Source organism: Balaenoptera acutorostrata, chromosome 4 (assembly GCF_949987535.1).
Source record: "Balaenoptera acutorostrata chromosome 4, mBalAcu1.1, whole genome shotgun sequence".
Lineage (NCBI taxonomy): Eukaryota > Metazoa > Chordata > Mammalia > Artiodactyla > Balaenopteridae > Balaenoptera > Balaenoptera acutorostrata.
The window spans coordinates 72,216,192-72,338,087 of NC_080067.1; the positions used below are offsets into that span (position 1 = coordinate 72,216,192).

General features: G+C 39.1%; 1 protein-coding gene across 1 annotated transcript; it reads left to right on the forward strand.

The window, feature by feature from the left end:
* The first annotated feature begins 7,570 nt into the window (after positions 1–7,570).
* TPRG1 (tumor protein p63 regulated 1) lies at positions 7,571–118,841 on the forward strand. Its single transcript, XM_007195223.1, is given in 6 exon segments — positions 7,571–7,619; positions 7,622–7,776; positions 17,081–17,172; positions 45,527–45,703; positions 105,677–105,830; positions 118,647–118,841. Coding segments are annotated over 6 exon segments (822 nt in total).
* Positions 118,842–121,896: the final 3,055 nt, after the last annotated feature.

Here is a 121,896-nt window from a genome sequence, read left to right on the forward strand (position 1 = left end):
AGAGTACTGTTGTGTATCCACTGCACATCACCCAGCTGTTCTCACAGAGAGACCCAGGGAAGGCTGCACACATAAATTCACATAAATTACCTTTACGAAATGTCAAAACTAAAAGCAGATTTTTATTTGGGGGCTGTGCCTCGAGAATGTTAACCCCTTCGTGTGGGTAAAGGCGTCACCATCAGAAAAACACAGTTGACATCTTTGAATGCAACCCAAGCCACAGGAACTGAGGCTCACACTTCCTCCCCAGCCCAGCACTACCTCACCTGCAAGAGGGGAGCATTTCTTGGTAACAAATCACAGACTTTTCTAAGCTCCTGGTCGGCCCACAGATATTCCTCTGGATACTATATTTTTAATCCTATGGTGGCCGTAACTTCATTCTTTATTGCCTTTAACTTTTAAAAAATTAACTAAACTGAGAGTTCAGGGGATGCATGACCCATCCGGGCCTCAGTTTCCTCATTTACAAAATGTGGAGGTTAGAATAGATGGGTGTTTTCTAATGAGGCATTCTATCTTTCCAAGGATCCAGGGAGGTGGTAATGGGGAGACTCAAGTAGCTATTAATATTGCAAAAACTTTGTGGAAATCACAGATATCTGCATTCGAGTTGCAAGGGTTAAAAAATAAATCCCAGGGAGACTTAATGGAGCTCTTAGGAGACAGACGTGGAAAGTAAAGAAAGCAAGGTTGAGACTGGTCGTGCAGGGTCTCCAGAGTGACAGAGAGAGCAGGGAGCCAGGAAGGACTTCTTAAAACTATATGGACAAAGAGGAAAAATCGTGCTGTGGAAATGGAGAGTACATTGCTCTAAGAAGGGGTTCACCATGAAACAGCCTCGAGTTTTACCAGTATCTCTATATAATGTCAGTCCTGCTTTCTTGATCAGAAATATGATGCTTTTTGTTATGTCCAAACTGTTCTATATTAAACCCTTGAGAGAGGGAAAAAAAAATCCCCAGACCCCACCTTTCTTTGCCTCTGGCTGGGGTTGTGGCCACTCAAGCTGATTAGTAGAAGTTCTCAGGGTGGTTATTCATCTACTTCTCCGGGAAACACATATTCCTTGGACATTGACTATGCTGGATCTCCCTTTGATTTTAAGAAAGCAAAAATAGTTATCTCAAGATTGTACAGTTTGTCTACAAGGACAGAAATCTTTCAGTGCATAGGAGAACAGAGTTTTCCAGGGTAAGCGTTACCGAACCACGTCCATATTGACAGAAGCACAGCAAGTCAAAATGCTGATGCGCCGAGGTTTGCAGCAGAGAGAAGCCTTATTCATAAGGCAGCCAAGCCAGTCTCACATCTGCCTCCCTGAAGGCAAGGGGCTCTGAGTATTTATATGATAAAGAACAAAGAAGCGGGGTGATCTGAGGTGTGGAGAGCACAGGGAGTGTGTGGAAAAATGATTGGAAAAAGGTGCAGTAATTGACAAGACATCCTGCTCAGATGTAACTAGCCTACAGGCCTTTCATGTTCACAAATGGAGGCGCTTAGCATGATCTGAGAGTGGAGTCCTGGCTCTCTGGCATCAAAATGTCACCAAGCAGATGGACACTTACACACGCCCAGTTGGAGGGTCAGTGGTCCTCTCCAGTCCTAAATAACTCAGCTCGAACTAACCACAACTGACTCCAAGTTCCTGGAAAACACCTCCGGCAGACATCTTCTTACTTAGGTTACATGCTGCTCAGAGGACATGCAAATCTTAAAACAACCTTGATTAGTGAAGGCAAGGGAAATGGATTTGACTAATGATTACCCACGGTTTTATAAGGAGATTGGAAAGTGCTAGAATGTGTGGATGTTTCTAGCTCTGATGGTCTAGTATAGAGCCCCAGAATGGAATATTAAGCAGGGAATGTGAGTAGGACACAGATTCAATTCAGGTTCACATTATGACTTCTATAGGCCTAAACCTCTTTTGCCTTTGTGAATGTCTCTACCAAAATAATATCACTATTAAAATTTATGTTTCTATAACTGTACATAGTTCAGTTTCTTATTAATTAATTAATCTATTTTGGTTTTTAGGCAAAATGTAATAGAGTTTGGGTGGCCTACAAATTTCATTTTTTCTCTGATATGAGAAAAAATAAAAACATTTTTTTGACCATAAAATTTCATTTTTCTCTTCTGATTTTAAAATACATTAAAACATTTCCCGAGCGCCTAAAAGTTTTGTGGACCCAGACACTGTGCCTCCTGTGCCTAAGGATAAGTCAGCCTGATGCCAGGTGAAGGAGGAAACTTTACCTGCAGTGTTGGGTGGGGGAAAAGCTGGGGAGAAGCCCTGCTTCACGGGAGCTGTATCTTCCATCCCAAAGCAAAGCAAGGCTGACAGACTGCAGACATTTGGCAAAAGTGTCTTCAGTTTACCAATGTGTAAGCCTGACAACTGCTTGTCTGCTTTTCTTCTAAATGCTACAACTTGAAGCAGTGAACTAGAGTCCCAGAGTCTGATTCTATGGTTTTTTTTTGTTTTTTGTTTTTAAATTTACTTATTTTTATTATTTATTTATTTTTGGTTGTGTTGGGTCTTCGTTTCTGTGCGAGGGCTTTCTCTAGTTGTGGCAAGCGGGGGCCACTCTTCATTGCGGTAAGCGGGGGCCACTCTTCATTGCGGTGCGCGGGCCTCTCACTATCGCGGCCTCTCTTGTTGCGGAGCACAGACTCCAGATGTGCAGGCTCAGTAGTTGTGGCCCACGGGCCTAGTTGCTCCACGGCATGTGTGATCTTCCCAGACCAGGGCTCGAACCCGTGTCCCCTGCATTAGCAGGCAGATTCTCAACCACTGCGCCACCAGGGAAGCCCCTGATTCTGTGTTTTGATTCTATTTAGCTGTGTGACCCTGGACAAGTCTTTTACATCAATGTTCCAAAATTTGCAGAATGAAGGAGTTGGGCTAGACAATAATTCTCTAGCTATCATTTATGCCCTGTATGCTTCTGAAATATTCTTAGAAAAAGTCCCAGAGAGATAGATGAAAGCAGGTACTAAGGGAGGCAGGTATACTTAGGCGAGGATCCAGAAATAAGTTATTTACTGCAATACAATATTAAATTTAGCTCTGAATTTGCTGGAAGCTGAGAAATATAGAATTCTTATCATCTGACCAAAGAAAGGGTAGCACTTCTTTATGTATTTATTTGGCATTGTTGGAGGAGGTCATCCAAAGGACATGGTTGCTAGCTGACCGGCAAGTAGACTGAGCAATGGGCGGCTCCTCAGACCCTGCCCTGTCCTTGCAATGTATGTGTACATTTCACCCACCATTCCCACCGTGGCAGCTCTTTTTGAGGACACAGCCTTGAGAGAGCAGTGTGGTACTGAGACCATCTGGACTGAATACATGACCGGACGCAGTTAAGGCCTCTCTATAAGCTTTTAAGATTCTGGTGGGCAGGTGTGGAGATCTACTCACCTTGAAGCCACCCAAGACAAGCTTGGTATGTAGGTTCCCTTGCTTATGAACCCTGCCACCTACCAATCTGGAGTGGTCTGCTGCTTTCTTCGGTCTCTTTTGTCCTTTCTGTACAGGGCTCAGTTTCAGATTTCACCCGGGAAGCTCCTGAGTTTGTGAATCAACACATTTATTCATATATTTTATTTTTTATTACTCAAACAGAACTAACATGATATAAAGTTAGAAAAAACACAAAGATTCATTTATGATCAATCTATCAATAAATCCAAGTATTTCCCTTCTAATCTTTACCAATGTAAAGATTATTCAGTCATCCCAGAGAAAAGTCTCTGTTTTTTGCTTTTCTTGACCCAAGAAGATACATCCTTTACTCCAGCTGCTGCAACACATATTTTAAATGTCTGCTCAATATCAGTTGGGTAGCTTAGCAATTCCTTGGCCATTGGGTGTTTAGCTGGTTCCCAGTTTTTCATTACTGCCTAGAATATGCAATTAGTGCAGTATTGTAGGCTTTTCTTTTTTTAGGATAACTTTCATTACATGAATTCCCTCAAATGAGAAAATGAGGTCAAGAAGTATGGACATAATTCTTTTCTAAGCCTTGACCCTTTGCTTCCTTTAGAAATTATACTGCCTTTACTTTCTTGAGCACCACATGCTAAGATAAATTTACTGGGCAATCTTAGGGAACGATGATCCTTTTCAAATCTAAATGGCTCTAGATGGGTCTGCGGCAAGGCATAATTTATCCAGGTACAAGCTTTTAGTATTTCAATGTATATAGTCTGGTTAAGCAGAGATAGGAGGATGTGTTTTATTGAATTGGGAATAAACATTGTCTGGGCAGGTGGCGCTGAGGACCGTTGGGGGCTGCTTCGACGCATGGCGCTCCTCTCATATCCGGGAGGTTGTTGAAGAAGTTACGTTCATCGTCCTTGCAAGGATGTCCCCATGACTGCAACAGAGCTGGAATCATTCTGCATTGAGGTAGCTGGGCTCAGTTTTTCTACTCTTCACGGCTGTCAGAATTTAACTGGAGCTGAGAGTTTCCTTCTTCCTGGACCTCAAAATCTCAGTCTCCAAGTGCTTCACTTCCCTTCTCCAAGTGTTTCCAGAGAAGACAGCCTGAGGGAGAGGAAGTGGTGCTAATTAAATCCTCCCTCTGTTTTCCAAGCACTGGAGTCTTTCACAGATGTCCGTTGTTACGCTCCAGTTCACAGAATTCTGCAAATACAGAAGCAGGATTTCCTTCCCCAAAGGCACAAACCTTCCTTCACAGGTTACAGGGAACTCTAGAAACACACGTCCTTCCAACAGCCACTGTAATAGAGGTGGCAGACCTACAAAAATAGAGCATGCAGTTGCCAGGGAGGCCGCAGTGCCTCAATGCTCTCTCTCTCACACACACACAGTAAATTTCTCCTGCTTTTCCATGCGTGCCCTTGTATTTCTCACAGGCTAATAACTTTAAAAAATTATCTGAAAACTCAGCGAAGCCCTTTCTGTTGTAAGACAGTGTGCATCATGGTGGGCTTGTTGGTCTCAAATCGTGGTTGGGAGTCCTGAGTGGGAGGCTGTGTGCTGTCACTACTATCCAAGTGTACCCTGGGGCAGGGGGGTCCCACCAACTCTGGGATCCCCAGAGAGATGGGGATGAAACCATCCTTCTAGGGTTGCTGGGAGAATCAGAGGAAATAACCTGTAATATGATCTACAGAGGGTTTTTCACTCGTGAGTCCCTCACCAGCTGTGTTTTCCCTCCACTGAAGCCCCTTGGGGTGACTGTGTATGTTTACATTTTCCTGAGACAATGCTGGTTTACTCCTATCATCCTGGCATGATTGTTAATAACATTTTTTCATGCTCAAAAGTGTCCAGGGTTAGGCAATAAATCATATGCTCATACTATTTTTATCTCTCTTGAATACTTGAATTATTCCGTTTCAATAATGTCAACTTGCCATGGGTAGGGGCCATTTCTCACTTTCTGGTGTTTCACAAGAACAAAGGAATGGAATTTGTCTGATTAAGAACGCTGAGGCAACCTTGACACTAAGATGGCATTTCCAGTCCCACTGTCATGCTGTGTGTGAGACCATCCTACCTTGTAGCATTGGTGGTGTGCGTGCTGTAGCCATAATTATGTGGCCTCCGCTTGAGAATGGCCACTTGACTGAGGGCACTTTTTGCTAAGCTAGCATGTACCTTCTATTTTGTTTTGCTTAGTGTTACTTCTTTACATTTACAAAATATACATAAATCTGTTGTGTTTCTATTCATTTTAAGTCAGATATAATCATTGTAAGCATCCAGAGACTTATGAAAACAGAAAATAAAAATCACCTGTAACCCTATCACCCAGAGATAATCATTTTTTTTAATTGAGGTAGAGTTAGTGTACAATATTATATGTTTCAGGTGTACAACATAGTGATTCATAATTTTTAAAGATTATAATCCATTTATAGTTATTATAAAATATTGACCACATTCCCTGTGCTGAACAATATACCCTCATAACTTATTTATTTTATACATAGTAGCTGGTACCTCTTAATCCCCTACCCCTATCTTGCCCCTCCCTTTTTCCCTCTCCTCACTGGTAACCACTAGTTTGTCAGAGATAATCATTATTAATACTTTATTTTATTTCCTTTTAGATTGTTTCTAACCTCTGTCCTACCACACATGTATATACATATGCAAGTCCAGGTATTATTCCTTCCTTCCCTCCCTCCCTTTCTTCCTTCCTTCCTTCCTTCCTTCCTTCTTTCTTTCTGAATTATTGTAACAAATTTGAATAACATTATTCATAATATTTTATAACATTTTTTCCATTAACAATTTTTTTTTTGGATATCATTCCATGGTAAAAATATATCCTCACATTTGTAATGACTACATTGTATTCATTGTGCAGTATAACATGTCTTATTTAGCCAATTCTCTGCTGATGGATACTTAGTTTCACTATATTTTTTTGGTATTAGATGCAGTGTTGTGTGAGTGTGTAATGTTGCTATTATACACGATGTTTTGCTATTAGACATAAAATTATGTACTTTTCTACTATTAGACGCAGTGTTGTAATGCACAACCTTGTATATTTACGTCTTTGCATTTGTCTAAATTATTTCCTTAGGATACACTTTTATTTATTTATTTATTATTAAAATTTTTTACTGAAGTATAGTTGATGTACAATATTATATAAGTTACAGGTGTACAATGTAATGATTCACAATTTTTAAAGGTTATATTCCATTTACAGTTATAAATTATTGGCTATATTCCTCGTGTATCCTTGAAGATACATTTTTAGAATTGCCACCTTGCGGTTAAAAATATGCTCAGTTCTAAGTGCTTTCATGCCCTATTACTACCCAAAAAGTACACAAGAAGGTGCGATATCATTGCTTTTAACTCTTAAATAAGCTTGCAGGCTAGTAGGTTTTCAAGCAAAAATGCTATGAAGACTTGAAGAGAAATTGTCTGATAATGATTTTTTTTTTAGATTTATTTATTTTTGATTGATTGATTGATTGATTGCTATGTTGGGTCTTCGTTTCTGTGCTAGGGCTTTCTCTAGTTGCGGCAAGCGGGGGCCACTCTTCATCGCGGTGCGCAGGCCTCTCACTATCGTGACCTCTCTTGTTGCAGAGCACAAGCTCCAGACGCGCAGGCTCAGTAGTTGTGGCTCACGGGCCCAGTTGCTCCGCGGCATGTGTGATCTTCCCAGACCAGGGCACTAACCCGTGTCCCCCTCATTAGCAGGCAGACTCTCAACCACTGCGCCACCAGGGAAGCCCTGATAATGATTTCATACTGCTGTTCCCTTGTTCAGCTTCCTGTCCCTGGGAATAAAGATGGGGAAAATGGAAACACTTGCAGCTTCCTTTTCTCTGTCCAGAGGGTCTCTGCTTCTTTCCCCTGGTAAATGTCCACAGAGGATTGTAGAGTCTGTGTTATTGAACTGCATCCATCAGTGCCTCTGCTTAGTGAACGTGTGGTGGGTTTGTCAGTTTCAGGAGCATCATTTGCTCACCATACAGTGTTTTGGCATAGCTAGGACACAGGTGACTTTTTTTTTTTTTTCTGAGAAGATTGTTTCTTCCTTAGTTTTAAGATGAAGAAATGTCAACCATTGGGAGTTTTGAAGGATTCCAGCCTGTGTCTCTGAAGCAACCTCTGAGACTGATCAGCTGTCCACGGAGGAGGGTGACCCAGGCACTGTCTCAGGGCCAAGGCAGACTTCAAGGCCTCCAAGCGTGACTGAATCAGCACTCTACCCCAGTCCCTATCACCAGCCTTATATCTCACGGAAGTACTTCGTTACACGGGTAAAATAATAAAATCATGAATTTAAATACTACATAAGACTTCTCCTTAAAAATATCCTAATATCCTTCCATATACCACATGTTTTACCAACTGTTTTCATGTTCGTTATCTTGTGTAATAGTCACAATAACTGTGAAGTAGTCATCCTTATCTCCATTTTATAGGTGAAGGATCTGAATTTCGGAGAAGTTAAGGGTCTATTTTTGACCACCAGATAGTATCAAGGAGAAGCAGGTCCTCCAGCCTCCATGGGTCTTTGGCTCCTCAGTCCTGTATTCATGCTAGACCTGACCTCAATAAATTAATGCTCTATGGAGAGAGAACCAGACTGGCTAGAATATAAAGCTGGGAGCCCAGAGGGAGTATTTGTTATAAGTCTGGAAAAGACATGGGTAATGGAGTGGAAAGGGTTGCTGAGCATGGGCTAAACCTCAAGGGTCTACATGGGCATGCTGGTATAACAATGCGGGGACAAACACTTTATTCCAAACCTGTAGCTGCAGTTGGAGCTGAGCTTCTTCCCTGTGCATCAAAGCAGTGAGCTTGTAGGCTACCATCAACTGGCGGCAACATTGCAGATTTTGCACTGTGGCAACAGAGAGATTCTTCAAGTGTACATGGAACATCTCTTTGTTGAAAAAAATTTTTTTCACCTCAACTCCTAAATAAGTGGTGGCCAAGAGTTTGAGACTATTTATAATGCTTTAACTAACAAACCCTGATTTGTTAGCCTTTAAAATATATCTTTGGTTAAGATAAAGTTGTAGCTAAAGAGACTCAGTATGTGTGTGTGTGTGTGTGTTTGAAGATATATACCTATATTACCTATATTCAGTGACTCTTAACCTATATTCAGTGACTCAAATGTGCAGAGTGCTTTGACATGTTCTATACTATGTGTGTGTTTGTGTGTTTTTGCATAGGTAAAGCAAATGGTTTATTTTCCAAAGTATGAGAACTTTATTGAATATGCAAAGTTAAGTTGTAAGATATAGCTGGGAAAGAAATCAAAGCATCCCTTAAAGTGTCCTTTTCTTTGATAGTGATGATGAGAGAAGAACAGGATTTGATGAGAGAAGAACAGTGATGAATGATATAGAATAAGGACTTTATCATTGGAAGCTGGTTCAATTAAGAGAGCTGCCTGAGAAGTCTATGCAAAGCTGTTGTCTTTGCATCTGATGATGGGTCTGAAGTTGCTATAGATCAACCAATTGGCTGTTGTGAAGTAGGAATAGGAAATAGGGAAAAACCTGAACCTGAATGGACAAACTGGAATTCCTTTTGACCGAGCGGCTCCCACCATGGAAAAATGGAACCTGTGTTTGTCTCCCACCAAGTTTGAACTTGAAGATGTGAGTCACTTTCAGGAGAAGCCAGTGCTCTTCTCCACTGAGCGAGCTGCACACTTACCCAGTTCAGGGAAGGAGGATCTGAGGGAGGAGGTCTGACTGTAACAAAAGGAGCTGTAGGTCCAGGGGCTTCCCCACCCCCTCCCATGCCATCAAGTAAACAGGAGGTTGGCAGCTGTGAACATGAGCTGCACTTGGGCCTGATTGTCCTGCCCGGATCTTCAATAAGGGATCATGACTGATGTTTCACTTCTGCCTTTCAAATCTGACACAAACGTCTCTTGTGGCCAGCACTAATTTAGAAGCAGACAGGAAAGGAAATTCTAGAAAATGTAGTTCTAGCTTAGCTAAATTGACACAGTCTAAAGCTACAACAGAGCTTTTGTTTGTTTATTTATGTATTTACATGATGCTTTTATTTGTGTGGCTCTATGTAGCTCATAAAATACAGTCCCCTGGAGAAACACTGTGAGGTAGGCAGGAAAGGGCTTATCACTCTTGTTTTAGTGGTAAACGTATTGAAGTTTCAGAGGAGTGAAGTGACCTAAGTCACGTAATATTAGTGTAAGAGCTGTAGCTAGACTCTGTATCTTCTGTCTCTAAGTCCGGTGTTCTCTCTACCATAATGTACAATTGAACGTATGGCCCCCTAGTAAAGGTTTTCAGTGATTGACTACGATTCATGTGAAGAACATCTTCTCCAACAGGTGTATAGAAAATAACTTTAAGTTCTCAAGAGCTTGGGAAAGGAAAACCTTCTTCTAATCTTATCAATGAGTCTGAAGTAGACCTGAGGACTCTTTAGGAGGTATCTGTAAGGGCTACATTCCCAAACAGTCAGCATTAACTTTCCTTCAGACCAAGAGACAAAATATGAAGATGTTTTTTCTTTTTTAGCATGTGATTATAATGAATGTGCTTTAATGCATATGAGGATAATGAAAATATGATTGTTGGTTCGACTGAAACAATGATAAATATTATTTTGAATAAATAATGATCCAGTTTTACTACCTTGTAAACCACAAATCTGCTGATGTGGTGGTAGCTGTGGAAATGGGAGGAGACATATGTATGTATGTATGTATATGTGTGTGTGTATATATATATATACATATATATAAATTTTCTCATCTTCAAAGTATGGATAAAATATCAGTTTTTTTTTTTTTGAATCTATTATTTATTTTTGCTGTGTTGGGTCTTCGTTTCTGTGCGAGGGCTTTTTCTAGTTGTGGCAAGCGGGGGCCACTCTTCATCACGGTGCGCGGGCCTCTCACTATCGCGGCCTCTCTTGTTGCGGAGCACAGGCTCCAGACGCGCAGGCTCAGTAGTTGTGGCTCACGGGCCCAGTTGCTCCACAGCATATGGGATCTTCCCAGACCAGGGCTCGAACCCATGTGCCCTGCATTGGCAGGCAGATTCTCAACCACTGCACCACCAGGGAAGCCGAAAATATCAGTTTTATATGGGAGTTTAAATAAGCTAATTTTTAAAGAGTTCTTAGTACAGTGTAAGACGCATCTATTAACATTTCATAAACAACATCTCTTGCTATTTTAAATGCTTTCTTTCTCTTTTTTGCTGACTTGGCGTTCACATTTCTGTTATTGGTAATAAGGAATGTTATTAAGATGCCCATGACCTCACCATGACCCCTAAGGTGAGATATAAATGTAGACGTATAGGGTCTGTAGCAGGAAAGAGGTTCAAATGAAGGAAGCTAACTGATTTTCTCAAGGGATAATTAAATCAGACCAGGGCTCTGAATGACTCAGATCTATGAAACATACATCATAATGTTTTGCTTCTTAGAGCTGAAATGAGATCTAAGGATGATCTGGTCCAGGGCTTCTCAGTACTTATCGTGCAAACGGATCACCTGGAGAGCTTGTTAAAATACTGGTCTGATTCAATGGGTCTGGGATGAGGCCTTCGATTCTGCATTTATATAAACTCTCTGGCAATGCTCATGCTTTCTGTCCACAGACCACACTTTGAACACCAAGTTGCTAGTCAATTCTCTCATTTTTAGAGGCAACTGAAGTCCAGAGAGGGGCAGTGGCTCACCCAAGGTCCTAACAGTTAGTGAGCACTGACTTGCCCAAGAGGTTAGTAAGTAGCAAAGCTAAAGTTAGAACAAATGTTCCCCAATTCCCATTCATAGTTCCGTGATCCCACGCAGTGATTTAAAATAAATCAGTTTATTACAGTGTAAGAATTTTAAGGATATATCTTGCAGATTCAGAAAAGCAGTAAGTGACTGAGTGGAGAAATTCCTTGGCCATGCATTTTATTTTATTACAGTGTTTTAAAATAATTTCACAGGAGGTGGTTTATTGAAAAAAATGGGAAAATGTGGACAAGCAAGATAAAAGTCACCATAATTCCATAGTTCAAAGTTAACCAAAATATATGAATGTGCTTTTATACATTTTGGTCAATAACCTTACTTTTTTCTTACATGTACATTTTATTGTGCAAAAAAATAGAATTACACGCCAAGTATTTATTATGTCAATAACTGTAGTTTCATAACATCATTTTTAACACTATAATATCCTGCTATGGAGATGTAGTACAATTTATTTAAGTTTTGCTGGATATTTAAGTTGTTTCTTGTTCATATCTGGAAAGGAAAGTTATTCCTTGGCTTGCTGAGGCAGGATGGCACTCAGTTACTCAGCTGCCAGGAGTGGACACCCAATGCTATAATAATAAGGAGGATCAGTATATGAGTTTCAAGCTGGATATGCAAAGATGTGACTGATATGAAAGTATAGATCAATTTAGGACAAACAAGGCATTTTAAGCATCATAATATTGTGCATTAGATCACGTCTCTGAATACCTGGTCATAAAACAAGCCAATCTGGTCCCTTAAACCTCTTGTGTTCTTTTATGGGTCACTCTGCGTTGTTGCTTTCTTCCCTCAGGCTTCCAGCCAATTATTTATTTACTGCAAATTTGCCCTTCTGATACAGCTTAGCAACATTCTTTCTCAGAGCCAGGAGGGGCCTCAGATAACATCCAACCCCACCCCTGAGACACACAAAGAATATGTGACTTGTCCAAAGGCAACCAGCAACTTAGGGATCATAGCAGGCCAGGAACCCAAGACTCCTGGAACTTTCTACCACCCATCCACTGCCTCTGGCCTTGGACAATGAATGAGGAGTCACAGTAATGAAGGTCTGAACCACTTGCTATCAGTCTGCTTGGATAACCTTTTCCTCCTATTTTTGTTCATCTGCTATTATTGCTTAGACATATCTAAAAATGGCCTACTGTCTTCTCTCAACAAAAGTACCCCTCAAGGCTGATAACTTGAGGTATATTATGATAATTACTTTAGTTGTGGAGAGTGATATTCAAAAGCAACTTCTTATGAAAGGAACAATACTTGATCTGCATGGGGAAAGATATATTTAAACTCCCTGTAGGATTCTATATTTGCAGATACCTTATCAGGAAGTTGAAAGCAATTAGAGATGGGGAATTATCTCTAAATTTATACTTGAGAATGTAAATTACATACAAACTAATGGGACTAAAACTCTTTGATCTTTTAATATTTAATTAATGGTTCCCCATGGCCTTTTTATAGCCTGTGTTCTATTGTGAGCAACAAGATTTTAATAAGCAGGTTTGGGACTTCCCATTGTGTGGCAAGATGCTGTTACCTTCATGACACTAATTTGACTTTCATACTCTCTCCTTTTCCCTCTTCTCTTACTACACGCTTCCCCATGTCTTGCTCTTGTACTGGGAACAACTAAATATATTGTATTGTTGTATTGTAATTGTCTGTGTGAGCTTCTTTGTGATTTAGAAATTATATATCTCACTGGGCAAAATGTTTCTTGACTCCCCTCCTTACACTGAAATCCTTTGAAGATGGTAGTAAAGTTGGTGTTTCTATCTGAGGGCAGACACTTAACAATCATGAAATAAGAAGCATTTCATTCATTTTCAGGGAGAGACAAATTTGCCTGGGCTTTACAAATCACATCCAATTCACAGCTGGTTTCCTTACCTTATGAATATACCACAAAGCAAACTCTTTCTTGGTATGACGACACCCTCAAGGGAGAGCTGATTGTGTCTAAGTCCCTAGGAGCATTCCTTTCTATCTTGTCCCCTCCTCTCACTGTCTAGCTAAGGGGTTCAGTATATGGGAAAATATTAGCAGCAGACATGAATATTGTTTGTGTGACTACTGGCCCTGGGCTATTCTAGCTCAAGGAAACACAAGGAGACAAATACATATGTCTTTGAACTTTCCTCAGTACGTTTGTTTTGATTGAAAATATTTAGTGCTAGACTATTAGAGAAAATATTGACCATTAAGCTATGTAGTGACTTATAAGTAAGGATCCCCCTAATGATTTTTTCTTAAAATTTAGAATTAGAAATGTATGTGTACTCTCTTGCCAGGCTTTCTCTGGTCGAGTGATGAGTACATATCATTCCATTATACTTTCTTATTAATCTTAGACTGCAAGGAGTCTCAGAGCTAGTTGTTCCATTGCAGTAACCATTTGATCCCCCAATCCCAGTACAATGATTTCCCTTCTATTTAATGTTAACAAGAAGAATGATAATAAAGTCTTCTATTCTTCAGTGTTACCAAATGTTTTCACCATTTCCTAACAGCTCTGTTACAGTTAATGATATCTTATCCATCTAACAAATGTTTACACTGATGCATGGAATGACAAGGTGACTTAACATGGGTCTCACAGCCAGCAGAAAGGCTGAGATTTAAAACCTTGTTCTGGACACAAGTCAAAGTGTTCACACACTTTATTTCATTTTTGACACTAAAAGGCTGAAGTTAATTTATCATAGTAACCAATAATAACAAATGGAGGAGAGTTAAATACTCTATCAGGATATGATGCATAACTGTTCCATAGAGGCATAACTGATATTTCTACTGAAGGTAAGAATTCAGGCAGTGAGGACATGGACAGAACTCCAGAGACTTCCAAACTGTTCTATAAGGAATACACTTTATTTTTAATGTTTAACTTTTGAAAATGTGTACAACCAAACAACACCCATCCACTGGCTCTATCCACCAAGTTCCTTTCCTACCCTTAGGGAACCGCTGTTAACATTTTCTATGTATCCTTCTAGAGTGACTTTAGGCCTGTACAAACACAAATACTTATTCTTATCCATTCTCCTCCTTTTCACACAAAAAGGTGGCATATTTATCCTTTCTTCTGAACATTTTTTTCCTTTCACTTAATAACGTATTTTGAAATCAAAGATTAGTACATGTTTCTTCATTTTTTACATATTTATCATATTTCATTGCATGGATATATCCCATAATATACCTAACAAGTCTACTATTGATAGATATTTGCATGGTTTCCAAGTTTTTGCTATCCACAAACTAGGCTGCAAAGGACACTTTATACATATGTCATTTTGTACATATGCAAGAGTATCTATAGTATAACTTCACAGAAATGGAATGTGTGGATCGAAGATTAGATCATTTTGATAGCTTTTGCCAATTGCCTTCCATAGGGAAGACAAGTAAGGTTTTGAAAAATTCTACATTCTTTTATTCATCTTTACATGTTTTTGGCAAAGTGTATGGCATAAAAGCATCCAACAAAATGCTTATTTTAGGATTATTTCATTATTCTCCAATTCCACTTATAATTTTTTTCTTCTGAAAAGTATTAGTTTCACTACCAAGTTATATTAGCTTGAGGCAGAAATTATGTGAATACAGGAAAAGAGACAGGAAAAATAGCCATGATGAGTCATCAAAGAAAGCATCATTTTTTAGAGAACTTTGACCAGTGGGCCTAGTAGAGTCAGGCTGTATCATGGGGAGCCGAAGATGACGGGTGATGGGAGAATTGTCACAGAATCAGGAAATTTCCCTGCAGGGTAGTCCAGTCCTACCAGCTGGATTACTGGAAACCAGTGATGTTGACACAATCTCCTGTGTCAGTGGGAGCTCAAGGCATATTTGACTAGTGTCCCAGAACTTACTGATTTTATGACACACAGGTTTCAGCAAACACGGGGTACCATACTAGCTTTCTGACAATCCTTTAACCAGCAGCGGAGGATGACAAAAGAGTTGGAAATCATTCAGTCCCCTGGCTGACTGTCCAATCCAACAGGAAACTTGTTAAAATTGAAAATTAGAATCTCTCAGTGTAAAAGGCTATGATTATATTTTCTTGAAGATTTCCAGGAGGTTTTGATCATCAGCTTGGCTCAGAAAGCTTTGGTTCAGTCTACTCAGTTGTCTTATAGATAAAGAAGTGGAAGCCAAGGAAAGTTAAATAATTATCTGTAGGTCACAGAATTTATTCATGACATATCTGGACTATGAACCCAGGTCATTCAATTCTCTGTAGTTGTCCTATCCATTTCCTGGATGACTTGTGCTGTGTGGAATGAGTGGAAGGGAGGGGGACAGCTAAGGACGTAAAGTTCTGTACCATTTACTACCACTTCATCTGAAGCAGCTCCATTCTTTTCCTGTATTTTACATGTGGACTCATATAAGATTTTTCTTAACTGATGGACTCTGTGGCCAACGTCTTTTAAAGCCTTTTATCATAGTCTGAGAAAACAAGCAAACCAAAATCCTACAATCGCCTCACCTCTGGGAGAAGATATTTGAATGGGTCCTAGCCAGGCTAGTATCCCCATTTCTTTTCGGGAGAGAAAGGTCTCAAGCTAAGGAGGATTAGGAATGTTAATGTTTATGGAAGATTAGGTGTCTAGCATAAAGCCTTATTATACAGAGAATATATGAGAACTTGTAACATACTTGTCCCAGGGTTGGGCATGAGACCAGCACTGTGTTGTAGGCCTGGAAGTGGAATGTCTGGGTTTCCTGTCTTGTCTCTGTCACTTCTTAGCTGAGTGGACTTGACAAGTTATATACTTCCCTACACAGACCCCTGTTTTCACACTAATAAAATGGAATGGCTTATAATAGATAAGCCCTTGGCTGTAGTGGTTCTCAACTTTGGCTATACATTGGAGTTATCTGGGATGCTTTTAAAACTCCTGATGTACTGTTACGTGAATCCCACTGAGTATCTGATATAACTGGCCTGGTGCACAGCCCTGGCATTAGGATTTTCAAAATCTCCACCGGTGATTCTGATGGGTAACCAAGGCTGAGAGTAACTGCCTAGAGAACAATGGTTCTTATAGTAGAGTCCCACACCAACAGCATCACCCAGGAACTTGTTAGAAATGCAAATTCTCAGGCCCACCCCAGAACTACTGAATCAGAAACTCTGTGGACAGTGCCCAGAAATCTGTTTTAAGACACATTTCAGGTGATTCTGATATGTGTTGAAGTTTAAGAATCACTGAGCTAGAGGGTCTATGAATTTATTATTAAGACAGGGCTAATCCATTTTTAAGCTAGAGGCAGGCTCATAGTAGGAATTCCTTTTTGGATAAAGGTAAAAAAAGAGAGAGGTAAGGAGACAAAAAATTCATTTCCCAGAGCCAGATAAAATTATAGTCAGAATATTGGAAGAAGCTTTCCTCCTTTGTGTTTTATGGCCATGTACTCTTTGAAGAGAGAAAGGTTAGATTTTAGAAATGTATGTATTGCTAAATGCATTGAACTTCCTGATACACATTTGTTTATTAGAAAAACTGGTGCTCTGAAAATGACTATCTTCATTTCTATGAGAAAATGTGAGTAAGATTATAAAAATCTCACAGGACTTGGATCACTTTTGTCCCACCCAAGGAGAGCAACTTAGTAATTACCAGAGTTTAAGACTAAGCTCTCCAGCAGGCAGTGCCTACAACAAACAGGCAACTCCAAGAATTATCTTTCCTGGTCAACTTTTTGGAGGAATTGCTGGGATATAGTAATTAATCATAAGCATGAAGAGGACTCAGTCTTCTCTAAACTAGGTATTCTCTTTTTCCTACTCAGCCAGGGGCCATTGAGACTGCCACGGAAGACTTGAAAGGCCACATTGCCAAGACTTCTAGAGAGAAAATTCAAGGCTTCTGGCTCTTGACAGAGTGAGTAGTTATGACTAAGTGAAAGGCAGTGGAAATCTAGCCTTCCTTGACAACACCATAATAGAATAGGAGATGGCCCAGTGGAAGAATTTCTCCTGGTTACAGTGAGATAATTGATTGACATATCCAGCTGGAGAGTAAAGTTTCATGGTGCCCCATGGCTGATGGTATGACCAGGTTTGACTTCTATCACTGTTTTCCAGGCTAGTTGCTTCACTCAACCATCACTGTGACTACCTTAGGTCAGGCCCTCATCAGGGCTCTCAGGGACCATTGTATTAGCCTCCTAACTGATCTCTCTGGTTCCAATCTCTGTTTCTTGTAAGTACTCTCCCTCCAACCACATCAGGCTACTAACCATCCCACTCTGGGTACAGTGGAAAGGAAGGTTGGGAAAGAGGATGAATGAGATCAACATATACAGTGTGAATTTTATCATTAGGTAAATTGGGTACAATAACATGAGCAACAAAACTAGGGAAATCATGCAGGATAAAGACAGGCCACCTTGGAGGTAGGGAGGGATAGATTGGGAGTTTGGAATTGACATGTACACACTGCTATATTTAAAATTGATAACCAACAAGGACCTACTGTATAGCACAGGGAACTCTGCTCAATATTCTGTAATAACCTAAATGGGAACAGAATTTGAAAAAGAATAGATACATGTACATGTATAACTGAATCCCTTTGCTCTGCACCTGAAACTAACACAACATTGTTAATCAGCTATACTCCAATATAAAATACAAATTTAAAAAAACAAAACAAGCAAATAAAAAGCCCTCAAAAGAAAGGCCACCTGTCCAGAGTTAAGATAAAAAACAAATCTAACACTTAAGTGCTTGTCACTTTAATGACTGCTCCATTCACCCTCAAGACTTATCTTAGCTACAGGGGTTTTCATTGCCAAAGACACAATGAAGATGGTTAACTTTCTGTCCTACCGTGAAACTCTAGTGTCTGTGTGACCTTTTTTCCACCCACCAGGTGAATATTAGGAATGCCATGGTCCTTATAATAATAAGTAAAATATGCACATAATAAGGGTAAGAGGCATCTCTTTTCTTCTGCAGAATCCATGATATTAAGTGGAGAATGCAATTAGAACTCCATTTGAGATACTTAATTGGTTCAGTAAGTTTTCTTCGTAATACAATCACCAAAGGTTCCAGCCGGAAAGCTCAGTCATTTCTACACCTGAGTGAAGAATCATTTTATCTTTCCCTTCTGGGAGGGACATCTTCTTTGAATACATTTTAGGAGGACAACACTGGAATGTTTAACCTTCCAGTCGAGCAGAACAAATCCCTCAATCAAAGGAATGCAGAACCAAATAACATGTGAATCCATCTTTCTGACCACCATATCATATTTTTGTTTCAAATGGGTTCCAAAAATTGAATTAAAATGAATTTTTGAAAACCAAGCTGACAAGTTCTGAGCATTTGTGTCTTCATCTATGAATTGTAGATAATGATATATACCTGACAAGTTGTTATGAAGACTAAACAAGGTAACATTTTAAAATTCTTAGCAAAGTCCCTAGCACATAGTGGATTTTCAATGGACATCAGTGTCCTTCCTCTGTTCTCAAGTACTAACTATTGGTAAAAGGCAATAGTTTTTGACGTTGTTATTGGTAGCCTCTACCTTTATTTCTATCTTGTCCATCTCTATCTCTATCATCTCTGGGTTACCTTTAATGAAATGTCTTTTAATTTATTCACTTTCACCAACTTACATTTTATTCTCTTCTCTCCACCTCCCATCTGCAGAATAAAATATGATTTGTGCAAATGAAAAGGCTGCCTTGATTAAGCGAGATGTCTACGTAAATTCTGAAGGTCACATCAGAAGTAAACACTTACCTATTTTGTTTCTACAATGTATCTCACTTTTTTTCTACAATATATCTCATTTCATTTCTACAATGTATCTCATTTATAAGAAAGAATGCACAAACATGGTCTTTCAAATCCAGTGGTGGCTATTTTTGAATTCTCAAATAATAGAATCAGTAATTTCTTTAATGGTGCATATTTTGTTTGGTTTTATTTGTATAGAAGTTTGACTTGTTTTTTTGCTTGCTTGAATGTTTCTGTTCAGTGATTACAATGGCCTGTAGATATCAATTTTCGAAAGATAAATCTGATTGTGTGACCTTCATTGAGGTTTAACACTATAATTGTGTGCTTGATTTAACATCAACTAGGATGATTGCTAACACCAGCAGTTTTCAGGTAAATATGAACAGCTTTGCCCCAAAGACGCAAGTCTTGTACCTACCTCTGAACCTAATAGGAAGCTCAGAAAGTTGGTAAGAACTCTCTGGCAACTAGTTTTCTATTTCTCTTTTGTCTTGTGGTACCCATTTATATTAAGGACAATAATGAGGCATGTATCCTGTACATGTAGAATTTCAAGCAATCATATTTGCTTATTTGCTATCAGACTTTCTTCCTTTGCACATTGGAACCCATTTCTCCTTTTTAAATTGTAGTGATTTTGTGTTCTTTTTTGGTCGTTCTTCTCTCTCAAAATTCTTTCACTTCTCCCACAACCCTCCATCAAAATCTGCTTTCAAGAAAAGATCTGATTCCAGTCGTTTTTACCAGAGTAAGACATTGCCAGTTTCTTTTCTTTGCCTGTTACTCTTTGTAGCTGGTTCAGACTGCCTTCATGTAATGGAAGGAGGTGCCAGTTGTAAAGAAAATGTTCAGGCATCTGGACTAAATGAATGGGCTCCCATTCACTGTAACTGTTCCAGCAGAAGATAGGAAGCTGTTTATCAAAGAAGGGGCATGCATAGGTTTTGAATGACCTTTCAGACTTAAGTCCTCTGTTTATTTGTAGTGCAGCAACAAACAGCAACAGCAAAGCCAATCAAACAAAAAACAAAACCTCCAAAATAACAACAGCAAGACTGAACAAAACAAATGTATAAACACACAGGCCCAGAAAGGTGAGAGCCTGGGCTGCTCTTGTCCCCTTTCTTCCTTTTTCTAATGGAATATGACTCATCCATTCCTGCAAGTTACAGGGGCTGTAACATAGACCAATTTCCCCAGCCTCACCAACCACACAAGACTCTTTTCAAGCATAACACTTTTTTTGTATGTGACAGAAAAGATTGGGCTTCATGTACATCAACTTTCAGCTCCTTCTGGGTAGATGAGAAATCCCTGGCTACTCATCAGTGGTTTAAAGAATATCTGCTTTCAAACCAGTATTCCAGTTTCAGAATGATAAATAGTAAAAACCCTTTTAATGTAGTATATAGCACATGCAAAAGTATCTTCATGTCCATGAACTTGCTTTACCTTCCCTATGTCCTTGTTAGTTAGTATGATTCCCATTTTATAGATGAGAGGTGGAGACTAGGGAAAATGGAGTGGCCAGATGAAGATCCCATAAGTGATAGAGCAAGAAAGATGGACCACCACACCCCTGCAATAGCTGGGTTATGATTCTTTCCCCAAGGATATACGGTGTAGATGTGGGGTGACTAATAAGCCCAGCTCCATCTTTAGTCATGGTTGGTCAGACTCCTAGAAGTAGTTTGATATAGGAGGGCGAGGTGGGAGCTGTTGAGAGGAAACTTGAAAAGGGCTTTTGGGCCTTGTGTATCATGTTTAAGAACTTCAATTCTATCCCTTAGGTGATAGGGAGGCTCTGATGGGTGAGAACATGTGACTGTATTTATATTTTATGAAGATCACTAAAAGTCCACAATCCCTTATCCAAAACCCTTGAATCAGCTGAGAATTTTTCATATTTTGGAAATGTAAAACAATGCATATGTTGTTTATTTTATGCCCCAAGTGGAGGTCTGGGACAACCCCCCATAATCAAACATATTAATATCTTTGCAGGGAAACATGTATATTAAAAATAGAATAAATGGTCATGCTGGTTCAGATCTGGTTTTACAGCAAAGTGAGTTTGCACCACGGCTGCAATTTTCAGAGTTTTGTTGAATTTGAAATTGTAGATCAGGGTTTGTGGCCCATACATGTTTGAAATGTGGAGGATCAATGAATGGGTGGGAGACTAGGTGACATATTAGATACTTATGCAATATCCTTGAGGGTCTGATCCAGTGGCATGCTGGAGCTGGTTCACATGTGCTCATAAGAGGTGAATGGTAGGATTTCAGGAATTTTGAGAATCAGTTGTTAATTCTTTAAATTATATACTTTTACAAGTTATTATTATATGTAAAATTAAATTAAATTAGTTTCACCCCCAAATAAATTTTTTTTGAATTTTATTTTATTTATTATTATTATTTTTAACATCTTTATTGGGGTATAAGTGCTTTACAATGGTGTGTTAGTTTCTGCTGTATAACAAAGCGAGTCAGCTACATGTATACATATATCCCCATATCCCCTCTCTCTTGTGTCTCCCTCCCACCCTCCCTATCCCACCCCTCTAGGTGGTCACAAAGCACTGAGCTGATCTCCCTGTGCCATGCGGCTGCTTCCCACTAGCTATCTATTTCACATTTGGTAGTGTATATATGTCCATGCCACTCTCTCACTTCGTCCCAGCTTACCCTTCCTCCTCCCTGTGTCCTCAAGTCCATTCTCTACATCTGTATCTTTATTCCTGTCCTGCCCCTAGGTTCTTCAGAACCTTTTTTTTCTTTTTTTTTTCTTTTAGATTCCATATATATGTGTTAGCATATGGTATTTGTTTTTCTCTTTATGACTTACTTCACTCTGTATGACAGATTCTAGGTCCATCCACCTCACTACAAAATAACTCAATTTCATTTCTTTTTATGGCTGAGTAATATTCCATTGTATATATGTATACATTGTATATATATCTTCTTTATCTATTCATCTGTCAGTGGACACTTAGGTTACTTCCATGTCCTGGATATTGTAAATAGAGCTGCAATGAACATTGTGGTACATGACTCTTTTTGAATTATGGTTTTCTCAGGGTATATGCCCAGTAGTGGGATTGCTGGGTCGTATGGTAGTTCTATTTTTAGTTTTTTAAGGAACCTCCATACTATTCTCCATAGTGGCTGTATCAATTTACGTTCACACCAACAGTGCAAGAGGGTTCCCTTTTCTCCACACCCTCTCCAGCATTTATTGTTTGTAGATTTTTTGATGATGGCCATTCTGACTGGTGTGACATGATACCTCACTGTAGTTTTGATTTGCATTTCTCTAATGATTAGTGATGTTGAGCATCCTTTCATGTGTTTGTTGGCAATCTGTATATCTTCTTTGGAGAAACATCTATTTAGGTCTTCTACTCATTTTTGAATTGGGTTTTTTGTGTTTTTGATATTGAGCTGCATGAGTTGCTTGTAAATTTTGGAGATTAATCCTTTGTCAGTTGCTTCATTTGCAAAAATTTTCTCCCATTCTGAGGGTTGTCTTTTTGTCTTGTTTGTGGTTTCCTTTGCTGTGCAAAAGCTTTTAAGTTTCATTAGGTCCCATTTATTTTTGTTTTTATTTCCGTGGGTCAAAAAGGATCTTGCTGTGATTTATGTCATTGAACGTTCTGCCTAAGTTTTCCTCTAAGAGTTTTATAGTGTCTGGCCTTACATTTAGGTCTTTAATCCATTTTGAGGTTTTTTTTGTGTATGTTGTTAGGGAGTGTTCTAATTTCATTCTTTTACATGTAGCTGTCCAGTTTTCCCAGCACCACTTATTGAAGAGGCCGTCTTTTCTCCATTGTATAGTCTTGCCTCCTTTATCAAAGATAATATGACCATATGTGTGTGGGTTTATCTCTGGGCTTTCTATCCTGTTCCATTGATCCATATTTCTGTTTTTGTGCCAGTACCATACTGTCTTGATTACTGTAACTTTGTAGTATAGTCTGAAGTCCAGGAGCCTGATTCCTCCAGCTTCGTTTTTCTTCCTCAAGATTGCTTTGGGGTCTTTTTTGTTTTCATACAAATTGTGAAATTTTTTCTTCTAGTTCTGTGAAAAATGCCATTGGTAGTTTGATAGGGATTTCATTGAATCTGTAGATTGCTTTGGGTAGTATAGTCATTTTCACAGTGTTGATTTTTCCAATCCACAAACATGGTATATCTCTCCATCTGTTTGTATCATCTTTAATTTCTTTCATCAGTGTCTTATAGTTTTCTGCATACAGGTCTTTTGTCTCCTTAGGTAGGTTTATTCCTAGGTATTTTATTCTTTTTGTTGCAAAGGTAAATGGAAGTGTTTCCTTACTTTCTCTATCAGATTTTTCATCATCAGTGTATAGGAATGCAAGAGATTTCTGTGCATTAATTTTGTATCCTGCTACTTTACCAAATTCATTGATTAGCTCTAGGAGTTTTCTGGTAGCATCTTTAGGATTCTCTATGTATAGTATCATGTCATCTGCAAATAGTGACAGCTTTACTTCTTCTTTTCCGATTTGGATTCCTTTTATTTCTTTGTCTTCTCTGATTGCTGTGGCTAACACTTCCAAAACTATGTTGAATAATAGTGGTGAGAGTGGGCAACCTTGTCTTGTTCCTGATCTTAGTGGAAATGGTTTCAGTTTTTCACCATTGAGGACAATGTTGGCTGTGGGTTTGTCATATATGGCCTTTATTATGTTGAGGAAAGTTCCCTCTATGCCTACTTTCTGCAGGGCTTTTATCATAAATGGGTGTTGAATTTTGTCAAAAGCTTTCTCTGCATCTATTGAGATGATCATATGGTTTTTCTCCCTCAATTTGTTAATATGGTGTATCACATTGATTGATTTGCGTATATTGAAGAATCCTTGCATTCCTGGGATAAACCCCACTTGATCATGGTGTATGATCCTTTTAATGTGCTGTTGGATTCTGTTTGCTAGTATTTTGTTGAGGATTTTTGCATCTATGTTCATCAGTGATATTGGCCTGTAGTTTTCTTTCTTTGTGACATCTTTGTCTGGTTTTGGTATCAGGGTGATGGTGGCCTCGTAGAATGAGTTTGGGAGTGTTCCTCCCTCTGCAATATTTTGGAAGAGTTTGAGAAGGATAGGTGTTAGCTCTTCTCTGAATTTTTTTTTTTTTTTAAATGTTAATCATTGATAGGCTACTTTCTGGTAATTTATTTATTTATTTATTTATTTTTGGCCGTGTTGGGTCTTCGTTCCTGTGCGAGGGCTTTCTCCACTTGTGGCAAGCGGGGGCCACTCTTCATCGCGGTGCGCGGGCCTCTCACTATCGCGGCCTCTCTTGTTGCGGAGCACAGGCTCCAGACGCGCAGGCTCAGTAGTTGTGGCTCACGGGCCTAGTTGCTCCGCGGCATGTGGGATCTTCCCAGACCAGGGCTCGAACCCGTGTCCCCTGCATTGGCAGGCAGACTCTCAACCACTGCGCCACCAGGGAAGCCCTTCTCTGAATGTTTGATAGAATTTGCCTGTGAAGCCATCTGGTCCTTGGGTTTTGTTTGTTGGAAGATTTTTTTTAAAATTATTTATTTATTTGTTTGTTTTGTTTTTGTTTATGGCTGTGTTGGGTCTTCGTTTCTGTGAGAGGGCTTTCTCTAATTGTGGCAAGTGGGGGCCACTCTTCATCGCGGTGCGCAGGCCTCTCATTATCACAGCCTCTCTTGTTGCAGAGCACAGGCTCCAGACGCACAGGCTCAGTAACTGTGACTCATGGGCCTAGTTGCTCCGTGGCATGTGGGATCTTCCCAGACCAGGGCTCGAACCCGTGTCCCCTGCATTCACAGGCAGATTCTCAACCACTGCGCCACCAGGGAAGCCCTGTTGGAAGATTTTTAATCACAATTTCAATTTCAGTGTTTGTGACTTGCCTGTTTATATTTTCTATTTCTTCCTGGTTCAGTCTCGGAAGGTTGTGCTTTTCTAAGAATTTGTCCATTTCTTTCAGGTTGTCCATTTTATTGGCATACAGTTGCTTGTAGTAATCTCCCATGATACTTTGTGTTTCTGCAGTGTCAGTTGATACTTCTTCTTTTTCATTTCTAATTTTATTGATTTGAGTCTTCTACCTTTATTTCTTGATTCATCTGGCTAATGGTTTATCAATTTTGTTTATCTTCTCAAAGAACTAGCTTTTAGATTTACTGATCTTTGCTATTGTTTCCTTCATTTCTTTTTCATTTATTTCTGATCTGATCTTTATGATTTCTGTCCTTCTGCTAACTTTGGGTTGTTTTTGTTCTTCCTTCTCTAATCGCTTTAGGTGTAAGATTAGGTTGTTTATTTGAGATTTTTCTTGTTTCTTGAAGTAGGATTGTATTGCTATAAACTTCCCTCTTAGAACTGCTTTTGCTGCGTCCCATAGGTTTTGGGTCATCGTGTTTTCATTGTCATTTGTTTCTAGGTATTTTTTGATTTCCTCTTTGATTTCTTCAGTCATCTCTTGGTTATTTAGTAGTGCATTGTTTAGCTTCCATGTATTTGTATTTTTTACAGATTTTTTCCTGTAATTGATATCTACTCTCATAGCGTTGTGTTCAGAAAAGATACTTGATAGGATTTCAATTTTCTTAAATTTACCAAGGCTTGATGTGTGACCCAAGATATGATCTATCCTGGAGAATGTTCCATGAGCACTTGAGAAGAAAGTGTATTCTGTTGTTTTTGGATGGAATGTCCTATAAATGTCAATTAAGCCCATCTTGTTTAATGTATCATTTAAAGCTTGTATTTCCTTATTTATTTTCAGTTTGGATGATCTGTCCATGGTGAAAGTGGGGTGTTAAAGTCCCCTACTATTATTGTGTTACTGTCGACTCCTCCTTTCATGGCTGTTAGCATTTGCCTTATGTATTGAGGTGCTCCTATGTTGGGTGCTTAAATATTTACAATTGTTATATCTTCTTCTTGGATTGAACCCTCGATTATTATGTATTGTCCTTCTTTGTCTCTTGTAATAGTCTTCATTTTAAAGTCCATTTTGTCTGATATGAGAATTGTTACTCCAGCTTTCTTTTGATTTCCATTTGCGTGGAATATCTTTTTCCATCCCCTCACTTTCAGTCTGTATGTGTCCCTAGGTCTGAAGTGGGTCTCTTGTAGACAGCATATATATGGGTCTTGTTTTTGTATCCATTCAGCCAGTCTATGTCTTTTGGTTGGAGTATTTAATCCATTTTCATTTAAGGTAGTTGTCGATATGTATGTTCCTATTTCCATTTTCTTAATTATTTTGGGTTTGTTATTATAGGTCTTTTCCTTGTCTTGTGTTTCCTGCTTAGAGAAGTCCCTTTAGCATTTGTTGTAAAGCTGGTTTGGTGGTGCTGAATTCTCTTAGCTTTTTCTTGTCTGTAAAGGTGTTAATTTCTCTGTTGAATCTGAATGAGATCCTTGTTGGGTAGAGTAATATTGGCTGTAGATTTTTCCCTTTCATCACTTTAAATATGTCCTGCTACTCCCTTCCTGCTTGCAGAGTTTCTGCTGAAAATCAGCTGTTAACCTTATGGGGATTCCCTTTTATGTTATTTGTTGTTTTTCCCTTTCTGTTTTTAATATTTTTTCTTTGTATTTAATTTTTGATAGTTTGATTAATATGTGTCTTGACATGTTTCTTCTTGGATTTATCCTGGATGGGACTCTCTGTGCTTCCTTGACTTGACTGACTCTTTCCTTTCCCATATTAGGGAAGTTTTCAACTATAATCTCTTCAAATATATTCTCAGTCCCCCTTTTTTTTTCTCTTCTTCTTCTGGGACCCCTATAATTTGAATGTTGGTGCATTTAATGTTGTTCCAGAGGTCTCTGAGACTGTCCTCAATTTTTTTCATTCTTTTTTCTTTATTCTGCTCTGCGGTAGTTATTTTCACTATTTTTGTCTTCCAGGTCATATATCCGTTCTTCTGCCTCAGTTATTTTGCTATTGATTCCTTCTAGAGAATTTTTAATTTCATTTATTGTGTTGTTCATCATTGTTTGTTTACTCTTCAGTTCTTCTAGGTCCTTGTTAAACATTTCTTGAATTTTCTCCATTCTATTTCCAAGATTTTGGATCATCTTTACTATCATTACTCTGAATTCTTTTTCAGGTAGACTGCCTATTTCTTCTTCATTTGTTTGGTCTGGTGGGTTTTTACCTTTCACCCCAAATAAATTTAAAACAAAGGTAATATACTCAAAATGCCTCATCCTCTGATGATTTTACTTCACTTTGCTGTTATGTATGCTCTGGGGGTTATTTTTGCCTATTCTATTTGTGTGGTGGAAATAATACACGACAGTGTGTTCCTGCCCATCTCTACCAACTGGATGTTCAGTGATATCAGGTTGGTAGCTTGGAATTGGCCCCGGTGATAGTGATTATCCCGTGGAAATAAGCAAACTAGAGATCAGAGTTTGATTTATTGTTTTGTTTATTGTCTAAACTTAAGAAAGTAATAGAAGATATATTAACAATGCAGATTAAGTTTAAAAGTGAGTCATGTCTGTGGCTATAATATTGTCACAGCACAAAAAAGTTGAGGAAATATACTTCCAGAATTCAAAAACTATTATCCAAATCAGCAAAAAGTCACCTTTTTCATTGGTGAATGGATGAAGTCTGGACAGGTGGCTGAGGAAAGATGAATGCCAAGCAGAGGTTGCAAGGTTGCAGAAGGTCTGTGTTCTGCCTGGGGCAGAGGACACTGGCTGTTCTCGCATCAACCTGCTGACTCCCAGCCTAAGCTGGGAATTCCAAAAGGCCTCTTCTTCCTCTGTATCCCTTTAGTGCTCTCTACTGCAGAATCATAACATGGGGCACACTTGAAAGCAGAAGTGCTTAAGGGAATCTGATGTTTATCATAGAGCATATACTGAAGTGTGCATTAGGAACTGAGAAGCGATAAGCTGACAACTGACATAGCTGGGCTTTGTGGATCTTTGTGTTTAATCATCTAGGGGGAAGGAGTTCCAGGTAATGCTTGGGCTTTGGCCTGGCAAACTGATGGGCTGTCTGTGCCACAATTCTAAGTTAAGAAGGACATGGTAACTCTACCTTATTGAGAAACCACCATGTGCCAATCATTGGAGGAGAAACTGTGCACACAGTCTCACTTAATCCTCCCAACAGTCTTGTCATTCACTTTTTACAGAACTTGTTGTATAAAGTTGTGGGGGGAAAAATGTGTCTGAGGTGTCCATAGAGCCTCCTCATAGTGGTATTGAATAGATGGTTCTACATATGTGTACAGATGCCATCTCCATTAGTTTTCAAAAGGGGCAGTAATCCTGACATATTTATATAGGCCTGCCCTCTATAGGTGGTAAGCGCATGAAATAGCATTAAGTCAGTCAAAGCATTTTCCAAGGGATATCACCCAAACTAGTGCAGATTAACTTCTTTGAGATGTTCTAAATTTAGACAGATATATCATTCAGTAGATTAGAAAAATGAGTTTGAAGGCACTTGGGTAGCAAATACAAGGAGGATGGACAGAGAGACCAAAAGGAGAACTAGAGAGATGCTATCAGCTCCAGTGAGATCCCAGTTAGCTGAAACCATTAAGAATACCCTAAGGTATTCTTAGTGTACCATATATACTAATATGTATAAAATAGATAACTAATAAGAACCTGCTATATAAAAAATAAATAAGTAAAATAAAATTTAAAAATTCAAAAGAAAAAAAAAGAATACCATAAGGAGACTTCAAGTGAGACTCAGGCTTCCAGCCCAGCCCAACCCATTTAGGAATTTTATAACTTTACAGCTGTAAAGAGAGGATGATGTTTATCTCCTCCTCGTACTGTCTTTCTTGGCCCTCTGGGAAAGGACTTTTACAATAAATAGTGCATACGCTTTTAGAAGTGATCCATTAAGCCAGTACCAAGGAGAACATCTTGACACTCTATTGAGTCTCAGAAAAGTGCAATACGATGGCAGTGACGTGGCTCTTCAGTCAAATGTACTCAAGATGTCTTTGTCTGTGGTGGTTCAGGAGGCGGGAGGAGATGGGATCTTCCCTCCACACACATTAGTGTGAAGTGGTGGTGTGGGTTTTTGTTCTCATCCCTCTTATTCCTGAATGAGAGGACTTGCCTCTAGTGGCTGGGATCAAGTAACTCTTGCTCTTCATCTTCATGGCAAATACTTTCAGCATGTTTCATTGCCTGCTTCTCCTGAAACCCACCTAGGTTTTTATCCTCAGACTTTGGTGAAATCTGACTAACTATCTGTGTCGGACATAAAGACAGAATGAAAGTGAAGTCAAGGAAGCAGCCTGGTGTCATAGAAAGAGTCCTGAATTTGGAATCAGAAGACTTGGGTTTGATTCCTGGCTCTGCTACTTATTATCAGTGTAGCTAGGTGAACTTGAGTGGGCTTTCCATTTTGTTTTTTTAAATTAGTGAATTTGTTTTAATACAGTCTTTAATCCATTAGAAATCCACTGCTCTTGAAAGAAGCACAGCTAGTGTTAATTTTTGGTATATATTATTCCAGCTTTTCTCCATGCAATCTTCTGTCAAAGATTTTATAACATTAATAGGTAACATTTATTGAGCACTTAAACTGTACCTTGTGATAAGTGCTTTCCATGCATTTACCATTATATTTGTATAATTTATATAATTTTGATGATCTCTAAATGGCATTTTTCTTAGGTTTTTTTCCTCGTATTTTTCTTGGTTATCTTGTAATTTTTGTAAAGTATTAGACAATTACTTTTAAACTGTCAGTGGCTACACAAATGTAAATGTTTATATTATCCTTTTAAAATTGAAGCACCAAGTAAGGGAGAGTTACCAGTGGGCCAGAGTAACATTTCACAATTGGAAAGAGAAATGAAAATATATAAGGCAATCTCCACTTATTTTTTGATAAAAAATAGTAAGTAATATTCCTGTAGCACTTTATAGTTTAAAAATTACTCTTCTTCATTTAATTCAATCTTCATAACAATTGTCTGAGGCAGGAAACATGAACTCCAATTTGCAGATGAGGAAATCAAAGCTCAGAAGAGTAACACATACAAAATAGATAAACAAAAAAGACCTACTCTATAGCACAGGGAACTATACTCAATATCTTGTAATAACCTATAATGGAAGAGAATGTAAAAAAAGAATATATATATATATGTATGTATGTATTGTATAACTAAATCACTTTACTCTACACCTGAAACTAACACATTATAAATCAACTATATTTCAATAAAAATTTTTGAAAAAGAAGAGTGACACAGCTCTAAAGTAGCAGAGACAGGGCTCCAATGCATTATGCTGCCCTGACTTTTGCTAAAATGGTCTTTTGCTACTGTGCGCAGATTCCATGTGTGCCCCTTATCAGATTGTAACCCAAAGGTTAAACTCAGAATTCTGTTTCTTGGGCTTGGTGGGGTAGGTGGAATTGTGCAGGGCATCTCTGCTTAATTTAGAATGATTTCCCAGAAGAAAGAACTATCCTAGATGTTTAAATAAAAAGAAAGGCATCCGGGAAGCGAAGCAATGTTGAGGCACAGGAGACCGAACGATTTCCCAGGCACAGGGTGCCACTGGAGTTCACTGATCCCCAAAGCAATGCCTGTGTTTGCTTTCACACTTGCACTCACATTTGATCTTCAAACAGACCCAGGGGAGGAGGCAAGGAGGAACTATTGGCTTTATTTTCTGGTTGAAGAAACCCAGAGATTAAACGACCTATCTAAGGGCAACCACTTATTAAGGGTCACAGGACGGCTTGACTTCTCGGGACCTCTCTCTCAGCCCAGTTGTCTTCTCACTGTACTGCTCTCGCTGCCTTTTGTGATTTTTTTCATCTCCCGACACAGCCATCACCACGGTTTAAATTGGTTAAATGATCTTTGTGCCTGTGTCTGGTTTCTTCATTGATTGTCTATTGTTTGCAGGGAGGAGGACAGTGATTCCTTGGGCAGGTTCAGAGACCTTTTCCTCTTTTCCTCTCCAGATCTTTCTGGCCTTGTGTTGTCCGTTTGACTTTATTTAGTCTTTTCCCAGAATCAAGTAAAAAGTCAGATACTTGTAGGGAATGGTGGCTGCTGTTGATGGGCTAAGGTCAATCATACTTTATCTTGTTACAGTATAATTAGGAATGCTGAACTACTTTTGTAATGAAAAACACTGCTACTAATAATTTAAAAAATAAAGACACACACAAAACAAAAACCCCAAGTAAACTGAGGAATCAGGGACTGCTAAACATTTTAGTCATGAATAATAAATGTAATATGCAAATTAACAACCTGAAATGTATCTCCTACCCAACCCCACTCATTTTTACATACTTTCATTTATTCTAGACTTTGCTACTCAAAGTGTGGTCTTGGAATCAGCAGCAGCAGCATCACCTAGGAGCTTGTTAGCAATGCCGACCCTCAGGACCCACCCCAGTCATACTAAACCTGAGTCTGCATTTTCATAGGATCTCTAGTTGATTTCTATCATTAAAGTTTGAGAAGCACCGGTCTAGATCACTCTCATGCTCATGCTCTGAGGATATCAGTGGATTCTCACTGCCTATATACTCTTCTGTTGCATCTTTAAGACCCTACATGTCATGGACCGAATTTCCCTTTCTAACCTTACTTACCATTATGCCCTTTAACAAATTCTACCAGTCAAATTGAATTGCCTGCTGTTCCCCCGAAATTCCTGACACAATACCTTGGCTTCATGATTGTACTCATCCAATTTGCTCTATTTGGTATGTTCTCTCTCCTTCCTGTTCATCCAGACATTTCCTGTCCTTCAGGGACACTATGCCTATAAAGCCTTTCCATATTAATTCAACCAGAATAATCTTCTCTCCCGTCTCTGTGCTCACCTTATACAACATAATATAGTTCATTGTGTACATTGTGAGGAAAGCATTCCTTAAGTCAGGGCCTGATTCGGAGTCACCTTTGTCCAAGCCCATCTCTGCCCACCTGCCAGTACTTAGTATAGTGTCTGGCATTTGGTAGGGGCTGAGAACTGATCATGGACTTGACTTGCATCTAATTCTGATAGAGCCATCTATTGCTTGAAGCCCTTCACTGACATTAGCAGGGTCCATCCATCGAGTCCTGCCTCTATTACCCTGGGCCTCCAAGCAGCTCAAAGCTCAACGAGACTTCCCCCATCCTTGGGTGAAAGCACTCAGGCTGAAAATGCCTCAAATCTATCAAGATGTTAATGACCTGTGGCAGGACTCTGGCAGCAACAAAGGCACCTCTGTTGCCAGAATCCATTTATTCTGGGTGGGTGTTTTCGACAACCACTTAATTAAACACATTGCTTTTCTCTATAAATTCCTCCATGGCAACAGCCTCATCCAGATAGCTAATGGTCCCTAAGTAACCTGAATTACAGGATAGTGAGGACATTTAGATACTACAGTCACAAACGTACTTGGAAGTGTTTGTTTTCCCAAGACTGCTATGAGTTAAGGAGGGGTCAGGAAGAGCCAAGTGGTGAAAAAAGGTCTAATGAAGCTAAATGCCCAGCTCCATCACTTATTAGCTATGTGACCTTGGTATGTAAGTCTCTTACATCCTCTTGGCCTCAGTTTTATCATTTATAAAATGGCTATGTAAAGAGGGATATTAATTTAAGAATTAAATTATTTAAAATATATACAATGCTTATACCAATTTTTGCCACATAGTATGTGCCACCTAAGTGTTTGCTTTTATAATGATAATAACTATTATTATTATTAATAATATTCACCCATTTATACAACCATTTATGTGTTTACTGAGCTCCTTACATAAGCCAGACTCTGCCCTAAATGACGAAAATACAGAAACAAGTAAGACAAAATTTCTCTCTTCAAGGAACTCTCAGTCTTGCGGGGAAGGAGGACATGTAAAGGAAGTCACAGCATAATATGATACTTGCTGATACACAGTCCTACAAATTATTCTGTGAGAGCTCAGAACTCAGTGTGTCTGCATTGTAGACATAGGTCAAGGGGATATCCAGGATTAAGGGAGGAAGAGAAATTTCCAAATAAGATATTATGGGAAAGAACATCTCAGGAAGAGGGAAGAATCTGTGCAGAGTAACTGAGACAGGATCAGGGAACCACAGACAGTTCTCTGTGGCTGGATTAGTGAGCAAGAGTCAGAGAACTAGAAAGAAGTTGGAAAGGCAGAAGGGAGCCAGAAAGGAAAGAATTTTGAACGCCAGGCTAAGGAGCATGGATCAAATTTTTTTCTTGAGTCACAAATTGGAGATCCATAAGCCATTTCCACCCTGCTAAGTATTTTTCAAAATTTGAATTTGAATGTTTTTAGTTAAGGTATGTGCTTCCAGTTTGCCAACACCTTGTCACTTCCCATTGTCTTACACTGGCCCCACTTCATTCCCTGATGCAGTGGTGTGTGCTCGGCTCTCCCACTCATGATGGCCAGCTGTGTGCATCTCTTCCAATTCCAGGTCCAGTGACCTCACCTTGGGATCTTGAAATCAGTCATGACAGGAGAATTTATACCAAGGAAATAAAATCAGGGCATCATCATTATCATTATTGTTACTTTAGAATGTGTTTACCATTTACAGCACACCACTGCCTTTATGTTTCCTTCATGACCACTATATAGGCATTTCTGTCTTGAGTTAAATAGCGTGTTGACATTATTAGAAAGGCAATAGATTCTGGAAATAATTGCCCAATAATTTAAACTTAGTCTTGATTATTTAGGGGACTGCCAATGTGTGGTTTATTAAAGAAAACAAATAAGACCTCAACCTTAATATTGAGGCTATCAACACATTTAGGTCACTACAGCTGTTATACAGACAACTATTATAGTCTCTTATGAATAAATGTGCTGCCTGATACACAAAGAGGAAATTGTCTCCACTCTATTGGGTCCCTAGGTTATCCCAAAATGCCTTGTTGTAGGGAAAGTAGGTTGGGTTTGTGAAGAGTAATCAATGTGAAGAGAAAAGAGCCTCTGCTTCCACTAGTATGTTCAATAGAAAGAACTACCAAGTTTAAGAATTGCTGTGGCTTCTGAAATGCTGTGCTATGTGAATTAGTAAAAATGTAATCTTCTGAGCAAGGAAAATTACCAGGGAAATTGAGAGGAAACTGTATAATGATGAAAGGGTCAATCCTTTCATCCAAGAAGACAGAGAAATCTTATATGTGTATGCACCAAATAATAGAGCTGCAAAATTTTTGAAATGAAACTGATAGAACTGAAAGGAGAAATAGACAAATCCATGATTACAGTCGGAGACTTCAAGACCATTCTTTCAATAATTGTTATTAAAAAATGGGCAAAAATTCAGCAAGGATTTAGAAGAACTTAACAACACTATGACCCAATCAGCATTTATAGAACACTCCACCAAGTAGCAGCAGAATACATGTTCTTTTCAAACACCCACAGAACATATACCAAGACCCACCATATCTTGCACTACAAAGCAAACCTCACCAAATTTAAAAGAATTGAAATCATACAGGGTATGTTCTCTGATTACAGTGGAATCAAACAAGAAATCAATAATAGAAAGATAGCAGAAAAATACTAAATGTTTGGAAACAGAACAACATACTTCTAAATATGGGTAGATAATCCTGAGGTCAAAGAGAGAGTTTCAAAGAAATTTAAAAGTTCATTGAATGGAATGCAAATAAAGATAAAACATATCCATAGCTGTGTGGGATACAGCTGAAGCAGTCCCGAGAAAGAAATTTATAGCATTAAAGGAAAAGTGCTCAAATCAGTTGAAGAAACATCCTAAGTCAATAGTATAAGCTTCAGCTTCAAGAAATTACAAAAAGGAGAACAAACCCAAAGCTGAGAAGGAAAGAAGTAATAAAGATAAAAGTAGAAGTTAATAAAAAACAAAAACAATAGGAAAAATTAAAGAAGCAAAAAGCTGGTTCTCTGAAAATTTCAATAAAGTTGACAAACTGCTAGCAAGGATGACCCAAAAAAAAAAAAAGTCATAAATTACGAATATTAGGAATAAAACAGGGGGTATCACACAGACCTGACAAACACCAGAGAGATAATGAGGAATTATAGCCAACAACTCTACACACATAAATTTGACAACTTAGCTGAAATGAACCCTTTCCTCAATACACACACCCAAGATGAAATAGATAATTTAAGTAGCCTTATAACAATTAGGAAATTAAATTTGTAATTAAAACCTTCCCCAAAAGAAATATCTAGGCCTGGATGGTTCCACTGTAGGATTCTATTAAGCGTTTAGAGAAGAATGAACACCAATTTACATAATCTTTTCCAGAAAATAGAAGAGAAAGGAATACTTCCCAGCTCATTCTATGAAGCCAGTATTAACTTGATACTAAATCCAGACAAAGACAGTACAAAAATAAAACTACAGACCAATAACCCTCATGAATATAGATTTAAAAATTCTTAACAAAACATTGGCAAGTAGAATTCAACAATATAAAAAAATAATTATATACCATGACCAAGTGGGGTTTATTCCAGGGATGCAAGGCTAGTTCAATATTAGAAAATTAATCAATGTAATCCACCATATTAAGAGGCTAAAGAAGAAAAATCATATGATCAGATCAATAGATGCAGAAAAAGCATTTGACAAAATTCAACGTACCCATTCATGACAAAAAACCCTCAGAAAATAACAGAGAGGAACCTTTTCAGTTTGATAAAGAACATCTACATAAAACCTATAATTAACATCATGCTGTTGGGAAAAGACAATGTTTTCCCCCTAAAATTGGGAACAAGGCAGGTGTCCACTCTCACTACCAATATTCAACATACTCCTGGAGGTTCTAGACAGTGTAACAAGGCAAGAAAAGTAAATAAAATGCATACAGGTCAAACAGGAAGGAATAAAAACTGTTCCTAATTGTAGATGGCGTGATAGTCTATGTAGAAAATTCCAAGGAATCTACCAAAAAGTTTCCAGAACTATTTAGATGAGTTTAGCAAGTTTCCAGGGTACATGATAAACATACAAAAAATATTTTAGTAATAATTAAAAAAAATCAAAAAATCAATTATATTTCTATACACTAGCATTGAGGAGGTAAAAACAAAAATATAATAACATTTATAATCACTCAAAAAAAGAAAAATATTTAAGTGTAAATCTAACAAAATATGTATAGGACTTACACACTGAAAGCTACAAACTGCTGATGAAAGAAAGAAAGATCTAAATCCCATGTTCATAGATTGGAAGAATCAATATAGTAAAGATGTCAATTTTCCACAAATTTGACATACAGGTTAAACATAATTCCTTTCAATCTCAGCAAGATTTTTGTAGGTATGGACAAAACTATTCTAAAAATTTTTTTTCAGTTTGCCTGTTTTATTTTATTTTTTTAATATTTATTTATTTATTTATTTATGGTTGCATTGGGTCTTCGTTGCTGCACGCGGGCTTTCTCTAGTTGTGGTGCACATGCTTCTCACTGCGGTGGCTTCTCTTGTTGTGGAGCATGGGCTCTAGGTGCGAGGGCTTCAGTAGTTGTGGCATGCAGTGTCAGTAGTTGTGGTTCGTGGGCTCTAGAGTGCAGGCTCAGTAGTTGTGGCACAAGGGCTTAGTTGCTCCGTGGCATGTGGGATCTTCCCGGACCAGGGCTCAAACCCGTGTCCCCTGCATTGGCAGGCGGACTCTTAACCACTGTACCACCAGGGAACTCACTATTCTAAAATTTTTATGGAAAGACAAAGGAATTAGAATAGTTAAAACAATTCTAAAAAAGAATAAAGTGTTTCTCACTGGCAAATCCTATTTTCTACTATATAACTTCAGCCCCTGGCCAGAGCTGATAGGACAAATGGGGGCTAATCAGTTAGCTGATGTGAGACTCAGAAAGACAACTCAGAGGAATGATTTGGGCTAACAGAATCCCTTATCTTGAGAGTCTGAACTGGGAGATTTAGGACAACAGAAGCCAGTTAGCTACGAGAGCAGATTCTGCAAATTCATGTATAGTCAGGACTAAGGAAACAATAAGGTCATAGGCAAGGTGGAATTAAAGAGCAGCAAACACTGGCAGTAAGCACAAGGAGCACATCAGTCGAGAGGAAACAGATGAGATGCATAGAGGGATACACAGACATCATGAGAGAGACAGCCCCTAGAGAGTAAATTTAATTCCTTGTGACTTTCTAGGTTTCCTAAATCCCAACTGTGCTATGGTTCCTGTTTGTAGATTTCTGTGGGATTCCTCAGAGTATTTTTATAACACATCTCCTCTTCTTGGACTTGCCTGATGTGGGCTGTGTCTCCTGTACCCAAGGAGATGTAACTAACACAGTACAGTAAGCAAATATCTCTCCCACTTAAAAGAATAAAACAAGGGAGGTGGCAAGATGTGAGCATTTGTTGTATCTCATCCCTCTGTTCTTCCCTCTTGTTGCCTCCTCAAAATTAGTCCTTGTTCTCCTGCCGCTTCTTTGGCTTCTGATCAAGTGAATCCCCTAAAGTGAATTTGGGGGAGGCAGGGAGGAGAGAGCCCCTCGGGGATGGGCCTCTTGTTAGTGCCTGGTGTGCCCAGTAGCTATGCAACAGCTATTCAGTTGTTTTGTGAGAAAGAGAGAAGGATGGGGTGTGCCCAGAGTCTTCTCTTTTGTGTAGCTTTTAAAATATCCTCTTACTGATGGTACTGTGGTAGAGAGAGGCCAAATGCCTGCTGCACAGGGAAGGTAAGTGGGAGAAGCAGCTAGATGGAATGTATATGGCCTGGGCTGGGGGTGTCAGAAGCGCTGGATTCTCACCATGGCTCTGTCAGTGGTACTAGATGCACGTCACTTTATTAAGACTTGGTTCCTCCACCTGTGAAGTGGGGATAATAGCCATTTAATGTGAAAACATTCTCAAATTGCAAAGAAATTGTGGTTATTTCAGATTTGGCTTCTGCTTAAATCTCCTTCCACTCTCCTCCTTGTTTCTTTTGCTTTGGTCATGCTGGCTTCCTTGCTGTTTCATAAAACGTGATGGATCCCATCTTGCGGACTTTGTTTTCCAGGGGTAAAATTGACCATTGTTTTTTTCTGCACTCAACTGGAGCAATATGAAATGTCATGGTAGGACTTCTCTTACTCAGGCAAAACGTGTTCTGTGGATACAAAAGTGGATGTTTCCAGGTTCATCCTTGTCCATATTTTATGGGGACACTTTGCCCTATAGTGAGTGGTACATGTTAAAGACGTGTTGGAGAAATGAATAAATATTCCTGAGGCCTTTTTAGTGTACCTCCAGAGAATTATCCGTACTTTGCAACTTGTGCTTTTCCAACACTGAGATCTTCACCATACAGCAGGAAATGAAAAGCTGATAAGAGAGTCTTCTTTAAAGACATCAAATAGACACCTAGGGTTCCTTTTCCTCAGCCCTGTGGGCAATGGGCTGGGAATCCAGACACCTGACTCTGTGGACTTGTGTTATCATTATCCAGTCTCATCATACCCATTAACTCTTCCTTAGGTGATTTCACCTCACTTCTTAGAGAACTGTGTATTCCTTAAGAGTTGAATGCTTTTCTCAGTATTCCCAGTAGCTAAGCGCAGGGCCAGTTACATGGCTGGCTGCATGGGGTAGTGGGAAAAAAATGAACCACAGGAAGTCAAGTCAGGGGAAGGGAACAGGGAAGGTTTGTGGACATCGGGTTTTTATTAGAATACTGTGTTTACTTGGAGGGTCCCCTATACACATTGGACAGGCCCAGGGAGAGATTAACCAAATGACTGAAAGAATTGCATGTGGGTTATTTAGCTAAAGGTTTTATAAGACTTCACTTAACTCAGGGGGAGGCAAATTGCTTTGCTTCAATGCCATGCATTTTTCATCTGTTTGTGTTTGAATTGCAAACCCAAACTGGATTCTCTTCAGGACCTGGAACCCAGTGGGTGCTCAGGGAATATGTGTGGAATGAATGATTCAGTGTTTTTCTCCTGAGTTGCTGATTCCTGGCTAGCCAAGAAGCTGCTTCCTCTTTCAAGGGCTGATTATTCTAAGAGGCTAGAGGGGCACAGGAAAGAAGATTGATTTGTAAATCAGGTATAATCACTCTATTCAATATCAGGGACGATGTCTTAGTGGTGTGTGCGTGTGTGTGTGTGTGTGTGTGTGTGTGTGTGTATGCGTGTGCATGTGCATGCATGTGTGTGCATATTTGGGGGAATCATATTAGAAGAAAATATTTGGGGGAGAAAAATCATTTCCAAACCGTAAACTGACTTGACATGGCCTTAAAAGAGCAACTGAGGGTATTGTTAGGAGTAGGGCTGGGGCGACTGGCAAAGCATCTGGGATGGTTTGAGTAATGGGGTGGGGGTCCTGGAAACTTGCTCAGATGGGTCCCACCTGTCATTGCTGGTTCGCTCTTGCCCTCTGCTGGCCAAACTGTTGTAGTACCAGGAAACTGCAAATCTGGAGCAACTAGGTTCCCTGTTTCCACCAGGAGGTCTAGGCCCCTTCCCCATCAAAGAGGGGAAATGCAGCTAGTGCTGAGGAACAGCAGTGGTAGGAGAATGTAGCAGATTCTCTGCCAGGAGAGACAGGCTCTCATCACTGTGGGGATGAGTCTTATGATTCTAATTTTTTATTCCATGCTCTGTTCCTTTACTAATACCTTGCTCTCTCTTTGGCTCTGTGCTGGGCACAGTGAGGGGACCCAGATATGGCTCAGTCACTGTCTCTACACCATAGGGTCTTCCATCATGTGTGTGGGGAATGAAAGGACAAGTACAGAAAATTGTGACTAAGGCCACAACTGAAACCTTGATAAAGGCTGTGTGTATTTAAAGGAAAGAGAGATGGTATCTACTTGGGGGCGAGGGAGGTGAGGGGAAGTTGCCATTAAACAGATAGCATTTAAGCTGGGAGCCTGAAGGTTAGGTGATTTTTTTATTTAAAAAATATCCCTTTTAATATTACCCAGCCATAAAAAAGAATGAATTCACGCCATTTGCAGCAACATGGGTGGACCTAGAGATTGTCATACTAAGCAAGCAAAGACAAATATCATATGATATAACTTATATGTGAAATCTAAAAAAAATAAAAGATACAAATGAACTTATTTACAAAACAGAAATAGACTCACAGACATAGAAAACAAACTTATGGTTACCAAAGGGGATAGTGGGAAGGGGATAAATTAGGAGTTTGGGGTTAAAATACACACACTACCATATATAAAATGAATAGCCCACAGGGACCTGCTGTATGGTTCAGGGGACTATACTCAATATCTTTTGGTAACCTATGAAGGAGGAGAATGTAAAAAAAGAATATATATATTTATATATGCATGTATGGCTGAATCACTTTGCTGTATACCTGAAACTAGCACAACATTGTAAATCAACTGTATTTCAATAAAAATTTTAAAAGATATATCTCTTTTATCATAAAAGTAGAAAGTTTATCATAAAAAAATAAACTTTGGCTAACAAAAGCATGAGAACAAATGAAAGTCACTTGAAATCCCACCACTCAGATACAATCAGTGTTAACATTTTGATCTATATATTTTGCTGTTGTTACAAAATTGGAAGTACACTGAAGGTACCATTTTGTATCCTGCTCTTTCTCACTCTTTTGGTATGAACATTTTCCCAATGTTACTGTTTTTTGTTTTTTTTTTTTTTGAAAATGTACTATTTTACGGGGGAGTATTTCAATGGGTACAATTGAGGATAGGATTCTTCAAACAGCATGAGGCAAAGCATACAGGTTGCACTGCACAAGAATTGTTAATTCTTCACCAATTCATTTCAGAAATATTTTTTGGACACCTACTACCGTGGCGACACAATGCTAAGAACTGACTCTCTCTTTGTGATGTTTACAGTATAGGAGAGAAGACTGACATGAATTAGGTAATCACAGAAATAACTATAAAATTGCATCTGGGAGAAGTGCTGTGAAGGAGAGATGTGAAGTTCTATGAAAGTATATATTAGAAAGAAGAGAAGTAGTCATGGAGGTCTGGGAAAGCTTTCCAGAGTAAGGAGTAATTGAGCTCAGCACTATAGGAGTTAGTTAAGTAAAGAAGATCAGGAAGAACATGACCGGCAGAGGGAACAGCACGTGCAAAGTCCCTTCAGCAGGAGTGGGCGTAGTGAGTCCAAGAAACTGAAAGAAGATCAAAGAGAAGGGAGTGCAGAGGCCTGAAATGTCGTTGAAGAAATAAGTAAGGCCTGACCCTACAGAGCCTCTTAGACCGGGTGAAAATTGTCATTTCTTGTAAGAGCTATGGGGAACTGTTGAAGTGTTTGAAGCCAGGGTTGGGAGGTAAAGGACAGACAGATTTGGTTTTATTTATTTATTTACTTTTGGCTGTTTTGGGTCTTCGTTGCTGCGTGCGGGCTTTCTCTAGTTGCAGAGAGCGGGGGCTACTCTTCGTTGCGGTGCGCGGGCTTCTCATTGAGGTGGCTTCTCTTGTTGTGGAGCACGGGCTCTAGGTGTGTGGGCTCCAGTAGTTGCAGCACATGGGCTCAGTAGTTGTGGCTCATGGGCTCTAGAACGCAGGCTCAGTAGTTGTGGTGCACGGGCTTAGTTGCTCTGCGGCATGTGGGATCTTCCTGGACCAGGGCTCAAACCCATGTCCCCCGCATTGGCAGGTACATTCCTAACCACTGCGCCACCAGGGAAGCCCCAGATTTGTTTTTAAAAAGGTCTACCTCATTGCAGTATGGTATGAGGCTGGGAGGGAACTAAAGTGTATGTAGATAAACCAGGTCCAGGTGGCTAGTGGCCCAAGCCCAATGAGAAGGGGACTGCAAGAGTCCAGGCAGGAGATGTGGGAAGACTGGATTAAGATAGTGAAAGTCGAGATGGAGAGAAGTGGATGGTTTTGAGAGATGTCTGGGGAGTAGAATGTTTAGGACTTGGCATGTGAGGTGAAGAAATAGGATGCGTCCCGAAAGACTCCTAAGTCTCTAGTATACATAACCAGATGGAAGAAGGGTTTTCCCCCAAGATAGGAACACTGGAAGGGGTCAAAGTTTGGAGGGGACAGTCATAGGTGTTTGCTTTGTTTCCCAGAGAGAACAATTTCAGGAGTGGTATAGATCATCACATCAGCTCCTTCCAGAGATAGCTCTTACCACACTTGCACACCACACTGAAGGGTCCTCTATTTGGGGGTGAGTGGTCCCATGGAGGAAGCCAACACTATGCCTGGATTTGCTGTCTCCATACTTATTTCAGGGCCTTGAACTACTGCTTGCTAGGTGTAAAGCATTGGGCACGTCATTTTAAGGGTCTCTGGACCTTAGCTTCTTATCTTTAAAATGAGGGTAATAGCTTTTAGTCCAAAAGATTGTTGGGAGGATTAAACAAAAGCATTGATATTCAAGAGCTCTGTGAATGTCCGTGGACTGCACAAACACAATATGTTATTGTTATTCCTACTCCTATATTTGTTCTGAATATTACCGCCAAACTTATATTAATATTAGGAATATAAAATTCAATGTTTTCTCCAAGAGTTCTCTGGGAAGTAAGGTGTGATTGAAGTCTAAATAAATAAATATACCACCCAGAAGCCAGAGATGGTGGCCCCAAACTATGTATAAGCCTGTGTGTTTACTTGGATTCAGACTTCTCCAACACGTAAATTATGCAGAGTCTGTGTTGCAGCAGAGCACTCCGTTCCTAAAAAGAATTCTCTCTCTCTCTTTTTTTTTTTCCTGAATCCATCCTTTACCTTTTAAAATAAAACTCATTATGGAGTGCTGACATTTTCAGTAAAACCATTAAACTAAAATCTGAGGATTTTTTTTAGACTAAAAACAAGTCTGGTTTATTAGGCGGCAGCTTATAACTTGCTGCTAAGTAGATACAATCTATTTAGAGAAATTTATGTAGATATCTGATAAAACATTTCAGAATCCTCGTCTCTTTCTGACTAAGACGGAGAATGTTAAACAGATTATCAAGAATTCTTTCCTTCTCTTGGTGGAGTAGAAGTTGGGTATTGCAGCATTGTTAGAGTGGATGGAGACCAGAGGACCAAGATTTAAACCAAATCTCTTGACCCTACATCACTAACACTACTACCACATTCTAGCTGAGTGACTTTCTTCAAAGGGTGGTGCGGAGATGTAGAGCTAATACTTGTACATGCATAATGGCAGGCATATAATAAGGCATGATCTCATCTTTCTTTCCTTCCTTCTATTTCTCCCTATTTCTTCCTCCTTCATCTCCCTTTTTCTCTCCTTCATGTCTCCTCCTGTTCCTCTTCCTATTGATTAAACTTTTAATTTTGTCCCGCTTGTCTTTAGACTACATTGAGGAATGGCATATATTGGGGTTACCCAAAGTCACTTAGTCACTTAGGTCCCTGACAATGATAGTAACAGCTCATTTACATACCACCGATTGAGAATCATGTCCCTTAATCCTCTCCCTAAACTTAGGAGATGAGTACTGCCTCCATTTCACAGATAAGGAACGTAAGCTACAGACAGGCTCAATAGCCAATCTTACAGAGTTAGTTAGCTGGAAGTTTTCACCCCCATACTCTCCCAACCCAAAGGCCTCCAAAATGATTATGATTGACACTCCTTTACCACTCAACAGATATTTATTTAGAGCAGGCTATTTGACAGGAACAGAGTAAATAGCCCCGCAGGCACAGTCACAGCCCTCATGGAACACACACACACACAGACACAGACACACACACACACACACACACACACACATAGGGATGATCCTCAGACAACACTCACGGGCATTGCCCTACCCTCTGTACTTTGGTGTCCATTCTGATTTGTCAGTGTTCACGTGGTACCAGTTACTAAACTTTTAACATATCATTCCTTCTTACAAACTATGAGAGGTGCTGAAAATGGAAAAGGATCAGAAAGCTTTGAGAAAATGTAATAGGGGGACAAGTTTATATAGGAGTTTAAGAAATCTTCTTTGAATGAGGCATTTGAACCATGACTTGAACAATGAGTTTTCTCAGCCTGCTATGAGATGGTGCTGGGCAGAGGCCAGACCATACAGGGACCTGTAGTCCATGTTATGTAACTTGGATTTGATTCTGAAATCAAAAAGATGTCATTTAATAGAGTGAACAGGGGAGGAACATCGTTCCTTTTGTATCTGAAGAATAGCACTCTGGTTACTATGTGAGAATGGATGGGAGCAGGGTGCCCAGTCCCAATCTTTACATTAGATGGATTCTGTGTAGTGGGGATTCAGATATGAATCAGTCACAAATCATCCTTTTCTGTCTCTTCGGGAAGACAAAACATGTACTGAAACAGTTATCATACAAGTCATGCAGTGCTATATACAAAGGCTGTGGCCGACAGACAACAAAAGCGTTGAGAGTGAGAAGAATTTCAGACCATGCTCACTTTCTTTTAACCAGAAGCCATTGCTTCTGTATCTCTCTGTTCTCTCTGTTGGAGAGATTCTTAACTCTCAGAATTTTCCATGCATACCCTGAAAGGCTCTCAAATCTGAAGCAAATCAATTCAGTAAACACTTATCCAGTGTCTGCTTTGTCTTTGGTTTGTAAGAATCTCACTTCACTTGTTTCACTGTATTTCTACCATAAGAAAATGATAGAATGAGCTTGAAATAGTGATGGCTTGGGTGGAGGTCACTGGACCTATATTCAAGTCTCCATTTTATCTTCAGTCAGCAATGCGACCTTTGGAGATTAGAATAAACTAATGCCTAGTGAGTCATCCAGATTGAGTTAGACCAAAGATTATTTTTGGTGTGCTTTGAGGAAGATGTGCTCCATGAAGGTTTTCTAGAGAACTGGGAAGACATGGAGGAGCATGAATTAGTTGACTGCCAACATGATACAGTCTTGCTATTCCCCTAATGGATCCTGTCAAGGCTAATCATCTCTGAGCTCTGTGGCCATAAAACCTCTCCCTGTGGACTTCCCTGGTGGTGCAGTGGTTAAGAATCCACCTGCCAATGCAGGGAACACAGGTTCGAGCCCTGGTCCAGGAAGATCCCACATGCCATGGAGCAACTAAGCCCGTGCGCCACAACTACTGAGCCTGTGTTCTAGAGCCCACGAGACACAACTACTGAGCCTGCGTGCCGCAACTACTGAAGCCCGCGTGCCGCAACTACTGAAGCCCGTGTGTCTAGAGCCCGTGCTCCGCAACAAAGAGTAGCCCCGCTCGCCGCAACTAGAGAAAGCCCGCGCGCAGCAACCAAGACTAAACACAGCCAAAAAAACCAAAAAACAAAAAAAAATCCCCAACAAACAAAACAAAACTTTCCCTGTGATCCTCCACCTCCCTCCTCCCTTAGTCATGGGGCTGGAATGAGAGAGAAGGGATGGCATTCTTCAGCTTCTCTTTCTTCCGAGGTGATCAAACCTCATTATTTTCTGTGTCAGTAGATATGTTTCAGACAATTCCATTATTTTCAACTTGGAAAGATTATGTAAACGACTTTTCTTCTGTGTGGTGTTTTTTTACAGGATAGACCGCTGGAACAATGAGAAGGAGAGGATTTTGCTGGTCACAGACAGGACTCTCTTGATCTGCAAATACGACTTCATCATGCTCAGCTGTGTGCAGTTGCAATGGATTCCCCTGAGTGCTGTCTATCGCATCTGCCTGGGCAAGTTTTCCTTCCCTACAATGTCACTGGACAAGTGAGTATGATGTCTTAGACTCGGGAAAGTGGTGCAGTGGGTGTGGGGCAGGCAGGGGAAACAATCACCAAGTTCAGTTCAGTGCTGTAAGCTGGGAGAATCCAGGGGAGAACAGTGACACTGTAGCCGAATTCATCAAACAATCCTTGAGTTTCCACTCTACGTCAGACACCAGGGATACAATTTTAAGTACATTTGTACTTTAATATGAGTACCTGACAAGTCAGTGGTTGAATGTAAAGTGGAAAGAGCTGTGGGGACATGGAGGAAACGGTTTTAACCTAATTTCTGTGGCAGAGATCAGAGAAGCTTTCCTGTAGAAGCGCTTGAGCCAATATTTGACATGGGGTAGGAGTCAGCCGAAGAAAAACAAAAGCTTAAGAACATTGCAAGCAGAAGGAAGAGAGAGCAACCAAAGGAATGAAGGTGGGAAAAAGTTCTGTAGAGTAAACACCATACAGTACCACTCCCATCTGTGGGGTAAGTCTGAATACCCCCCTGTCTCCTCAGGGTGCTGTCACCTGCAAGACACCCAGCACTTTTAATTAAGGCAGTCTGGTTCTAGACACCTTGGTGCCTTTATTCGTGACATTTTAACCCGTGGCTTCTAGCCCCAAGCAACTGACCATTTCTACCCTTCCTGGCTGTACAATGTTCCTGCAACTTTTTCTACAAGGGTAATGCCTTCCACGTAGGGTCAACCAGCTCTGAAACATTCCAGGGAGAGGTGCAGCCAAATACACCAGTGTGGCTTTATAACAGCAACCGCTGGAGGGCCTTGTTCTTGGGGTCCTGCTGCCATCCTCACCCCCAGCAGCTGTCAATTGCCTTTGGGAATTGAAATTATTCTACAAAGCTTAATGAACAGAACCCAAGATGGCTAATAGGACTTCTTGAAAGAAGTCTCTTTGGGATCTTTCCTGGAAGCTTAGTGGAGGAGGGGACATCACCTCTCTCGGAGAGGTTGACAGTTACCAAGAGACCTGATGAGGTCTATAGAGGAGGGTTGCTGAACTGAGCAAATTCTTGTTATGGTCTCAGGAGGAACTGACTTTCTTCAACATTTTAAATCTAAGCCGGAGGACAGCTGCCTTCCTCTGAACCTCTGAATGTGAACTCTGCCTGTGGAACTGTGAGCTCTTTGAGGGCAGGTACCTTTTGTTGTTGTCATTCTTTAAGCACCTGGCTGAAAAATCTTTCTAAAATACTGAAAAAAGTATAGGCCGATCAAGTGATTGGGTTTCCTTACATAAAGCATGTCATATCAGAAAACTATTTCCTATTTGCTCTTTTCATGGATGCTAGAAATGATTGATTTAGTTTACTGACTTTTTGAACTGGTGGATTTTTCAATAATATAGGCACGTGGTAAACATCTATTTAAATATCGCAAAAAATTATTTACTGTCAGGATATCTCTCCTAACCCAGACTTTCAGTTTTCCAGAATTATTTTCATAGGTGATAGTTAGCAGTTTCATGTGTTTTATTCTTTTTTTTTTTGAGAAATAATCTGCAAATATATAAGAATAAAGATGTCTTTGTATGAATATGTGTGGATTTACACATATTTGTAATATTGATATACACATACATTTATCACAAATTATTTTACCCAGCGGGTACACATACCATAAAATGTCCTGCCTCAAGCTATTTTACCCAAAAATATACCTTGGAGACTTTATTATGTAATCATGGAAAGATTAACTTCAGTCTTTTTAATAGTGCAGAATATTCCATTTCAAGTCTAATCTATTTATCCAGCCCCTCATTCATGGATATTTATTTTTATCTTTTCTACTACAAACAAAGCTGCTATAAATATCCTTGTCTACAGGACTTTGGGCATATGTGCAAATGTATCTGTAATGTAAATTTCTGCAAGTGGAATTATTAAGTCAAAAGTCATGTGAATTTCAACTGACAGCTACTGCCAAATTGCCTTCTAAACAGGTGATGCCAGTTCATGCTCCCTCAATGTGTGAGTCCTTTTTCACACACTCTCACCAATATCGTGTGTTATGAAACTCTTCTTCTTTGCCAGGGAAATAAAGAAAGATGTCTTATTTTTGTTCTAATTTCCATCACTAGAATTTGAAGGAAGTTGAGGGTGTTTTTCTTAGGTTAGAAAGTAATTTTATTTCTTTTTCTGTGAACTGCCTATTTTTGATCATAGCCCATATTTTTTTCTATTGAGATATTGATTTTTCTCTCACTGATTTGTAAGAGCTCCTTATATATCAAAGAACTTGGTCCTGTTTCTGCCATATATATTGCAAATATTTTTTTTTCCCATTTGTCATATCTCTTTTAACTTTATAATGCTATGTTTTACTGTCTTTGAGTTTTAGGTTGTCAAATGTATCAATCTTTCAAGACTTCTGAGTTTATTTCTTTTTGAGAAAGGTTTTCTCCACACTGAAATTATAAAATATATTTCCACGTTTTCTTCTAAAGTTTTTACAATTTATTTTAAAAAATAGTTAAATTTATGTTTCATCTGGAATTTACTTTAAGTTAGAAAAAAGATAAGCAATCAGCTTAATTTTTTTAACCAGATGGCAGGCTAGATTTCTCAACATCATTTATTCAATGCTCCCCTTTATCAATATATATTTTACCATGTGTATTTGTGTTTATTTCTGGATTATCCATTCATCTGTTTACTAGAGTACAAAATGGTTTTAATTATTATAACATTTTATTACATTTTAATATCTGGTAGAGTTACTCCCCTCTTATTAATTTTTTAAAAGAATTTATTTATTTATGCATACTTATTTTTCCATCAGCTTGCCTAATTAAAAAAAATCCTATTGTTAATAGGATTTTCAAATATTAAATCAACCTTTCGGTCTTAAAATAAACACATTTATTCATGGTGTATTATCTTTTCTATACATTGTTGAATTCAGCTTACTAATGTTTTATTAAAGAGTTTTGTGTCTATGTTCATGAGAATATTAGTCTATTATTTTCATTCTTTGGTAATATCTTTGCCAGGTATTTGTGTTATGCCGACCTCATAAAACAAGTTGGATAGTGTTCCCTTCTCTTTTATTTTCTAAAAGATTTTGTGTATAATTGGTGTTATCTCTTCCTTGAATGTTTGATAGAACTTACAAAGGAAATTTTCTGGGCTTGAGATTTCTTTGTGGGATAGTTTTAGATAATAAAGTTAATTTGTTTTATAAATATTGAGTTACTCGTATTTTTTTCTTCTGTGTTAATTTTGGTAAATTATATTTTTCAAGGAATTTGTTGTTTAAGTTGTTTTATTTGAAAGCATATAGTTGTTAATATTCCATTATTATCCATTTAATGTCTTCTTTCTTGATTTTCGTGATCTGCATTCTCTTTATTTTTTCTGTTGATGAACCTATTGATTTTTTTTTTTTTTTGGTTTTAACAAGAACATGCTTTTCACTTTGCCAATTTTCATGATTGTCTAATTCTATCTAGTTGATTTCTACTATTTTCTTTATTTTTTTCTTTCTTCTACTTACTTTTTGGTTTACTTCTCTTTTTCTTTTTTTAACTTCTTAATGTGGAACCTGAGGGCATTGATATTAGGACTTTCTTTGTTTCTAACGTGAGCATTTAAATCTATAAATTTCCTTCTACACACTGCTTTCACTACATCTCACAGATTTTGGTATATTGTGTTTATACTATCATCCAGTTAGAAAGATTTTCTAATTTTCCTTGTGATTTCTTCTTCGACCCATGGATACTTTAGAAAGTGTACTGGAAAATTTCCAAATATTTTGAGTTTTCCTAGATATTTTAACATTACTGAGTTTTAATTTAGAGAATATACTGTCTTTGACTTTAATCCTTGTAAATATATTGAGAGATTTTTATTGACTCAACTATATAGTACATCTTTCTGAATGTATCATGTGCATTTGAAAAGAATTTTGTGTTTAGTTTTCTATAGATATCAATTAGTTCATTGAGTTTGATAATGTTGTTTAGATTATTTATGGGTTTACTGATTTTTGTCTAGTTTTTTTTTTTTTTATGGGTTACTGAGAGGGGAAAGTTAAAATCTGCTATTATTGTGGGATTTTCTCTTGTCTCTTTAATTTTATTATTTTTTGCTTCATGTATTTTGAAAGTCTATGTTAGATGCACACACATTCATGATTGGTATGTCGTTTTGATGAATTGAGCCTTTTTTCATTATGAAATGTTACTTTTTATCTCTGGCAATACTCTGTCTAGAAGTCTATTTTGTATCTCATATTATTATAGCCACTCTATCATTTTTATACTTATTTTTGCATAGTATATATTTTTTCATCCATTTACTATCTCTCTTTGTATTCAAAGTGCACTTCTTGTAGAGATTAATAATTGGGTCATACTTTTAATCTGTTCTGATCATCTCTGCCTTTTAATTAGAGTGTTTAGCTCCTTTTGTAATTTAGTAATTTTGATATGATTGAAGTTAAGGATACCTATTACTTGTTTTCTCTTTCCCCCTTCTATTTTTTATTTCTTTGTACTTTTTTCAACCTTCTTTGTAAGTATATAAATATTCTTCATAATTATATATATAATTACATATATATAATTCTCCATAATTATATATTGGGTTGGCCAGAAAGTTCGTTTGGGTTTTTCCATAAGATCTTACAGAAAAACCTGAACGAACTTTTTGGCCAACCCAATACAACATATATAAGCTTTTTAGCTATAACATTTTACATAATTTTGTAGTTGCTTTAGGCAGATTTTTCCAACTTCAGCACTATTTACACTTTGATCAGGATCATTCTTTGGCGTGGGAATCTGTTCTGAGCACTGTTGGATGTTTAACAGCAACACTGGCCTCTACCCAGTGGGTGTTAATAGCACTGTGCCTCTGTGTTATGACAATCAAAAATATCCCCAGACATTGCAAAACGTGCCCTGGGGGTAAAATCACTCTGAATTGAGAACCACTGTTCTAGAAATTATAATATAAATACTTTTCACCATGCACTTATAGTTAATAATATAACACTACACTTAATATTATAGCACTACACTTAAAACATAGAAACCTTGTAAATACATTGTTCTAAGAATGTAAATGTTGGAAATGGCATGATAAAGTTAGTGTAGTCACAGGAGGAAACAAGAATGAGACTTTGAAGGAAGAAGTTTATTATACTCACAAGTCCCAGAAAGGGAGTCACCATATGCCATGTAGGGCCATAAGGGAAGACACAATGTCCATCAAGAGGCAGAAGGGCAGGAGCTGGGGGACAACTTAGGCCATGATATTTATTAGAGTTTCCACAGGAAAGGCAAGGCAGGGCAGGGTAAACAGTTTATGATTGGCCAGTATGAATAATTTTGATAGACTTTAAACTGCAGGTGGTTCCTTGTTGCCCGGTACCTGGTCCTTGGCTAAGGCAAAAGAATATTGCCTTATGGGAAGTATGGGCCAGATAGAGGAGGTATGCCTCTGGATTGTTTCATTTGCATATCAAAGTCCATGTGTTGGGACTTTTGCTATCTCTAAGAGTTGGCTACCCCTAAGAGGGGCAGTCTCTTCCCTGCCAGAAAGATGTCAGAACATTATAATACACAGAAAATTAAAATATATGTATATAATATATATATAGCTCCATTTACATCCCCTCCTCACTGCCTTTTACATTGCAGTTGTCATGCATATTACTTTCATGTGCATTTTAAACCCTACAAGATAACATTATAAATTTTGCTTTAAGAAATCTTATGTATTTCAAAGAAATTAGAAAATAAAGTTATCTTTTATATGCACATGTTTTCATTTCTGATGCTCTTCGTTTGTTCCAGAAGATTCAAGTTTCTCTTTGAGGTCATATTCCTTACACATGAAAAATTACTTTTTAGCATTCCTTGTAGTGTAATCTACTATGATAAAATTTCTTATTTTTTATTTTGGGAGAGGTCTTTAGCCTTTATTCTTAAAGAATATTTTCTCTAGTTAGAGAATTCTGACTTGACATTTTTTTCTTTCAGCATTCGCAAGATGTTGTTCCACTGTTTTCTGGCCTCCATAATTTCTGAAGAGAAGTCCACAGTCTTTTGAACTGCTATTCCTCTGTGTATTCTCTAGCTGCTTTCAAATGTTACCTTTATCTTAGTTTTCAGAAGTTTGACTAAAATGTGCCTACTCCCTTGAGTTCTGCTATTAATTTCTAGTTTTAATATTACACTGTGTTTAGAAAATGTCTTCTATACTATTTCTACTCCTTGGGATTTACTGAATATTTTTACATTTCAATTGTTAATTTATATCAACATTTCATAAATACTTGAATGTGCAGTCTCTGCTTTCTTTGTATGGAATTCGATAAATGGTACTTAGATACATTATCATTATGTTCTTTGTGTCTTGTTTGTCTTTGCCTATTTTTCACTAATTAAGTTTTTTTCGCTACTTGATCTCTCATAGACTGGGAGAGGAGAATTAAATTTTCCTTAACTACTATGCTTTTTTTTTTTCTTTACTTTGTGACTTAACATTATGAATGTTCGTATTGTCTTGTTTGATGTAGGAACATTTATAGATGTTGAATCCTTATTTTAGATTATAATGTTTTTCATTATAAAGTTTATCTCCTTTAATGTCTTCCTTGCTTTTGGTCTTGTCTGCTGAATATTGCAAACCTTATGTCCTTTTTATTTGAATTTTCTTCGTATATTTCTGCCTGTTTTTTAGTGTAAACTTTTGGGGTTTCTTTATTTTTTGATGTGTTCTTGTATGCAGCATATGATTGAATTTTACTTTGTGATCCAACCTGAGGGTCTTTTCTTTTAATTGGTAAGATTAACCTATTTATACATATTAATATGACAGTTACAGTCTTAGTTCTGCCATCTTGATTTTTGTATTATTGCATTTTTCTAAATATATTACCGTATTTTCTATATTTCCTTTGTTTTCCATTGAGCGTATTTTTCTTTAAGCAAGAAAGTTTAGAGTCTTTTTCTACTAGTGACTATAAGTGTAATTTATAGTAATCTTAATTCTATCTTTTTTGAATATTATCTATTTACTTCCTAAGATAAACTCATTTACATTAACAACCCACTTTTTCATCTTCTTTATCACTCATTTTTTAAAGTTGCTTATAATTATTGTTATTAGTTATATCATGGTTATTTATTTAAAGAATATGCTTCCACTTGATACACCATCTTCAGCAGTGTATCTTAAAGCTCCATTGTGAAACATAAGAAATCTACATATTCATACTATTCTCACATTCCCTCATCCTTCACCTCCCTTCTTTCATTAGTTTTACCAGACAAATTTCATTTTTTATGGCTTGTTTTATTTGATTTCCCATGAGGCACCTAGTTATTACCATAGAGAGTTGGTGTAATTCTGGGCCTCCTAATTAACTTGTGTGGCTTTATTCAGATTTTCATCCTGGGGTTAGAGTAAGAAAGCCTGTCCCAGCAGCTAGCATGCTGTTAAAAATTAAAATGCTTATACTGGGCCCCCTGGGTGTAGGAACATAGTGTGATGAAGGGGTGGTTTTTAAAGTTCTGCTCAGTTTTTTTTTAGCAAACCTCTATAGTAGAGTTCTGGACTGGGGATAGAGTCTTGGATTTCAGTCCTAATTTTACAACTGTTAACTTTGTTTCCTCATCTTTCAAAAGGTCATTCATACTGTCATTCTGTTTCATTAATAGTCTTATTGTACAGCTCTAATGAGATAATTTGAAAGAACTTTGTAATATGCCTTATAGATATCAGGTGTTAACAAGTTCTGATTCTCTCCCAGATAAAAGCTTTTGTTAACATGGAACTAAGTAGATTAATTTGATTTTTATCTTTATTTCCAAGTCAGTTAGCCCTTCTTGGTTGGGCATTAAGTCACCATTATAAGTCAGAGTTCAGGCAGCAGCAGGCAGGGAAAGGAGGAAGAGACAAGGGAAACTTACCTGCTAAATAATCATAAACTGAATCCAGAGGAAAGCCTGAATAGAGTGAGCAAATTCCCTTGTTATAAGAAAATGCAGTAACTTAACATTAGCACCTGCTGACTGCAGAAGGTAATGCTGACACTGTTTACCAAGAGCTTTTACCTCCCTCGTGCCATTTGACCTTCAACAGCAAGAATAAATAGTATGGACTAACTACATTTTAGAGATGAGAGAAGTGAGACCGAGAGGGGTCCAGGGATTCATGCACCATCAGCTATTTAGTATTAGAGTTGGGCTTCGAAATCAATTCTTCTAACTTCCTGTCCAGTGTTCTTTTCTTTTAATAAATAATATTTTATTTCCTTTTCTTCTCCCTCCCCTCCCCTCTCCTCCCCTCCCCTCCTTGTCCCTTCCTTTCCCTTCCCTCCCCTCTTTCTCTCTCTATGATCTTGCTTCTGTTTTTTCATCCTCTGTCCTCTCCTTTCCTCCTCTCTGTCCCTCTGGGTGAAGATAACCTCTCCTGTTAATGTAGCTTCTGCTTCTCTTAAGAAGCTGTGAAGAGGACTATTGGAACTTAGCAGAACATGTGCCAGTGTATCCCACGTATTGGCACTTACAAAACAGAGTTGTTCTGTTTTATTCACTGTTTTGCCTTTGGCTTAATATGAAGTGAGAGTGTGATGGGAAGAGACAACTACAGGCTATGGATCATTTATCTGTGAGATGAAGGAAGATTCTCTTTGGATTGGAACATTCACCAGACACAATACCAGGAAATGGTAAAAGGTCTGGTTTATCTTACAGAGTAACTAGCTTAACTAGTTGCTAGTACACAGCCTTTGTTATTGTTCCTTATCTGAGATGAGAACCCTATATCTTATTTCTATCATAATTGGATTCATGCCCAGATTTTAATTAAAATTTAATTTTCATAATCCTGTTGTGTCTATAACCTCCCAGAAAAGTGGAGGAGGGAGAGGAAGACTCTGTTTCTTTGAGATTAACCATTAGGTTAAAGCTATAACCAATTTTAACCACAGCAATTTTCTTACTGCTTGAATTTGGACAATTCATTTTAATTCCTGGGCTCTCAATTTCCGATCTATAAAATGTCAATAATAAAAATCCCTGTCAGGCCTAACTCCATAGGTCATTATAGATTTAAATAATTGATATAAAAGTATTTTGTAAGTTGTAAGGTGTTAAAATAATTGGTACTTAAAGAGTTCTAAAAATCCGTATTTACTTGCTAATGCTCCCATTTTTAAAAATATGCCCACAAGAGATAATGATGAGGAAACTGAGTGGTCAAGTGACTTGTATGTAATCAAACAGATACATGATGGTGGGTTCTGGAACATGAGATCCTCTGATTTCAAATCCTCCCTTTGTCATGCACCTAGTTCCTACTGGTCCTCAAATGCATTGTAATTTTTGAGGGTAAATGGGCCCCATTTCATGACCTCTGTTCCTATCTGAAGCCTGTAATCAGGAGGTAGAGTATAGATACTTTAGAGCTTAGAGAGCAGCTTCTGAAGTCAGGCTGCCTGGGAGCCAATCCTAGATCTGCTTCTGGGTGACCTAGAGCAAGTCACACAACAATCTGTGCCTCGGTCTCTTCACTTGGAAACTGGAGAGGGTAATAGTATCTATCTCAGTCCATGTTGAGGATTAAATGAGATAATACATATAAAATATTTAGAAAAATATCTGGTATGTAATAAACACTTGAAGGATGTAAGCTTCTATAATAGGTTTGGGAGAAAGACACTGATTGAGGATTCAGGGATCTGGGTCCTGATCTACTTTCTTAATCAGGAAAGTCTCCTCCCCTGGCTGAATTTCAGTTTCCTCACTTATAAAATCTCTGAATTTTGTTTTGAAGTATAATGTCTGGGATGCCCTCCTCTTTCATGCCTTCCTCCTGCTGATACTAAGTCAACAGGGGGCAACTCCTAGCATTTACAATGTTGTGTTAGTTTCAGGTGTACAGCAAAGTGATTCAGTCATTCATATATATATATATATATATATATATATATATATATATATACATGTACACACATACATATATATTCTTTTTCAGATTCTTTTCCCTTATAGGTTATTACAAAATACTGAATATAGTTCCCTGTGCTATACGGTAGGTCCTTGTTGCTTACCTTTTTATACATAGTAGTGTGTATATGTTAATCCCAAATTCCTAATTTATCCCTAAATCTCTAAAAAATTTTTCCTTTTTTAATTTTTTTTTTTTGGTCTTGAAATCCTATGCTTTTGTGGTACTCTATTTATGTAGCAATTTTCCCAAGTCATTCATCTTAGCGGGCTGAATGATTTTACCTAATCAATTACTCCTGTGAAAAATGTCTAAGGTTTTCTGCTGGAAAATATTGTTGCTGTCACATTGATATGCCAACAAAAGCTGAGTGGGGAGGTCAGGCCTAGAAATGCCTTCCTGCAAGAGTAGGCATTACACATTTATCCCTCCATGCCATTTAAAATTTGCATTCTGCAAAATATAAGGGATAGCAATGCTGCAGGAGGGAAGCTCGGAAATTGCTTGAGGTGGTCACCCCTCATCCTGTCTGTAGAGACGCTGGTGAAAGCAGGGGCTAGGAGCTGCCCCTGTTGACTTAGTATCAGCAGGAGGAAGGCATGAGAGAGGAGGGCATCCCAGACATTAACCCATCACCTCAACCTTGCTCCCTGAGATCCAAAGGCCAACGAGCTGCTCCGCGTCCCCAGAGTTCTAATTTGGCATATGTTTGTCAGATGAGAGCTTCAAAGGGCCTCTCCTCTGCTCTGGGTGAAACCAGCTCATGGCCCAGGCTGATTCTGCTGGCTTTGCGTCTGTCAGTGACGCCTAATCACTGTTATAAAGTGTGGTTCTGCGGAACGCCTTGTAAAATATTTTCCTATTGCTCCAGCCACATCTCCTGTCTAGACAATCTAATTATGAGCGTGGAGCAAACAGCTGAAGTGTTTGCCGCCCCCAAGGGTTGCCTAACTCCAGGAGTGGCGGTGGAAGGAGAGGGGATAGGGTGTGGATAGCATTGGTTACTTCTTGTTGACCAGAAAATTGAGTGCTCCAAAGGAATCCAACTAACTTTTAATTAAAAAGAAATGATCTGGTGGAAGCTGGCATTTTGTTGTTTTTCCAAACTCACTGGAGGATTAAAGGTAGCGATTCATTTCCCTCCAATCACATCTTTTTCTTGGCTTCAAAGGTGGTTTGTGGTCTCTTTGCTTAAAAAAAAAAAAAAAAAGCCACTGACTTAGTCATCTGCCCTCCCAGCAGCATTCTGAAAATAAAAAGCGGCTCCCTAAATGTATGTTCTTTCAAAGTAGTAACTCGATTACATTCACTGAGTCCTTCCTGAGCTCTGGCCACGTGGCAGGCATGATGATGACAAGGTAATGAGACCTGGATTCTGTCCCCAGGATATTTACGGTCTCATGGGAAGACAGACACATATGAGCTAAAGCTTTAACCAGGCTTTGATTACTGCTCCAGTGGAAAGCCAACAGTGCCATGGGCACAGGAGAGGGAGAGAGAATTTCTCCTGGGAGATATGGGAAGGTCTTAGGGAGGAGGTGGAATCTGAGCAGGTCTTTGTAGGATGAGCGGAATTTGGGCAGAGAGATAGTGAGGAGTAGTTCAGGCATAAGCAGACAAATGCCCAACTAGTGTGAGCCTGCCAGTTCTGTGGGGCTGGGTCCCAGCTGTTGAGAAGGCATGGTGGAAGCTTTTGAATGGTTTTGGATAATTATATGAGGTGCTTATTTTTATTTTTTAAAATTTTTATTGGAGTATAGTTGACTTACAATGTTGTGTTAGTTTCAGGTGTACAGCAAAATGAATCAGTTATACATATACATATATCCACTTTTTTTTTTTTTTTAAGATTCTTTTCCCGTATAGGCCATTATGGAGTATTGAGTGGAGTTCCCTCTGCTATACAGCATGTTCTTATTAGTCATCTATTTTATGTATAGTAGTGTGTATATTGTCAGTCCCAATCTGCCAATTTATCCCTCCCCCCCCATCCCCTGGTAACCATAAGTTTGTTTTCTACATCTGTGACTCTACTTCTGTTTTGTAAATAAGTTCATTTGTACCCTTTTTTTAGATTCCACATATAAGCGATATCATATGATATTTGTAATATGAAGTGTTTAGGTTTTAGTCATCTTAGGATCTGAGACGTTGAAGGTTTTAGGGGAGGAGCTAAAACAATTGACATTTTTCTTTGGGAAGATAAGGGGGGGCAACAATATAAGAGTTGGTTTGGAGGAAACAGATACTGGAGAAAGGGACAGGCTAAGGGAGAGATTCTCAGATTCTCTGAGGGTAGAGTTGGGAAATTGTAATAATCTGAACTGGGTCAGTGGATGAGAAAAGGAGACCATGGATGTGAGAAGACTTGGCTGCAGTAGAAGCTCTGGCACGTCATGACCGAATCGGGTATTCTTTGTATGAGAGGGGGAGTGGGGGAAGGAGCTGTGAGCCTACAAGTGGAAGACGCTCATCATGCTTATTATTTGGGGGCCTGCTTGGCTAGGGGAAAAGTCGATGGTTGGAATAAACTATTCACGCCACTGACATTTGCCGAGCATTTGCCATTACCAGGTGCTGGGCTGGGCACTGTGATGCCATTGTGCTAAAGAGAGAATTTCTGCCCTCACGGAGTTCACAGTCAAGGGGACAGTCAAATTATCATACCAATAAGTATAAAATTACAACACTGAAAGTGCTTTGAAGAAGAGCTATATGCGGTATGTGAATTATAGATTGCTAAGTAACTACTTACTTCAAAACTTGGTAGCATAAAATAAAAATCATTTATTATTTCTCTGTTTCTGGGTCAGGACTGTGGGTGTGGCTTAGCTGAGTCCAGTGGTTCAGGTCACTGGGGCTGTGACATCTCAAGCTCACTCATGTGGTTGTCAGCAGGCTCAAGTCCTTGATGGCCAGAGAGATCGGTTCCTGCTGTGTGAGACTTTCTCTAAGACTACTGACAACATGGCTGCTGGCCTCCCTCACAAGGAACAAGGGAGGGAGTGAGAGGGAAAGAGAGAGATTAAGCAAGACAGAAGCCACAGTCTTTAGGTAACCTAATCCTGGAAGGGACAGCTTATCACCTGCGCCATGTTCTATTCACTGGAGGCAAGTCGCTAAATCCAGCTTACACTCAAGGGGTGGATGCCACACGAGGCCATGCATGTCAGGAGGTAGACACTGGAGGCTGTGGGACAGGTAGCCTACTGCATGAGGGCGATCAGAGCACTTATTACAGGATTTAGACCTAAATCGGAGGGTGAAGATGAAGGAAGATTTCTCTGAAGAAGGGCTTCTGGAACTCGGACTGAAAGAATGAGTAGGTGTTGACAAGGTGAAGGGAGTTATGGAGAGTGGTCCAGGGAGAGAGAAGAGTTTGCATAAAGGAGGGAGAGAACCTGGCACATCTGAGGAACTAAAAACAGGCCAACATGAGGGCCCAAGGGACACGGATGTAGAGATGAGTTTTATATTTAGATGTTGATGAGCTATGGCTTTGGGAAGAATTAGAGTAATTCAGCTTGTATCTATCACTTGCATTGGCATTCCCTAGAGGGAAGGGGTTCACAGGTAAAAGTAGTTTGAAAGCCCTTGCTCTAAACTGTAGGACCGTTTCTGGAACTGCTGGAAAATGGGTCTGATTCAGTGTATAAAATGAATCAAATTGCCCACTTATCTCTTAGGATAATTACTTATTGTGTAATGCGATAATGTTCATAAATCACCCTGGGCTTCTTGGGGAAAGGTATATAAACACAAGGCTTTATCAGTGATGATGGAAACAGATTTGGGGGATTAAAATCAGATGTGCACCTTGATGCTATGGCATTTTACTCCCTACTAAGAGACCTGGGAAGTTCATGTGAGTTCTTGAGGAGGGTTTCACGTTAAGAAATCGAGGCAGCAAGGTGTTGGGAGGTGGTTGGAATGGGTGTAGGCGTGGAGAGGCAGGGTGGGGGCTGAGGAGGTCTATCTTTTTAGCTATTCGCTCTGTTATTGAAGGGCACTAGCTTTCGTCAATCCAAGTCAAATGAATGTGACTACTTAGAAATGCACCATGGAGATTCTCCTGGGCTGGGAATAAGAAAATCTGAATTTTTATCCCTATTGTGTCTTCAGTGTTCTGTGTGTCCTTGAAAGAAAGTTGTTTCCCCTCTCAGAGCCTTGCTCTACCCCCATGTAACATGAAAGGGATGAAATTAGACAATCTTTAAGGTCTCTGCCATCTTGTGGACCAATGATTTTATAACCTTCTTTCCACCATGGCTCTTGTGAAATGAGAACAATAAGAACTCCTTGTCAGCAGTCAAGGAATATTGTGACCAATGACAGTTTTTGTTTTGGGAAAGTGTTTAACATTGGTGGCAGAACTTGAACTTTTGTGCATTCATTCTACAGACACCAGGGAAAGATGGAACCAGTGGAGAGAATATAGGCCAGAGCTGGTGTTTGATACATTTTTTTTTTTTTCCAGCTTCAACTGACACATTCTTCTTCTTTCTCCTCTTTTTTACCCCTCTGCTCTTCTCTTAGTCCAAACTCCCTGGACCCAGCCATATAGTTCATATTTTGGGGTTAAGAATATCCACCATATAGAGCTGTGAGGATTAAATGAGAACACTTGAGAAGTGCCAAGCTGATGACTGTTATAGGTGCTCCAAACACATTAGTTTCCTTTTGCTTTCCAATATGCTCTGCTTTTTTTTTTTTTTTTTTTTTTTAATTAGGAAGGTGGCACTCGACAAGTATTCTTTAAAGTATTGCAAAATGCTAATAGAGAGCCACTCCCTGAAAAGTTACTGAGTCACTGATGGGGCAGTTAGGACTACAGGTCTGTGCTGTAAGTTTCACAAGAAAGAAATGTTAATTATTCACTCAACTCAAGGCCTGTTACTCTACAACAAAATAATGGAGAGCTGGAGCCTGTTTTCTGATGGAAGTAGGAACTTGATGAGTTGGTTTGAGAAAGCCTAAGCCCTGTTAATGGGAGATGGGGTCTATTTCTGGGAGCAGGGAAAGTACATGTTAAAATGCTCCTCGGGACAAGATGGTAGCTCCCAGTTTAGACCAAGCAGGAGGCATGTATAAGAAGGGACGACTCTACAGGTATGCATGGAGAAGTGGCCTTAAACCCAATACATGACCACCTGAAACAACTAGGGTTATATTTTCTTTTTACCATTTGGTGATGCGGCAGCAGGCAGAGGAAGCTGGTTCCAGCGTAAAACCTGACTTATAGTGAAGAACATTAAGTAATTAATAATCTTTGATTTTTTAGTTAAAAGGTTGTTTCAGCTACTTCATATAGTTACAGTCTTTGTGTGTTGCCCTTGCATTTCTTTCTCCTTCACAGTAAATTGGATATTGCTGCACCTAGATTCTGGAAACAAGCTTTAATTGTAATAGTTTTAATGTGATGATTCGACAAATGGAAGACAGTGCCTAGTAGTCTCTGTAGGGAAAGAAAGATGAATTATATATTGGTCTTGCCCTCAAATAGTCTGAGCTGTAATTGGGAACAGGGAGAGTAAATATATAGAAAACTAATTTTCACAGAACAACACATAACATGACAAACCCTAAGTGAAAGCCAGAAGCAATGTATTATAGGAACAATGATGAGGCAATTATTTCTTTTTAAGGTTGGGAATTTTTGCTAAAGAGACAGACTGATGAATTTTGCTAGAGAACAGTAAGGTGCCTCATAGACTAGGGGAAGAGTATTATCAAAAGATGTGATGATAGAAAAGTATAAAACATTGCTTCAGAAACCATGACTAGCCTCCTGGGTGGCTGGAGTGTAGGGAGAGTGGTGGGAGAGAGGAGGGGGAGAGGAAAGCCTGTTCACGGAGAATGGCAAATGGCAGAATAAGGAGATTGTATATATTTTGATTGGCTAGTGGGAGTCATAAAGGTTTCATTGCAGAGAGGTCTTCTACCTCTCTTGTGTCCCTACAGCCTATAGTACATTTGTATGTGGCAGGCACAATACCGTGTACTCAGTGACTGGTGAGTACCTGACCACACCAGGCAGTGGTGTGTGGGATGGATTGGAGCACTGAGAAAAATATGATCGGATCTTTGAGTCAGTCCTGGTGAGAGGTGTTGGATGCTTGACCTAGGCGTAGAAAGGAGAAGTCATAAATGAGAATCTGAGTATCATTCTTTTGCGGGCAACACTGATGAATGGCCTCAGACTCCAATGGAGCAAAGTCATTGAGATTTGCTTGGATGACGATGAAATCTGGAAACAGAATTGCCTTGGGGTTTATGGACCTACCATCTTCAGAAAGTATCAAGTTACATGACATACTGCGATGAACTGGGCAACAGGCAAGGAGTTTGTCACACATGCTCTTGACTTTGCCTTTGGAAATCTGTGCCAAGAATGCCCTGGATTTGATCTTGGGTGCGGTGCTGTCCACTCACTCATAATGCCCTGGGAGGCGTGTTGACAAGGATGGGTGGATGGTGGGGTTTTGTTGAGCTATTTCGTGGCAAACCTCTGAGAGGAGGCGTTCCCCAAATGCCACAATACTGTTATTTTTGAGTAATGGACTGAACCCAGGTGCCTGATTGGACAGGGCCATTCTTCTAGATAAATATTTGGTTGCCAGGAGGTTATATTTAAATGAGAAATACCTCCTTAGGAAGTTATTGCCTAGCAATTCCTGCAGAGGGCAGGATCCCACCCCTGCTAGGAAATGTTTGAGAACCACCCTAAAATGTTTTCTGTACTCACTATACACTTAGTGTGAGGGCATCCACTTTGAGGTTCCCTGAACTCTGTTGCTCTGAATTACAAGAAAACCCAGCAGTGTTAGAGACACTGCATTTCTCTGGGGGAAATGCTTCTGGTCTTCAGTGTCATAATGGCAGGACTCTGAAGAACAAATGGAATCCAAGTTAGGGATCTGGCTTTAAAGAGAGGAATCAGTTCTCTGAAAAAGAGCCTGGTTCCTTCTGGAATCCAATCACAGAGTCTGGGAAGCTAGGGAATTTGGATCTTTCAGATGTAAGTCGCTCTTGCCTTTGCTCTTGCCCTTTGTAATCAATGTTTGAATGTTGGTTTTTCAGGCCCCACCAATTTAGCTTTTCTGGTCTCTCTATGGAGAGAATCCTTTTAGTTTATGTATTTTCTTTCCATTTTCACTGAATGAGACTATTAGGACTCAGCAATTAAATCTTATAACATTTTTGGGAATCATCTGTCCTTAGAAATTCCCCAGTTAACATCCTCATGTTTTTCTTTTAAGGACTCAAAATAAAACACAAAGCAAAAAACAAGGCATAAGCAAAAACACAAGTAAAAAGATGTTCACTCCAGTGTTCTGGATCAAAGTTCATTTTTTGGGTCCTCCTATCAAGATCCATCTTAAACACATATTCTCCATGACAACATGTGGCATCAAGGTCACAAGCTGTGACTCTCCCCATGATTTTCTGAATCATCACTTAATCACTAGTGATGTATTATTTTTTATTATTATTTTATTTTTAAAATATATTATTTTTATTTTTAACACTTTGGATGTCTTTCATTAGGGGATCCACTGACATAGATCATGTCAGAAAGAAGAAACCTTACCCATGTGTATCAGCTAAAATACAAGTGAGAAGAGGCTAGTTTAACAGATGGGGCTGAGCCCCCGGGCTATGTAGGTCTGTTTTGGTGAGAATCCATCTGGAGGAATGACATGGGGACTGGGGGACACTTGGCAGAGTCAAAGTTCAAGATTTGTTTCTTCTGATTTATTGCAGAAAAAACCGCTATTTATGATGTGTTTAAATTCTTTCAATGTGCTATTGTTATAATTCAATAAATGAGAATGAGTGATAAGAAATATAGGTTTTTGGAGTTGGAAAGGAATTTAGAGTATCTGGGTCAATCTTTCTCATTTTATAGACGTAAAGTGTGGTCTTAGGGGACTGTGGTCCAGACTCCCAATGGCAAAGCCGAGAGTAGAGCTTAAAGATGGAGAAACAACCAAGGAGGTTGTTCATTGACTTAAGTCTGTAAATTCCAGCATTTTAGGTTTTCTTCTCCTTATGTCATCAGAAAACAGGGAATCTGCTTTTTGGAAACATCTAGAGAATGACGCATTGGCCAGGTAGATAGAAGATGTAGAATAAGAGTTTCGACTTTCCATAAATGAGCTCCCTGACATTACACTTCAATATCTCCTCTCTTCTCTGGACTGTTTTTTAAACATCTGTAGAGCGATGAGAGCAGTCTGTGATCTCCCAGGTGTCTTTTAAAACCAAAATTCTATAATATGAAACTGTTATTGCTCTTAAAAATAATAATGAGTGATATACTAAGGGGAAAAAAAGGTCCAGGTGGTTTTATAGAAATTGTACTATATGGAAGTAGTTTTAAATTTGACCTGATCCCAGCATTTAATCCCTTGTGCCTTTGTCAAGTGTCATTGCTGGGAAGAGTCTTTCAAAAAAGGTTTCCCCTCATTGCTTCTTAGAATTTTCAAATAACCATCTCTTTAAATCCTAATTTTCTTAAAATCTATGCAGTTTCCCTGGGCAGTTGCTGGGTGGCAGCAGAAGTGCTGAAGTGGTGGCCTATGTAAAAAGCAGAATGGCAAAATCATTCTGAGGCTCACTGAGCACCGAGTGTATGCCCTAGTCCGCATAGCAAGTGAGTGATACAGCTGGAAGGGCTGGTAGGGCTGGGATTGGCAGGTAAAGGAAGAAGCTTTCCTTTCCCATTGTTTGTCACTGGTCCTTTGAAAAGGGTGGTAAATAATTATGGTAGCTACTACAATTTACTGAACAGCTGCCATGGACCAGGCACTGCCTTAGACTCTTTAGATATGTCATTGTGAATTCATATATCACCATTAGCAAGGTGTTATTATCCCCATTTTACAGGTGAGAAAACTGAAGAAAAGAAAAATTATCTGAACCATGCTGAAGGTCACAAAGCCAGCCAGCACTTTACCTGGGATGAAACACAGATCCCTATGACACCAAAACCTAGACTTTTCCTACTATGGGAGTGCTGAAAAAAATAAAGCCAACAACAGAAATCTCATCTCTGTTTTTGAGGTGAGTGAATCAATGGGTCAGGCAAAATTTTGTCTAGAGAGAGAATAGTAATGTCTGTTCCCAGCATATTAGTGTCCTGGAATCTGCAAGACACCTTGCACACTCATTATTTGATTTGATTCTCCTCTCTATCACACACACATGCATGTGCGATCTCATAATAAATGCAGGAGGGTTGGTTAATTTTGAATTTTATAAGTGAATAAACTGAGACTCACTTGAAGGTGAAGTCATCTCGGCAAAGTCCTAAATAAATAGTGCAGTGCTGGGTCTCCTGATCCCTAGGCTGGGGCTTTTTCACTAAACCACAGTGCCTTGAAGAGATGGGTTCTTTTCTCTACATGGGCTGTCCTCTAAGATCAATTGGACCAAAGGTAGAGGGACCGTTCACCTTTGCCTTAATGCATAGAACTGAGATGGTCTCCATCCATTTGATGGCCCTCATCTTTCAACACAAGCTGACTCCAGCCTGCATTTATGATGATGCCTGTGTAAGCTGCAGCTGGTTACAGAGCTCTGCACAGAGTAGATGTCTCACTTAAGTTTGCCCGTCATGCACATAAAGAAACTGAATGTGTTTCTTCTTTACTGAAGGCCCTCAGTTTGTGCCAACATTCAGACAAACTTAGCTAAATGAGTCCTAGCAGAAAATAACAAAGAAAGTAATGTAGATATCTTGGCTATTGTGCATGCTTATGTTTTACATTATTTATTTTTGGATAGAATATATATATAAGAACTTCTTTCAAATCTTGAATATCGGAGGTTGCGTCAGAGAACTTCTGGAACTAGAATGGGCCTTAGAGATGATCTAAGTCCAAAAGAGGGAAAATTATTTATTTAAATCAAACTCATTTATAGAGTCATGGGTGACTGAGGTGTCCTGATCCCTTGGGACAGGAGCTTGGGCTTGAGAACCAAATAAATATGGATTTGAATCCTGACTCTGGTATTTACTGGCAGTGTGACAAGAGGGTAAACAGTTGATGTCTCTGAGCCCCAGCCTCATCTTTAAAAATAGAGATAATTATAACTACGGGTAGTTGGTTAGTCTAAATAAGCTAGTATATTCAAAAGCCTAGTGCTTGCATACTTTGTCTTTCTTATCTAGCCTGATGCCCCAATGTCTCTTATTTGGTTTGGATCCTAATGAGATCATGTGTTTTAGAGTTCACAGCACAGAGGAACTACATGATACAGGAGTACAACTCAGTCCTTGATAGGAAAAATACAGTGCAATCAATCCCTTTATAATTTATTTACGTCATCGGTTAACCATGTTATAGCATGCTTTTCCCATATGTAGTTTTAGCATCTTTTATCACACTGGGATCTGCTTTGACTTGTATTTCTGAACCTGTATAATTAAGTGTTATATTATAGTGGGCTTCTCAGCATTGGGTAATGAAAAGAATTCTGGCCTTATAATCAACGGAATTTTGTGCCAACTCTACCAGGCACTAGCTGTGTGATTATAAATGCCTCCTCTTGAGGACTATACATGAGCATTTTAGTTCAGGTGATCTATAAGGTTCTGATAAGTTTTCAGATTTGGTTGGTCTATATTTCTTCTACTGGTATATATTGAGACCCCTGTTTATTATGTCTGTATCGTGCTCTAGTGGGATGTGAGCAAGTGTCATTCTTCTAACTCAAATCAACCTAATAGTGCAAGTTTGAGTGGCTTCCCAACCATAGACTTCTCCTGCTAAATTGGGTGGGTTTTTGGTTATTTTTGTTCTTGGTTTTTGTTTTGATATTAACTGCAGATCCCCAACACTAAATAAGATCAACAAGTTCACTAGTCAGCTCAGGCAAGGATAGACCTTTACAAAGTACCCCAGGTTACAGGAAGATGGCACTAGAGACTCTTGTCTCAGAAAAATGATGAGGCCTAGGATCTGGAATGGAATGGAATCATAGAATCATTAAGTTGGAGACCACCCAAAGCAGACATCTTCTCTCCAGTAAACCTGACAAGTGGTTATCCAGCCTCTGTTTTCAGGCTTCTGGTAAAAGAGAATTCACTATTTCTCGCCTTGTCTGTCCCATTCTGGGAGGCTCTGGTTAGAATGGTCTTTCTTCTATTGAGTTGAAATAAGCTCCTCTTGAAGCTGTCGCCTGTTGGTCCTAGTATTGTCCTCTGTAGCTACACAGAATCAAACGTCAGTTCATTAACTCAACAACTACTTAGTTCCTGTTATATGTCAAACACTGTGCTGAGCTCTGGAAAGGCAAAATATGACATCTTTTTTTCAAGGGCTTATAGTGTAGCTGAAGAGCTAGACAAGTACAATGTCAGTTGCAGTATGATGTAGCAATTGCTGCTTTAAAACATGGGACACAGAGGAGTGCATCTTACTCAGAGAAGGAGGGCAGGAAAGATACCCCAAAGAGTTTGAAAACCAAACGTTTTTATGTCCTCCTTCATCTCTATTCTCTGCAGGTTAACTGTACTTCTAGGGTGTGACAGGCAGTGTAATTTTGGAAGTTACAAAAAGACTCAGGAGTCTTGAGTTCTAATCCCATTTTTGCTACCATTGTCCCTGTGAGACATGGAACATATTAGCCCATGTCCTGTAGTAGAGGACGCAGATAGCACCATTTCATGTTACTAGTCCTGGACGTTTTAAAATAAACAGTCGATGCACTCATCTGATGAATCTCCCAGTATTTCCCTCCTCTTTATTTCTGCTCCTCACTGGTCAGCCTAGAGTAGAAAATTAACACTTAATTCTCCCTGTATCTGGGCCTTATCAAGTCTCACTGAGCCCCCCTCTTCCACACCATGTGCCTGCATGGGGGTGACCCTTAGCTTGTGCCTGAACTGTTCCCAGCATTAAATTAAAAAGCATTAAATTTAAAAGCACACTTAGAGAAACCCACAGAAATTTTAAACATGTCCAGGCAAATTGGAAGTTGCCCCTGGGATCTTTCCCTTGACCAGCACAAGAAAGATGACTAAGACAATGTCTGCCCACTCCTATATGGAAATAATGTTGCATTTGTCTGAAGGACAATTAAAAAATGAATGTTGGAGATGGCCTGATGACAAGTTATTTTGTACCCCAAATGCCTTGATATCTCAAATCCTTTATTTTTAAAATTCTTTCATTCCAATTTTTTTCACTGATCCTTGGAGGGATTTTCAGAGAAAGAGCTAGAGGACCAGACTCAGGGGTCTGAGAAGTCTTTTAGAGCTGAGATAGGCATTCCTCCCACACGCTTCAGCCAAGCTCTGATAAGCTCTTGGAACTAAAATAAAATGAAAATATTGGGTGAATGGAACATCTCACAATCACTGGAGGGAAATCTCTTAATGATGGGATATGGAATCCAGTCTCCAAGTCCCATTACATAAAATATTATTTTCTTTGGAATAGGAAAAAATAATTGCTGTTTTTTTGGCCAGTCTGGGTAAATTTCAAGGTCAATGCCAATCTTTCTTGGGAGTTTTTATTATATTATGCAGGACTTAAATCAGAACATGGACTCAAAGAGACAGTGGAGTCACTGAATTTTGGATTTTGAATGACTCTCACATGTGTGGTAGGGAGAATAGTAATTAAGGCATGGGACTTAGGTAGTAGCACTGAGAATTCTCTAAGACCATGTTGTCAGGGTACAGATTTTCTAATGCAATTTCAGTAAACTTCCACCACTGATTCAAATTTTTGAAAAAGAATCCCCAGGATTTTCTACCTCCTCTTTTTTGATTTTTTTTCTAAAGGAAATAAGGCTTGTCCCTCAACTTGGCAATAGGTATTTCTCATTGATTTAAAAACATTTGGAGGGAGTTGACTAATTTTGATCATATTTGAGAACATATGAATAGCTATCAATTCCTACCTTACATTTAATTTTCATCTATGCTTCTTCTAAGACAAATACAAGACACTAAGTCTTCCCAAGAGCCTATCTTGGGAATTTAGTGAATTTTGATATATGTATAAAAGTGAAGTTTATTATTTACTGTAATAATTGTAAGCCACAAAACCATTCATTTATCAAAAATTTACTGAGGTTAAGGCACTGCACATATTTATGCCTTTTGATTGCTCTAGGAAGAAGAAAATGGAAAATGCATCACCTACAGGGAGGCCTGAGGCCTTTTCCTTTTTGACTGATCTCCCCCAGATCAAGCTTCTACTCGATAACTTGGCTCAGAAACCAAGTAGCATGTGTAAAAGTAATATTTCAAGCCAGGTTCAAACAATCTGTTCAACTAGAATAAGCATGCATTGGGTATGAAGATGTGCATATCACTATATCAGGTGTTGTGGTGATATAGAGCTAAGTAACACAGTCCCTGCTATGAAGGATGCATTTTGCAATAGCTAATTTGAGTATATGGATAGCTATGCTTTAAGGTGCAGTAAGCTTTGCCATTGGAACGAAGTTGGCACCAAAGAGAGAATTCATACAGCTGAGGCTGTATCTGGGGAACATAAAAGAAATACTTTATGACATGACTTTGAAGGAGGGAGCTAGAATATTGGTGGTGAGCTGGGATGTAAAGAGAGGGTTAGGGGAAGAGGGTGGTCCAGGTGGAATGTACAGCAAGAATAAAGCCATATGGTCAGGAAATAGCAGGGAAATTCAGAGAAGAGTGAGTGGATGCAGTTTTGCTGGAGTATAATGAAGGCATAGGGAATGATGAGCCTAGAGATGTGGCCAGATAAAGGAGGGAGGATTTGAATGCCAGTAAAAAGTCCTTGTACTTTCTTGGTGGAAATGGAGCTACTACTGAATTTTAAATGAGGAAGTGCATCCATTTAACAAAATTTTTTTGAAGTGCCCTGTATAGGTCAGGCAGTATGTAAACTACTGACAATTCAAAGAAAGAAAATAGACAATCTCAAACCTCAAAGTCTGCAGGGAGGAGAGGCAAATACAATTATTTTAATACAGGTATGAGTACCAAGAGGGATATCTTGTTCACATAACTAGGGGATTATGGGAAGTTTCTTAAAGGCAATAAACCTTAAGGATTGGATGGGAGTCATCTAGGTGGAGAAAATGAGAAATTCTGCTCCAATAAGACCCTTGGAACAATTTATATGATTGTTAACACAAGGAACACTGGGAAGAGAGATTTGAGTGGGAGGGATGGGGAAAGAAGGATGGGGGAGAGAGGGAGGCCAGTTGGGAGGCTGACGCAACAGAATAGGTAAGAGAGGATGAGCCTGGACCACTGAGATGGCTGTGAGGATGAGGAGATAGTGACTCCTATGAAAGAAGCAGCAGCAGTAGATCATGATTTGATGCTGGAAGTGGGGATGGGGGTAGGAATGGCAGAAGTGGAAGAGAATGAGAAAAGGAGTTAAAAACAATGATTGCAGTCTGAGAGGTGAGGAAGATGATGCTATTATTGTTAGGGAAAGTAGCAGTCATGAGAAGCTGGTTTCAGGGGAAATGTGTGGAGTTCAGTGTTGAGTGACTACTGAAAAGCAGAAAAAGCAAATTCCGTCAAACTGGGCCATGAGCAAAATTATTGGGTTATAATGTCATAGTTTCTCTTTCTTCCTTCCTGGAAAATTTCAGGACATAGGACAAGTGGCCAAATATTGCCTCAAGTACATTTTAAAGTGCTGTTGTCTAGGGCAAAAAGATTGTGTGTATTAACTGTAAAGTGTAAAAACTAGATATTATTAACAATTCCTTGGCTTGGCTTATGGATGTTCTAAATAATACCTTGGGATTATTTATGATGACAGGTTTGGCGTTCTTCTTGGAACATATACCTGCCCCCTTAAGCAAACTGCTTCCTGGGGAAGAAACCAACAGAGGCAGGGTTTTCTCCAAACACCTAATTTTTGTTTCTTTCTCCCCTTTTCTTTTAACGTAGTGGGGAAAATTAGTGATTACTGGACCGCATATATATATTTAATGACCCCGCATGCTTTAGGGGTGAATCATGGTGGCCTCCTCTCCTTGCCTCCTTATTACTTCGTTTGCAACACCATCTCTGTCTCCACTGTAATTGCAGGGCTGGGGGAGACGCTACTGGAGGAGGAATTAGCTACACTGTGGTGGTTTGGCAACAGAAAGGTAGAGAGGAAATAACATGGGACAGGAGGTCTGTGTGAAACATGTAGCCTTGTGGCTTTCTGCCCCCAAGGCAGCTTCCCCTACAGTTCCCAGCCCTCTGAGGGCTTTCAAGACATTGAGTGTAAGATGGGAGTGTAAGATGCTGCTTTTGTCCCCAGTATCGTTATCTTGCTCTGAAGGGGCAGCTTAAACACAGATATATGCAAACACAACACCTCCTACTCTACAATCTTAGGGGAATTTCAAAACCCCTATACATGTTGCAGAAAAAGAGTTAATTCAGAGTAAGGAGAGGAATTGATTTGGGTTGTCTGATAGTCTGGTGGAAGAAGGAATGCAGATAGTAGGATGAAGTTAAGAATAGGATACAGCACAGTTCTGTTCTATTAGAAACAAGCTTTTTTTAAAACTTTTTATTTTATATTGGAGTATAGCTGATTAACAATATTGTGATAGTTTCAGGTACACAGCAAAGGGACTCAGCCATACATTACATGTATCCATTCTCCCCCAGACTCCCCTCCCGTCCAGGCTGCCACGTAACATTGAACAGAGTTTCCTGTGCTATACGGTAGGTCCTTGTTGGTTATGCATTTTAAATATCACAGTGTGTACCTGTTGATCCCAAACTCCCTAACTATCCCTTCCCCCCATCCTTCCCCCCTATTAACCATAAGTTCGTTCTCTAAGTCTGTGAGTCTGTTTCTGTATTGTAAATTAGTTAATTTGGGTCATTTCTTTTTAGATTCCACATATAAGGGATATCATATGATATTTCTCTTTCTTTGTCTGACTTACTTCACTCAGTATGACAGTCTCTAGGTCCATCCATGTTGCTGCAAATGGCATTATTTCATTCTTTTTAATGGCTGAGTAATATTCCATTGTATATATGTACCACATCTTCTTTTTTTAACTTGTAACTCAAGCCTCCCCAAATCAAAATGTGCCACTTACTAGGGCTCTGTACATGTTTGTGCTCTGCACTCGGCACATGTTTGCCCAGTGGGGGGAATATAGAAGACTACATGAAAGTTCATGGCTTGCAGTGCTGAAAGCCAATTAATCATTCAGGGAGACCAATTGTTGGAAAACTATGTATAGGCAACCTCAAAACAAATGCACTGAGGACCATGGGTAGCATCAATCCATGAATTAGAGTGTAGTTTCCAGCTTTCCTAGTCCAATTTCACAGTCTATGTGGGAATCGCCGTTAGCTGGCAAAGGGAAATAGGTGTCTGCTCTGACACGCTCAGAAATTGGGAACTCACAACCTCTTCAGGCAGCGTGTTCCATTTTTTAATGAGCTATAATTCGGAGAAACTTCTCCTATTTTGCCAAATCTGCCCCATCAGTGCTTCTTTTGCCTCTGTAGCCAAATGGAAGCCTAGTTCTTCATATCCATAAACGTGTTTCTGATTTGTGAACATGTGATTTCTCAGGCTTTGTGTCTCCAGGCTGATTGACCCTCTTCACAGAGGGCGTTCCCTTCTGTCAAAGTCCTCCATCACTATGCCCTTCCTCGCACCCCTGCTTGCCGATTTAGGCTTGGTGCCTTTTCTTTGCATGATGTTCCGTCTTTGTGGGGTTAAAATGGTGCTGTGACACGAAGGCTCAGGAGCAGCGAAGGGCCTGGGAAATCTATTGTCTGGATCATCAGAACGAGTGTTCTCAAGGCAAGCATTTGGGTAGTGGTCACCACTCCCCTGAGTGGGGAGAGCAGCAGGGGTCCAGAGGCCAGGAGGAGTTTTGGGTCTTCTGGCCCAGCGTGGGGTGTCAGAAGCTGATGCTGGGAAGTGGATTGATTTACAGACTGAACAAATCGTTCATCCAGATCCATAATGTCCCATCTCAGTAACGTGGTAAATGATGCTGTGAGGAATGCCTGTTTCCCTCTATCTCAGTTATAGTACATGTGCTTATTCCATCAATTTGGATATGGCATCATGGAAGGAGAAAAGTGCCAGGCACTACTCAGTGTTCTTAGGAAGTGTGTACATAGCATAACGTAATAGAATTCCACAGGTCAAACCTTACAGGATATATCTGAGGTCAGGTATGTTCTAGGCTGGAAGTCAGCAAACTTTCTTTTACTAAAGGAATAGATAACAAATATATAAGACTTTATGGGCCATACGGCATCTATCAATCACACTACTCAGCTTTGCTGTTACAGAATGAAAGCAACCGTAGACAATATATAAATGAATGGATGAGGCCGTGTTCCAATAAAGCTTTTTAAAGTAATTACAGGCAGTGGGTCAGATTTAGCCACAGGCCCTAGTTTGTCAATCCCTACCCCAGAGGGTGGACAGTTAGTGTTGTGGAGGGTAGTCCTTGGCGGCTTATAGCAAGACCTTGTTCTGTCCTGTTCAACATTCCTGTGCGTGATTCAGTTGAAGGCAGAGGGCACACCTGGTAAATCTGCCGATTTCAGGAAATCGAGAATGTTCTCTAATATATTATGCAACATGATTAGGGTGCAGAAAGAGGAAGGTATAGTCTAGTGGCTAAGAGCACTGCCTTTGGAGTTAGGTGGACCAACATTTAAATCGTAGCTTTGCCACTTTCTATTTGGAGGAAATCTTACTAACTTGTGTAAGTTATTTAACCTCTCTGAGTTTTATTTTTCTCATCTGTGAAGTAGCCATATTTTTACCTGTCTAAAGGGCTGTTGTAAGGATTAAATTAGTTGATGTATATAAGGTATTTAATGCAATATCTGGCACATAGTAAGTCCTCAATGAAAGGAAGCATGAGTAACCTCACTGAATCAATTACAGGAACAAAGGAAGCTGTTCAGTCTGGAGGAGAAAGGACATAAACTGATTCATCACACTGAAGCAGAATCCCCCAACTGCTACTTCACATTGTGTCTAGAGACATTATCGACCTGTATATCGTGATTTTGAGTGGAACAGTGCAGAAAGGTGATTCCCTCTTTAGTGAAGTGTTTACGGAAAGTTACAGAGGGGGAACTTATGAATAAAAGTGTAAACTGGGTCCAGTCCTTCAAACAGGCAGAGCAATTAGAAGAAGAGGTCTCTAAACAAGGAGTTAGAATATTCTGAATATTCTATTAAACCACAGGGTTTTATCTGGAAAATCTCTGAGCTGGATCTGCAGCAACTTCCTGTGATCTCTGTGGTTGGATGGGATTCCTACTGCAGAGGACAGAAGGGAGTAGTGATATTAATAACCTTCTCTTTTGCTATTTAGGGATTTTGCTGTTAATATAAATCCTATATCAGCAGCATCAGCTGTTTACAGCACTATCAGCATGCTAGACTTGAAGATATTCCAGGTGGTGAACTGGGTTCTACTTAGCTTTGGGTCCCTCTAGCCTAGCAGAGTATAGGAGAAAATGTTTTTTTTTTTTTTTTTTACAAGTATGAGAATCATACTTGAAATGATAAATTAGTTAGGAAAAAGGATATTATAGCCTATGGGATATAGTAAATTCTAAAAGGAAACATGGTCTTGTCAGCAAAGTTTTTCATATGTTCATTACAGAAGAGACACTATCTAAAAATTACTTAGTTCTCATATTTATAAAATAGAGAAAGAACATTAAAGTAAAATGAAAAGAAATGAGAAAATAGAAATTAAAAAAAAATAACAGTAGAAGTTAGCACAATAAATATACAAATCATCTAAAACCTGATTCATTTTAAGGCAAAACAAGGAAGATAAAGCTGTCGCTAATATGAAAACAGAGAATTAAGTACTAAAATCACTAATTTTAGACAGAAATAGAGAAAATTAGGAACGAGAAAAGAGTATAACCACTTCTGGAGAAAAGGTTAAAATAATCATAAGAGAATGCTACAAACAATTCCATGGGAAAATATTTGACATCTGAAAGGAAACAGATGATTTCTTGGTAAAATGTAAAATACAAAAACTTGATTCATGAAGAAGAAAACTCCATAAAACCTATTTCCATGGAAAATATTAGAAAAATGAGTCCAGGTCTATCAAAAGTGCATCGGAATTCATTATCATTTCTTTCTTATTTGTAAGCACTTAAGATACTTCTAATGCCTTTCAAACTTATAGAAAAAAAAAAGAGTATGAGTGTCTTGAGTGAGCTGAGACTCAAACACAGTTCATTTAATAGATGTATTAATAATAAGAACTGAAGAACTTGTGGCTCTTTTTTAAGTCCTTCTTACCCACTTCCTCCATTTTTCCACTCTCCTAAGTTGTAGAATAGAGACAAGGGCATAAATCCTTTCCGCATGCAGCTCCCTAGGGCTAAGGGAAAGCTATACAAATGGAGACTTGGAGAAGCCCTGGATCTTCCATTAAAGTGGATCTGACAGTCATGATGGAGAGAACACAGGGCTTGCAAACAGCCTGGTTTAAAGTACCAAGCCTATCATTGCTAGTTCCATTACCTTAGGCCAGTTAACCCCTCTGAGTCTTAGCTTCTCTGTAATATGGGAATGATGCAATTGCATTATAGGGTTGTAATAAGGATGAATGAATACAACACATGTACCAGCCACTGTTGATTGCCTACCCAGCAACCACTTACCCCCTTCTTCCATTCTAGCCAGAACTAGTTTTATTTGTGTATCGATTTTCTTCTGAGAAGTACGTGATTCAGAGAAGGGGCTCTCCAGGACTTGAGATGAGTGATTGGTGAGCTCCCTCTCTTGTCAGTGAAGGCTTTAGGGATAAGTGTATGACCCAATTCAGACACAACAGCTAACATGTAATAGGACTTTCTATGAACCAGATGCTATTATAAGGTCTTTACATACATTTACATATATCCTATGAGGTAAATACTGTTAATTAACCTCATTTTACGAATGAGGAAACTAATGAACAGAGAGGTTAAGTGACGGGTCCAATGCAACACAGTTAATAAGTGGTAGATCTGGGTTCAAACCTAGGAGTCTGGCCCCAAATTCTCTACTCCTAAACACTAAGCAGTACTGCTTCTTACATAAGTAAAAGTCTGGGAGGACCATATATAACTTTATAAATATAAAGTCAAAATGTATAATAATTGGTATTTTTTCATCATCCTTAATTTCTAAATACAGACTTAATGTTCATTGTAAGCCTGGGTTTCACAAGGATTGAGCGCTAGTTGAGTAGGCTAATTTTTGTCCTCCATGACTTTAGCTTTCTGATTTGACTCTTTTTCCTGCTCAGGTATCTACTAGTGTCATGTATTTTCTTCTTACCCCCCGGGTCCAAACCAGCACCCAGGAAAGATTTTGAAAGTCACCTACAAGAAGGTTAGAAATGGTTGCAGGCAGGCTGAAAGAGTTCCCTAACCCAGGGCAATGTCAGGAGGCATCATAGAGCTTTCCAAAATAAATGAAGCATGAACAGTGGAATTTTAGGCATCAGCCAGTGGATGAATGGTGTTATTTTGGGCAGTGGGTCATCCAGGCGCTCCTGAAGTCACATCTTGTAGGCGTTTGTGTATTCTTTCAGGATGCCAGGCCAATTCTGTTTGCTGCTTCTGCACACCTTTATCTGCCTGGACATGCAGTTCAAAAGTCAGAGAGAGTTGGGGAGAGGGCATTAAACATGTGGTTTCGAGGCTCATTTTGTTTTTGCCTCTTTTCTCCTTTGATTTCTTTCCTCTCTCTTATTCTTCCTCTTTAGCCCTCTCTTGTCAGTTCACTCTCCCCACCTCCCTCTCAGTCATCTCCTCTCTCCCTCCCTCCCTCCCTCCTTCCTTCCCTCCCTCCCTCTGTCTCTCTCTGTTTCAGTCTCTGTCTTCCTCTCTCCCTTTCCCCTCTTCTTCTCTGCCTTTCTCTTGTAGCTGTTCTAAAGAAATCATATTTTCTGGATTTTCTACAAAATTGCCTTGGGGCACTTCAAGGAATACCTTTCCCATCTCCTTGTTTTGATTACTTCGAATAGGTATACACAGCTGGCCCCTTTTCTTTTTGAGTGAAACCACAATCCACTCAGCAAATCACTGCTTTTCATTTTGCTGGCTGGAGGGAAAAAGGATCAGATAGGTGAGATGAGGATGTGGAGGGGGGATGGGAAGATAATGACAGATTTGATGATAATTAATATTTTCTGTGTCTAAATAGTGAAAGTCTCGTCCAAGTCCTCCAGCCAAGCTCAAGTTAAACTCTTGGTGTGTGGGTTTAAGAGCTCTGCAACCTGGCATGCTGGGGCTGGTTCAGAGGGAGTGATGCTGTATATGTGGAATTTTGTGGTTGTCTTTCATTATGATTACTGAGTAAACCATGCATATCTAAAAAGGAAACTTTAAGTAGACCCACTCGCAAGGTGAATTAGTATATTGGGTCTGAGTTACCTTGCCCATAATTTAAATTACCAGAGGTTTATGTATTAATTATTAAAGGCTTTGGCGTTCCTCAACCATTCATTTTCATTTTTATATCAAACCTCATTATTTGTGCCTCATGTTTGTGCCTATTTTTTAAAGTAATGGGACATCTTAGCTCTTATGGACTGCTAATCATTTTCAGATCCATTAAATAGGTATTTGGCTTCCTTCAGAATTTAAGACTGGGAGTGCCTCTTATGTGACTCTTAGGTTTTATTCTGGTTTTTCTTTCAAAAAGACAATGAATCATTTATTTTATATCAATAAGGAAAATTAATAAACAAAATATGATTTTCTTATAATATGACTTGGCAATTTTAATGCTATGAAATTAGAGTGCTTTATTTTTTAAAAATATATTTTACTAGAGAGTAACTGGATACAGTTAGAGTTTACTGACTATGAAATTGATGTTTTCAACAATATCCTTAAAAATAATATTGGATGGAGTCATGAAAGCCAAGAGGGAAGGTATTTTCATGACAGAGAATGGTTACCAGTGACTAGTCAGTCACTGCTTCCATAAACACCTGTTAAAACTGAGCATGGCAAGGAATTGTCACCGCCCCCAGCCCAAATGTTTCATTTAAAAACAGGAAAAGTAAGGCATGGGGAGATTAAGTGACTTCTCTAGATCACAGAGCTAGAAACTAGCAGAGCCAGGATCTAAACCTGACTTTTAAATAAATATGTTAAATAAATCAAACATCTGGATAGAGGGATTGACACTTTAAACTTGGCCATTTTTATGTTTTGCAATAGACAAGATGACTGTAGACTTTCTCCCTTCTCCTATGACCAGAATTGTATTAATAGCAGGGCAGAGCAAGGACATTTAACAGAAAAAGGATACACAGATATTATTAATACAACGGCAGGTATTCAACGTGGTCCCACTCATGTTCCCAAGCTCTGGATCAATGTTGTCCCATTAACTTCAGGCAGAAAATGTTCTCCCTGTCCTCTGTCCTCATTTTTTCTTTCCCTTTCAAATTCCCCGCTTTTCCTTAAGAATGGACTTTATCATTCTTCTGTAATACTGGTTGTCACGTTGTTGGGAGAAGAAGGGGGTTACAAGTGGTTTGGAAAATGTTGGTGGACTTTGATTTGTGAATCTTTCTCTCCAATACCTGCCAGGACCTAGCAGACCTGTGGAAGGTGGGTCTGCAGTGCTGCAGGGCTCCGCTTAGTGAGCCACTGCAGCTTTTCTCTGTCAGAGAGAGAAGGGTCCTTCCAGGACATCAGGCCTGATGTGTTCCATGGAATCACACACGTAAGAGAGGTGTTCAGTGCTCCAAGTAAATGAAGACATACCAGCCTGCGTAAAGTCAAGGATTTCTTCCTGATGCACATCCAGAATGTTATTAGACTAACATTCATTGAGAATGTCTAGAAGAGAGAAGTGTTTCCCGAGGTTCTTTGATCATAGAACTCTTTCTTCATAGACTTTCTGCATGTAAATATCAGAGGCACTGTGCATAATTTAACTTATTTCATTCTCACAACAGTTCTTTAAGGTGGGTATTAACTCTGTTTTACCTGAGAGTCAAAGAGGGTAATTCACTTGTCCAAGGTCCTGCAGTTCTAGTGGTCCAGGTAGGATTTGAACTCAGGTCTTTCTGATTCTACAGTCCATGATCTACCCTTTATTCAATTCTGCCTGTACTTTCTCCATAGAGACTTCTCTGACTTTCCACACATGATGATTGATCTTTTCTAAGTGCTCTAGTCCATTTATACCAGTTTGTATTAGATATTTTGAGGGCTGTTGTCCAGTCCATATCAGTGTGGTTTGCATGGGGGCCCTGCTCTCAAAGGTGAGATTCCAGAAGTCATAGTCTGATCCCTCACTTGACTTATCTGCTACAACTTGCACCCTACCTCCCTCTGCTGAAAATATGCTGGCTTCCTTGGTGTTTCTTAAAAAATTCCAAGCAAATGCTCTGATTTCATGGTCTTTGCATTTGCTGTTCTCTGCCGAGAATGTCATTCCCCAGATATCACGTGGATCGATCCCTTATTTTCTTTAGATCTCTGTTTAAATGTCACCTTTCCAGAACCCAGATCACCCTATAGAAAAAAATAATTTTCCCTGTTGTATTGATCTTTTGCTTTGCACTGCTTTATTTTTCTTTATACCGCATATTTCCACAACATATTATATATTTGTTTGTTTCTTGCCTGTCTTCATGAGCCAGAAGGTGAGCTCCACAAGAGCTAAGACTTGTTTTTGTTCACTGCTGTATCCCCAGTGTCTAAAACAGCTCCAGCTTAGACTAGGAGCTCAATAAATAATAGCTGACAGCAACTAAGTGAATAAATGTTTATTCTGTGCTACCCTACAACCAGGTCATGGGAGCAGATACCTGTCCCAAGCAGGAGCAATCATATTCTCCCACCCAGGTATTTGGAGTTGGGACTGAGAGACACTAGGTGGGGATTAGGAATTGGGATTGTGAGTAGGATGAGAAAATACATGTAACCTAAGATTTGGAGGCCAGCCATGTGCATGGGGGCAGAGGAAACATCTGGTCTTTTTCCAAAGAGAGAATAATGATGAAGCTGCACGGAGAAGTTTAGGCATGACAGATTATGTGGCCTGGGATAGAGGGAGATGGAATAGCTGTCTGGGTTCCTGGGCAGCTTTCTGCTTTCTGTTCTCTACTTCTTAGGAAGACAGGCTGCATTTCTCTACCAGGTTTGGGGAGAGATCTCTGTATCCTTATAATAAATTCTTTCTTTTCACTCAGGTGAGCTTGAGTGGTTTAGTTGTAGGGATTGTTTTGTAGCTATTAAGACTAACAGTGGCTTAAACACTTAAAAGTTCAGGGCTGGCATCCATGATGGCTCACTGAGGCCATCAAGAATTCAGCCTCCTTTCATCTTCCCATTCTGTCATCCTTCACCTGAAGACCATGGTGTTCATGCTTGTCACCTCATGGGCAAGATGGCACTGCACCTCCTGGCCTCACTTCTGCACGTCAGACAAGAGAAAAGGGGAAGGAGGAAGAGGCAAAGAATGTTCTCCTGGTGAGGCTTTGCCTTTTCATTTTGGACAGAAAGTCTTCCTTGGGGAATTCTACCTGTATCTCATTGTGCAGAAGAGTGTCCCATTCCTAAGCAGAGAAAGCAAGTATTTTAGATTTTAGATTTTTTTAGTTTCAGGTGGCAAAGGAAAAGGAGGTTGTAAATGACTTTTGGTTAGCTGGTCAACAGAATTTGATGCAAATATAGGCCCAAAGAACCTGCTATGTATCACAGAGTCGAGCCTTAATTGCTCTCAATTGTTTTCTCTATCCAATTTGAAAGCAAGACATTGGGAGAAGGAACACATCTAATGCTTGTTCTGTGACCTTCAGAGCATGCAGTATAGTGCTGGACATATAACATGTATCCATATGAAATGTGATCATGGATTTTAATTTGTCTGAGACTCTTATTTTCCACAAGGGAAGGCTCAGCTCCAACCATATTAATTGCCATCTTCTCTGACTCCAACAGCGTTCCTTGTCTAACTTCATGTCTTAACTCTTCTACAGCTCCACTGTAATCACTTGCTGGTTGCACTGGGCCTTAACTTTCTTTTATACACTTCTGACAAGGCTATCTTCATGGTCAGTGCTCAATGAATTTGTAAAAAGTGAATATACATGTCACTGAGTACCAGATCTTAGAACTCGCTGTGCCAGAGGGTGAATTATTTACTCATTTTAAAATTTTTTTGGTACTGTTTAATTTTCTGTGTATTTTTCTAGAATTCAAATAAAAGTAATGTTTTATTTGATTTTAGTAATAAATAAATAAATAATTTTCCTATAGATACCATCAAATGCTTAAGATTCTCTAAAAGGAACAGGACTATAAACTTTGCTGAAAGTGATTAAAATGCTTGTTTTAAGTGCTCATCTGCTAGTACTGTGATGATAGACTTCGGCTATGAGCACCAGTGAGAGGGAAAGTGGAAGCCAACAGATAAGATGAGAAAAGAAACAAGAAATACTCTAGATTCCCCGCACTCCAGGCAGCTCAAAGGGCATTGTGATTGTGATTTTTCCAGGAAAGCGTTTCTAATATCTGAGCAATTTGCTCTGGGTACTGATGATTTCAGAGGGGAAGTGTTCAGAGCTTCTGGTGTTGCTTTACTGTTCTAAGTGCTATGGGCATCACAATACCTGTCAGTACCAATGTCAGTCTGCTGAAGATGCTGAGTTAATGTCGCCCAGAAAAATCACCAGGGTTTTGTAATGAGTGTTTAATATATCAGCATTTTCAATGCAAAGTCAAATCTTGAAAGCATAACTCAAATGTGTTCATCTTTGTAAAATTTTCCCCAACTTAAGGTCTAATTTTTAAAGAAAAAAAATTAGGTGGGAGTATGGGGAAAGATTTAGAGAACTGAGTTCACAATGATGAAATAAGGACTACATCACCTAACTCTATACTCATGGAAATTAGCACTTTGATGTTTAACAAACAGTTTATATTAAAAACAGTGACAGAGTAGAGAGAGAGAAAAAGAGAGAATGATGTGCAAAATGTGTGTGTGTACATGTCCAAAGTTCAGCTAAATAATAAAACTAGTTTCAAATTTTTTGGCTTTGGACAAATAATGTTGCTACTACACTTTTATCTTAAAAAGTGTGTAATATGTTGTGTGTAACAAGCAGATGTTGCTATCTGTGAAAAACTGAGATAGCAAAGTTTATATACTCTGTTTAGTTCTTTCTGGAATCTGTAATGAGATGGCAGTGAGAAGTGAGAACACAATTCCAAAGGTCAACATACATTGCAGGAGGAAAGGAAAGATAAGTATAGTATAAAAAAACTACTATGAAAAGTTACATACTATTTACCATATAATTTTGGGTTTATGCTTATTTTTAGGAAGGGCAAACCCAGTCTACCCCATGACCATAAATCCCTAGTAATTGACATCCAGAGCCAGCTGTGTAAAGGACCCTGCGGGTTCTGTATTTCATCTCCTCTTTTTTTCTGCCAACCTTGGACTCTTCTCCATTGTCCAAGTTTGCCTTTCTTTTCTCTTTCCACCTCAGCCAGGTCAGGGGCCCTTTTAGGTCCAACCCTAATCAGTGGAAATCATTTTGAGTCCACCTGCACTTTCAAAATTCCTAAATAGACTTCATTATCATGCAGGAGCAAATTCATCTTTACAAGGGCAGCTTGCTGCAGGGAAGGAAGGAATTACTCAGATGTCACTGCATCTATCCTCAAGCCACTGATTCGTGTGCCTAATATTTTGGAAAATAAGCAGCTTAAGATGGTTTTGGAAAAGACTCCAGCTTATTATGAGGTGGTCGAATTTCTGGGTTCCTGTGTCTGTGAGTGAGCCTTTTTTCTTGTTTTCAATTCCAAGCATTTATGGCAAATTTTATCCTGTGTCTCTCACCAAGGTGCAGGGTAAGCCTAAGACTGAAAACCTAGGCTGACAATAGCTGCTTGGACCTTCAGCAAATGTGGAGGCCCAGTGATGGGAGGCACTCCACACCTGCATTTCTTCCCCTTGGCTGTCTCCACCTGTGTGCCTTACAGGCATCTCAAGCTCAACACATCATCTCCGCCGCCCCCATCTCATGCTCCCCCAGCAAACCTGTTTCTCTTCTGCAGGCCTTTATTTATGAGGATGGCCTCATTATCTTCCCAGTTATCCAGCCTTGAAAAATCACTCATCTTTGACTTTTTCTTCTTATTTCCTCCAATCTAATCAGGTTGTCACATACTGTCAAGTTTATCTTTGCTGCATTTCTTAAACCTAACCCTTTCCATTTCCAGTGTCGGGTCCTCTTTTGGGTCTTTATCTTTCATTTTCATTTTAATGATTATGGCTGTTTCCTGACTGTGCTTCAATGCGGCGGTTAAGAGCCTGGACTCTCCTGACTTTCTGGGCTGGCTTAAGTTCATGTTCAGCCACTTACCTACTATATACTTTTCAGAATATCTTTTATATTCTCTTTCTTTTGGTTTCTTCATCCGTAAAATGGAGATGATGCTATTTTGTATTTCATAGGATTGTGAGGATTAATTGAGACTATTTAAATGTCTAATACAGCACTGAATAAATATTAAGCTGTAAGATGATTAGATTTTCCGGCCTCCACTGTGCACTAGTCCTTAAATTCATGCAATTTAGCGCTACCAGATTATCTTCTTCAAATATCACTCTGATCAATTTATCTCTCTGCTCAAAATGCCACCAGTGTTGCTCCACTTTCTCCTTATGCTTCATAAACTGGATTACAGAAAATCTCAGGTAACAGAGAGTTTTGCTAGGGGTTATGAGAAGCCACAGGATAAACATGCCTTATCCTCCTGAAGTCTAAATTTTGATCAATGTTAAATGGTTTAAATGTTAGAATATTAATTCTTGTTAAAATCAATCCATGCCAATTAAATGCAGTAGGAAACATAATTACATGATTTTAATGACAAAACAAAGCAAGAGACTGCAGATAAATTTTGTGTTTGTAGTGAGTGGCTTTGACCCTACAGCACTGATGATATTCCGCTGCAAAGTGTGAGAAGTAGTAACATACAACTTCATAGCTTGACTCAAAAGAACTTTGCAGTATGGTCCCAACCTACTTTTCTAGTCTGTCCATTCCTAAATTCCCTTTATATAATTCAAAACCTCATCAAATCAGACATATCAATGTTTCCCATACATGTCCCATCTTTCCTCTGCCAATAAATGGGCTCACCTGGTTCCTTCCTCTTGAACTGTTCTAAACCACTCGACCACCGCCACCAACACTCGCACACATTGCGTGTACTTTCCTTTGGTCTAAATTCATCCATGTCTTACAGCTAGAGTCTTGATGATGAGTTGATAAAGAGAGGTATGAAAGGTGACTTGAAAGTTTTTTTCATTGAGCATGCTAATGTAGAAAGCTATGTCTTAAGCCATGTTAGAGATAAATAAACAAATAGATATATTATTTGTCATCAGTGGAATCAGCAGTTCAGGGGGGAGCATTGATTAAAGAGAGGTTGGGGGCTTCCCTGGTGGCGCAGTGGTTGAGAATCTGCCTGCTAATGCAGGGGACACGGGTTCGAGCCCTGGTCTGGGAAGATCCCACATGCCGCGGAGCAGCTGGGCCCGTGAGCCACAGCTGCTGAGCCTGCGCGTCTGGAGCCTGTGCCCCGCAACGGGAGGGGCCGCGATGGAGAAAGGCCCGCGCACCGCGATGAAGAGCGGTCCCCGCACCGCGATGAAGAGTGGCCCCCGCTTGCCGCAACTGGAGAAAGCCCTCGCACGAACCGAGGACCGAATACAGACAAAAATAAATTAATTAATTAATTAAAAAAAAAAAAAAGAAAATCCTTAAAAAAAAAAATCTTTATAAAAAAAAAAAAAAAAAAAAAAAAAAAAAAAAAAAGAGAGGTTGGATCTCTTTGGAAGGAATAAGGTTTTGTGAAGAAAAGCTCTCTGAATGATTCCAGGGCAGAGAGGAATGGCTATGTTTGACTGCAAACTGCTTTAGGTAGAGAAGAAGTTGGGGAAGTGGTCATTTTGGAAAACCTTTGCAGATGTCTTTGGAGTTATATGGGCTGGAACTAAGTCAGGTAAACCCCCTCTTAAAATAGTGGGTGCAGGTGCCGACCTTGGGGTATTTGGGGAGTTAACTGGATGAGGAAATTTTTGATGATTGTGTGACTGAACACTGAGGCAGTCACAATTTAGTTGAAAAAATCCTAGATAGACCCAGTTATAGACCAAGATCTGACGTCTACAAATTTTGTGACTTTAGGTAAATTGACTTTCTGAGTCATAGTTTCATCATCCAAAAAATAGAAATAATAGTAGGGTTATAAGAGTCAAATTAGATGATCTGTTTATATATAAACACACTTTGCAAATTTTAGTGGAGTTTCCCTATCTGTGAAATGGAGATAATAATATATCTCCACAAAGGTTATTCTGAGGATTAAATGAGAAAGCCATGCAAATCATTTACAAAGTGTTTGAAAAGATGATGCCAAGGGGAATAGGTATTAGTCATCATTATCATGAGCATTATTATTACTATTTATATTCTACACATATGAAAAGGTATGATTTTATTATGGTAGCATTTTGATTATGGTTTTGCCACTAATTTATTGTTTAGGGTTTTAAAGGAGTAGTATCACGACTCCCTTGGCAGAATCTTCATCTCAGAAGTCAAGTCCTTAATTATTAGAGATTTTGACAATTATCTTTCATTTGCATAGTCCTTTGCTTACTTCAAAGGGCTTTCATAAATATTTATCTCATTAACTCCTGAAAACAATCCTGATCATTAAGCAGGGTGAGAGTGACAAACACCAACTGGGAGATGGACAAATTGTAGCCAGGAGCATTGTTTTATGGCCATGGTCACAAAACAAGCTTATGGAGGATACAGTGGATCCATCTGCTGCTGTTGCAGAGACCTCGCAGAGTTCTGGTTTATGCCTCTACTCATCCATGGCTGCCCTCTGGGGGAGCTTCTGGAAGACAGGTACTAAAAGAACACCGATGTCTTTTAATTTTCCACATACCAAGTGGTGTTCAAGGACATCGGAGGCCTTGCTGACTACTTCTGAAATTCACTTTTTAAAAACTCTAAAGACATCTTTTTTGTTTTTGCTTGATGATTCTGAATATAGCAAAAAGATGTAATTTGTTTGAAAGCTTTCTGCAGCATCAGTGTAGGAGCTCCAAAAAGCGAGTTAAAACTTTTGCAATTGCAGGATTTACAACAGAATATTAAGAGCGATTATCTCTGGGTGGTGGGATTAGATGTAATTTTCCTTAATTTTTGCTTTTTTGCTTCTCTGTGCTTGCTACTTGTTTTTTACTCCTCATTAAATTTTATGTAAAAATAGCAATTATATTAGGTTGGCAACACTACCACACTTTGGAGCTGGTGTATGTCTCCTCTGCTTGGTACCTGGGTGACTTTGGAAAACTTCCTTCACCTCCCTGAATCTCAATTTCCTTATCTATGAAATATGATAATAATAATGCACAGCTCACAGAGTTGTGAGGGATTAAAAGAAATAACATAAAGATCATGGCATATGATAGGTGATCAATTAATATATATCTATCACCACCCTAACCTCTTCTTTCCTACTCTTCAAACTTATAGTAGTTTTAGGCTGGAAAAGAATTCTATGTGGAATAAAATATACACATTTGCAAAACTAAGTGAATGCTTTAAGGTGACTAATTACCCAAATCTCAGTTCTTTCCCACATGTCCTTTGGTGTCAGGCTCTTACAAGATAGTCTAATTAAATGCTACGTGGCAATGAGCAGAGAAGCCTGCCAGGTTATCATAGACGGGAGGTTGTGAAGCACTGTTTGCAAAGACATTCTTAGCTGTGAGGAGACGGATGGCAGTAGCCTGTGCAGAGTGGAGTGTCTAGCTGTCTCCTGGGACAGGCCAGAATTCAGGCATCCCGGGGTCCCGCGTCTGCTTGTTATGGCCCTTGTTCAGATCACTCCGCCTAATAGGGACCTGCGGCCTTGGTTTCAGAGCTTGGGCTCAGTGTAGGCAGCTCTCTAATTGGTTTATGTCATTCTTTAGGAATTTCTTTTCTTTAAAGTTGGCGACTTGAAGCCAGACTGTGAGAAGAGATTCCGTGCCACCCATATTTGTTTTGTTTTTCCCCAGGTTATAAATGAGGTGTTGTGGCAGCTTCTCTGGCAGTGTCCCTAGATTGGCTCCGAATTTCCACAGAGTTGGAGGCCTGGGCTGTGTGGATGGGAGGCCCCCATCTTCTAGCCTCACCTTCGCAGACGGGGAAGAGCGCTGGTGGCAAAGTGCCTGCAGGAACCAGCCACTTCCCTTTTTCCCTTCTGCACGTAAAACCGAGGGCCTCCAGATCTGGGGCCTGGATAATTGAAGAGCTCTTTCATTCCCGGAGAGGGTTTGGCTGAGGGAAGGTGGGGAAAGATGTGGCAGGAAAGGGAGCAAAGAAATGTCAAGGGCGGGTTTGCTACAACACAGACTCTTCAAACTCAGCAGGACGGGGAATAAACCCATATTCCTCCCAGACCTGCGCTGACTCTTCTGGTTAAGGGCACAACTGTCTTCTCACCCACTGAGAATGAAAACCTCAGGGCCATCAAAAAGCTGAGAGAAGGGTGCACTAAACAATTTTTCAAGGATATTTCCAACTTGAGGTCAAGAACCTGTTACCTTTGACTCTGAAGTCCACCTCTTTTGTGTGTGTGTGTGTGCGTGATGATTGTTCTTTATTAATATTAAAATTTTTTTATTTCTCTTAATGTTCTTTTATTCAAATTCTATTTGACTAATATTAATATTGCTAAAATACTTTGTGCAATAATTTGCAAGGCATATATTTTTCTATCACTTTATACTCAGTCTTTACGTGTAGTTTTGTTTTAGGAGTATTTTTTATAAGCAGAACATAGTGGATTTTACTTTCTCTTTTTTAAAAAAATTGATAATCTCCATAATAGAACAGTTTTACCTATTTAACTTTTTTATTTTTCAACATCTTTATTGGAGTATAATTGCTTTACAATGGTGTGTTAGTTTCTGGTTTATAACAAAGTGAATCAGTTATACATACACATATATCCCCATATCTCTTCCCTCTTGGGTCTCCCTCCCTCCCACCCTCCCTATCCCACCCCTCTAGGTGGTCACAAAGCACGGAGCTGATCTCCCTGTGCTATGCAGCTGCTTCCCACTAGCTATCTATTTTACATTTGGTAGTGTATATATGTCAATGCCACTCTCTCACTTTGTCACAGCTTACCCTTCCCCCTCCCCATGTCCTCAAGTCCATTCTCTAGTAGGTCTACGTCTTTATTCCTGTCTTGCCCTTAGATCTTTTTTTTTTTAGATTCCATATATATGTGTTAGCATACGGTATTTGTTTTTCTCTTTCTGACTTACTTCACTCTGTATGACAGGCTCTAGGTCCATCCACCTCACTACAGATAACTCAATATCATTTCTTTTTATGGCTGAGTAATATTCCACTGTATATATGTGCCACATCTTCTTTGTCCATTCATCTGTCGATGGACACTTAGGTTGCTTCCATATCCTGGCTATTGTAAATAGAGCTGCAATGAACATTTTGGTACATGACTCTTTTTGAATTATGGTTTTCTTAGGGTATATGCCCAGTAGTGGGATTGCTGGGTTGTATGGTAGTTCTATTTTTAGTGTTTTAAGGAACCTCCATACTGTTCTCCATAGTGGATGTATCAATTTACAATCCCACCAACAGTGCAAGAGGGTTCCCTTTTCTCCACACCCTCTCCAGCATTTATTGTTTGTAGATTTTTTGATGATGGCCATTCTGACTGGTGTGAGATGATATCTCATTGTAGTTTTGATTTGCATTTCTCTAATGATTAATGATGTTGAGCATTCTTTCATGTGTTGATTGGCAACCTGTATATGTTCTTTGGAGAAATGTCTATATTTAGGTCTTCTGCCTGTTTTTGGATTGGGTTGTTTGTTTTTTTGATATTAAGCTGCATGAGCTGCTTGTAAATTTTGGAGATTAATCCTTTGTCAGTTGCTTCATTTGCAACTATTTTGTCCCATTCTGAGGGTTGTCTTTTTGTCTTGTTTATGGTTTCCTTTGCTGTGCAAAAGCTTTTAATTTTCATTAGGTCCCATTTGTTTATTTTTGTTTTTATTTCCATTTCTTTAGGAGGTGGGTCAAAAAGGATCTTGCTCTGATTTAGGTCATAGAGTGTTCTGCCTATGTTTTCCTCTAAGAGTTTTATAGTGTCTGGCCTTACATTTAGGTCTTTAATCCATTTTGAGTTTATTTTTGTGTATGGTGTTAGGGAGTGTTCTAATTTCATTCTTTTACATGTAGCTGTCCAGTTTTCCCAGCACCACTTATTGAAGAGGCTGTCTTTTCTCCATTGCATATTCTTGCCTCCTTTATCAAAGGTAAGGTGACCATATGTGTGTGGGTTTATCTCTGGGCTTTCTATCCTGTTCCATTGAGCTATATTTCTGTTTTTGCACCAGTACCATACTGTCTTGATTACTGTAGCTTTGTAGTTCTTTTTTTTTTAAATTTTAATATTTTTGTTACTGCCTTGATCCAGGTCTTGCAATTCCTTCACTTAGAGGCTCCTAACTGATCTCATTTACTTTTTACTCTCCCAAATCCAACCTGCCTCTCAAATTTTGACCACTTAATCTTTTTAAATCAAAGCTGTGGTCAAGTTCATACCTCTACTCTTATGAAAAGCTTTCCTCAGCCCCCAGTTGTTTATAGGATCATATCTTACAGGATAGGGATAAACTCATTAGTCTAGTTTTCAATATGTTTTATTACCTGACTCCAGTTTATTTGTCCAGCCTCTGGGTTGACTTCTTCTCCCATGTATACTAGGCTTAAGTCACACTGGAACACTCAACATTTTCTGTGTAATGTTTGACAATTTCTTCTGGGAATATGATGCAATATTCTAAGTACAAGGGGTAGCTGGATATATGAAATATGTGAATGTCTCCCTGTCAGTTTAACCTTCCCACCAGCTGGTTCTGCCCATGGGGGACTGACTGGTGATTTTAACTGTAGTTTAAGTTTCTAGAGAAAGATTAGTGTGAAGAAGATTTGGGATCCAGTATTCAGACTGTGTTGCTTCTGCAACAGTGATATTTAAGATCCTACAGATGGGAAAAACAAAACAAACAAAAAAAAAAGAAAAAGAAAAAAGCAAGCACTTTCTTGGAACTAATTCTAAATAATGTAATAATCAGATTGATGGTATAATATCACCATATGAGATAGTAAAATTTGTGCTTGGGACCCATTTTACTTCTTGAGTGGGAGAGACTGAGCAAAGGTAAAACTAGAATGGTAAGCTAACATTACTGAAAGACTCTGCATCTTACACGATTTTTAGGGGGAGTTTGGCTGGGTAAAACCTACTGCCAGCCTGACTCTACCCCCTTTGGAGAGATGAAGAGTAGGCTGTGTAACTTAGGGGGAAATACATAGGCCTTAAGGTCAAATAGACCAAAGACAATAATTCACTACTTTCAACTAGGCTTTTTGAATAGTTTGCATTTCAATTTCCTCATAAATCTAGAAAATGATATCTGCTTTGAAAGATTGCTATAAGATATACAGACAATGAATGTAAACTGTCTGATTAATAAATAGCAGCCATGTTTCTTATCATAGCAGGCCATGACTTACCAGAGAGAGCTCACTATGTACACACTACATGCTTCCATGCAGAACACGAATGCTCCCCTTTTCTGTGTCATCCCCAATCACTCACCACACACACACACACACACACACACACACACACACACACACACATGCACACACAATAGGGGCAGTGGAGAGAGAGAATTTCTCCCTTATTTTAGAGCAGGGAGCAACTGATTCATGACTTAAGTGCAATATTAATATTGACAGTTCTCAATATTCATCTTGCCTAGGGTGAGAAGTAGAAAAACTCCAACACTTTCCCACATTCATGCCTTCATATCATGTCTTTCTATTTGGAATAAACTTTCTCATCTATGGGTATCCACTTCTTCTTATACTTTCATGTTCCAATTGCTACTTCTTTCAGTATTCACTGATCGTTAAGTCAGTGGTGGAATCTCCCTTTTTGCTTTTCTTTTCATGGTTTTCTCCTCCTTTCTTTCTTAGACCACGTATATCTTTCCCAGTAGACTGTGAACAACCTAATGCAGAGGACTTCCCTGGCTTATCTCCAGTGAATGCTGCTAGGGCAGTATTTGGTCCCACTGAGCTCACATTTGCTGAATGAATATTATTGTTGCTAAGATAGAGTTCAATCCTTTACATCTTTTAAACTCCATTGTCTCTATGGCTTTAAACGGAAATTCATTTTTGTTTAGTATTCAGTACTTAGTTAACATAAACTCTATTGGGCATCACTCTGATTACAAAAAGGGCCTTGGTCTCTTTGTCCTTTAAATTATTATGAAGAAGCTACTTTGATATTCTGAGACTCATTTCTTCTCTGCTGTCTCTGGAAATATGTGGGGATATGGTAGAAGAAGGCTGTAGTTGGACCGGAAGCATCTTTAGGGGATTCATGTATGTGCAGGTTTTAATTTCAATGATTAGAAGTTCCCAAGGGTGCACGCTACTGTATTAGGCATGATGCAGGATTAATTAAAGACAATGCTCAAACTGTCTTTGTGGCTCTTACAGCATTTTAGATAATGCTCATAATACAAATGGAATTAATTTTGCCAGACACTGAAATGTTTTGCCACTTCCTGATTATGTTGTGGGAAGATGAGTTATTTGGTTTCATTTTTAAACTATCTCTTTTGTTTTTAACACTTAAGCCATTTCTTAACCTTTGGCCAGGTTAGGAGATAGGAGACCTATCTATCAATCTATCTATCTATCTATCAATGTCACCTGTTTGGGGTTCTATCTCCCGTAATTCAAGAATTAGTTCTAAAATGGAGGTACATTGTATGATAAGCTGGTAATTCAATGCCTGTCTTACCATGATATAGCATGTTGAATTCCTTTTGCTTTTGCCTTGAGCTTTTAGCCTACATAAGTCATCGGAAGGGCTTGTTTGTTCTGCCGTATAGTTTCTGATCAAAAACTTCTTTATGAAAGGTCAGGTGCCAAAGGTGGAATTTAACTATGAGTTATATTTTCCATGTCTACTTTCTCCAAAAGTCAATTTGAAAAATCAACTTTTCACAAGATATTTTAGCAGCAGCAAGTGTGAAAAAGACTCAGGAATTAGAAACTGCACTTGATGGTAAACTCCAGGTAAGTCAGCCATGTGGTAAGTCACCAGCACAGCTCATGTTGTTGTTGGCTAAATTAGCAGATATACAGCCTCTAGAAGAAAGGAGCGGGCTGTCATAGTGTATTCCACAGTGCCTGAATCACTGTTGTAGTATTGTTTTCCTTTCTTGGCCACATACTTTAATAAGGGCATTGAGAAACTGGAACATATTCAGAAGAGGGTAAGTTGGATGATCAGGGATTTTTGACCTTCTCAAGTGAGGAATGGTTGAAGGAACTAGGTGTTTGTTGTCATTGTTGTTGCTTTAAAACACACAAACACACACACACACACACACACACACACACACAGAGGGAGATTCTATGATAGAAAGTTGTATCACTGTCAACATTTGAATAATCTTCAAGCAAACCTAATACAAGTCAATTTTCTTGATGAAAAATGAATTTTCTTGAGGGTTTCTGTTTGATAATTCCATTATATGGTAGGAAAACTGTCTCAATTTTAGCATTTGGATTTTGCCTAGAACTATAATAGATTACCAACAGAACCCTCTTCTCTTACATACCTGCCTTGCAATTATGTACAAACCATTGTGCCTTCCACCAGCCAACCAAGACCCCTGCCCTAGGTCCTCACTGTAGATAACCCTCCTTTGATCCTTACCTAGCTGTGGCCATCCCTACAGGGTGAGGAGCATTTAGGACCAAAGGGCTATGCCCACCCATAACCCATGTCCCTCCCTCCCAGCTACTTGTTACTAGGGCCAGTGGTATTAGGATCACCTGGGAGCTTATTAGAAGTATAGTCCAGAACCTCGGGATCCACTCCAACAACTGCATCAGAATCTGTGTTTTACCGAGGTCCCCAGATGATTCAAATATGTATTAAAGTTTGTCAAGCATTGTTTTAAACCATGCTCTGGGTACCTGAGATGCTAGAATTCTTGGCCCAAATGGCCTCACACCTGCTTTCAGGGCTCTTCAGTGGGTTTGTCCTCCCAAGAGCATACCATGCTGCCAATGGACATGTACTTAGGCCTGAGCGGTGACCAAGAGATGGCCATTTGGGAAGCACACCTATGGGTGGAAGTTGGAGAGATGGGCTGATTGTTCTCACTCATGTATGCAAAGCTGCCACACTGATGGAGAGAACACAAGGATTGAAATAAGAGGAAGGATCTCAGTTCTCTATCTGTATTGTTGCTCTGGGCCTGGGTGGAAATATAAAGCTCTGTGGTAGAGGTAAATCTTAAGTAAAAACAAAATCATAAAACCCCAAGCTCATATGTATGCAAAACAATACTATTTCAACATGAAGATAAATCAAAAACATCAAGTAAACCCTACTTCACTTACCTCAAAGCAAATATACACTGTGGAATGTAGGTAAATCAGTTCTATTTCAGGAAATATCTGGAATTTCTTAACTTTGTACATAGCTTAGTATTTTACACCATGTTCCTTCTTTGTCACACACTCTCCCCCATCAAATTATGATTGGCAGATTTTGCAAAAATGCAAAAGAAACTAGCAGGAGGGCAAGAGAATTCAGACTCTTCTTTTGATTTAATTTACAGAGCTCTGCTAAAGGAGTGCTTTAAACCTGTTTTGAGAGGTACCAGACACTCTACATATAACCCTACAATAGTTCTGCAAGGTAGGCATTCTTATCTTCATTTTGCAAACCAGGTAACAGACTATGAGGATTAAAGTGACTTCCCCAGACCATGTAGTAAATGAAGACACTGAAATTTGAACCCAGGTCTGTATCCTCTAAACTTCATGACATCTTTTATTACATCAAAGTACCTCATTAAATACCATGGGGTTTTTTTGTTGTCTGAGTTTCACTTGTGATAGGTAGAGTATTCCCTTTGGGCAGGGATGGAAAGGGCCACTGAACAACCAATTCTTGCTGAACAGTTTAAACGGCTCACGTTGGCCATGTTAATTGTGACTACATTTTTGTGTGGAAGTTAGAGATGGACATTTTTGCTTTGTCCACAAAATGTACTGTATTAAATACCATAAATAAACTTCCCCAAGAAGTGTTTTCATAAACTTAAAGGGAAAAATAAATAAGTATATGACATTCAATCTCTTGAAATTTATTCTGTTTCAGTTCCCCCAAAGTGGAAAAAGCAAAACATTTGCAGCCATCAGAGCATGGTCCAAGGGGCAGTGTTAGGAGAGGATCTGGGTTTCTGCTCTGTCAGTCAGTCTTCTGCGCCCATTGCCTTTCTGGGCAGCCCCGGTTGTTTCCCAAAGGGCCATGGAGAGGTGGGCCAGGAGTTTGCAATAACTGGTCTCTCTAATTGCCCTTTTATGTATTCCAGACAATCTACTCTCAGCCTCTCTTGAGAGGAAATGAAACAGATAAGATTCAAAAAATGTTTTTCTCAGAAGAAGCTGGGTGTTTTTTGTTTTTAACTTAGCTACTCTGTGCTTGTTGAAACTTGGTTATTTGGGGGTGCTCAAAAGTAACTTCCTTTTAAGAAGGGAACAAAAACTTACACAAACCTGAAGCCAATGCAATTTGCCAAATATCCCAATTGATAATAGAGGGAGTTGCCTCAAAATTGTTTCCTTTATTGTGTGGCATTTTTTCTTGGTAGCTCTGTAAGAGTTAACCTCTCCTCTGTATACATGGCAGCCTCTTGGCACAGAAGGACCCCAATATGGAACTGGCATGCCAGCCTCAGCAGCACAGTGCTTTCAGAGCAGGATCACAGATAGACTACCTGCATACAAAAGTACAACCCCTTCTGTCCTGGACATTTCTCTAAAAATCTCATTTTATGTATACCTCAGAATGGATGGATTCCCCAATCTCCCTTAAACAAACAGAAAACAATTCAAGAGCTCATTTTTAAAACTCTGAAATTCAGAAATGTAGACTAATGAAAGGAAAAAGCAGCAGCCAGATCAATCTGGTCTAAGGGATGAATATTTCTGTTGTGTTGTGATTTGTATTTTTAACAGTAAAGACCATGGGTCTATTCATTTCAAAACTGGTTGGCCATGAATTATAAGGTGGATATCGTGAAGGCAATGGCCATGGTTTGGACATAGACTCTATTCTTGAACAGTTCCAGTTCATCTGATGATATAAGACAAATATTCAGAATCCTTTCATGTTGGTGAAATTATCACACATGCTGTAAGATAGGCTCAGCAAGTTGAATTGTTTGGTTGGAGGCTTGAGGAGTTCTGGCTTTGAATAGTGGAAATGAATGCTAGGACTCTACTGTTTGAGGGCTTGAATGTCAGGCTGGGAAAGTGTTTCAAATTTGATAGGCATCTGGAAGTGCCTTTAAGTTTCTAAGCTGGTTGGATCAGCACTGTGGAGAAAGGCAGAGAGTGGGTTAATTTAGATGAAGAGAGAGTACAAATGAAAATGTGAGCTCCAAAATGACTGTCTTTCTCATTTTGTCCAGTTTACCCTTCCCCCTCCCTGTGTCCACCTAGAGGGGTGGGATAGGGAGGGTGGGAGGGAGACGCAAGAGGGAGGAGATATGGGGATATATGTGTATGTATAGCTGATTCACTTTGTTATACAGCAGAAACTAACACATCATTGTAAAGCAATTATACTCCAATAGAGATGTTAAAACAATCAAACAAACAAACAAAATGACTGTCTTTACATTGGTTCACTGGGGGAATGAACGACTGGTTGGGATAAATGTCTCTTTTTTTTAATTGATTGATTGATTGATTGAAATATAGTTGTTATATATAGTATAACATTTTTATATTGTAAAAATGTTGTGCTACTTTCTGCTGTACAGCAAAGTGATTCAGTTGTACCTATATATACAAATCTATTCTTTTTCAGATTCTTTTCCATTATAGGTTATTACAAGATATTGAGTATAGTTCCCTATGCTATACAGTAGGTACTTATTGTTTATTTATTTTATATATAGTAGTGTGTATCTGTTAATCCTAAACTCCTAGTTTATCCCCCACCTTTCCCCTTTGGTAACCATAAGATTGTTTTCTATGTCTGTGAGTCTATTTCTGTTTTGTAAATGAGTTCATTTGTATCATTTTTTTAGATTCCACATATAAGTGATATCGTATGATATTTGTCTTTGTCTGACTTACTTCACTGAGTATGATAATCTCTAGGTCCATCCGTATTGCTGCAAATGGCATTATTTCGTTCTTTTTCATGGCTGAATAATATTCCGGGGTGTGTGTGTGTGTGTGTGTGTGTGTGTGTGTGTGTGTGTGTGTGTGTGTATCTCACATCTTCTTTATCCATTCATCTTTTGATGGACACTTAGGCTGCTTCCATGTCTTGGCTGTCATAAATAGCACTGCTATGAATATTGGGGTGCATGTATCTTTTTGAATTATAATTTTCTCCAGATATATACCCAGGAGTGGGATTGCTGGATCACATGGTAACTCTATTTTTAGTTTCTTAAGTACCTCCATACTGTTCTCCATAGTGGCTGCACCAATCTACGTTCCCAACAGTAGTGTAGGAAAGTTCCTTTTTCTCCACACCTTCTCCAGCATGAATTATTTGTAGATTTTTTCATGATGACCATTCTGACTGGTGTGAGGTGATACCTCATGGTAGTTTTGATTTGCATTTCTCTAATCATTAGTGATGTTGAACATCTTTTCATGTGCCTGTTGGCCATCTGTATGTCTTTTTTGGAGAAATGTCTATTTAGGTCTTCTGCTCATTTTTGTTTGGGCTGTTGTTATTGTTGTTGTTGTTTTTGATATTTTTTGTAGTTTTGAGTGTGGCTGTCAGGGACATATTTTCTCATTTAATTAAAACACTCCCCACTGATTCTCCAGTGGCTTCTCATTAGCTCTTTCTTCTTCTTCTTTTTAAAAAATATTTATTTATTTATTTATTTGGCTGCACTGGGTCTTTAGTTGCGGCGGCACGTAGGATCTTCATTGTGGCATATGGGATCCAGTTCCCTGACCAGAGATCGAACCAGGGCTCCCTGCATTGGGAGCATGGAGTCTTAACCACTGGACCACCAGAGAAGTCCCATCTTAGCTTCTATGTTAGGGTTAGGCTGCTCCAGACCTTTCACTGTCCTGATCAACCACCTAACCTCAACCTTACCAGTTATGTAGCCTTCTTCTGGTCTGTCTCCCACTACCCTGCTGACTCATATGTAGTCAAACTGGAAATAGATAAGAGCATCATAAAAATACAAATCATGACACATACACTGAATCTCTCTGTTTCTCTCCCCAATCCCAACCCAAAACGAATCTTTGCTCTCATGATTTCCTCTGTCTTCAGTGCACTTAATGCTATTCTTTTTCAATCACCTTCTTGACTTATCAAAGTCCTCATATCCTTCAAACCCCAGCTAATAGACCATCTACTTTACAAAACCTTTAGACTTCTCTGAGTTCTTGAAGACTTGTTATATATTCTTCAAGCTCTTTGCATGGTACTTGGTACAGGGTTGAAGATCATTAAACATGTGTTAAATAAATGAAACCTTCTTTGATTCAACTCTAAGGGATTGTTCCAACCTCTAAGTCTTATTTACAATTTTATCCAGAGCAATTTCTCTGGGCTTTATAGAGGAATGTTAATGGGGATTTGCTGATAATGTTGACACTCAAAGCAATTGTTAAATATTGTGGGCGTTACACTCTAAAAGGTTTGAAGGAAGGATCAGAATATGAGGCTCCTTGTACAGAATATCATAATGCCAGTCTACCAGAGTATGTCTCTAAGGATGACAAATTTTCATGTCATCTTCATCAGTGGCAAGCACGTTATCATTTTTAATCCTGGGATCAAAATTTGTTTCATTCTGACAAGCATGGAGCTCCAAATGACCTTCTAAAACATGAGCATTTAGGTGCCCAAGAATAAAAGAACCATACAGTTTCTTCTCCTTTATCTAAAACTTATTTACCCTCAACCTTATGGGATTAGCTTTCCATTTAAGTGGCATCTGTGAAACCAAAGCTTTTGCTATAAGATGGACACATTTCCCTTTAGGAAAGGGCCTGAGAAGGAGGTTTGTTTGTTTGTTTGTTTGTTTGTTTAATTATTTGCCCATGACTCCAATAGTAACGCATTCCTAGTTAACCTGTCAATAGGAGTATAGAAATAGCAAATTAGAAAGAAGAGCTCTGGTGTCAGGAGTGTTGATAGCAGCAGGAAATGACAGCCTGATGGTGAGAGAAGAGAGAGCTGATATAAGAACTAATAAAGTTAACAGTCAAGAATGTTTTAGAACTTGAGTAATAGCCTTACTCTTCATATACAACAGTTGGCTTTCTTAAAGGAAAACATGAGAGGATAGGAAAGAAGTATGGAGGTTTAAGTATTAATCTAGGTACTCTTCTAAATTTCTGTCTCTGTTTTGGCAAAGTTAACGGGTGAAGGACATAGGACATACATGAAAAATAAATCCCTTCCATGTCTTAAAGTCTGGGGTTCGTGATGATTTTTATTAAGCCATAAAAGAATTAGTTATTTTTAATATAAACTGTTTAAGAAAGTAAGAATGTAAGTTTTAAAATGATATCTATCCAAATAATCCATTCGTACAACTTCTGGAAAATAAAAAATTTCTGTATGTCATTTAAATGAAACCCAAAAGTAGATAATCCTTGGCTCTTTCTGGTCAGAAATGCTAGATATGTGCATAGTTGAGTGTCTTCTAGAGGGTAACTAATCTAGAGCCTTTAGTATTTTATAAGAAGGGTGTCTTAGTCTTTTGGGGCTGCTGTAACAAAACATCAAAGACTGAGTAGCTTATAAACAACCAAAATTTCTCTCTCACAATTCTGGAATCTGGGAAGTCCAAGATCAAGGTGCCAGCAGATTCAGCGTCTGGTGAAGGCCTGCTTTCTGCTTCAAGTATGGTGCCTTCTCTCTGTGTCCTCAAATAGCGGAAGGGGTGAGGGACCTCTCTGGGATCTCTTTTATAAGGGCACTAATCCTATTCATGAGAACTCTGCCCTCATGACCTAATCACCTCCCAAAGGCTTCACTCCCTAATTCCATCATCTTGGGCATTAGGATTTCAACGTATAAGTTTTGGGAGGATACAAACACAGCGAAAACATAGCAAAGGGAAATGAAGATCCAGAGATAGTGTGCCCAGCTCTAAGCCACACAGAAAGTTAGCATTGGTGCTAGGATTAGACCCAGGTTTTAGTGACTGCCAGTTCAGGAAATATACTGCCATAACATGTAACATTCTAAGAATGGACTCATATGGCATTCAAACTCGTAAGCATCCTAACTTGGTCTGTGAATTTATTTATTCATCCATCATCATTAAAGAAGGACTTATTAAGTGATTACTATGTACCTGGCACTATAAGTGTCCATGTTTACTTTATTCTAAGTATTTGCTGTGAGCATACACACACACACACACACACACACACGCAACAATAGCACTGTGAACCATGAAATCTTAGCTCATCAAAGGTCATACCTTTGGTTTGGACCTCAGTCTTCTTCACCTCAACCCTGAATGTGACCACCTCAAGGACAAGCACATCTAAAGTTTCCCAAGCAGATCAACTTCTCTTTTAAGGACTTTCAGACTTGGAGCTTCCATATATTTTTTTCTGTTAACCTTTTTGTAATTATTCACCCTCACTTTCTCTGAGTTCTGCTTTTGTTTTCACCCTAGGTCTTTCATTCTACCGTTTAAGATGATTTCTTCTTCTTCTAGGAGGAGAAAGGTCAGGTCTCAGCAGCCATCTGAGAATTTCTCTTAGCCACTAAGTTATCCTTTGGCTTTTTGTCTAATAATATACATTATTAATACACATTATTTTGGTCTTTCTGCACAGATATTAATTTATTGGGACAGAAAAGGATCTTAGAGATGATCTAGTTCAACTACCTGGTTTCACAGAGGACCTTGGAGCCCAGAGAGAAGAAAATGGTTCAAGTAACTCAGCAAATTGGTGGCAGATCAATCCGTTGAATGCAGGCTTCCTAACTGCCACACAAAGTTCCACGTCTGGCACCGCACTGCCCCTGAATTCTCTCTTTATAGACACTGCTGATCTGTTTTTAACTTTATCACTCACCTCTTCCTCAAGGAATATAACTCACAGAGTTTCTTGGTTACCCATGCCAGTAAATGGTTAATCTCACTGCGTCCAAGGCCCTGGAAACTTCTGGGAGGGAGCCAGGTGAGCAAAGAGAGCAGATAAAGGCAGCACCTGCCTTGGGTTTGGAACAGCCTGGGGACACGGAGAGAATGTAAACACATTCTGCAGATCTTATTGTCTGACTCTGTGCCAGCGTCTTTAGGGTTCTTGTCATGGAAAATGTTTCCTCTGAGGTCATTCATTGAACAGAGGAGCACTGAATACCCTCCGGGGTGCCAACCCAGTCCCCCCTTTTGTCCAGGTTAAATAAGCAAGGGACTAACGTTTCGTGGGCCTAGAAGGCCCACCTTTCAACAATACAGGATGGGAGGTAGGGAAAAGGAGCCATTTAGAAAATACACTGTGCTGTTCTGAACTGCTCTCTCCCCCTGGCTGCCCGCCCCTCTCCTTCCTCCAGTGCGGCCTCCCTCTGTTTGCTCACCCATACTTACAAGCACACGCCCTGCGTTTAGAGCAAGCTGTTAATGTCTGTGCTTCCTCATAAATCTCGGGTTGCTGCCTGGAGCTATGTTTTTAATTCTATGGTGGATCTTTGAGATTCGAGAATGAGTAGAAAGGAAGGGCAGCGGATGGATGTAGTAATGGAAGCCGCCATTGCTCCTTCCGGGGAGCTGGACTTCTCATTTGCTTCTTTGAACAGGTAGTTTATACCTCAGCACAACATCTGTGAAGGCCAGGATGGAAGGAGAGGGGGGCGTCGTGGGAAAAGATGTTGGCTATCTCACACTGTGCAAAAGGATGCATGGCTTCTCTCCGAAGAAAGAAAAATGTGTGGAATGAGCAAATGAACCCAGACTGGTGACCGGCTGGCATATTTTTCTAGTTCAGCTAAAAATGACTTCAAGGAGAGGAGTCTGACAGAAATAATTTTTATCTCACAAAGCTTGTAATTGAAGAAAGTTTTCCCTCCATTGAACTTGAGCTCCTCTTTGTGTTGTTCAACCACATTTATTTTCCATGATTGGTCCTTCGGCACTTGTTTGATAGCTTCTTCTGTATAAGCCTCATCGCTTCAACATGTCTTTGCTTTTCTGGTGTAGGAAGCAAATCTTCTACTGGGCTGCTGTGATGGTTTAAAGTAGTAATTGCTTGGGCCTTCCACCCTGCCAGCAACTGTATTTGAGTAGAATTTTGCGTATGAGTCACTGAGTAAAACGTGTAATTAACATGACTAAAGGAAGAGCTCTGGTCTTTGAAAATTCTGGTCCTCAGTTTATATATCTATAAAATGAAAGAATTAGAAACACACCTCTAAGGGGCCTTCCAACTCAGACAGTCTAGGATCCTAAAAATCTCCAGCTATTATTATAAACCCTCTTCCTCTACCAAGTTCTTATGAGTCCTAATGGATCCTTTCTTTTACTTCTATACCTTTCTGTGAGGTTTTGAAATTTATCAGAAGTGAAGGGTACATTAACCTTCTTGCTTCCACTACTGTGGGAATGGAGGCCAGATCCAGTTGGTGTCTTTGAGGATAGAAAGTGAGAACAAAATAAGTTGCAATAGGTGAACTCCTCTACTTCCGTAATGGGACTGTCAGGTTTCTATGTGTACCTGTTTAGGCCTGGGAAGCAGATAATAGTAAAATAGGCCCAGAGATCATTAGAGCATGGGCATCTGGAGTTCAGGGATTGGGCCTTATCCATTTCTCTACTCGAGATAACACACTGCACAGAGAATGTGCTAATTAAATGGTGGAATTGAAGATAGACAACTTAGGAATGTTTCAGAGAACCAGCTCTAAGGTGATTTAAAAGATCATTTTTAACCTATTATAAAAGTTTTACAGAACTAGGCTTATTCAGTCTGAAGAACAGAGAATTGAAAGGGTGTTTTAAGGTGAATGAGAGTCTCTCTGATGGATTTAAGTTTAAGTAAGAAATTATATACATCAATACATTGATGGGAAACAGAAGCTGAACACATAAGAACTACCCTGGGACTCAGAATCAGATGAAAGAAGAGGGATTAATAGGTGAAGCAGAACATAGAAGATTCCAGCACCTCCTCTGTGCTAAAGATTTGCTCCTCTTGTTTTGTCTATGTCCAGAGATCATGGTGTTTATCCTCTCTCTTTTTATTCTCTTCCACTAGTGGTTCTTGACTTGATGATCTGATTAAACCTGGTCGTATTTTTTATCTTATGTCCTGTTAACTTCATCTATTTATATCAAAAACATTTAAAAATTGCTTATAAGTGTTGAATAAAATGAAAAAAAATATAAAGGCTCTAACAGTACCCAGTAAACATTATGGTACATAATAGGGACTTAATATTTGGTTAGTCAGACAGAGCCTTCCAGCATACAAAACATTTTTTCATTCATTGTCCTCTTGTCCCTCATGAAATTGTTGTTACCTGAAGATGAGAAAGGTGATGTGAAATGCCCAAAGACACAGAGCTAGCAAAAGCCAGGGTTTACACTCAGAGTATGATATTGGGAAGAGAGCTACCAAGTCTTTCTTTGCTAAATAATTTGATTTTGGCATTCTTTACCTGGGACTATAATCCCACATTGATTAATTTGACCAAAACAGCTCAGCGAGAAAGACCCAATCTTCTCACCCTGACAACATAACATTTTTGTAATTTCCCCCTACCCTTCTAGTGCTAACTTATTTTCCTATAATCTCATAATTGCTATTGTTGAGAGTATATAAAAATTTACAGTTCCTTTTGAGACAGAGATTTTCTTTCTGACCTTTAGCTAGGATCCCTGGGCAGGTTTTTTGCCCACAGGTTATGGCAGGCTCCTTAGGGCAATTCTTTTAACTCTGTGTCTATTGGAAATAAAGCAGGCTATGTTGTGTAATGGCAGGAGCTTAACTTTGAATGTATTTTGTGACTATAGCCCAGGATGGTGAAAAGACCCCTAACTGAAGTCTTGAGAGACCAGGGCTCTCACCAGCTCAGCCCTGTCTGCAGTGATGCTTTGGGAAAGTTTTAGTCCTTCCTGAGTCTCAATATTCTCATCTCCAGAAAGAAGGCACTGGGCTATAGCTTCCAAAAGTCCTTCTAGCTCTGACATTCTACAGTTTATAAACCTTAAACTACTCTTCCATCACATGGTGGCTGATTTGTGCTTTTCCATGTTTGTAAAATAGGGTGGTAGGTGCTAAAGTTTCCGCGGAGTGATGGAATAATACTGGGTGTAGGCTTTGCAGCAGAAGATCTGTTCTACTTAAGGAGGCTATTTTGATACCCCTAAATTGCAGAAGCCATAATCCAGAGGCTTCTTATGGGTCCTGTATGTCCTTGACAGGGTGAATGCTAGTAGCATCATGACCATAGCTGTCTACACCATTTACACAGAGTTACTGAGGTCATAGAATATCACCACATTGAGACACCCTAAAGGACATATGGGGAAACTGAGATTCAGAAAGAGAAATGAGCTTGCCTATAGTCGCATAGTCATACAGCATTAAGTGTCAAAACCAAGACTAACACAGCACTCCCTGACCTCCTGTTCACTGCATTTTTTACTCTACTCTTGTCACCTCGGATGACCACTCTCATGGTAAGCACGAGTAACTGTTTAATAAAGCATTCCCAGTCATAAAGGCAACTATATTCTCTGCAGTTGCCCTAAGGAGACATTTGACAGAATATGATAGATTTTTATAGCACTCTAGTACTAAAAGTTTTGCGGAGAAATACCACCTTAGTTTTACCTTTGGAGAGACTGCGTGGTTGTAGATTTCTCTTCCCAGCTATCACCTTTGGAGCTCAGGAGAGAAGGTTGGCTGAGCTTGTATGTTTAGAAGTATACTACATCTCTGAGAAAGGGCATTGCCACACTCAAATTGATTGGTTATTTAGAAATAGGGTCCCTCTTGAATTTCATGCTTAAACTTCATTTGGGGTTTCCCTAAAGTGAAAGATATAAACTGTATTTACTAGGAAAGCTATCTTGGAAGATTTTCATTGCCTTTGAATAAAAGCAAAATTGCACCCAGCACATAAATTGACATATGAAGCAGTAAATAATTGTATCGTGCAAGTTGTTTTAAGGGACTCAAGCCAGAATGCTCCATTAACTAGCATGCATAGAATATTCATTGAGCTTAGGGCTTATTACCAGGCCAGCGGGGAAAAAAAAAAAAGAATGAAGGAAAGTACGGGGGGGGGGGGGGGGGGGTGGATAAATGTCAGTATAGCAGCTGAGAAAATGAAGGGTTAGAAAGGGAACTTTAGAGGTATTTATGATGTTTTTATTTTCCTCTCTCTTCCTTTTATTTCTTTTTTTCCCCTTCCTTGGCAAAGGATTAAGTACAAAAAAGGTGGGTATCAGCCTTCAAATATAATCATCAAGAATCTGAGAACTGAGCAGCAGAATGAGCCAGGCTCTTTTCTTACTTCACTTTTGAAAGAAGAAGCTGAGGAATCAGCCCGTTGAGGTGTTATATGCATACGTGTGAGATTGTGTTTATAGACATTTCTACACGGATAAACATTCAGAAACCACAATGACATTCCCAGAGGAATCCTGTCCTTAATACAGGAAGTGACAGCTTTGTGAAGGCATCACAATTGAGCTCTGGTTTTCCCTTGAGGTCTGGTTTTTCCTTCTAGATCCCAGGATTTAATTTCTAGAAGAAACGAGAGCTCTGTGATGTTCCATGGGGCTGCTTAGAATTACAGGCAACTTAGTTTTAAAGCTTGTCGAACACAAAGCACCTGAGCTAGGCTTAATCTCCAGGGACCTCTTTTGCACTCAGAGATGTCTAAAACCATAAACCATAAATTCTGATGGGTACATGCAAAAGCAGAGGCCACAGAAATTAGAAATTTGTTATCCAATGTGGCCACATTCCCCTGCCACAACTTTCCTCCCATCACCACTCCCAAGCTGACTTTCTCTTGCTCTGTACTTGGGTTTACCAGATGACCAGGCTTGCACTATAACAGATGGTTACTGCCTCCTACAAAATGTGCGTCAGGACTGTGACCAGGCATACTCTTCCTATGAGCTCTGACGTGTTTGTTGCTGCAATTTTGGTAGATGGAATGTGTGCAGAGAATAGAGAACCATGAGACATAGAAGCTGAGGTCACAGGGCATTTTGAATTGGTCATCAACCCTCTTAAAGATCAGGCATACCCTCTTGGGAAGGTCCCAGTTCTTCCCAGTTCTTGGGAAGTCCCAGTTCTTTTCTCAGTCATTTCTTGCTTGGGTTTACTGCTTAGTGGATACTGTAAGTTGTAGTCATCTTCCTTCTCCTCGAAACTGTCTCCCATGTTGACGATGTCTTCCATGTTTCAGCTCCTGTCCCAGCACCTTGACTCTTCCTTCTTCCTTTCTCTTTTAACTTTGACCATCAGAATATTGGCATGAGTTCAGTATCCATATTTCCAGCCATGGCCTCTGTCCAGAGCACCAGAGTCACATTTCCAACCAGGCATTTACCCACAGAATTCTCAACAACATCTTGAACTCATCATGTTTGAAACCAAATCCACTCTTTTCTTCTCACCTCCTAAATTCCCTGGAGCAATTTAACTAGTTGGTCAGCCAATTATCTCAGCATCAATACAAAGGTTGACTGGGGCATTACATTCCCTTCCCACAATTTTCTATTTGTTTTAATCTAATGAAAATGGCTAATCTAAAGAAAAACTCCTTTCTTGCAGGAGACAAGGAGAAGGCCTTAGGATCTGCTGGGGAAGTCCAGAGCAGCAGTCACTATTATCCTGTTGGAACCCGTGGTCCACTGAGGTGCCTTATACTACCTTCACTGAACACCTTATGAAATACACCAGTGAGAAGTTTCTTGAAATCTGCAAGGTAGGAGACAGCTTGGGCATCACTCTCCAATTAGCTTTGTTGGTAAAGCTATGTGCTTTTAAAACATGCACTGTTAAAAAAAAAATAAGATACAACCTGGGGTTTATATAGATAAAAACTATAATAGGTTTATAGGACTTTTTCAGTAAACAGTAAAGCTGTTTTATATTTGAAAAAAAAAAAATCAATATTTATAGTAACCATACCACTGCTGTTTCCTCTTTGCTAATCTCTGAGCAAAAACTGTAGTGTAATATTGTTTTAAAATTGCAGTAGTATTGTTTGTCTGTGTTTATTGCTTACAGGGTACATAAAATTTTTGGTGTATAATTAAATTTGAATTATTTTATTCAGAGAAGGAATGTGGAATAGTGTGAAATATGAAGTCAGATATGGCTCGGTGGTCATGTTTAAGTCACTCTTTTTCTCTGGGCCTTGGTAGTCTCATCTCTAAAATGGACACAATGAACAACTGCCCTTCCTCTCAACCTCACTGGACCATTGTAAGGTTAAATGTGATAAAGCATATATAAATGTTCCGTAAATCATAAAGCAATTAAGAGTTATTTTTAATGCCTTTAAATTTCATCTCCCCGAGTAAATTTAAAATTCATCAGTGGCAGGGAGGCCCCCTTCTACTACGGTTTCATCTTCCCTAGGAGACTTAGCAGTCCTTGGACACTCTGAGTAGTCAGGAAGTAAAACAGCTGGAGCTGTAAACGCAGTGAAAGAGCAACCTGTATACTTCCGACAAAACCAGATGTACACATAGGAGTGTGCTTATGGCCTAGAAATTCTTGCCTTCTCTGTTCTCGCTAAGTTTATCTTTATATGCTGTCATTCACTTCAGGATAGCATAACTTTATTTGCTATAAATTCAAAACATGACAATCTACATCTAAAGTCCTTCTGTGGTTGGATGGCATACATTACATTTCTTGCCTTATTTTAAACACATTTATTCATACAAGTGAATATGTATATGTATAAACAAATATTTTTAATTGGTAAGTTCCCTATTTTATAAAAAAGGATCTGAGGCAAAATGTATGTGGTTAGAGGCTAGATGGGACCTCCATCCCCCCTAACATGTAGGTGCAGTTGGCTTGAATCCCCTTCTGCTCTCAGCAAAGCTCAATTGTCCTCTCAAGATGTATGCAGATGTCCTCAGGGGCTTCTGGTCTCCAGGTTTGCCTCTGACACCAAGCTCTTGCAGGCACTAAATTAGTTCTTTGTATGGATCGTTTTGCTAGTCTCCCTGTTATACTCTTATTTCACAATACCTCAACCCATGCATCAACATCAGCCCCTAGCCTGACTCTTAACCACCCAAAATCAACAATAACAGAAAACCAAAATGAAAACCAGAAAGAACAACATAGCACTGACACAAAGGCATTTATGTGAGAGTAGACTCACTGAGGACTTCTGGGAGATAGAGTGGGAGTTTACATCACAATAATGCCCCAAAATTCAAATGGAATATCTGTTCTCCTTATTTTTAAAAGACTTTATTAATAATAATGCTCAGATGCATCGCTTCATAATCTCCTCTCCTTTCCTCTCTATCCTGCTCTTGTTCTTCCCCAAACTCCTGTTCTTTTTCTCTTTCTTATTAAAAGTGCAGAGTCATTTATCTGTTTCTTTTTTTTTTTAACACTTGTTAATCCAACTGAAAAAACTTAATAATGTATGTTTCCAAAGCCATTTCCTGCCTTTAAAGGAAAACTGGTTCTAATAATTAACTTAACATATATTTTGAAGTAGTAGTAATTCTTTTTTATTTTAAGTCAAAAATAAATAACAACTGCCTGGGTTATTACGTCTATCACTTCCTGGGCAAAGTCTTCTCTTATTTCTCATATCTGGTGTGTTTAAGCACTTATTCTCTCAGTGTCCTTTGCTGGAAGAAATTCAGGGTAAAGGATTAAAAAAGAAATTCTATGAACTACAGAGAAATGCCACTGCAGTACTCTAATACTTGATAGTGCTTTATTGTTTTTCTGCCATAGAGAAATAAAATTAAATAATTTAAAAGGAAGCTAAAAAATAAAATATCAAAAGGGAGATGGAGAAAAAGGGGGAATGGAATAACTGTTCCCCAAATGCCCATGAACACAATTAGCAGACTGAAGCATTAAGTTTTGCCCAAGACTTCCTATCAGCCAAGGCTAAAGGGGAAACTTGATGTTCATATAGCTCTCCTTGGATGGAAGAAATAACAACAGGTGTGTGTGTGTGTATGTGTGCACATGCATGCATAGGTATGAGTACCATGAGTGGTTGGTTAGTTAGTTGGTTGGTTTCCAGTCAATCAAACTACTTTTTGAATCTGTTAAGTGTATTTTCTTTAAGGCTTTTCTCATTAAATTATTCTTCTAAAGTCTTTATTTCGTTCCTGAAAACAGTCTGGAACTTTCATTTGCCAAGCCATTTCTCAGTTAAAGGCCACCCCGAGTCCCAGCTCCCTAAGAAAACAAGTGATCTCAGTCTGGGATATGAGATGATGACTGCTCTGATCCAGTTCTTTGTGTCTTGATTTCTCTTTTGTTGTTGGTTTTTATGTCACAAAGCTATTTGTGTTTAGGACATTTTCCAAAATTGGCTTTGATTAATATTCAGTTTTATTAATGTAAAAGTATAAATAAGAAGAACTAATTCTGGGGATATAGAATCCCTTTTGTATGAATATTTTGACATAATAAGATTTTTAAAAGTGTGATATAAACTAGTTTTTTCATTTCCCCTATGAATGAAATAGGAAAAAGTGGAAGAACATGGGGGAAATGCATAACTAAATAAAATACTTGAAGCAATTTAATTCAATTTAGCAAACCTATGATGGCAGAGGAGAAGGAATCATGTACAGCTGAGATATCCACAGTCAAAAATTTCAAATTATTTACAATCTAATTGAATAACTTATTTTTAAAAGTACTTTTATAAAATTCATTTCTTTTGTTTTTACTCAGAGTCTTTTCTTCTATAGAACCTGGACTCTCCTTATTTAACAAATGTTTTCTGGTACCTAAAATGTGCAGCTATTCTGATTGTTGTTAAGAATACAAACATAAATGAGACAAGATTCTTGCCTTTGTGGAAAGCATTGCTTAATAGAGGAGGCAGACAAAAATGCAAAGATTTTTAAATAAGTGCTAAAGAACTGAAACAGAGTTTGGATCAGATGAAGAGAATTGGAGATAGTTGAAGGTACATGGAGTATCTTAGACACAGACAGTTTAGCTGGAGTTTAATCTTGTATATTTCCCACCATAATTGTATTGGCTCAGATGATAGGTATAAGGACCTAAACTAAGTTAGGAGTGCTAGGAATGGAGAGAAGATGAAGAGATTTTGAGATATTCGGGGTATCAATGGAAGATGGTAACTGGCATGATATGGTTGGTGAAAGAGAGGAAGAAATCAAAGATGGCATGGTCTGGTTTGGGTAGGTGATGAGTCCATTAATTTGAATGGGGAAAACTGAAAAAAGAGTAGGTTTAAAGGTTCAGTTGAAGACATGCTGAGTTTGAAATGTCCATGGAATGTGGGGTTGAGTTGGTGACCAGGCAGTTAGAAATTTAGGTCTTTCTGAAGCTCAGTAGAGAAAGTTGAGCTGTATATATAGGTTTCAGACCATACAACACTGGGTCGAAGCTGAGTGATGGGGTTGATTGGTCAGAAAAGTACCTGAGGAAGAAGAATTAATGGAAAAAATTGCATTCAAATTCAAATTTATACTATCTCTAAGTCCTTCAGCACTGATATAAAAAAATCGCCATCAAATTTATGAAATCCTAGGTCAAAATACATTACTTCTTTTACCCATCTCACTAACTCTATATCACTTCTACTTCCGGTAAGTGTGATGGTCAAATGGCTTCTTTCCAGACATTCTTGCTTATATCCAAGCCTTACCAACTTTTTTCAACTTGTGCTTGCACATACTTTGCATTACTCATATAAAACAGTTGTGAAAATAGGAAATAATATTTTTGGTATTGATTTTATATTACAAGACATAAAAATAATCTCATCAGTTATGAAATTACACTTTATATTTATTGATTACAGTTTGTATGTATTCATGTAATTCAAGAAACAAAAACCCTTTGAGGGCAGGATGCTATCTCCACTTTAAAGTGAAGGTACTTAGAGTGACTAAGTGAATTGACTGAGGTATTATAATAATAACTGTATTTCCACACCCAAACAATTTGCAAATGCTCAGGGAAATAGTTAAAAACCAGAAAGAACTCTGTGTGTGTGTGTGTGTGTGTGTGTGTGTTCATAATCATTGCTATGATGTAATATGATATGATACTTTACAACCAAGGTTAATTATTCTCAATTGTTTCATCCACTTTATATTTGCAACTTTTAGCATTATCTTTCCTCTTTTAACCATTTGTAACAGAATCAGTTTTGTTTGCCCAATGGGCAGCAAGCCAAACGCTTAGATGCCGAGGTTTTCAGCAAAGAAAAGGTTCATTCACGAGGCAGCCAAGCAAGGAGATGGATGAACAGATCTCAAGTCAGCCTCCCCAAAGACAAGGGCCTTGGGATATTTATGGGATAAAGAAACAGGGTGGTCTGAGGCATGGGGAAACGTGATTGGAGGCAAGAAAAAACTGAGGTAATCTGTGCTCTGTGCAGGCGTATCGGAGTTACATTCTTCTTCTTAGGGTGCTTATTCAGAAAATGATGGTGTTGGTATAATCTGAGGATGGAGTTTTTGGCCTTCTGACATCAAAAGGTCATCCTCTGGACACTTACACAGTTGAACGGTCGACCAATTTGAACTGGACAAGACTAGCTCCATGTTCCTGAAAAACAGCTTAAGCCACCATTTCTATGGCCACCCATAAGTTAGAGGCGTTATCTATAGGGGGCAGTTAAAGGAATCTTGTGATATAGTCTCTAACCTACATGAAGCTTGGAGGGCATGCAATTTGCAGGAACAATTAAAGAGAGCTTAGTCAATGAAGGCAGGTTACAGAATAGTATTTATTAAGCAAGTTATAGTTCAAGGGATCTAACTGATGACTGCCCTTGGTTTCACGTTGCCTTGCTGGATTCTTGGACTGTGTGGAGTCTTGCTGGGAGGAACTAGTGATTGAGCCTAGAGCTGTAGAATAATAGTGAATGGATTATGGATGCTTTACAGCTTAATCAAAGCGATTTACAGACCAACCCTTTTTACTTTTGTCTGGCATCTTTCTCCTTATTTTCAAGGGAATTATGAAAGTGAACCAATGTTTTAGCAATCAAATGTAACTTTATATTCTTAACCCCTTGGTTTCCTGCCACATTAATTCAACAAGTATTTATTTAATTATTTATATATTTTTTATTTTAATTTTTTTTGGCCACGCGGCTTTTGGGATCTTAGTTCCCTGACCAGGGACTGAACCCGGGCCCTGGCAGTGAAAGTGCTGAGTCCTAACCACTGGACTGCCAGGGAATTCCCTAACAAATATTTACTGAATACCTACCTGGCATTGAATACTACATGCTGAGCAATGCTGTAGATAATTGTTGGGATAGCAAGAAGAATAAAACAGATTTTGCCCCCAGACATTTATAGAGTAGAGGAAGAAGGCAAAAAAGGTAATAACAAATTATAATTTAATGTGCAAATACTGTTGATAGAGAGATTCAAAGTTTTTATCAGAGCCCAGCAGAGAGAACAGATAAGTCCAAAAGTTAACAAATGTGATAACATTTGATGTGAAACTCAAGGTAAGAGTGATTTAAGCATCAAAGCAGGTGAGGAAAGACATTTTAAATAAAAGAAACATGATTAGAAGCTGCAAATTACAGAGGTGTATAAAGTGTTCTTGGACAAAGAGTCGTGCACTTAAGCTAGAGTTTAAAGTGTGTGTGTGTGTGTGCGTGCGCGTGTGCGTGTGCACGGGGAGGGCTGGGAAAATGCAATAAGATGAGGATGGAAATTAGGATTTGTAGAAACAACCCTTTTGTAGGAAAAAAAGCTTTTGCCACATCTTCCTTATTCCATCTATATGCCTGAACATACCCACAGTCATGGTGTCTCTATAAAGATAATTCCAAGTAATATGTGCAAGGATGATATAAACATCTGTTTATCTTCTGTTCAGCTGTGTGGTTTCCCAAGGGGTTTCCATTGCTGGGTATTGGATGGACTTTTTACTGCAACATGCTTCACTTGCTGCATGGTGTGGCTGGAACCTGTAGCCTGAAGGCTTGGAAAACCTGCTCAGCTAAAGAATGTGGGCCTGCAGGCATGAAACCTGGTCTCTTTACCCAGTGTAAACAGGAAGCAAGTGATGGTTGTAATAAGGAAAACTGAGACTCTGGGCAGTGAACTGCTGGCAGACAGCATCTGAAGCAAACCAGGGGCCCAGTCACTCAGCTGGTAAATAATCGCTGTAAAGTCAAGAAGAACATTACACACTCACACACACACACACACACACACACGCACATATACACACACAGAGCTATACTTTACCTTAACCAGCACACAGGCCCTATGTAACCGGAGTTGTTAAAACTTGACCCTCTGTTTTTGAGACTGGAATAAAAGAGAGAGCCAGGGGTGGGGGTATAAAAGCTTTTAGAGAAAAGTATGTGGCTGGTGGCATTCATATCAAATGACACCGCGTTCCTGTCACACAGATTGAGTTCAGGTGCTTGAAATGCTCAAGAGCCAGCTTGGGGACTTGGCCTTTTGTCTGCCTCCTTCAATGCACAGCTTGTCCCTCTGTCTTCACGGCCCCTCCTCTTTTTAAAGGGCTCACAGAAATGACTAGAAATGAAGTGCATCTGACTCGAATGAAATGCCAAGTTCACTGAGTATGAAATAGTGTTAACTTTTTCTTTCCAGCACTTTGATTCTGAGGCCACAGAGAATTCCCATGAAATAAAGCTTATGATGAGGACTGGGGAGGCATCCAGTAACCCAAACTGATATATATTGATCTGTGAAAAGGCATCCTGACAATCCAGAGAGTCTTGACCATGGAAATGTTGAGGTGAATTGATGAATTGCACTTTGGACTTCTGGAAATCATAGTTCAGTGATGACAGTGATGATGTAGTTAATGATTTATTGACAATATTCATTATTGGCAATAGGCTTCCTTTCATGCTTTTGCAATATGACTCCAAATTTCAGCCTCATCTTATTCACCTTCCCCAACCCTTCCTGAAAGACATCAGCATGTGGGCACACACACATAGAGCTTATTACAAACCCTTTGTTTATTAAAGTTAGTTTAATCTATGCAACCAACCTATGAGTTTGATGGTATTAATAACCTTATTTTATAGAAAGGAAACTATAAAATTCAGAGAGGTTAGGTAACTTGCCCAAGGTCACAGAGCTCGTGAGGGCCATATTTGCAATGTAAGAGCAGATCTGTTTGATCTTAATACTTACGTTACATCATGCTATATACTTCCTTTAGTTCAGTGGTTCTCAACAGGAGACGATTTTACCCCTGGGGCACATTGGCAATATCTGGGCAACACTATTGGTTGCCATACCCGGGGTTGTGGTGCCACTGGTATCTGGTGGGTAAAGCTAGGGATGCTGCTTAACTTCCTAAAATACAGAGGACATACTCCCCTGCAGCAGAGAATTATTTGGTCCAAAACAGCAATAGTTCCAAGGTAGAGAAATCTTGGGTTAGTTGTATAGATGGACAGCCATACCTCTGACTTTAATTCTTAGAAAACTGGATGAAATATTTGAGATGCATACATGAAATGCAACAGAATAAAAAATAATCTTTGCCTTGAGTATTTGGCGGGGCATTGTGGAAGAGATAGGATTTGAGCTTGGTTTTGAAAAATGAGTAAGAGTGTGAGCACTATAGATCTTTGTGGATTGAACAGACTGTCAGAGCCAGAGGTTCTTAGGCAAGCTTAACACAGTGGGTTTTTTTTAAAATTTTTTAATTAATTAATTAATTAATTAATGGCCGTGTTGGGTCTTAGTTTCTGTGCGAGGGCTTTCTCTAGTTGTGGCAAGCAGGGGCCATTCTTCATCGCGGTGCGCAGGCCTCTCACTATCATGGCCTCTCTTGTTGCGGAGCACAGGCTCCAGACGCGCAGGCTCAGTAGTTGTGGCTCACGGGCCCAGTTGCTCCGCGGCATGTGGGATCTTCCCAGACCAGGGCTCGAACCCGTGTTCCCTGCATTGGCAGGCAGACTCTCAACCACTGCGCCACCAGGGAAGCCCAATACAGTGGGTTTTTTAAAAAATTTTTTAAAGGAAAAGACTTTTAAAAATAAGATCTTGGGCTTCCCTGGTGGCGCAGCGGTTGAGAATCTGCCTGCCAATGCAGGGGACACGGGTTCGAGCCCTGGTCTGGGAAGATCCCACATGCCACGGAGCAACTGGGTCCGTGAGCCACAATTACTGAGCCTGCGCGTCTGGAGCCTGTGCTACACAGCAAGAGAGGCCGCGATAGTGAGAGGCCCGCGCACCGCGATGAGGAGAGGCCCCCGCTTGCCACAACTAGAGAAAGCCCCCGCATAGAAACGAAGACCCAACACAGCAAAAATAAATAAATAAATAAAATTAAGAAGTGTTGTAAGAAAGGTTTAAAAAAAAAAAATAACAGGTTTACTGAGATAAAATTCATGTACCATAAAAAAAAAAAATAAGATCTTACTCAGAACCCAAATACATAAAACCTATAAAAATAGAGCAGCTCTGATTGATGTGATTATAGGGACTGAAGCTTACCTTTTACCTTTTCTTCCATATCTTCTCCCCAGATCCTCAGGTATCTGTTGTTTTAACACTATTAATAATAGCACTTTCTTTCTTTTCACAAGAATCCTGGTTTGGATGATAAATTATATGGTCACCCAACTTATGAAGAAATCTAGTGTTCTAAGGAACAAGTTATGAAAGTTATTGAGTCTGATTTTTTCTCTATCCCTTTTGAAAATGAGGAACATAAATTCTTTCCTAAATATTAGGATTTCTTTCAAATGCTTCTAGCAGCTTATATAACTATAATATAGATATCAAAACCTGGAAATTAAACATTGGTACAAAACTATTAACTAAACTACAGACCTTATTTAAATTTCATCAGTTTTTTTTTTTTTTGTTTTTCCTAATGTCCTCTGTCTGCTCCAGGATCCAATCCAGGATCCCATATTACATTTAATTATCCTGTCTCTTTATTCTGTTTCACAGTCTTTCCTTTATTTTCATGACCTTGGTGCTTTTGAAGAATACTGGTTGGTTATTTTGTAGAATGTTCTCACTGTGGGTTTGCCTGATGCTTTCTCATGATTAGATTGAAGTCTGCTTTTTTGGGGGCACAGATACTGCAGCAATGATGTTGTGTCCTTTCACTACCTCATATTGCAGGCTGACGATGCCTGTATGTCTTATTACCAATGATGTTAACCTTGACCGGTTGTCTAAGATGGGGTATGCTATATTGCTCCTTTGTGAAGTTAGTATTTTTCCCTTTATAATTGATAAATATTTTGGAAGAGGTACTTTGATGCTCAACCCATGTTTTTTGAAGTCATGGTTTCTGAGTAGAATTTAATATAGCCTTTGGCATCTAGGAAACTTTTATTATTTTAAAATAGTGCATATCACAGGTTTTTACAAAAGTGCTTTCTGGAGTCTATCATGCATATTCAAGAAATGGCATTCAAAGTCTGAAACTGAAGGGAATAGGACTAAGGAAGCGAAACTCGTTCTTGCTTGTAAGTGATAATATTTATGTCTATAAATAGTACGCTTTAAAAATATTTTTGAGCAATGCACTTGGATCTGATGAGGTTGGTATTTAACATCATTATCATTATTATTATTTTCCCAATTTCAGATGTGTAAACTAAGGCTCAGGGAGATTAAATGATTTTTCCAAAGTCTAATCATCAGTAACAGATAGGGCAAGGGAACATACTTTTTTCCCACTATACGCAGTGATGGAATGGACATGGTTAGATTGCAGTGAGTTCCATATCACTGGATATGTCCATGTAGAAGGGTGTGGCTTCTTGGAGAGGATGAGTCTAGGCAAATTAAACAATAGATGAGTGGCTGGAATCTATAAACCTAAGATCGCTTCTGACCTTGATTATTCCATGTTATTAGTGTATTCTTCCGATTTTGCTTTTCTCTCTTGGAAACTTAAGAAAGAACACTTCTTTCTGACTTTTTTTTTTTTTTTTTTAAGATACTGGTGATGTATTTTCTTTTCTTGTTTTTCATAAATTTTATTTATTTATTTTTGGCTGCGTTAGGTCTTTTGTTGCTGCGCGCGGGCTTTCTCTAGTTGCAGCAAGCAGGGGCCACCCTATCTTGCAGTGCGCGGGCTTCTCATTGTGGTGGCTTACCTTGTTGTGGAGCACAGGCTTTAGGCACGCAGGCTTCAGTAGTTGTGGCTTGCAGGCTCTAGAGTGCAGGCTCAGTAGTTGTGGCGCACGGGCTTAGTTGCTCCGCAGCATGTGGGATCTTCCCAGACCAGGGCTCGAACCCGTGTCCCCTGCATTGGCAGGTGGATTCTTAACCACTGCACCACTAGGGAAGTCCCCTTTCTGGCTTTCTTATCCAACCAACTAAAGAACTGGTGGAGTTTGCTGTAAGGGACGATGTCCTCCTTTCCAGAATCCCCAGATTACATGACTATAGTTTGTTTCATTCAATGATACTAATATTTAGATCCATTCTAAGGTCTTAAAGAGGGTGCTAGGACTGGGAACTGGTAATAAGAGGTAACTTCTGTCTGTCTTTGTCACTATAGACTCATGGAAAACAAGCAAAATCCTACTTGTCTGTTGGATTCTTTAGTCAGTGATCTTTAGAAGTGAGTCTGTTTTTTAAATTAAGGTTTGACATTATCTAATTTGGTAAATATTACTTGAACTAAAGTAGAGGGACAAGTACCTTAGTTTATTTTGAAAACCCACAGATATTGAGGCACTCTAGCAAACTCTATGTTGTTTATCATAAAGTCACTATTTTTTTAACTTCTGATATCATCCCAAAACCATAGATTTAAATGCATCTTTTCAAAAGAGCAAAATGAGGCTCGAAAAGCAGAAGAGAATTTACAGTGTCACAGAGCAAGTAAATCAGCAGTATTATTTGCATGGCTTTTCTTTCTTTCTTTTTTTTTTCTTATAGGTTAGGTCAAATAGTAGTGATGGATATATTCTAAATTTTAGATTCTTTTTCTTACCAACAGGGAAACTAAGCCTACAATGGAGAAGTGGTTGCCCAAGGGCAATTTGGTATAAAATTAAGAATCCAGGATAAAACCTATATTGAAAATGGGATTATGGGGAAAGACTACAGGCTTCTCTTTCTTCATTGAATCGTCATTCTGTATTAGTCCCTCAAAGCCAAGATTGGCCTCCTCATGGAGAAAAGGAAAAACAGTGATCACTTTATTGAACATGCTTAATAATTTAGATTGATATTGGAATATACTCTAAAAGTTTTAATTTAGACTTGTAAGCCAGTTGCCTAGGAAACATATTTGGATCTCACTGTGAGTAGGCCCTTATTCCTAATGTTCCTTTTTACCATGGTGCAGAAAGTGGAGTAATTCTGGACAAATCATTTACCTTCTATGAGTCTTGATTTCCAACACGGGAATATAATACCTTCTTTTACTTACCTGATAGGCTTATACTGGAATGAGATAATGGATATACAAGAGCTTATTGGAAATACAAAGATATGAGCTTTCCTAATTCATTTTCTTCTTTATATCTCTGTTTGCAGTGCTCCCTGAATTACCCTCCTCGTAACCCAATTCAACTTGATTTGACCAAAAGAAGGAATTTGTTTTCACTCATTTAACTTAAAGTTCAGGATAGGCTGATCCAGTAACTCAAATGGCTTTGTGAAGAATTTCTCTCTCTCCATGTCTTAGTTGTTTCACTTTTGTTGGCTTCAGTCTCAGTCAGGTTCTCACTGTGTGGCCAAAATGACCATGAATACCTCCGGGCTTGGATGCTATCAGTTTCACAACCACATTTGTCATGTGCCCATACCTGAATCAATCTCCTCGGCCAGAGGAATGGATTCCTCTGATTGGTTAGGACTGAGTCATGTGCTAAAGTCAGCTCCACTTAAGCTATTTGGACTAAATGGAAGAATGTGGTTCTCCAAAGGAAAATCGAGAGACTCTAATTGGAAGAAGAGTCTCAAATGGAGGAAAGGATGCTGGCTTGGAAAGAACAGCAGCTGTCAGATAGGCCCTCTCTAACCTCATTTCACCCATTGAAACCCTATTAACCCTTAAAGGATTGTCTCAAGAGTTTCCTTTTGAAGTCATTCCTAATCCTCTAACCACGTATGATTTCTCCCTCTTTTGTGTTTCTTTAGCATCATGTGCCTCTTTTTGCTGTTTATTTTCATGGACTTTGTACCATCATCACAAGTTCATTTTTTATGTTATTATAGTGTCACTTCTGTGAGGGCAGAGACTATATCTCCCTTGTCTTTGAGTCTTCAGCAGTACCCGACTGGTGTCTGATCCATAATGGACTATCAGCAAATATTTATTAAACTGACTTCTTAATGTTGTACAAGTTATGAATAATGAAAAATAAACAAGGTGTGGTGGCTAATTTTATTATGTACATAATTTATTAACTGATTAATTTATTAAAAGACTAACAGAAGCAATGTTAACAATTCTGAGATACGATTTCTGTTTAAGAAGTAAGAATAACTGCAGCTCCAGGAGAGTGGTCAACTTCTGTGAGCACTGGCTGAGGAGGTGGTGTCTCTGGACCTACTCTGCATTCACTAACTCTGTACCTTCTTTTCCTCTTCAGTCGTCCGGGTTTATGTCTAAGCTTGTTCCAGCTATCCAGAATGCCCACAGGAATTCCACTGGATCTGGAAGAGGAAAGGGATTGATGGTGTTAACTGAACCCGTTTTGATTGAGACCTACACGGGTCTGATGTCATTCACTGGAAACTGCAACAAACTTGGCTATTCCCTTGCCCGGGGGAGTGTTGGTTTTTGACATTCTTTTTGGGGGATAAGTACATCATCCATAGCTACATCATTACTGAAGATTCTGTTTCAGCCCACCATATTTTTGGACTGAAACAATTAGTTACTGTTAAATAGTATTACATGATTTTGAAGATTCAGTATCTTAGGGGACCTAAAAGCTTGATTAGACTGATAAATGCACACTTCAGACCTTATATAAGGATAATCAAATTTCTTAAAACCAGAAAATAAATTCTCCTGAGCCCATCAAATAATGTTGGCAAATGAGTGACAAGTGAACACCTGATCATAAACTTGGGGAGGACCCTCTGGGTTCTTGTTTCTCTGTCCTCTAAATGTAGATATGTTCTGGGTCTTTATTTTCAGCCCTCTGATCCCGATCTTCTCTCTCACTGGGGTCTCAATCTATATAATTTTAGCTACCTTTTTTTATGAGGATAACTTCCAAATCCATATTCTCATCCCTGGTGTTTAAGACTCAGTTTTGCACTTCTGTCTGCTGATCATCTATATCAGTGTTCCAATGGCCACTTTTACTCAGCATCTTCAAAATCTTGGATTTCTGTATGGGATTTTAATGGTCTCAGTCATCATCGCTGAAATCCATCAGTTTTGATGTCTTTAAACTTCTTGCCAGATACATTCCATATAGTATCTGTCTTTGTCTGGGCTGCTATAACAAAAATACTACCTACTGGGTGGCTTATAAACAACATAAATTTATTTCTTACTGTTCTGGAGGCTGCAATTCTGAGATTAGGGTGCCAGCCTGGTCAGGTGAGGGCCCTCTTCTGGGGCTCAGATTTCCTGTTATATCCTTACAGGTAAAGGGGCAAGAGTGTTCTCTTGTGCTTCTTTTATAAGGACATTAATCTCATTCATGAGGGCTCTGCCCTCATAAGCTAAGGCCCCCTGTTTAATACCATCACAATGGGCTTTAGGATTTAAACATATAAATTTTGGGGGGGACATAAACGTTCAGACCATAGAAGTACCACATCTGTATGTGACTTAGATTGTGACCAATGCCCACATGTCAAACTTAAAGTTCATTCTTCTTTCAAAACTGTTCATATACTCCTTCTCCTTTCCATTCTCACAGGTATGTTATTAGATCATGTTTTAAATTCTGTTTACCTGGATATTTGTTATAGACTTTTTTTTTTAAACTGTGTGTCCCAACCCCAGAGGATTTTTTTTAATTTAATTAATTAATTAATTAATTTATTTATTTATTTATGACTGTGTTGGGTCTTCGTTTCTGTGCGAGGGCTTCCTCTAGTTGCGGCAAGTGGGGGCCACTCTTCATCACGGTGCGCGGGCCTTTCACTATCGCGCCCTCTCTTGCGGGGCACAGGCTCCAGATGTGCAGGCTCAGTAGTTGTGGCACACAGGCTTAGTCGCTCCGCGGCATGTGGGATCTTCCCAGACCAGGGCTCGAACCCGTGTCACCTGCATTGGCAGGCAGATTCTCAACCACTGCGCCACCAGGGAAGCCCTGTTATAGACTTTTAATTGGTATCCCTGCTCCAAGGGTGACCCTCTTCTAATCCATTTTATACTTGGTTGCCAGACTCCTAAAGCACAATTTGATCATATCATTTCCTGTTCAAGAACTTTCAATGGCTCATTTCCTTTTGCAGGTTTTTTTTTTTGTTTGCTCATATGTTTTGTTTTTTTAACAGCAGACCTTTCCTTCTAATAAAATCTGTTTCAGATGCCCAATATGTAAAACAGATAGAAGTAGGACCACTATGATTGAAATAGAGGTGGGAATGCCACTGATCTCCTCTTTTTTGGGTCTCAGAAGTGCCCTCTGTGGAATGTCTATGGATCCCACAGGAGTTTAAGAAGAATGTTTCCAAAAATACTGTTCTAGCTCATTCTGTTTCTATTTTCTTTTCTCTCATATTTCCTCTTTGTCTCTCCTTGACTTAGGTCTAATTGTGAACAACTCAGGAGGTCATCTCATCTGTTTTCATCTCTAAAATTTTTTTTCAATTTTATTGTATTTTTAATTTATTTTGAAAAGAACCTTTTAATGTTGAGCACTATAAACATTATTATAATCAGCTCTTTGCCTGTCCAAAGAACCAAAGTTGAGACAACTTGGCTGGTATTCAAGTTTAAAATTCCAGCTGTTTTTTGGGGGGTGGGAAGGGGGAAGTGGGTGCTTATGTGAAGTCTAAAGTCTTTTCTTCAAAATGCTCACTTTCTCAATTTCAAAGATTCCCTCTGATATTTCACAAACATCAATTTGATGGAGGTATTCAAAATCCAAACCTTGAATAACCCTCATTTTATTTTGTCTTTATCTTTGTTTACTTCCATTAGTATTTCTCTCCCTCTCTTTCCACTTCCCAGCACCCACTTTTTTTTCCCTCATGATGGCAAATATTGGTATAGTCCCCAAGGCAGGGAACTTCTCTTCAGACTGTAAAAGGAAATGTTGAAATCCTTAGCTGTCCTGTCGACAGTAGTGGAATGAAAAGTCGTTGGATTGTTTTGGCAGTGGTTCTGAAGCAGGCACAATTGGCAAATTATTATAACACCACTGCCCGAAAATCCCCATTTGCCTCAAGATAGTGGCATTTGTTGACAGAAGCCTCTGAAATGTCCAGCACATTCTCTTGAGTTAGCATTTAAGGATCAGTCTGACAAATGACATCTTTCTGCATATTTATTCCCCTTGTAACCTAGGCTGGACTGTTCCCAAATGACCTTCGAAAGGACACAATGCAGCATCATCCATGGAGCAAATCAGAAAAGATGAGAGGAGGGAAATATCTCTTAGTCCTGAGGTCAGTCTGTACCAATAGGGTACCAAGGCTGTTTAGTGTGGAGAAGAATGATCTCAGAGATGACATGAGAATTGCCTTCACATTTCACACAGATTGTCCTGTGGGATATTCCAGAAACTGATAAATGGGATCTAGAAAGCAGGATTATGACCAGAGGATGAGAGGATTCAGGGATTTGGATGGCAGTTTAAGACAAGAAAGAACTTCTTATAGTTAAAAATGTCTAAAGATGGGAAGATTTGCTCCTTGAAAGAGTCTCCC